This window comes from Uranotaenia lowii, chromosome 3 (genome assembly GCF_029784155.1).
Source record: "Uranotaenia lowii strain MFRU-FL chromosome 3, ASM2978415v1, whole genome shotgun sequence".
NCBI lineage: Eukaryota > Metazoa > Arthropoda > Insecta > Diptera > Culicidae > Uranotaenia > Uranotaenia lowii.
The window spans coordinates 323,522,297-323,655,037 of record NC_073693.1 but is presented as its reverse complement, the minus strand read 5'-3'; the positions used below and the strand labels follow the sequence as shown (position 1 = coordinate 323,655,037).

At 32.7% G+C, this 132,741-nt stretch overlaps 1 protein-coding gene and 1 non-coding gene across 2 annotated transcripts; one reads left to right on the top strand and one right to left on the bottom strand.

The window, feature by feature from the left end:
* Positions 1–11,414: 11,414 nt before the first annotated feature.
* LOC129753802 (uncharacterized transmembrane protein DDB_G0289901-like) lies at positions 11,415–102,307 on the bottom strand. Its single transcript, XM_055749651.1, has 5 exons — positions 102,180–102,307; positions 101,764–101,831; positions 55,507–55,828; positions 44,603–45,098; positions 11,415–12,614 (listed from the first exon to the last, which is right to left on the bottom strand). The coding sequence occupies exons 1-5, from the start codon at positions 102,305–102,307 to the stop codon at positions 12,528–12,530; spliced, it is 1,101 nt and encodes a 366-aa protein (XP_055605626.1). The 3' UTR covers positions 11,415–12,527.
* Positions 78,311–78,420, top strand: LOC129758834 (U6 spliceosomal RNA). Its single transcript, XR_008740082.1, has one exon. It is a non-coding gene; the product is annotated as a U6 spliceosomal RNA (small nuclear RNA).
* Positions 102,308–132,741: the final 30,434 nt, after the last annotated feature.

Genomic DNA, 132,741 nt, shown 5'->3' with positions numbered 1-132,741 from the left:
TTTACATTAATTGATTTTGTAAATTTAGAAAATTGTTCGAATTGTGTCAAATTTTTATTATTTTGTATGGGAGACTCCTGTTTTTGGATTTGGAGAGGTTCGAAAGTTTTATAGAAACCATTCTCGTTCTTGAAAATGGCAACACTCAAAATTTCACATAAATCGGTTCAGTAGTTTCCGAAAATTATTTGAATTGTGTCAAGTTTTTGTTAATTTTCTATGAGGGCCTCCTCTTTATGGATTTAGAGAAGTTCGGAAGGATCTTAGAAACCATTCCCGGTTTTGAAAACGACTACTAACCAAATTTCACGTTGATCGGTTCAGAAGCTTCCACAATTTTTTGTTAATTTACAAATATCAAAAAACGGTGGTTAACTTATCTTAAGTTTCCTAAAATTGTTCGAATTGTGTCATATTTTTATTAATTTTGCCGCCCTCCTTATGTCGAAGCGGTTTGGAAGTATTTTAGGAACCATCTCCGACCCAAAAAACTCTAACATTCCAGATTTAAAATTGATCAGTTCAGTAGTTTTCGATTTTATAGCGAAAAGACAGACAAAGAGACATACAAACATGCATTTTTATTCATAGAAGAGAATGAGGATTCTTGATCCCTTTTTCTTGTAATCATCTGATCTTTTTTTTTTTTTTTTTACAATGTATTTATTTCAAACGGCTCATACACTGGGTTTAAAGGAGCCAAAATCAGTTTTTATTACGTTTTATAGTTATTCTCTAGTAAATACTATTGTACATAGCAGATATACAAGTAAAAGTATTAAAGACGTAGATCGATAGCTTTAAAGAATAGGTAAAGTTCAGACATATAAACTAAGTCCATCGCGGCCAACACATCTCTTACCGGTACATAAGGTTGTTTTTCCCGGGCCTTAAGGGAATCAATTAAACTCGTTCTGGCAATAATATGAATCTCACATGACCAAACCACATGTTCGATGTCTTCGTAACCTTGGCCACAGTTACAGAGATTGCTGCTAGCCAGATTTACACGATAGAGTAAAGCGTTCAAGGAACAGTGATTGGACATGAGTCGTGAAAATATTCGTATAAAATCACGACTCAAGTTCAAACACTTGAACCATGGTTTAAGGCTTACCTGTGGGATAATTGAGTGGAGCCAACTCACCTTCTCTCCATTTGCGCTGCCAGTTGGCGAGAACATTTATGCGGACTAAAGAGAAAAATTCATCGAAGGCAATTTCACGTTGATAAACTTCACCCTCAAGCGCGCCTATCTTCGCCAAAGCGTCAGCTTTCTCATTTCCAATTATGAAGCAATGTGAAGGAACCCAAACAAAGGTGATGTAAAAGCCGCGTCTACATAAATTACTCAAACAATTTTGTATTTTGCCTAGAAAGAATGGAGAGTGTTTCCCTGGTCTTAAAGAACGAATGGCTTCAACAGAACTGAGGCTATCTGTTACAATATAGTAATGTTCAATGGAACGTAGAGCGACGTTCTCCAGTGCCCAATGCCCCTAATTCCGCAATATACACTGAGCACGGAGACTGAAGACTATAAGATGCTTTCGAAATTTCATTGAACACTCCAAATCCTGTAGAGTCATTCATCAATGATCCATCAGTAAAGTACACTTTTTCAGAGTTGATGTGTCCATACTTAGCACTGAAAATTCTAGGAACAACAATCGGACGAAGTTGATCCGGAATTTCACGAATTTCCTGCTGCATGGACAAATCAAACTGGACAGAGAAATTGTCATAGTCAGGGGAAAAAACACGAGTAGGGGAATACGGAGAAGGATTTAATTGCAAAGACATGAATTCATGATATATAGTCATATATCTTGTTTGAAGATTTTGCTCGAGCAGCTGTTCAAAATTTGCAATCACCAATGGGTTCATGACCTCACACCTGATGAGGAACCGCAGAGATAGTAAATTGAATCGATCTTTCAGTGGGAGTATGCCTGCCAAAACTTCAAGACTCATGTTATGCGTTGAAGGCATACAACCCAAAGCGATGCGAAGACAACGATATTGAATCCGTTCGAGTTTGATGAGGTGTGTTTTGGCAGCTGATTTAAAACAGAAACTACCATACTCCATCACTGAAAGGATAGTAGTTCGATACAACTTAATTAGATCTTCTGGATGGGCTCCCCACCAGGTGCCGGTAATTGTTCGGAGAAAATTAATCCTTTTTTGACATTTTCCTTTCAGATACTCAATGTGAGCTTTCCAGGTGCACTTGGAATCAAACCAAACCCCAAGATACTTGAAACACCTCGATTGAGTGATCGTTCTACCTAGGAGTTGAAGCTTAGGTTGAGCAGGTCGATGTTTCTTAGAAAAAACCACCAGCTCCGATTTCTCTGAAGAGAACTCAATCCCAAGCCCCAACGCCCAGGAAGATAATCTGTCTAAAGTATCTTGTAAAGGCCTGTGCAGATGAGACTCTGTAGAACCTGTTACAGATACTACGCTGTCATCTGCAAGTTGTCTTAGAGTGCAGCCTTCAGAGAGACAACTGTCGATGTCACTCACGTAAAAATTGTACAAAAGAGGACTCAAACATGAACCCTGGGGTAGGCCCATATACGAAATCCTCCTTATCGCAATATCTCCGTGAGCAAAGTTCAGATGTTTCTCACAAAGTAAGCTGTATAAGATGTTGTTTAACAGAGGAGGCAGACCACGGGAATGCAATTTGTCTGACAACACCTCGATTGAAACTGCATCAAAAGCCCCCTTTATGTCTAGAAACACTGAAGCCATTTGCTCCCGTTTTGCATATGCCATTTGTATCTCTGAAGACAGCAAACCAAGACAATCGTTTGTTCCTCTGCCCCTGCGAAATCCAAACTGAGTATCTGAAAGGAGGCCATTTGTTTCTACCCACTTATCCAAGCGAAACAGGATCATTTTCTCCATCAACTTCCGTATACAAGACAACATCGCTATAGGACGATAGGAATTGAAATCGGACGCAGGTTTTCCGGGCTTTTGGATAGCTATAACTCTCACTTGTCTCCAATCTTCGGGAACAATGTTATGCTCCAAGAATTGATTAAATAAATTTAACAAGCGAACTTTTGCGGCATCCGGAAGGTTTTTCAACAAGTTAAATTTTATTTTATCAACTCCCGGAGCTGAATTGTTGCAAGAGAGGAGAGCAAGTGAGAATTCAACTATCGAAAAGTTAGAATCCAAATCACTCCTATGTGGTGGCACATCACGAATAATTTTTTGCACAGGTGTGAAATCAGGGCATATTTTACGTGCAAAGTTAAAGATCCATTTGTGAGAATGCTCTTCGCTTTCGTTCGACCGAGATCTATTGCGCATACTGCGTGCCACTTTCCACAAAATATTCATGGACGTTTCGCGTGACAGCCCACCCACAAAATTACGCCAGTAAGCCTGTTTTTTGCCTTTGATCAATTTTTTAAATTGGTTTTCCAGGGAAACATACACCTGAAAATTTCCGATGGTTCCATGCATCCGAAATGCTTTGAACGCTTTGGATTTATCCGCATACAGTTCAGAACATTGGCTATCCCACCAAGGGTTAGGAGGCCTCCGATTAATGGATGACGTTGGAATGGGTTTCGTTTGAGAGCGAATAGCACAATCGTAAATCAACCCTGACAGAAAATTATATTCCTCTAATGGAGGTAGATCATCTACAGAATTAATGGCTGTTACGATTGCGTCTGAATATTTTTTCCAGTCAATGTGTTTTGTGAGATCGTATGTCAAAGTTGTAGGATTTGAAGAGTTGACCCCATTGGTGATTGTAATTTCGATAGGCAAATGATCACTACCATTGGGATCAGGGATTACCTTCCACTGGCAATCCAATGATAGTGAATTTGAGCATAGTGAGAGGTCAATTGCACTTGGTCTTGCAGGAGGTTTAGGTACTCGTGTTTTTTCACCCGTGTTCAAAATAGTTAAATTGAAACTGTCACAAATGTCATAAATAAGAGTAGAACGACAATCGTCAATTTGTTCTCCCCAGACAGTTCCATGTGAATTGAAGTCACCCAGGATCAACCTTGGCTCAGGAAGCACTGAGCACAGGTCCTCTAGTAGACTTCGATCCACTGCAACTCTATGAGGCCAGTACAAACTGACAACGCATAAGTCCTTACCTCTTATAGTTGTATGACATGCAACAGCTTCAATTCCTCCTGATAAAGGAAGGTGAATTCTATAAAATGAGTGGTGCTTTTTGATCCCCAAAAGCACCCCTCCATATGCGTCGTCGCGATCTAAACGAATAATATTAAAGTCGTGGAATGAGAGATCAATTTGAGAAGAAAGCCATGTTTCGGACAGAGCAAAAATATCGCAATTAATTTTATGAAGAAGGAATTTGAACTGATCCAATTTAGGGATTAAGCTACGACAATTCCACTGTAGAACAGTGATATCTCCGACCTCTCGGCTTAAATCAGCCATCAAGAGAGATAAACACTGAAAGGAGGGGCCAAGTTTGCATCAATTGCTGAAAAAGTGTCTTTAGTGCAGGTAACAAAGCATTTACAATGCTACTAATTGAGTCAGGAAAATTAAAATATTTACAAAGACTATTTAAAACATCGGTTAATTTAAAAAATCCTTTTTGAGAAGCTGAAACTGATGGAGATCTGTCAGGATTTGGAGCGTTTGATGTCCCCTCAACTGGTGGATTGCTAGTTGCTTTGAATGTTCTCAAGAAGCCAGGGGGGATCGGTTTTTCAACAATGGACTGCATTTTACCGCGGCTCAGAGAAGAGGTTATTGGTGAGGTTTTTCTGCGAATCTTGGGAGATGTCACTTTTTTACGTTTCCTAGAATTTTCTAATGCTATAAACGGACGTTCTTCATCAAATGTATCCGTATCCGTATCGTCAGCTGGCAGGACAGAAAAAATGTTCTCGTTTTGTTGTTGGACCGGGGGAGCTGCGCTTTTTAAAATATTGGCATAGGAACGTTTGGATCGTTCCTTTAAGGTTCGCCTTTGTTTTTCCCATTGACTTTTGAAAGCCTCACAGAAAGAAATATCATGAGGAGAGCGTCCACAATACACACATTTTTGCTCAATTGCTTGGCACGCACCATCCTCATGATTATCTCCGCAGTGAGTGCAACGATGTTTATTGTTGCAAAAAGGTGTAGTGTGTCCCATCTTTTTGCAGTTCGAACAGTTCATTGGACGTGGAACAAACAGCCGCACAGGAAGCCTCAACATTCCGTCAATCAAGACGTAGTGAGGGAGGGCAGTTCCTTCAAAAGTAACGCGAAATGAGGATGACGGGGAGTATGTTTTTTTACCATCACTCACCAAAGATGCGGTCATAAGCTGGCAACAGTCCAAAATTTTAACATGCGTTGAATCCAAATTCTTAAACATACCAACCCCATGTTTCTTGACATACTCCGCCGTCATACTCATTTCGGTTATAACGCCCTCTATCTCTACGTCTCGAGACGGAACGTACACCCTATACTCTAAGGTGAAATGCTGGCTAGCAACAATCTCATTTGCTGCTTTCAGACTACCAACAACGACACGTAGTTTGTTGGGCCTCACTTTTGTGATTTCGGTTACGGAGGTCCATTTGGCGAGAGTCTTTGTTATCTGAACGACATTCAATGATTTGCCGTTCGGCTTTGGCCTAAAAAAAACAACCCATGGGCCGGTAGAAGATGTGTTTTCCGGATAAACTTTTATGCGGGGAGGCACTAAACTACGCAAAGAAGAACCAGAAGGGCCTGGATCCTCTTCAGAACTCATATTTTCTACTGGTAAATTTGGAACTTTAACGGTTCCAGGAGATTCAAACAATTTGAAAGGATCTGGCTCAACCCCTTTGTCCATAATTTACTATGAAAGTGAGAGTGCATAAATAATAATTTAAAAATGAAAATGATGGTAAGTTAAGAGAGAAAAGGAAAAGTACAATAGTATTTCTTAATTCAAATGAAATCAACCGGAAAACTTATTTTGACTCACTTTTTCTATTGGCTGGGTCTCGAATGAGTAGCTCCTCACTGGCTTGCGGAGTCTTTACTGGCTCGTAGAGCAAAAGTAACTGGGCCGTCTTCCTTCCTTCGGACCTTCCCGGGGTAAGCAAACTGGCACGGTAGAATTTGGCAAAAAACCCTTCCAGGGGAAAAATGCGCCGATTTTTTAGCCTGTCCTGGTAATTGTTGTCCAGCTTCGGTTGTCCTTATTCAGTAGTCGCCTCGAGAAAATTCCTCGGTCACCCGGTCGTGGGAAACAATCCCGTATATATCGGATGTCCAGTTCCTTCCTAGCCGTCCTGGCGGTGCACAATAACCGGATGGTTCGAACTGCTAGGCACGAAAGGCTCGTTCTCGATAATTTTGGCAATTATTCACTTGCTAAAACTTATTTTACTTTATTTTTTAGCAAAACTTTTACGGAGCAAAAAAAGCACACGTGGTGACAATTCAGCATAAGCCTACTAGATGGCATCATCTGATCTTTTTTGAAAAAAAAAAAAAAAAAAAAAAAAATAGATCGCTGTTTTTTTCATTTTCCGACAGCGTGTAACTTCAAATTTCCATGCTGCTTAAATAAGATCGATACATGAACCCGTAGATGAACTAGAAGCGTTCTCGTGGGTCTAAAAAATTCTGATATTTTGAAAATTAAAGAAGACTTGATCTTTTACTAGAGGAGATTCGATCTTTTAATCGGGGTGCCCTAAGCTTTGGCAAATATCATGCAAAATCTTAGGATGAAAGTTTCGTCAAATTTTCTGACCATATTAGTTTTAATTTCACAGTTTATAAGTGTCGGACAAAAAGAATGCTAATAGTTTGTCTGATACTCTTAATAAATTGCATACTTTAAGGCGCAATTTTCTTATTTTTAGATAAAGTACTTTTTTGAGTCCTTTTTGTCAGTTAATTATTGGATAAATATTAGTCATTGGATAAATATTAATAATTTCGTGCTAAGCAATGAACATCATCCATTCCGAAGAAAAATATATCTTTTTGGACTCGAGGGATCGAGTGAACCCATAACATGCACTTTAGGTAGCTTTTTCTAGAAAAAAATGGTGATTTTATTATTGCTTATAAAATATGCCATTAAGATATTATATCATACTTTAAATATTAACGTATTGAAAAAAATATTTTTATTATAATTTTTTCATGAGGGAAACATTTTAAAGTGATGAAAAAAAAATTCAAATTCTTTAAACAGAACTCAATAGCTCAAAAAATATTTTTTTAAATTTTCACGATGACAGTTTTGCTGTTATGTTCTGTTTGGCAATTTTTTCTTGAAAGTTTGATCTATGAAAGATATTCCAGTTTCAAGATTTAGCTGAGTAATTACGTATCTCCAGTGATCAAGTATCCTCATTCTCCCCCATCGATATGATTTTTTTTATTTTTTTTTTTTGTGAAATTCAAATAAGCCATGAAAATTACAAAGCAAAAAAAGAAGGAAGGCATTTTAAATCCTTTTTTCAAAACTAATTAGCAATCAAAAATAGTTTGTGAATTGAGGTTGATTAAGGAAGTTTTTTTTATCTTGAGAAAATTGTGAAACATTTGAATCTAGAATATCGAAATTGACATTGAAAATCCTAAGTAGAATACAGATTCGAAATCCAGATTCGAAGTTTTAAATCAGGACTTCAGTTCCGAAAAAAAATAGCGAAATGTGCAATTAGTGGTATTTGTATCTTAATAAAGTTTTGAAGTTCATCAAAACAATCTCAAAATTCCTAACACTCACGAATTTTCATATGTTTGTCCATATTTCTAGAAAAGCGATGTGTGAATGCTTGAATTTTTTTAATTTTTTTTTTTGAAAGTTGATGAAATATAAAATAATTAGGCTGGAAAAAATATCAATTTCTTCTTTTGTTAACCCCAGCCCTTCTCCAAATTTCCAAAAAACACGAAGGGGGGAATAAATAAAATTTAAAGTTTTTTATGTAAATTTCGAAAACAAATTCGAATATCCGGAAAATTACAAGACAAAAAAAAAACAATTTGTGGAAGGTGGGAGTTATAACATCTTTTTTATTCTTGATTTTATTAAATTTTTCGGAAAAAATAGGTTTTGTGCAATGATATAGTATGCAATTTTGTTGCATACAAGCTTTTGTGCATTTTTTTTTTAAATTTATTTGTTATTCGAATTATTTTTTATTAACCCCCACCCCCCTCGCGATGTTCCAACTCCGAGTGAAAAAAGAAGGATTAGAAATTTGTTCTGACCCAATGTTTTACAAGAGCATTCAACAAATTGCATGGGAAACTAAAAGTTTCGATTGATCACAGGCCCAAGCGAAGAGTCTGGCCATGGGGGAAGTTTTCGAAAATCAAATTTAGCTAGAAATAATATCGATACCAAAAATGCATAAAAATTACGAAAATTGATTTTCGAAACTTTTTTCCTACTAAAGATCATCACATAAACTCAAAAAAATAATAAATAATACTGATACGGTTCTATATATATCAGAATTAAAGATTCGAATCGATACTCTTAATGACATTTCTTATTTTGAATCAGGAATTTGATCAAAATGAAATTTAAAGCGGTTGGTAAGCAAAATGTAAATATATAGATAATTGTCAATTTTCAATCGTCTTGACTTTTATTTTTTTCATCATGTAAATGGAAATGTTGATAAAAAAATTCCACGGCCAAAACATGAATAAAAAAAAATCGATAAGGACAAAAAAAAATATTTTTTTCATTTATAATAAAAAAGAAATTAATCCAAATCCATTTCATATTGATATTTGTTTTTTATTTTGATGAAAAAAAGAAAATAATTCAAAGAAATTAAAGTGATCATAGTCAGAGATAATTTGTTTTTTTTTTATATCAATTTCTTTTAGTTATGATAAAAAAGGCTAACAAAGCTCATTTTAGAAGTTCACAAAAATAGTTTTGTATATTTGAGTGTTCAATCTATCATTAAAAGATGACTGATCAATAAAAAACTGGTCAAAATTAAAATAAAGAATTCCAAATTGAACTGTTGTAAATATTGAAAGCACAAAAAAATACTAATTTAGTTAATACAGCCCACTTAAATTAAATTTTGAAGTTACTTCTTCAAATCTGTTTAAGATCTGGGCTTGTGATATAGCTCAGTTAGCAAGTCTGTTGTCTCATGAGCCGATGTTCGTGAGTTCGAGCCTAAGAGCAAACATCGAACACAGTTGTACCGGATAAGTTTTTCAATAACGATCCGCCAACTGCAACGTTGATAAAGTCGCGAATGCCATAAAGATGGTAAAACGATTATAATCGAAACAAAAAAAAAAGTTTTAGAACTTTTTAAAGATTAATCAAAAATCATGATCGATTGAGAAAGAAGTTTCAAAAATGTTAAAATGAGCGAAACGTTCCATGTTTGTCTTATTAAAAAAGAAAAATGAAAATTATGTTTTCTGAACACAAAAATTTAGATTTTAAGAACAGAAACATACTATTTAAAAAAAAAAAGCAAAAACCCTAATATAAGGACCATTCAATTTGAGGAATTAATTAAAACATTAATATCAAATATGGAGATAAAAAATATAAGTTTTTAAACATATAAAGAATAAAAAATATAATTTTTTTCATTAAAAACTTAACTATGAAATAAATTTGATAACTCCAAAGAACAGCATTTTTGGTGCCTATTTTTTAAAGACCGATTTAGATGAATTTTAATCCTTTCTTTCGAATTTTTTGTCGGATTTTTTCTATCACCTCTAGTGTTGTTGATTAGCTTTTAAAATTTAAAAAATGAATCAGATTCAAATGAAATCAACTGATGAAATAAAAAACCTACATAAGAAACAAAACCTGATTACGAATTTGTTTTTAATCTTTTTAATTGAAGAATATTGGTTAGCTTACATATTCTTACATCAAAAATACAATGATCTAAAACAGTAAAATTTTACAGTTTTTCATTACAAGTTTGTCTGAAACTACACAATAAATATTTAAAAAAAGGTTTTTTTTTCATTTGACAAACTTGTTGAAGAGGCAAAAGATTTAATTTTTGCTATAAACAATTTCTTGAATTAAATTTGGTTTAAATTTTGATGGAAACATTTGTCGAAATTCGAATTTAACAGAATGGGAAAAAGTAAACAAAAAGTAAATTATTATGACTTTTTTCGCAGAAGTCAAAATTTCGTTTGATTCGTTTGACGTTTGATCATTTTCAAATCAATAAACCATTTTTTCCGAATGTTTTGTAATGTTTTACTATTTTGTTAAAAAAGTGCTGAAATTTATTGAATAATTTAAAACTATTTTGAAACGTCATTTCAAATCACGAAACATGATAGAAGAAAAAAAAACCAATTTAATATTTAGATTTGAGGCTCCCAAATTCACCTTAAAAAGCTCATTTTTTTTTGCACCTCGAAATATGTCAATTTTGTTGCCTTGTATAATTTATCAAAACCCTTATGAATGAAAAGTTGAACATTCAGAAGAAAAATATTTAATTGGGACAAAAATTGGATCTTTGAAAATCACTCCGATTCAGCATATAATTTGTGATGAACAATTTTTTTGATAGTCAAAGTGATTCGCTATAAAGTAATGGATATGACGTTTTAGATTTTTCATGAGGGGGGGGGGGGGGTGGTAAATCCCCTAAAAGCACCCCTCCCCCGTTCGCAACTTTATCTCTTCTTTCAGTTAAGTATAAAAAAAAGCACAAATGCACAAAAATGTGCATAACAATTTAATTAACATTTAAACAAAGAGCAAACTGTTATCAGATAAGACTAAGATACGCACTTTGTCAATTTTAAAAATTAATTTTTTTTTTGATAAAATCTAAATAAAGAAATTCGAAAAATTTTGCTATCGACGAAGAATTTCAATGAAGAATATGATTTTTTTTTATTTCAGAAATTTTCTTTTCAATTTTCAGTTCAAGTTTTGTTCCATTTGTTTTCAACTTTGAAGTGTACCTTCTTTTCGTGTTATTCAAAATTCCGAATCCCAATTTGATAAAAACAAATCAATTACCTATATGAATATTTTGTTTTTCTTACTTTGACTTCCTATTGGTTCATTAAAGCAAATTTGAGTGCTTCAAATTGATTTGTTTTTAATTATTCGTTGAAAAGTTTACTTGTAAAATTTAACGAAATATTGGTCATTACCCACGTTAAATGCTTAAAGATCAACGTTACACTCTCACCATGTAATACTGCAATCATCCACGTTTCGATGGCTTCCTGGGACTAAAACTCACTTTACTAGCATGATAAAATAGAGTTAACTTAAAGGTTAAAGTTTATATCGGCACTTGTTTTTTCTTATTTTTATATTTACGTTCCACTGTTAAACCATTCTATGATCATCTTTATAAGATTGGCAGAAACGTTCTCTTGAAGTTAACAACATTTTAATCCGCACTTATGACAACAACAATGAGATTTTTTAAAAAGAAAACACTAAACTAATAACCCTTTCCATGGAGAGAACTTATGTAAGATTATGGCTTCTCGTGCAGTTCCAATTTCGTTGGACGTTTCAAATTCTGCTAAACACTTGCCTTATTTAAAGTTTTATATGTATGTAAGAGAAATCTTTTAGACATTTACACTTAAAGCAAAAATAAAAAGAAAGCTACGAATAATTTCGTACGTAATGCTTAGAAATCCAATGCTGAGTAGAATATTTTTAAGAACAAAAAAAAAAATTAATCACATTCACTTTGGGTTAAAAACATCTTTTTCCTCCATTCTACGCTAAATTTTAGCTAACGATGAGTTTGGTCGATTATACTTTCTTCTAATCAATGGATTGATTTAAGAGAATAAAAAAACATAAAAAAAACTGGAGATCACAATCCGCCGAAGGGATTAAAAACTTGGGTAGACAATTTCGTTTAAAAATATGTATGGTCTTATTCTACTGGCTGTTTCAGAAGAAACTCGCGCCTCGTACCGGATCATTTAGCTAGCAATTATCCTAACTGTGTTTAAAATGCAGCGAAAAATAAACCTGTGTGAGGAGACCCTCCGGGGCCCTCGAACATCCGGTCCTGAAAATGTTGAGCTACTGCTACTGGAGTTTGAGGCGTTCGTCTACGCATCAACATCATCAACAATAACATGTGGTAAAAGAGTATAAGAAAGAAGCTTTAAAAAAATTATGGGTAAATTCGCTCTAATAGCGTGAGATCCACCCCTTCTGGCAAATCAAAACAAAACCACAAACATGCAGAACACAGAAACAGGTTCAGGTTCAAGTGCGCCTCACTCCCGGGGTGCAAGAAATACACGCCTCGACTCTTGGTGCGTGTGTCATCCGCGTGGTCTCGTTTCCTTGATGCGTTTTCTTTAAGTGGCGTGGCAGCCGTGCGTACGACGAGTTTGCTTTTGCGGGACCAGCCTGATGCGTATAAAGAGGAGAGTCGTCTGCGCGTCTACTTGCGCGTATCGGGATCGAAGCTGACTTGTTGTTCTTAATTTTGTTTGCCAATCTCGATGGGACAAGGATCTCTGGAGGTACTTCCTTCTAGCTTCTACCGCGCTGCCAGCAATCCACAGCCCAGGGCGATTAGGGTGGCAGTTACGGCTAGCGTTGGCCAAACGAGTGTCTGCTCCAGAAACTGTAACGATAAAGCAGTCAAGAGAAAAGTGGTTGTTAGCAATTAGTCTTAAACAGGATGATTGATTATATAATGTTAAACTTCAAGGGGCATGAAGTGTGATGGAGTACTTCGGGTAGCCCATGGGTCATAAGAAGACATTGGAAGAACTGTCCAGCGACCAGGTTTTGGCTGATTTATACCTGGGGAACAAACCAGTAAAGTCACTTGAAAAAGGTAAGAAATAGATTTTATCATATCATTTATTACCAAATTATTGAAACCATTATTAGATATCTTTAATATCTTATTTTTTGTGATCTATAAAAATGCCAAAAATCTGGAATCCATTTTTAGACACAGCTAACATTTTAGGTAAACTGCAAAATTTATTGAGGAATTCTGATATTAAAAATATCAATTATAAGATATCTGATGTTCTGTACTTATTTTTTCATTTTTATTTTCATAAAGGGTTCAGCACAACGAAAATGTTCGGATACCTTTCATTTAAATCTTACTTGAGGCTTAGGGAGAAAATATGTTGAGAAAATTTTTGCATCTTACGATGAAAGTCCATACATCACTAACTTTAACATTGAAACAATCAGAAAAGGTAATTTATTCCAGATTTGTATCTCATTCAGGTGCATTCTTGTGTGCATTTTTAAGTCCGCTTTGCAGATCAAATCTTCACCTAAGTTTATCCGTTCGGAAATTATATTGGATTTTAGATAACTCATAACTACTAAGAATTTAAAAGCTTATTTCAACGCAATTATCTCAGTTTCGTCACGCATCATTGATGAATGTAAGCACGGATTTCGCAAAAAGCGATCAACTTTGTCGAGATAAATAGTGTGCGTCCCCTTTATCAGCTATGCTACCCGATTTCTAAAAGACCGAATTTAAGCTAAGTATTAACCTTTCGACCAATTACTTTGTTTGAAATGGAAAGGCTTTTGAAAGGAAGCTTGTAGGAAGGTTCGGGCGATCATTTATTATCTAGTTTACAAAGCTAAAATTCAAAGAGTAATGATTTTTCGGAATTTCAGATATCACTCACTATATAGGAACGTAAATATAAGGTTTAAAAATAATTTTGAGAAAGCTGATTGAGATGGATAGGGGGTGTTGGTGGGGATGCAATTGCAGATGAGTCTCCTCCCCTTTTATGTTATTGATCAAAATCAGAAATATTTTGGAAAATATGAAATTAGTGAAAAATTTGTTAAATCTATAAATTTATTTCCTCAATATTCTTATTTCGATATCCTTCTTACAACTAATACACCCTTTAATATTCACTGCGAAAAAAATTTGATAAAAAGAAAACTTTCGTACTTTGTACATCTGGTAGCTTAAAAATGATTTCTTTTTAAAGAAAACAATCTTCAAGATATCTACAATATTTTCCTGAGCTTGTTCATATCACCGCTAGGCTCACAAAAAAATTATAATGGTTCTCATATTGCAACTATACTTTTGAAAAAAAAAAAAAAACATTTGCGGAAAATTTTTGTTGATCATTGTAATAAATTTAAATCTGATTGTAAAACTCTGATATTTTTATAATTTTCCTGATGGTTCAGAAAATATCGTATTATCTTTATCAATTATGGTTTCGGTTCTTAAATCTGTGAAGTAAAATTATCGAAATTAGATTCTGAAGCTCTGATACACGATTTTTAATTGTGTTTAAACTTAAACGGAGGAATCAGTAACAAATATGCAATAAGTGATTTATGAAAAAAACGTGAATAGTCGTATTTTTTACGTGCACCATATTTCCATTTTTTTTAAAATAATTTTTAAACAGAGAATTTCAAGAAATGCAAGAATATAGACGGATAGAAGATTAGAACAAGGTCTAAGATGTTGAAAATGATCGGGAAAAAAATCGATTTGACATCACTGCACTATGGGGTTTCAGGCGGCAAAAAGTCAAAAACTGAACTTTATCGGATCCCTTTTATATTTTTGCTTCTTAATAACTTAATAATTAACTAAGATATTTCCAATTTTTCGATTCATTATCTTGGATACTGAACGCACCACAAACATCAGACTTTTAAAAATTGAAAAATTAATATGATGAAGAAGCAAAATTTAAATCACATATATTTCTATGTAAAACATTTTTTTTCTTAAATTTAAAGTACACCATATGAAAGCTTATTTTAAAAGCTATCATTTGAACCATTCAAAATTTTTACTCACTAATTTTGTCTATGATAAAAATGAGTAAATAATTTTTTTTCAAAAATCAAAAACTTTAAAGCCTTGCAAAAAAAAATCCTTGTATTTCCCCATACTCTTTTCACTATCAAGATCTAGTTTAAGGTCCTAAAAATACAACGGAAGAGATTCGAGGTACCTTAAAGTATCGTTTTTGAGTTATAGTCAAATAAAGCTGAAAATATCATGAAAATGGGTAATTTTTACCCATTAATGAGTATAAATTCAACAAAGTTGATGTCGGTTTGTCAACAAAAATGTTTATCATGATTGATTATTCATTTCACACCTTTTTCCTTTGAGTTTCATGAAATGCCTTTATGATATTTATCATTTCATGATCAATTAGTCTAAAACCCAGTTTTCGAAAGAAATTAAAAGTAGGGTCAAAAATAACCCCAGCCATCCTACTTCAGTAGTTGTTCTTAAAAATTTTGGTATGAATTTATTTTTGGACATTTAAAATAGTAATTTTCGTGAAAAAAAATTTCAAAAATTACATAAAAGTTCAAAACACCTAATTATACTTTTTGCCACCTCATTGTATGGAACTGCCCCATAGTGCACTGCTGAACAAAGTTGCAGAAATTACAGAAAATCTACATAATCAAAGAATTTTTAAAATTTTCACAAAATTCACAGATTTTCAAACCTTTGTACAGATTTCTAAAGTTATAATTTTTGTGCCATTTTATATTTTTTATTTCTGACTTAAGATATGAAAACAAGGTAATGTAAATTGATTTTTTTTTCAATTAAAACTGTAAGAAATTTCCAATTTGTTGATTTTTGACATGATTTCTCTATGAACTCCATAGAAAATGCGTCACAGAAAACCAAACACAAAGAATTTTAGGTTCAAATCACAGACTTCGAGAATTTTGTTTGTCAAAAACACAGATTTTTTTTTTGGCAGCCTTGCTGCTGGGTGACTATCGAGGTATTGCAAGACTACTTTTCGAGCAATACTTCGCGAGACACAATCAGCGATGTCAATTGAATTTATTGTTTTTCAATGCCAAAGGACATACCTCACTTAAATAGCTCAAAAAAATTATTAAGAGGCGAATGAATTCTAAATTTAAAGTCTACAAAATAAACAAAACAAACAAACAAAATAGCTTAAATTATTTTTGCCTTATAAGATACGAAGTTCCAGCCTCGACAAAATTGTTCAGCGGAAAATTTCTTTGAGAAAATTTTAAAATTAGAACAGAAACCATAGTCAGTTTCCGTTCCACAGAAATAAGAAAAATAATATTGATTTTTCAGTACAAAATATTAATTTTTTTCTAAATAAATCTAAAAGTTTAAATTTACTGATGTCTATGTTACCTTAAAATTCTGCAAAAAATCATGAGTAAGTTAAGAACCAAAACAAAGCTGTTTGTACCCCAGGGTTTGAAAAATTTCAAAATGCCCCATAATCGAATCAGTCTATTTGAACATTCTTAATAAACGCAATAGTAGTGACACAAAATCCTCTCTTCTAATTTATTGTTGATGGAATCTATTATGTTTTAACGCTCTAACTCGAATTTAGAAATCAGTAGAAGAATGTTTTAAACTTTATTCCGCAATATTTCATATCCCATAACTGTTTTGCAGTAACTGTATTTTTCACGGCCGTTCATAATATGAATACTTAAAATTGATGGATTTAAAATGGAAATCCAAAATTTAAATTGTGATTTTAAGATTTTGTTAACGTTTTTCATTTCGAGTTTTATAACTCATTTTTGAATGATGGTAAATTGACGGTTCAGTAAATTAATGCAAGATTACTCTTTTTCTAGCTTCTTATTTGGAAATCTTATCATGAATTAATTGTAAACGCAAGTGAAAATAGTATTGGTATTATAGCTGAAATCAAAGTTTTTTTCTTCCATATAGAAAATATCTCGAAATTCTAAAATAAAAATCCTTATATTTAAGGATCATTGGTTCCAAAAAACTTCAATGCGGCATCAACATTTGTTATGTATCAATACTTATTTCTCATTGTAAAGCAGTACTCGTTCGAGCTGTGCTATTTTTTGATATTCTGGAATGTATCTTCTTGAATGAAATATTCTAGTCAGGATTTGGTTTTATTCTGTATCGGAACTTTCAATAAGAAATCAACTTATTTCAATCCTTCAACTTCATGTTTTAACACTTCTGTTTAAATCACTTTCAACAGAAAATAATATACAACAACGAAAAAAAAAATAAACAAAAAATGCCTTTTCTACGTTCCACATAACTGTTCTTAATTTTTTTTATTTAACGAAACAAAATTTATTAAATTTTATAAACATTTATAAATGGATATAATTTTTAAAAGAAAAATAAGTTAGACTACCAGTTGAAGGCATACGCTTCTGAAGAGCCTACTGGAAAATGATCCCTTCAATATAAAATTCGACTGAATTAATTTCCCTCCATAAAGGCAATCTACCACTCAACATCATTTTAACGTACGCCGCAAGAACAAAAAACCACACTCACTTAAATATATGACTTTTTCAAATTTGTCATTTCATTAAAATTAAAAAAAAAATAAAGAATTCAGAAGCCCTGAAAGTGGAGCAAATACTAAATTCATAACCATTTGCTTGAGTCAATTTAGGTATATGAGGACAAATAAGATAATTTTTTTTATTTCGTAATGTAGCTAAAAAGTACAGTAAATAAATGGTCAGTAAATTCAAACTTAAATCTTTGAGTAACTCAACAAAAGTTATTTGGTGAAATTCAGTCCAGGAAACTGCAAGTTATATCTGTTCAAATATGTGGGCCGACTTTTTTTTTTCAACTTTTAACCTTTAGGTTATTAATAACTTTTTATAAAAAGAATTACTTCCATGGAGTGAAATATTTTGAAAATAAATAAAATTCTAATGTTGTGACAACTAAAAAAAGTTTCGAGTTTTTTTTTAGAAATTCTTGCATCTGAGGGTATTTTTTGACAGATTTTTGACGCATGGGGGGGATAGGGCGGGAGATCACTCTGCGTATGCCAACACACCAAAATACAATTATTTGCTAGGATGCAGAGGTGACCTCGGTCATTAAGCATAAATTTCTTTCCCTCAATCCTTTTTTTAATATTTCTACCTATCCATTGACTACTAGGACGTGGCTGGCACCGTTATCGATGATCAAAAAGAGAGTATCTGTTATGTGCGTTGAGAAAGAGTTTCTAATCCCAAGCACCATTCTTTTGACCTTTGGGCAAAACTGATAGCCTCGATCAATCACGGAATTCGTTCAACAGGGTCAAATTCCAAAACTTCACTTCTAGAGTTTTACAAGGGAGTCATTTGAGTCCACTTCTGTTTAACTTGTTTATAAACGACCTTTGTGATAAAATTGATTCTGAATAAGTGTTGAACGCTGACGATCTAAAAATTTACCGCTCAATATCAAAATATTCAGACTGTTTGTCACTGCAGCAGGATCTCGATAAGCCCATGTTCTGGTGCCAAGTAAATGTAATGGAAGTTAATGAAAAAAGAAATGTAAGCTTAAAACGTTCACTAGCAGCGCGGTTGAGATTACGCCACTTTACACAGCTGATAATGCGGTTCTTCAGAAAGTTAAAAAAAAAAACATATAAATTTCCATTACAAAATCATTTTTAATTCTGACAACATTGTAAGAATCAAAAAACTTAATTGAAGTGAAGATTTGAAGCCAAGGAACAATTTTCTATAAGACATCAAGTAGTTCTTGAGAGAGTGAAAAAAGTTATGGACCCTTTAGTTTTTAACATTATGTATGGGAATACATAGATGAAAAATCATAAACTTAAAAAAAATATCTGCAATTTTTGGGCTAATTATAATTTTTTTTCTTCTTCAAAAAACCTACTCCTGAATTTGAAAAAAAAAAATTAATTTATGCTTGATTTTCCAAGAATTTGAAAATGATTTTGGTAAGAAAAATCACTGAGTTCTTGTAAATTTATTACTAAGCAGTTCAGTTGATTGGCTCTGCTCTGTTATTTTTTTCTTCTATTTTCAGACACAATCTGCGGCTATTTTTTGTGCATCTTTGGTAGGAGTTTTATAGATTTTTCCTGAATGATTTTTTTTATCTGATTATAGATTTTTCCTGAATGATTTTTTTTATCTGATTATAGGCATAGGAATGAATAAAAAACATATTTCTGTTATGTATTTGATAATTATTCTGTATTATCGTGTTGTCATTATATATCCGTTTTCGTTTATTCCAAATTTAAGAATTTTTATTTTTAAGAATCAGATCCGAAAGACAATATATAAAAAGAAATGTTGTAGCATTAAAAGTGATGTGAAATCTGACTTATCGATGATTCATATCACATTGATTTTGCTCTCAGCATTACTTATTTGTAGCTTTTGAATCATAATGTTGCCTTTAATTATAAATGTATTTGTGCCTGGAACATTGTCATCCAATAACATTGTAAGGAGAGTCAGGAGCCAAATACCAGATGTGGTCTGAAAACGCTCCAAGAGCAGCATGATTGTAATTTTTGGTGCACTCTGATTAGCATCTGATATCAGAAGCCAAGAATCACCAAGGTTGTCAGTTTCCAAATTATTTATAGTGGTTCGAACTATAAAATGTTATGTTATGACCAACTCTGTAACAAAAAAATATGTTTTAATGTAAATTTCAACATTTCAAATGTAACTTAAACAGTAATATTTTAAAACTGGCAGCACTGTAGAACTGTAGTTTTTAAGTTTAAAGTTTACTAACATTATAAATATTTAAAAAAAAATCTAGAAATACTAACTAAAAAAAAAAGTTACCGGGATTCTGATTATGCTGTTACATTTCTATTGATTTTGTATGAAAATATACGAAAAAGTAGAAACAAACCTCATAAATCCTTGTAATTTTTTTTCAAAATATGTTACACAACGATTTTTTTAGAAAATGAAAAAAAAAGAAATTTAGAACATTTCATATAAATTTGAAGGTTTTTGACCTAAAACTTTGCAATTATTGTTTTATCATTGATTGGATCAAGAGTGGAGAGAGGAAGCTAGGTTTCAAAAAAGTTAGAAAATAGGGGCCACCCTATGTTAGTTGATGTATGATATAAGATGAGATTTATTTTAATGAAAAAAACAGTCAATTAAATTTGTTCTTGTCCCATGACTTCAGTCTAGCTGAATGCTGGTCACTCTAGTTTTGGCAGTCATGGAAAACTTTGTGCTCCAAAAAGCTCTGTTTTGTTTATTATATTCAGTTTTACTCAATACTTACTATTAAAACCCATTTTCAGTATCCTGCAATCGAAACCTCATCATAACGGCAACAATGACACTAGCAAAGGAAACGAACCTGCTACAACTTTCTGGGGGAGCAACGACGAGGATCGAATCGATTGGAAAAGTGCCTTCAAAATATAACAATATAAAATAAAAAGGGCAATCTTTACGGAAAAGATTTGGGAGAGTACCCTAGGGCATCTTTGTGCCTGAGCTCTCAAATTCAGTTATTCATACAAGCGATTATTACCACCTACCTACTTACTAAGAGTAGAAGTGAAGCCATTGATGATGATGATGATGACACGGCGATGATGGAAGGGATGATAATGCAAAAATAAGAACTCTGATATCGGCATCGATTGGTCGCATAGAAGAGTCAATTTTCCCTCCGTGCCGAGGGGTCCAGGAATAATGAGTTTTAAATAATATGCTCGCTGAAAGCCTTAAAGATGGATTGCAAGAATGGGGGGATGAAAGAAGCATCCATACATTAAAGAGACCAGTCAATAGAGACGCTGATCTTTTCCTTTCCGAATCAGGGGCTCGCGTTTTTTCCTCAGTTCTGCCACTCACTCTTAGGGATAAGTTTTACTGCTGAAATAATTATTGGATAGCACCCGGTTTTGAGGAACCGGGCAATTGATCGATCGATGATATGCTACTGAAGCGAGTCCATCATCGATCGGTGTCTAATGTGCCAAGGAGTTGTTTTATGTTATGGGTACAACTTTTATCCACACTGTATTGGCTTGGATTGGATAGATAACGGTCTTCGCTACTGTAGATGTTGATGTTTGCTGACTGGGGTGATGATTTAGTTGATGGTTTTATGCCTCATAAAAGGCTAATCAATATTGGTGTTGCTTACAGTGCACAATTAGGGGAGAGTCAACACTTTTTTTGCTCTAGGTTTAATGAGTATATTGAGCACCGCAGCCGGGAGTGCGAAGGTGAAAACAAATAAATATTGATTAATTGTGGCACATTTTCAATGGATGCTGGGTCAGTGATATCTCATGTTTGTTAATATTGAACTACAATGTTTTGTTTATAATCGACTCATTTCAAAGCAGAATTTTTGCTCTTGATGAACCAAATCTTTTGAATTTTTAATGACAAATCCTTCCATTTTTATAGCAACGTTATTTATGTTTTAAAATAACAGAAAACCTTTCAACTATTAAGCAGTTTTTTAAGGTGATTAAGATTAAATATTTTAATAGTTTGATGACTTATAACTTCTAAATATGAGCATAGTCATCAAGCTCAGCAGACTTTTAGAACTGTAAAAAGTTCAAAAATCATTTAAATGCTGTAGGCAGGTTGAAGTTAAAGTAGCCCAATCAAAATTAATAATAAAAAATTATATTGTCACCTTAATATAGGATTTACGGTCGCCATGTTTGTTATGTTTAGAAGATTTTTGTTCGGTCTACCACTACCAGAAATTGAACGCTTATGACTACCCGAAGATGCTTTTAAAAATATCTTCTTTATTTTTCGAGAATTCTTAAAATTGTTTCCGCCTTAATATGATGCTGTGTTATTTAAAAAAAAGACAATTTTTAAACAAATAGAAAAACGTGAAAAAATGAAAATTGAAATAATTTTCAAAAATGACTTCAAAAACAGCAGAAGCCGTTTGTTCAAAGTCTTTCAAAATCATCGTTGCAAAGTTCAGTGATATAGTTTTAAATTTATCATTAATTTTTATTATTGTACGATCAGGAAAATCTACAACAGAGCCAGACATCTGTCTACTGAAAAGCAAAATAAATAACACTATTTTTTTTTTTTCCTGTGGATGAAACTAACCCACACTAACCCAGTCTCAAAACGATGGATGAAATGAAATAATCATCAGTTCAAAAATAGACTACAGTGCCGATTTAAAATTTTTAAAATATTTAAAAAAAAGTTATTAGTTTAAATAAGAGTTTCGATGATTTTTTTTGGAATTTTTTAAAAATATGTAAGAAAAATTGGTAAAGCTATTTGAAAAAAGGAAAAAAAAATAAAATGTTCATTCATTTCATCAGCATTGTCGGTAAAAGTTATGTTCTTCAGTAAAAACATTTCACGATTATGAAATTCCAGAGGTTCCATGAGGAACAAATTAATGATGTGTGATGAAAATGCTTTTTATCAAATTCTACTCGCTTATTTTCAATATCTTCTCATTCCTTCTAACTTCCTATCCGCCTTTAATTTTTATAATCTTTAAATGTTGTTACATTAAGAAAATAACTTTCACCAATATAGTCTCTTAATTTAATTAACAATCAAAACTAACGGTGATTAAACTTTCCACAAAAATATAAAACAAATAAAGATGAGAGAGATAAGCTCATCATCATTCAAATCATTCAAGAAAGAAGTACTATAGAAAAAAGTACAATAAAAACGTCTTACAGTTTTAAAAACCTATTCAATGAATTTGAATAATAGTTCAAAATTCAGAATTTTGTTGCTTTATGTCGGAATTTTAGGTCAGATTTTGTTTTCAGATCAGATTTTTTTTTTCTATCACCTTCCGTTTTGGTGATATGATGTTTATATTTTTTTAAACGAGTTTGTATATTATGCTTATTTCAAGTCAGGAATGAAATTTTGATGAAGATCTAACCAGCTATTTAATTCTAAAGTTTTAAAAAATTTGGAAAAACAAATATTTTCGAAATTAGTAGGTATAAATAGTAAAAAAACGGTTTTTATTTTTCTAAATAAGTTTGTTGAAATCTGCAAAACTATTTGATCTTTGCCTCTGAAATATTTTAAGTTCAATTTATTTGATACTTCTTTTGAATAAAATCGAAAACCTGTTATTTTACAGAATGAGAAAAAGTAAACAAATGGAAAACTTCATCGCTTTTTTCGCAGATATTAAATAACCTGCAGTCAAGGGGAAAGTTGATAAAAACCGCTTTTTATCTTTTTAAAATGTTTTAAAGTTTTGTCAGAAATGTGCCTTTCTTTCAAAAAGGTACAGTTATCGGTCGATTTCGGAGATAGTTTCTTATGGGTCTTAGATTTTAAATTTATTTTCAAAAGTTTCAAGGCACCCTTATTTATTAAAATTAGCTCTTTAATTCTTTTCATTTCGAAAAAGGTTTATTTTGTGGCCTTGTGTAATTTATCAAAGCCCTTTTGAATGAAAAGTTAAGCATTTTTGAGAACAAGACAACACAAATTAAAATTAAGTCTGATAATGTTTTATTGAATATTTCATATCAGTATAAAATTAGAAATGAAATAAACAATTATTTTTTATTTTCAAAGTGATTAGTATTTAACTGATGGATGAACTTGTTAGTTTTACTTCTTAATAAAAACCAATTTTGAAGTTGAGATAGGATTTCACTAAGTAGTACCCTGTCTTAAATTTTTATTATTTTCAAATTTTCTAATTTTCTAGAAGCTGCAAAATGACTCACATTTTCAAAATGTTTATTGTATCACAAATAACTCATATTTTTCAATTTTTTTAAATTAATTTATGGAGAGTAATTTATGGGTTTGGACCAAATTTAACCGGATATAGCTGGATTTTTGGTTGTCCATTTTTTTATGAAATACCTAGATTTTGCCAGGTTTTATGTAAATTTCCCGGACTTGTCCGGTCCGGATACGTATTAAAAAAATTCTAGCAACCTTTATCTAACTATATTTTGAATTTCCATTGATTCTCATGAAATTTGATAAGCTTATAGGATCTATGATTTGGTCATGATTCAGAAGAATATTTGAGAAACTGTTATTTATTTATGTTTTGGGAGTAGTGGAAAATATTAAATAAAATTACACAGTCATTCATATTGAAAAAGCTTCAAAATATGGTACAGGTGTACTATGAATGGATTTTTGAGAAACAAAACCTGAAGATTCTAGCAAATATCAGTTTAGCTCGTGATCAGGAAGGTTATTTGTCAAGAAGTCAAAAACGAAGAATATAGTGGTTCAACTTTATGAAATCTTTATATAAAAATGGCAAATAAGTACAATTTATAATACCTTGTAGTCCAGAATAATGATAATCTATTCTACATAAAATAAGAAAGAAATTGAGAGGAGTTTTGTTTTCAACTTTTAGTTGAAGTAAAGAAAGAAAGAAAAAACTTAAAAAAATCGTGATTCTATACAAAAATGTTCAAATTCATCTCAAAACCCATTTTTTTTTGAATAAGGTGTAAAATATGTCGAACAAAAATATACAAATTATTGCAAAGTAAAATAAATTAAAAATTCTGATATCTATTCGTCTATTAATGTAATCAAATCTTTACGAAATTAAAAAAAATCAAACCTTTCTTAGCATTTATTTGGCAACTCCAAATCTTGTTGATAGACATTCATAGGCTGTACAAGAAAAACGCTTTTAAAAGTTATTTAAAAAAGAACTTTGTGCATGAATTTTGGGAACAGGCCTTAGTCTCCAATATCGAATTTCCAGTAACATAAGACTCACTAAGGTTGCCCGATTGCCCGGATTTTGCCAGAATATTTTAACTAAATTCACAAAATCAAATAGAAATGAAATTCTTTTAACAAAGGTAATAAAAAAAATGCCTGATGAGTTTTTTAATGAAAAAAAAAAACAAATTTTCGAGTTTTTTTCTTTTGATTTAAATAAAAGAATTCTTAAATTTGCCTGGATATTGCTTAGATTTTGGGTTATGAACTTTGAGATCGAATGCCCGGATACTGCAGGGGTTTTAAATAAAATAGCCTGGTTTTGCTTTGCCCAGTTAGGAGCGGAAAAATATTTGGTGAGCTAAGGTTTGAATAATTTCCGATGTTCTGGTTCCTATTTTTTTTTATGAAAACAAAATTGGTTTCCTGTGACCTAATTGTGAAATCTATATCCAGCTTATTATTCTTGATTTTTAGTACGATTATTCATTGGAACAAAATCCTGATTCAAGTGTTGATTTTGCATTTAAAACAAAAATCATTTATTTTCCATGTTCGAAACTCATCATCCTGAAATATTAAAAGAAAATATTTAAAATTACAAACCATTTTTAAGATTTGGATTTGAAATTGTTACTTTTACTTACTTAAAATTCAAAATTACCCAAAACAAAACACAAAACAGATTTTTATTTATAAAGTAAGATCTGAACTCATTTTCAAAATTGCGTTCATTAAAAAATCTAAATTTTAATTTTATTTTTATTTCACAGGATTTTAATGATAAAATAAATTTTTAATTATATGTCATTTATTGTTGATAAAATAACACGTAGTCTTAGTCAGCTGGAAATATATTTTATTGGTTTGCTGTTTAACATTATTAATATTGTAGATACATCAAACACAAAAATTTGAACTAAAATCTGAATACAAAGAGATAAAAAGAGGTGAAAATAAATCTGATTTGTCAAGTCTTTCTTTCAAATGATGCCATCCAGATCCCCTATTTATGTTTTCAGGCTTAAAAAAATTGACCAAATTGACTTATTTTCGGAAACAATGATTTTTAAAGAATAACTTTGACACATTGTGGACCAACTACGAGATATCTCTTTGTTTCGCTCGCCAGCAGTGTGCTTCCCTTTGAATGGACAACTCGAATGGACTGTATTTAATTTTTAAACTCTATGCGACAAAATTGAACACAACATTTGGCGTAACTCAAAAATGCTAAAGAATTTTGTCATGAGTTTTCTGAGCATAGAGGCTTGTGATATAGTTCAGTTGGCAAGTCTATTGACTCCTGAGCCGATGTCCGCAAGTTCGAGCCCAAGAGTAAACATCGAATACAGTTGTACCGGATAAGTTTTTCAATAACGATCCGCCAACTGCAACGTTGATAAAGTCGCGAATGCCATAAAAATGGTAAAACGACTATAGTCGAAACAAAAAAATGAGTTTTCTGAGACAAAGAATGCCGAATTTTGGTGTTGTTAGGTTTTTCACGGTAGGACATTTTTTGGATGGTGAAATAAACACATTTTAGAATAACATAATTTATTATTCATTATTCATGTACCGGAAAGATGTTGGCTTTATTTATTGAAAAATCAGCACTGGAATTCCATCAAATATGTATATGTGCTCTGATCAACATCGATAGACAATCTAGCGGTTTAAGAGGATAAGACTTTCATTCCATTTTTTTATGGTAAGGGCGTCTAAAAGTACAAAATCGAAATTGCAAAGTTATTTCTAAGCACTTATAAAAATCCATAAATTATCTTTAAAAGCAATAAATAACAATCTACTTACGTTTTGTGACTTGGGAGTTATGCTGGTTTAAGCTACTTCTTTATCAAAATCGTCAGCTTTTAAAATAGATTTTATTTATAATAGTGTTTTGGTTGTCATGAAGAAATCAACAATAACAAATGGCTACCGTGATGGAAAAGTGAGATGTGAACTAGCGCCATCCTCTGGTGGGGACATTGCCTAGCTCTCTGGCTTCTCGTTAAAAGTTTGCGAAGAATGAAAACGAATTGTCCTGTCTGTTTGTCTGTGTTATCACTTCTAAACTTTTCTTCATGTATGCATTTTTCAAACAAAAATGTAACAATTTTGTCAAAAACCCCCCTCTCCCCTCTCCACCTTTATTAAGGCAGTTCTTCCTGTGGCCTTGCTTCTTTATTTAAAAATAGAACAAATTTAATATTTTCTGGATACACCACTCTAAATTTAAACTTAGTTGAGTGCCTTTTTTTCGTTTTATCAGATTTTCAAAGCACTTGAATCTGATTAATGAAAATTATCTTTTTGAATCTTTCAATTTTTAATGTGATCTAATCATTGTTTCTTCTGTACTGAACGCTTATTAAATTTAACAGATTCTTGTTTTCAAGCCAAAAAGACTAAAAAAAAATCAATCATAACGAGTTAATCATTAAAGTGAATTGTTTAAAGATTTGTGTACCAAAAAATTATCCCGTTGAAGAACTTATTTTTATAGCAAAGTATCAAATTCATTCAATATGTGAACCATTGGAAAAATTCTGAGTCAGTAAAACAATATGACAGAACCCATAAACAAATTTCGAAAATTTTAAGCTGTCTGTTTTGGGTTGAGTTTGAGGATTTTTTTTGGGTGTATAAGCACCTGGAACTTTGGCGACGACTTTTAGCATGAAAACACGGACACGAATTGGAACTTGGAACGTTTTAACCCTTGCCCAACAAGGCAAACTGGAACAACTGGCTAGAGAGGCTAGCCGCCTCAAACTTGAAATTCTGTGACTGAGCGAAGTCCGTTGGCCTAATACTGGAGAACACAAGACACAATCCGGTCAAGTCCTGCTTTACTCTGGCATACGAGGAGAACATGCTACTCGGGAACGAGGAGTTGGTTTCCTATTAAGCCCGCAGGCCTACGCGGCCCTCATTAGATGGGAACCGATAAACGAAAGAATAATCGTAGCGAGATTTAGAACACGGGTTAGAAACCTTACAATGGTCCAGTGTTATGCGCCAACTGACGTTGCCGACTTGCAGGAGAAAGAGCAGTTTTACAGTCAACTGAACAGCGTGGTAGAGAAAATTCCGAAGGGTGACATTCAAATCCATTTGGGCGACTTCAACGCAAAGATTGGCTCCGACAATCAGGACCTTGAGTGCATCATGGGGCGCCATGGTCTAGGACAGATGAGCGAAAACGGAGAGCTGTTTGTAGAATTTTGTGGCAACAACAACATGGTGATCGGTGGATCGCTCTTACCCCATCGACCAGCACATAAGGTCACTTGGGTATCCCGAGATGGCCGAACAGAAAATCAAATTGACCACATCTGCATCAGCCGAAAATGGAGAAGGAGCCTTCTTGATGTCCGCAACAAACGAAGCGCAGACATTGCATCTGACCATCACCTCGTCCTTGGCGAGATACGACTGAGAGTTGCGCGTGTCCAACGGCGCGAGGAGAAAGTCGGGTGTCGATACGACGTCCGCCGGTTGGAGAATCCAGGGGTGAAAAGGGCATACGTTGAACAGCTAGAATCCCGATCCTCGGAGCTGCTGACAGACGGAACAGTCGAAGAACAGTGGTGTGAAATCAAGAATGCCTTTATCACGACGAGCCATGGTACTCTCGGTAAAGTTTGTGGAAGAAGGAGTGAATGGATGTCGGATGAAACTTGGAGGATGGTCGATGATCGGAGAAAGGCGAAAGTCGGAATTGAGCAGGCATGTACCGGGTCAGCCAAAGCAGCCGCCCGCTTACGATATGCGGAGCTGGAAGAGGCAGTTAAACGAGCTTGTAGACGAGACAAGAGAGCCTGGACAAACTCCCTAGCCGAAGAGGGAGAAAGAGCCGCCGCCAATGGAGATATCCGATTACTATATGACATTTCTCGCCGCCTCAGTGGTGCAAGGACTAATGCAAGAATGCCGCTGAAAGACCGAGCAGGTCAGTTATTGACCGATCGAACAGATCAGCTCAAACGATGGACTGAGCACTTCGAACAACTCTTCCGAGTCACGAATAGCGATGGCCAACAGAACCGACCCTGCCCTATCAGCACAAATGTTGCACCGTCTTTTCGCTGACATCTGGGATACTGCAACATTCCCGGCCGACTGGATGCAGGGTATCCTCGTAAAGGTCCCGAAGAAAGGAGACCTGACAGAGTGCGGTAACTGGCGAGGCATAACGTTGATCTGTACAACCCTCAAAGTACTCTGCAAGGTGATTCTGAACAGGATCCAGGAGAAAATCGACGCTACACTCCGACGGCAACAAGCTGGATTCCGATCCGGACGATCATGTGTGGACCACATCACAACGCTACGAATCATACTGGAACAAATTAACGAATTCCAGGACTCTCTTCTGCTGGTGTTCGTTGATTTCGAAAAAGCATTCGACCGACTTAACCATGAAAACATCTGGGCGGCTCTAAGGCGAAGAGGAGTACCAGAGAAACTAGTCCATCTCATCGAAGCATAATACGAGGCATTTTCGTGCAAGGTCTTGCACGACGGTGTCTTGCCCGAACCAATCCCGGTAACTGCTGGAGTGAGACAATCATAACGAGTTAATCATTAAAGTGAATTGTTTAAAGATTTGTGTACCAAAAAATTATCCCGTTGAAGAACTTATTTTTATAGCAAAGTATCAAATTCATTCAATATGTGAACCATTGGAAAAATTCTTGGAAATCCCGGTAACTGCTGGAGTGAGACAAGGATGTATTCTATCACCGCTACTTTTTCTAATCGTAATGGATGAGATTCTGATTGGATCGATTGACTGTGCACCGAAACGAGAATTGCCGTGGAATCCTTCAACAATGGAGCAACTGAACGACCTTGACCTGGCTGACGATATTGTTTTGCTCGCCCAAACACAACCAGATATGCAGAGCAAACTCGACGACCTCACCGAAAGTTCCAAGGCAGCAGGTCTCAAAGTCAATGTCGGAAAGACCAAGTCGATGGAGATCAACACAGAAAATCCCTCCAGTTTCATGGTAGCTGGGCAACAAGTTGAGAAAGTGGAGTGCTTCCAGTATCTTGGTAGCCAGATAATGCCTGATGGTGGTACCAGTGGTACCAGAAAAGACATCGAAACCCGGATCAGAAAGGCCCGATTTGCGTTTGCGAGTCTCCGAAACATCTGACGGTCACGCCAGATCTCTCTACGAACTAAAATCCGAATCTTCAACTCAAACGTCAAATCCGTATTGCTGTACGGGTGCGAAACTTGGTGCACATATGCGGTAACGACGCGAAAACTGCAAGTATTTGTAAATCGCTGCCTGCGGAATATCATCCGCGCTTGGTGGCCTGGCAACTGGATCTCGAATGAGGAACTGCATCGCCGGTGTCATCAAAGGGCGTTAGAAATCGAGATTCGGGAACGTAAGTGGAGATGGATTGAGCACACGCTGCGAAGAGATGAAAACGAGATTTGCAGAGAGGCGCTAGATTGGAATCCAGAAGGTCATCGAAGAAGAGGCAGACCCAGAAACTCGTGGCGGCGAAGCCTAGCCGCTGAAATCCGAACTGTCGACGAGAATCTTGACTGGGACTGTCAAATGACATGAGCAGCAAATGACGCTATATCAGCCAGATGTACAAAAAGGAAATAGTGGCCAGTTTTCTTTCCGCCCCAAAATCTCTCAAGCAAACTGCGAAGGGCTGTTGCATTAGACTGAGTCGATTTGGGGTCATTTTAGAATTTTCTCAAACCATTGGATCTAAAAAACTTTGTCTTGGTCCAAAACTCATCCATGATTTTTTGCAGAATTTTTGAGTAACGTTTAAATGAGTCAATTTGAACTTTTACGTTTGAATGGGAAAATTGAATATTTTGTGCTGAAATATCACTATTATTTTTGTTTCTTCCATAGAATCGAGCCAGCTGATGGTTTCTGTGCTCGATGAATTCACGATGTGCTTTATGAATTCACTTAAGGAAATTTTTCACTGAACAACTTTGTCGAAGACTGTAACTTCGTAGATTATTAGGCAATAAAGTTATTAGTTGTTTAACAGACGTATGTCTTTTCGCATTGATAAACAATAAATTCAATTGACATCATTGCTGGATCCTTTCGAAGTATTGCATGAAAAGAAGTCATGCAACACCTCACTAGGCACCCAGAAGTGATGTCAGTTGAATTTATTTTATAACAATGCCAAAGACATGCCCACATTCAACACCTAATAACTTTTTCGTCTATAAAATAAGAAGTTACGGTCAAAGTTTTTACAGAAAATTTACAGAATTTATCAATTGGCACATAAACCATCAGCTGGCTCGGTTTCACAGAAGAAACAAAAATGATCTTGATTTTTCCGTACAAAATATTCAATTTTCCTATACAAACCTTAAAGTTAAATATACTCATGTCAATAAACGTAACTAAAAAATTCTGCAAAAAATCATAGATGAGTTTTGGACAAAGACGAAGCTTTTCAGACCCCAGGGTTTGAGAAAATTCAAAAATAACCCCAAATCGACTCAGTCTACTGTTGAATGCTATCTGGCGATTGTTTACCACCTGAAACGTTCTCTTCTTAAAGGACCATGTCCACGCAAGTTGAATAGTGGAAAGCCCCGATCTGTACTCACTGTTAAAATTTTTCAAGACGAAAGTGAAGCGAAATCCAATAAGATCAATCCGGGGGCTGACTAAAGAAGGGAATATCTTAAATTTTTCCTTGAATCGATAAGTCAAAAATGGCTTGAATGCATCATCAAAGGAAAAAGCAAAGCGCAATTTTATAACAGAACGAATTAAAGCATTGCGACTTGAGCGCTTGAAGTGATTTCTACCTAAGTTGCAGTAGAAGGAGTTGATCAACGTGTTCTCAGACGACAAACTTTTTTTGATTGATTCAGTGTCCAATTCATGTAAAGCTAGATTGAGCTTGCTAGATTACCCGGTTTTATCCGGGTGTGTCCGGATATTTAATGGAAAAATTTGGGAAAAGTCCGGTCCGGCCCGGTTGCCCGGATTTCATTGAAGAATGGAATGTTGTTTTCTAACTAGATTGAGCCCATGCCATATCTAGAAACGGACTCAAACCTGGCTGGAAGAAAAAATGAAGTTTTGGCTGAAGGATCTTTGGCCTTCTAGCAGTCCGGATTAGAAACCCACCGACTATTTGATATGGGCGTATGTTCAAGCGAAGGCCTGTGGATCCTCTCGACCAGGTGTCGATTCTCTGGAGGCTGCCATCTCTGAGGAATGGGCTCAAATGTCACAGGCTTATATTGCAAAGATATGCTCTCGATTCAGATCTCTCCTGGAGCGAGTAGTTAAGAACGAAATTGGATAAATCGAACCTTGATGACAGTTTTTCCCATTTTGTATGGGTCATACTTTAGATGATTTGATAATAAATTCGTCTCTGGGATCACAGAACTGATCAATTCAAGAATAGGTTTCTTTTGCATACTCACTTAACACAAAATTATGACATGAAATTTTGCTGTTTATATGATGTTGTGGAAATCAATTTATATTAACAAAAAGAGTACTTCTTGTTAACACTCATCCCATTGTACAAAACTTTTAAAGTCTGTATTTCAACATTGTCCAGCCTTAGGGCAACATAGTCGCTCTTCGAATAAAAATGCGTACAATTTATTTTGATTTTAATCCACATTGAAGCCAAATTAAAAACTCGGTGAACCAAACTTTGTTTATTTGTATCACAGATATTACCCGCCCCAGTTTCCCACCTTCATTCGATTGAAGCCGTCTCGCCCGAAAACCTAAACATGGTGATGACGATGTTGATGAATGTTTGTGCTCAATGAGATTTGTTTACCGATACTTGTGATGTTTAAATATATCATTTGTGTGATTGCCCCCACCTACTGAGGCCAGTGTAGATGAGATTTTATACAATAACAAATGATGCAGATGCAACAAAACATGTGTGCAATTGATGCTGCTGCCGGCGACCATCTATAAATGTTTTGGAAAATCTGGGTCCGGTCCCTACAATTGGGATTATGATGGTGGTCATGATGATGATGATGATGTGTGAATGTTATTCTGTTTTTTTTATTCAAGGGGGCGCTACCGGGAAGCACGTGTTTAGCGACTTTGTTTTGGTTTAGCTATGATTGACGTTGGAACGTTGAACTACATCTGTCTGTCACTGTCAAAGGTTTTGAACCAACGGCTCATCTCTGAGGTTAAGAAATTTGTTAAGCTGGTTAATAGTATTTTTATGAACTTTAACATATTTTAATTTTTGGCTTTTTTTATACACATAACAACACTGTTGATCACAATTAATTGAGATTGATAAAATTTTGTGCAGATTTTTTACCGTTTACATATTTATATATGTTTGTATGTAAACATCAGAAATGTCAGTATTTATTTATGAATCAACGTTCAATTTGCCCAACCCAAGAATGACTAGAATAATAAATCCAGCACCAATATTTCCTCCCTTTTACGTGGCAAACTTGTACGCTCGTATGAATGCATGAAAAGTCAAAGTACTTCTCGGGTAATAATACGTAATAAAAAGTGAAATAAAGAAAACCCCCCCTTTTCATGAGATGGGGAAAATTATTCCCCATTAGGATTAGCTGGAAAATCAAATCCCAAACCCAACCAGATGGACCAAAAAGATGGCTGAGAGAAGAGGCAACAGGAGGCTGGAAAATGCCCAGAAGGAAAACGGTGCGTTTATTTACGGAAACATCAAACATGAAAAGGGGGGAAGAGCGCGTTAAATGAAAACATTCGAAAACGAACGAAGAAAAGCAAAACAAAACACACCTCAGCACACCACACTACACTTGCAAACGAAAACAACAAGTGACGTGCAAAGTGTGGAAGCATATAATATCAGCCTGAGGCTGGAGGCAATGAGGTTTCGGTTTGGTTTTGTGCTAGGGAAAAAGTTGCAAATCGAACGGCCGATTTGGCGTGTGCCAAAATGCGACGTGTCGACGATTATTGATTGATAGTCAATCAATGTTTCATTTTGGTTATACTAAACTAAGGTTGCCAGAATTTTTCAGCACGGGAAAATCAGGGCAATTTTATCTAAAACCTGGCCAAATCTGGGGGTTTGAATTAAAAATTGTCAACCAAAATCAGGGCTATATCAGGGCAAATTTGGTTAAAACCCAAAAACTTCTCAACAAAATCAAGAGAAAACACTAGGAAAAATTATTATTTCATAAAAACATATCAGCAGATTTCAAATCGTTTTTGAAAATCCTTGCATGATTATTTTAAAAAAATTCGCACATAAAATGTCGTTAATAAAATGTTATAACGAAATTTGTTTTTAAAGTTTGATTTTGGTAAATTAACGTAAATAAATACGGGTGTATTTCAGGCAGCAATCAGATTCGACGGTGAAAAGTTTTGATTTTTGCGTCAAAACGAGATTTTTTAAGAGAAAGCTTTTTGATTATCAACATAAAAATCATAAATTCGATAGAAAACTCAAATGATATGCGGTTGCAACTGTGAGGCTTCGGGTAAAGATCAAATGTTAAGGGATTTGCATTAATTTTTATAATATTTTTGCTCAAATATGCAAGAGCGTTTTTTGTTAGTTTGAATTGAAAAATTGATATTCAGAAATCCGGATATTAAAAAAATTTAAAAAATCTCTGGATCGGTAACATGCCAGAGAAACTTTGGAGCGCCTAGGTCAGATGTATTGAAAGTTTGTAGTTTTAAAAAAAAATCACTCGTTTATAGCCTTGTCTGCAAGATTTAATGAACCTTTTTTCCTTGGATTTGCTGTTTTTGATATATTTACAAAGATAAGGATGATCAAAATTTCCTACTTTCAACCTTCTAAGTATTTTTGTTTTGGTACTGGACCTGTTGCCGGAATTTTTGTGTTTTTGAGAAAAAATATTCTGACTTTCGTTGATTTTACCAAAAATTCTATGTTGGTTTTCTGTTATGCATAATCCCTTTAATTTCATTGAAGGTTCATGAAAAATTGGTTCTTATGAACAAAAAAAAAATCAATTAACATTACCAATCTTATCATACTTTTCTAATTCAAAGAAAGAAATCATAATGTTATATCGGGCAAAAAGAAATTATTATTTTAGAAATCGATTCTAAATACTAAATTTTGTGTACTGGGACACAGATTCTGTGATGAAAATTCGCTCAAAATTCTGTAAAATTACTGATTTTTCTGTGATTTAGGCAACTTTGCTGTACCCTATAATAAACCTAGATCTCAAATGGCAGTTCAAAGTAAGATTTCTCATAAAAAAAAAACATCAAAAACCTAATTATCTACATAATTTAAATAAAAAAAATACTGAACTAATATTATGGATTTTTTAAACACGAATCACCTCTTAGTTTCTGTTATGAATATCTTTAACTTTTTTCTCAACAGCACATTTCTCAGCAGCATAACAGTTTTAAGTTTTTTTTTATGTTTACTTGTAGCTGTTTACGTAAAGCTAAGAAAAATGTTGGAAATATTCAATAGTGGTTCTTAATTATGCCGTTAGCGTCGTTTTTATTTAAATAGTATTGAAAAAATTTAGGTCTATAAATGGAAATCATGGGCAAAAGTGTCTTTTTTTGGACTCTTTACCTATTTTCTGGTGTTTCCATTGATTTCTACTATTTAAGGAATAAAAGGTAGTTCAGTATCATCACACCAATGGTAGTTGCCTTTTAACCCTCACCTTAATCTCTCTGATTTCTCGAAATATTTCATACTAATTTAGCTTTCTGTTTCATAAAGTTACTAACTGATCCCGTACGAACTACGCTTTGCATTCAACCATTAAATGGGCTTGTGATATAGCTCAGTTGACAAGTCTGTTGTCTCCTGAGCCGATGTCCGCGAGTTCGAGCCCAAGAGTAAACATCGAACACAGTTGTTCCGGTTAGGTGTTAATAACGATCCGACAACTGCAACGTTGATGAAGTCGCGAATGCCATAAAGATTGTTCAAACGGCTATAATCGAAAAAAAAAATCAACTTTTAATTCGCTAAGATGAGTTTGCGTTTGAATTGTAAATTCTTGCGGATGAAAATGAAGTTTTCCATACAAAATTCCGAAACTAGGTAAAAAAAATCATGTGATTTAATCAAGATTTTTTTTATTATTTCATCACATCGTCTATGTGAGTTTCTCATAGATTTATTGTTCTAAATTCACCACTCCTGTGTGCCAAATTTTTTTGTCAATATGGACTTTGGTTGTAGCACAATTACTCGCACTTGAAATAGTGCATTGAAAAAAAATAGTTTTTATCGAAATATTTGAAAAATCAAACATCTTAACATTATTGCAGAAACATTGATTAGTTCTTATGGACGACTCCTTTTCTTGACCAGGATGTCCTCTTTATTTTCCCGTGACCTAAAATTTTATAGTGGAAAGCAATATCCCGAACCTTAAAATTGAATCGTACGATTTTTTTCTAATTCGATGAAAAATATGTAAGACAGTAAACAGTTTATGTGAGCAACCCCTTTTACCGACCTTTGACCTGAATTATGGACGATCTAGTTGTTTTAAGTCAATATAATATTCGAAACACCAGAAAACGAATGCCAACATAAATTTCGATTAAACTAGAATTTAAAGCTGTGGACAAAAGAATCGATCAGAGAAATAGGATACGTAAAATATAACATAAAAAAATATATCCGAAGTTTAAAATAAATTTTTTTTTAGGTCAGAAATTACCCGTCGCTAAAAATTATTTTGCAATATGATGAAAATGGTTAAATACAATAGTTTACGGTATTTTTGAACAATGTAAATTGAAGATTACTTTTTATGTGAAATCGAGAGCTGAATCCGAAAATGATGCCCCAAATAAGAAACTTTTGGAAAATATAAAAAATACTAGTATTTAGATTCAAAAAAAAGTCGATTGCATTACATTAATTTGATATCTTTTTTTGCATAATGAAGGTAAATAAATTTACTATTAACTTACGATCGACAGCATTGTTGAAATAAGTGAATTTATGATACAAGAAAATGATAAAATAATACTTATTACATCATTCAGAGAAAATTTTGATGCATCGACAGATTTGGACTCGATGGTGGCATTTTAAAAGTATTATTTTTTATGGAACTTGAATTCTAATTCAAAAGAAAGATTTCATGTTGTGTATCGAAATAGGTTGAAATTTGAAAAAGTTATGTTTGCTTTACTATAACAGTAATGTATGCATTTTTGAATGATCCATCGAACCGCCAGTTTTTAACCTTAGGCTAGGAAGGATTAGATGCGATTAATCTCTCCCGCTTTAAGCTTAGATTGATCATTAGCTTCACCTTGAAGAGTGGTTTCTTGAGTCCAAAGCGTGAATATGATTTTAAGTTATTTTGCTCGGGAGGAGAAAAAATACAGGATTTTCATTATTAACGGTTGCTTTTGATGAATGATTGTCATATAGCCCATATTATGACGAATATTTTACCCGAAGACTGCAACACGATTGAACTTGAAACAAAATAATAACTGCGATTCTTAAGTTGTATTTTGAGCGCAAGTTGTAGTCTAAAACGCAATGAGTACATTTTACATTAATATTTGATGAACTAACAAATCATCATAAAAGAAAATCACTGATTCTGAATTTGTTTATTATATTTTTTATATTATGTATTATATTATATTATATATATTATATATCATGATGGTGATGATGATTAATGATAAAAAAAAGTTAAATTTTACAATGTTTTAAAAACTTGTAACGGCAAATATTTTTAAAATCACTAAAAAAAGTTGAAAAAAAAAATGTTTTTTTTTTCATTTTACTAATATGTTGAAATCTGCAAAACGATATGATTTTTGCTTTAAAAAGTATCTCAAATTCAATTTAGTTTATACCTACTTTTTTGAAATTTCGTTAAAAATTTACTTTTTTTTTATGGAATTGAGAAAAGTGAAAAAATAGAAACCTTCTTTAACTTTTTTCGCAGTAATCAAAATAACTTGTGGTCTTCAAGAAAATTGATAATGTGAAAAATGTGAATTTTATGGCCCCCTTTCAAATGTAGAATTGAGCATTTAGAAGAACCAAAAACAAAATAAAATTGAGGCTGACATTCGTTTTTCAAGAAAATTCCATATCAGCATAAAATTCGTAATGATATCAACGATATTTTTTTTTAATCATCAAAGTGATTTAAGTGAAGAATGAAATTGTTTGCATGCTCTTTTAAATAAAAATCCTTTTCTAGGCGAGGTAGGGCTTTGGTGAGTCATGATTTGAGTTTCAATAAAAATCGTTCTTCAAACTGCAAATGGAAATTGACAGTTAAAATATGTTTCACTTGATAAGAGGCATATAGTGTCGTGAAATGTGTTAGGTCTTAAGTAATAAATAACGCCGAAAAGGAGCCAATTTTCTGACACGTTTGTGAGCACTTTTTTTCAAATTATTTTGGGGTTAATTAAATAGACTCACGTTACTACGGTTTTTTTTTTTCCTTTTTACTATATTTACTACGGTAAATTTATTGCTTGAACTGAAAATTATACTTGAAAAAAATTACCTTAGGTAACTGTACTGCTTCTTAGAATACATTAAAAACATTCAGATCGAGTCCGACAGATTGCATATTGATAAAATCAGGATTTAAGCCATTAAATTAACAGTGGGCTGAAAAAATATCAAAATAAGTACAAAAAAACAAGTAAAAAAATTATTATTTTTATCCATTTTCAAGAACGTCTATTGAAAACGATTGTGACATAAATTTATCGAAAATTTCAATAATATCTGGTTCTATTTTGAATTCATGGTCATGTACAAAAAAAAAGACATAGATTTAACTTTTACAGAAAACATAAAATCTATTCTATTTTATTTTGTTTATTTATAGAGGACTAGCTGATCCCGTACGAACTTCGTTTCGCTTTATATCATTGGTACGTCAAAATGAGTTTAGAAAATGAATTCGAAACATTCTTTCGACAATTTTGAGGAAAAAAATCAACAGTGTTTAAAGTCGCTACTATTACTATTACTTGAAATTCAAATTAAACAGTTGATTAGCTTTTTATTAAAATTTATGTGAGAGTGTTTTCTTCTCGATCAATTGCAAAATCTAGACATTATGGCAGAAACATGTACTATTTGTTTATGTGCACGACTTTTTTGCTTGACCTACACACTTAAATTGGTATCAATTAACTGCTTCCAACAAAATTATTGCACAAAACACTGAACATTCGATGAAACCCTCTTTTTCTGTCCCATGGCCCGAAATTCGATAATTGAAACCAATTTTACGTTCCTCAAAACTCCCTTGTGCCATTTTTTCTTTTCAAATTATATGTAAAATAACGTCAGGAACTTGAAAACAGTGAACAGTGAATATAGACGCCCCTTTCGCCGAGTCAATTGCTCATAGTTTATAACCCTCATCTGAACATTTTCATCTCAATCCGATACATGATCACGACAATATCGCGACAGTGAGCACCTAACATGGACGGCCTTTTTTTTACCACGATTAAAAACTTGACACCTGAAATCAATTATCTTTTCCGTTAAACTCCCATGCGTCAATTTTCATTACATTTCTATGCTCAATCAAGAGAATATAGTAAAAACAGTGAACAGATAATAACCCCTTTTGCCGACCCCTGAGTTAAGATTTGAAACCTGAAAGCAAAGAGCGTCCCTAAAAACTTCTATGCGGCAATTTTCATCTCAATCCAATGTAGAATAACGTCAATATCGCAAAAACATTGAAGTTGGGTATGGACGACTCCTTCAGCCGACTTCTGATCCACAATTCGAAACTTGAAATCGATTGCTCGTCCCTCAAAACACTCATGTGCTAATTTTCATCACAATACGATCTATAATAACGCCAATATCGCAAAAACATTAATCAGTAGATATGGACAACCCCTTTGGCCGACACCTGACCCTAAGTTTGATAACTGTAATCGATTGTTCCTCTCTCAAAACACTCATGTGCAATTTTTCATCACAATCCGGTGTATAATAACGCCAATATCGCAAAAACATAAATCAGTGGATATGGACGACCCCTTTGGCCAACCCCTGACCCTAAATTTGATAACTGTAATCGATTGTTCGTCTCTCAAAACACTCATGTGCAAATTTTCATCACAATCCGGTGTATAATAACGCCAATATCGCAAAAACATTAATCAGTTGATATGGACGACCCCTTTTGCCAACCCCTGACCCTAAATTTGATAACTGTAATCGATTGCTCGTCTCTCAAAACACTCATGTGCAAATTTTCATCACAATCCGACGGAAAATAACGTCAATAACGTGAAAACAATATTTGTCTTGTATGGACGACCCCCTTCAGAAGGGGTCGTCCAAAAATCTAAAAACATTTTTCATCATTCCTGGTCCTAATGAGCATCCATGCCAAATTTCAGATCTCTAGCTCTTAAGACGGCTGAGTCTATAGAGGACAAACAAACAAACAAACAAACAAACAAACATACAGATAATTGTTTTATATATATATAGATTTAGCAAAAAATCCTTTATGAATTCTTTGGTTATAAAAAGTAAATATTTGAAAATCATCGAAAAACATAAATCTTTCCAACTTTTATTTACTGATGGTTCAAAATTGAATAATGATTCAACAATTTGTGTATTCTACCATCAAAGTAACAATTCTACTTACAATTATATAATTAGGCTCGATTCTCAGACCAGGGGCGGGATTATGGAACTCGAAACAATCGAGTTTCGTTCGATTCGACCAACTTTGGCATTACCGATCTCGATTCGAATGGAACGTTTCGCGATGATCTACTTCCCGATTTACTCGAAATCTAGTACTTTAAAATTTAGAACTCGAACGAGATTCGTAATACTGATTCTAACTCGATTCGAGTTCAACTCGAAACGGATAACTCGAATCGAATAGGATTCATAATTTCGCCCCAGTTTTTAGTGCAGAACTAATGGTTATTGAGTTTCGTAAGAATATTTTATCTACAATAATCTTATAAATTTTATCTTTTTTACTGATTCTTTTTGTTCTTTAATGAAGTTAAAACAGTTGATTTAAAACATCCATTATGTTATATGATTTAAAACCTCCAGAAGCAAATTTTAAATTATTACTGAAAAGTAAAAATAATTCCGATTCCAAGTCATTTGAACATTAAAGGATATCAAATAAATAACAATCAAATCGTGTATTTCTAAATTTGACACTTCAAATACAGTAGTAGAAGGGATTCAGATGTATTATAAAGATTAGGTATTGGGCACACAAACTCAACGCGCGGGCGCGAATATCTGTTGATAAAATCTTCTTCTCCTATTTGTATGAAACGCGACTCGAGAAAAACAATCAATCACATATTCAATCACTGTTAGAACTATGAAAGTCTTAGATTATGGTTTGAAATTGAATTTATATCATGACCCGATGAAATCGTTACACTTAACGTAGCATTTAAGTTTATAAAAGAATCATATTTTTCATTATACATTTATTTCGATTTCATTTTCACTTATCTAGTTTGTAGCAAAATATTTATAAATCGGCCTAAATAATCTCTATGTGCTGAAGACAATGCACACTGGTACAGAACATCAATCTAGCGGAACTAAATTAATAGCGCCCAGGGATGAAAAGATAGACTTTTGATGTCTTCGACAATATTGCATAATTTTACAAGGCGCATACTTTGCAATAAATTATAGAGTCGAGGGGTCCACCAATAGCAAGATAAAAATGCTAACTTTTTTGTTAAGCATTTTAAAGCTTTGGTTTCTTCTACAAAGTTGTTTATCTTAACAAAATACATAACTTTGCTGATTAAGTCAAAGTTCTACAATTTTATTCTAAGGAGTTACAATAATATTAAGAAAAAAACCTTGAAAAAACAGTTTTTTTAATCTAAAACGTTGTAGGTAAGACAAAACAATGTTCAGTCTTCAAAACAAAGTTTAAAAATGTTAAGTTCTACAATCGTTCAGTACATTATGATGTGTTTTGAAATTGCTGAAGCGCTGTAGAAAGCATTTAGTGTAATATATTAACGATTTTCAAAGAAAAGTGTCTCGAATTGCGCAAATTTTCGCACCATCAGCCAATGTGGATTTTATTTTTGGTGTTGAGAGGAATCATTACCATATAAAACTAGCGTGGAACTCGGTGGAACTCGAAGCAAATTTAAGATTGAAAATCTAGAATTTTGTTCAAAAATATCACTTTTTTTAAACACTTGTTTTTACCGAAGCAAATCGGTAAGGAGTAAATGGTATATTTCAACGTGTTGACAGCTCTGGTTTCAAAATGGTCATAAATCCTTTACTCAAATTGAGTTTGTAATCCAACGAAAACTTATTATCTCAAAAGTGTTTTTTTTTTTCGTTAAATAGAGCCAAACTTGGCCTGCTATCAGCAACTGAAAGCTGAAAGCTAGTTTACTTTTGGAGTTAAATAAGTTTTACGTGTTGGTACAGATATCATTTATATAATGATGTACTAGAACAGATTCTATTGATAAATTTGAAACGGAAAACCGGGTAAATCATCTAATTCTCAAATACTGCAAGTCAATTGTATCAAAGAAACTAAGAAACTAAAAAAGTGTCTAAAAAAAGTGATATTTTTGAACAAAATTCTAGATTTTCAATCTTAAATTTGCTTCGAGTTCCACCGAGTTCCACGCTAGTTTTATATGGTAATGATTCCTCTTAACACCAAAAATAAAATCCACATTGGTTGATGGTGCGAAAATTTGCGCAATTCGATAAACTTTTCTTTGAAAATCGTTAATATATTACACTAAATGCTTTCTACAGCGCTCCAGCAATTTCAAAACACATCATAATGTACTGAACGATTGTAGAACTTAACATTTTTAAACTTTGTTTTGAAGACTGAACATTGTTTTGTCTTACCTACAACGTTTTAGATTAAAAAAACTGTTTTTTCAAGGTTTTTTTCTTAATATTATTGTAACTCCTTAGAATAAAATTGTAGAACTTTGACTTAATCAGCAAAGTTATGTATTTTGTTAAGATAAACAACTTTGTAGAAAAAACCAAAGCTCTAAAATGCTTAACAAAAAAGTTAGCATTTTAATCTTGCTATTGGTGGACCCCTCGACTCTATAATTTATTTCAAAGTATGCGCATTGTAAAATTATGCAATGTTGTCGAAGACATCAAAAGTCTATCTTTTCATCCCTGGGCGTTATTAATTTAGTTCCGCTAGATTGATGTTCTGTACCAGTGTGCAATGTTATTTATGAATAAATAGAAAATAACAAATATTTTCTTAAAATTTGGTTAAAAAACAAATGTGTCCAATTATTTTTTTCATTCTATTGTATGACTTCTTCTACCTTCAAAATGGTCTTAGAGTTTTATTTTTATTAAATTCACATAAAATTTTACATGTTCAAGTAACTTACTGTAGACCCCTTCAAGTTCGCAAACAGGGGTCAAAAAAAATTAATGATGTTTAAGACACAGTTCGGAAGATGAAACCAAAAACAATTTTCACCGTAAATTCACTGAAGGATTCTTCTACTTGAAAAAGATTAGGGTAGATATTTCTCCCATGAAAAAGTAAATGTTTAAACAACGAAACAAAAATTCGATACGGAATATTGGAGATCTGAAAAACAAATTGACAAATTTGATAACTCTTTGGAAAAACCATTCGTTTGCCAAAACGGTTTTCTTTGATGAACAGTTATAAACATGGGACGTTACCTTTAGATTTCTTAGCGAAGCGGTGAAACACAGATGAAGATGATCATAACGATTTTAGAAATCAATGGTAAAATGAAGTTTGGGGTCAACTAGTTGAAAATAAGTTTTTTAATAGGAAATGAAAAATAAAAATAATGGTTTGGGATAAAAAATCGTTTACAACCCTGTTCAATACAAAATTGTTCAGTGAAAGTTCAGATATGTTTTATATTGGGATCAAATTAAGATTAAGATTAGGAAACTTCTGATTCAGAATCTTGGTAGAAGAGAGTGGGGTGTTGTGGTCCATAGATTTACATGAGCGAGCTCTTTAGCTTGTTAAAAAAATATTTTTTTTTTATAAGCCTTCATTTGGCATAAGAAATTTTTACAGAAAAATATATTTTTAGCAATGAGTGTGTACAAAAACACTAAGATTTATCTTCCCATAGGATTTAATTTTCGATAATGAGAAGAATAGAATTTCCACAAAAATCGACACCTCCCAGTAGAGCACTAATAAATGCAACTGACTTAGGGAGCCAACGTTTTTTCGCGTAAACCATACCATGAAATGCAGTTCTGATGCTGGTGTGAAGGAATATGTTTATCTCGCGATTTGCCCTGCTCTGCATCTCTCCCTCGAGCCTAGCTAGACTTTTTACAGCTAAGTAGCTAGGTAAGTACAGCCGAACAAACAGATTAAGATACACTTCAGCAGCGGTCGGCACCTTCTTTCTCTTTTGCAGGATTGAAAATGAATAAGAGGACACTGCTCGCACCAACGATCCAGTAGCACCGTGGCCCGATTTAATAAGAACATACGAAAGGGCCGCAGAAAATAATTATAGACGTTAGTCACCATTTTCTGCGAGTCAAAATGGGCCTCTAGAGCACTTATATTCGTTGCTCTGCTGCTCCAAAGCTTGGCCGAAGTAGGGTAATGAGGGTATGTATTTGCCTAGTGATTATTTTGTTTTTGCAATTGGGATTTAAACTGATATGGGGTTCTTGGCGAGCTAGAACTTTCCTCTTGGGGTTATGTAATTATATTTTTATTTTTATTACATTTTTATTAATGTTCAACATGCTCTAGAATGAGTTTGGCAAATTGCTTCGGAGTTGCACCAATAGTAAGATCATTTCAATACAATCGTTTTCACGATTCTAGATAACCGAAAAAAGGAACCCTTTCCACAAAATCTATTCAAAGCTCGCCTTGAGTTCAAATCGTGAGTACATGTATGGCGAGTTAAATTACTTAAAGATTTGTTTGCTTATCTTTAGCTACCATAATGATTGGTCAATTGCTTCCGGCGCTTTCAGATAGTCCTACAAAGGTAGGAAAAGTATAACGACTTCATATCTAGGTGTACTTACTCTCGTTTTCTTGGATTTGTTCGGTTTGGATTTCTTCTTTCGCTGAGGAATCTTGCCGGTGAACTCCTGGAGCTGTTCACGACCGGCCATGTAGTCCAAATGAGGTGGAATGAACCCTGAGCCGCTTGATCCTACTCCTACTGTTCCTACTCCTCCCCCGGCCGCACCCATCTGTGAGCCACCTATACTGTCCAGGTGTTGCTGAGGGTGCTGCAGATGCTGCATGTGGTGATTGTGCATCACTTGATGTCCAAGGCAGAGGGGACTGCAGCCTCCGGTTGCTCCTCCAGTGGAAGAGGAATCACTGCTGCTGCTACTGCTGCTGCTCGACTCGTTGCCATCGTCCCCACTGCTCCAGGTTACAACGGTGCCTCCGGAAGTTCCTGCTACTGCTCCAATGGTTGTGATACTAGGGGATGTCGTTGTGATGTGATTGCTGTTGCTGCTGCTGTTGGTTCCACTGGCCGGAGACGAGAACGTCGTTGGGAAATGGTGACTAAAAATAAAAAAAAATAGATTTTTTTTATTAATTTCTGGAAAACATTTAAAATTCAACATGTTTTAGGATTCCTCCTGCGGAACACTCTCCAAATATCGGGTTCTTAATATGGCTTTGTTGTTCCGCTAAACTATATTATTGTTTTGTTCAGAATTTGAATTTAAAATAAAGTTATAAAAAGTTTCAGACCAATAAGTGCATTAAAGTTCAACATAAAAAATCCAAAAAATATATTTATAATTTGATAATTTGAAGGTTGTTACTACGTATCCTAAGCGACTGTTTGGTTGATAAGGTTGAATTTAAGTATTCATCAAAACTATCGAATTGAAGCCATTGTTGTTAGCACCATTATTGCTACAGAAATTAGGATTCATCAAGGATATAAATAAATCAATAAAAATTTCTGCATGCGTCTGGGGTACTTCAAGTTAGCAAAGTCGTAATAAGTGGGAGTGGGCAGTTGCCCGGGCCCCAGACCTAGGGGGCCGGAACAAATTTCAAATCCTTCTTTTGTCGGTCAGAGTTGGAACATCACGAAGGAGGGATAATAAAAAATAATGCGAAAAACAAATAAATTGGAAAAAACTGCACGAAAGCTTGTATGCAACACAATTGCATACTATATCATTGCACAAAACCTATAAGTCAAGTAATTATTTATCAAAAAATTCTATAAAATCCAGAATATAAAAGGTTAAATAAGTCCTTTCTTTCAATATTTGTTTTTTGGTCTTGTAATCTTTCGGATATTTCTTGTATTTTTTTTTTGTTTTCATGAAATATTTCAAACTTTATTTATTCCCCCGTTCGGGTTTTTAGAAATTTCGAAGAGGGGGGGGGGGGGGGGGGGGGCGACAAAAGAAGAAATTGATATTTGTTCCAGATACCAATTACTAGAAATCTAGAAAAGGAAATATATACTAGAAAATCAGAATTAAAACGTCAAATATATCAATTGAGGGGAGGGGGGGCCTTGAAATAATATTTCGAATAGTTTCACTCGAATTTAGGTTAAGGGGGCCCACTAGAGTGATTATTGCAGAATTTTCCCGGCATTTATGAAGGCTAAGCAAATCAGGACATTTCCAAAACTTGGTAAAATCTTAGCATATGATTTGGATTTTTTAAAAACAAAACCCGGTAAAATCCAGGCAGAACTCGAGAATGAAGAGAGAAAACTACAATTTTCATTATTTTTATCGAATCACGTCAGCAACGTTAAAATAGTTTTTCAAACTTTACATAAAAACAATGTAAATAAAGCTAGCTCAGAAAACTTAGCCCAGCATTTGTTTTCTCTTTTTCTTGTGTGTAAATCCAAACCGTAGTTTGCTGTACTTTCTCACTTTACGCTGAAAACCCGATTTTGCCCGAAAAAATTTTGAATGTCTACCCACAATAAATAACACATCACGTTCTCTTATTTAATGAAGGTGGTATATATTTAAGGAGTTCTCAGCGAATTAAGCATTATGTTCTGAACATGAAACAATTTTTAGCCAGTAAAAAAAAATGTCAAAGCTTTAACGGTGACTGGAAGCGCGAGGTGGGGGAGAGGGTGTGATTTTTTAAATTTTCAAAAATCAGTCCATGAAAATGAACGTATATATTTGGTGGAAAACACTTATTTTTAGAGAGCTAATAATAAATGGGGTGGGGGAAGAGGATTGAGGAAAGCGATGGTAGCAAATGAATCTTCTGCTGCACACTGCTGTTCCTCCTTCCTTGAATTGTATTGAACAAAATCACACGTATTTTGAAAACTATGAAATGAATGAAATTAATGAAAAGTTTCATTAATTTTCTTTGTTCACCTTTCAAACAAATTATTACATCATTTTATAAAACAAACCGCGAATCTTAAATATTCTCTGTAAGAAGATGTTGAAATAAAGATAACACGAGGGAACAGCATTTTTGTTGTCTAGGTAAAAATAATTGATTTTGGAAGATTTTGACCTCCTGAATTTGAATCATTTATCAAATTTAGTCTATTATCTCTAATTTTTGTTAAATGTTGGTATACGTTGAGAAATTTCTTGAATAGTCAATTTTGAGTGAAATCAATCACTAAAAACTGAAAAACCAATAAACCAACATGAAAAACAAAAACTGATTTAAAATCTTTTCAACATCCTGAATTCAATCAAGAATTCAAAAGTTGTTTAGTTGTTCTAATTTTAAAGAAACAAGGCTTTGAAAAATAGTTCTACATTAGTTTCATGAAATTTAAAAAGATATTATTACAATTAAATATTTCAGGCATCACTTATAAAAACTTTGGAAAGTGCGATATGAAAGATTTAAATTCATTAAACAGCTTTGTTCAAAAATGCAAAATGATTTGAATTATATCTTTAAAAATATCTTCAATTGAATTTCATTTCAAGTTTATTTTAAATTTCATCAAAATTCCCTCATTTTATAGAATTACAAAAACATAAACAAAATAAACTTCAATTATTATACATCCTATTATTTTTAAAATAGGTGTCAAAGTTGATTGCGGTCTTTGGGAAAGTTGATTATTGAATATAATCTTTGTTTTTTTAATTTTTTTTAATGTCCAACAGTTTTAGCTTAGCTTAGCTTAGCTTGATTAACTACTCACATCCACCTTAAACCGTAAAACCCGAAGTGCATGGTTATAGAAAATGTATGCATTGCTGGTTCCAAAAACATATGATAACAATCACTTCGAGGTCCACGATCGCTGGCGTGGCTCAGTAGAACAAGTTCCACATTGCCAATGGTTGCTACTCCGTGATTGACCGAGGCCATCAATTTTGATCAGAGGTCAAATGAATGGTGCTTGGGATTAGCAGCTCATTCACACTGCACAAAATTGATGCTCTCTCTTTTAACGTCAATAACGGCGCTGGCCACGTCCTAGTAGTCAATAGATAGATTGGAAGAAAGAGAAAAGGATGAAAGATCTATTTTGTGCTTTAGGACCGAGGTTACCTCTGCATCCTAGCAAAACAATTTTGGTTGGGAGAGGGATTGAAGGAATTGATTGGGAGACACTTTTGACTAGTGTTACGATGAACCTTAAAAATTATTTTCCTAACTCCTATTAGTTCCTATTGAATTTTTTTAATGTCCAACAGTTTTGCCCACAAAGTGAAAAACATTCATTAAATGATTTTTTATCTTTATTCAAAAATAAATCTCGAAAACAAGAACTGATAGAAAAAAAATAAATTGCATATTCAGAATCAGCGCCCCCAAAATAAGTTCAAATGTAGATAAATTTTTTATCAAAAATTAGTAATTTTCTTAATTTGCATAGATATCTGCTAATTTAAAAATTATCACTTTATGAACTTTTCAAAGAATCTTATTCAAAAATTATAAATTATACATTTATTTTTGGAGCAGAAAAAGTAAAAATAAATCTTAAAGTTATCTATAAAATTTTTGCTGAACTTCACCATATTAGCACTAGGCTAAAACAAAATTTTATTGAATCTCATTTTGAAACTATATGTACGTTGGAAAAATAAAACTTTTGAGAAAATTGTTTGAAAATGTATGTTATGAATTTCCAACTGATTGTAAAACTCTCATAACACTTGCTTACAAAATTTGAAAAAATCGTGATTTTTATTGGCTGTCCTATATTTTTCAAGTGAAATCGAGCGCTGAATTTGAAAATGAAATTAAAAAAATTCTCAGTGGAACAATTTTTGAGCTTTGCTCCAAATATGTAATTTTTAAAAAATTTAAAAAGTACTTGTACTCAGATTCATAACATTAATTTGAAATCTCTTTTTTGCATGTTAAAGGTGAATAAATTTGCTATCGATCATCCAAACTATATTTTTGCGTTTGATCAACAGTATTGTTGATATTAGTGACTTTATAGGAAAAATTTAGGGGGATTTTTTTAGGGATTTTTTTTTGTTTAGCGAAAGCTTTGGACTCGAAGGTAACATTACAAAAATCTTATTTTCAACTGGCCTTGAATATAAATTCAAAACAAAGATTTCAAGTGGTTTTATATCAAAATCGGTTGAAGTTTGAAGAAATGATGATTACTTTACCATAACAGTAATTTTTGCATTTTTGAATAATTTAACGAACCGCGGTATTTATCAGAGTATAGCAAGAATTAAACTAAATCTCACTCGCTCCAAGTCAAAATTAATTATTACCTTACCAAAAAGTCACATACCAAATTTTAGAACGATCTGACGATGGGGAGGGGCTTGTGTCTCAATTCAAACGTGAATAGTATTTTAAGGTATTTTGCTAGAGAGGAACAAAAAAATTGGGTTTTCATTAAAAACTTTTTTTCTTCACTAGCCGATTTTATCTGAATGTTACCTACGAGTCTAAAACTTTCGCTTGCAAAAATTATTTCTAAAAAATGCATTTTTTTATAACTTTTTTCTATCATATAGTCACTAATATCAACAAAACTGTTGATCATATGCAAAAATAAAGTTTTGATGATAAATTCATTCACCTTTATTATGCAAAAAAGATATTTCAAATTAATGTTATGTAGTCAGAAATATTTGAATTTGAGTACAAGTACATTTTTAATTTTTCCAAAATTTCATATTTGGAGCAAAACTCAAAAACCGTTCTATTGAGATTTTTTAAACTTCATTTTCGGATTCAGCGCCCCCTTCACATTAAAAATTATCTTCATTTTACTTAGTTTAAAAATGCTGTAAACTAGTGTAATTAATAATTTATTTAAGTATTCGTATCGTGATTCGAAAACATCGTACCATTAAAATCAATTCTTGTTTCGCTTCTTCTATTTTTAAATGAAAGTTTATTCCAAAATAAGATTTTCTTATTCAGATTCTGAAGTGTGAAGGTGAAGCTTTTGAAACTTTATTTTCATTGTTCTTTACTTGAGTTTCAAGCTCTCATACTAAATTTCTTATTTTATCTGAACTGAAGCGAATGAAATAGGAAAAAAATTGTAACAAAAGAACTAAGAAAAAAGACAAAACCATTTTAATCTTTATAAATAAGTTTTCTCTATTTTTTGTTTAATATATAAATTTAAAAAGAATGGAATAAAAGGTTCATTTTTGAAAGTTTAGACTATTTTTTTGAAGAGTCAGATTCATGATCAATTGAAAAACCAAACTTTCAGAGTTAGAGTGGATTTTCTACATACAATCTGAAGCTGAAATTTTACTTAAAATTTTAATTATTATTGTGTGGATGAAAAAAAAAAACACATTATGGTTCTGAAAATTTTTAACACACAATTTCCTCTTTTGATTTATTGTTGCTGAATCTGGAAGAATCCGGGAAAAGAGCTTTTACGATCAAATGAATTATTGATGTGATGAATTTGAAACGGAATAAAATCAAGTCGGATCCAAAATTAAAAATACGATTTTGAGATTTAAAGGATTTTATTGATTTGGAGAACCACCTATTTTTTTTTTCAATCTAATAATAATTTCTTTGTCGACGCAAATTAACATACTATTGATATTGATGCATAGGATTTTTTTATGAGATCAGACTAAGGCAGAATTTTTCCAGCAGTTCTCCGGACCAGGCAATTTCATCTTAAAACCTGGCAAAATCCGAGCATAAGATTTCAAAATTTTGAGCTCGAAATAAGGACAGTATTCGGGCAAATTTTTTCAAAACCTAGGAATAATTCAACAAAAACCAAGAAAAAAACACTTGAAAAACTTTGTATTAACTACAAAAACATCAGTAGATTTAAAACCATTTTTTTTTTGCATTCCAGAAAACCGTTAGTGATTATTTTGATAAAAAATTTGTGGACGTGAAACTAAAAATTTTAAGAACTCAGATAGAGTTTTTTGTGTGATTTAGCAAGTAAAGGGAATGAATCCGGGAAAAATAAGGACTTTTCCAAGTTTTCAAGTTTTTTATAAGTTTAAAATCTCTGATTTTAAAATTCTGTTTTTATATCCATTTTTATAAAGCATTTTATCCTGAATCTGTGTAAAGCTTTTTATTCTTTTTTTTTTCAAAGTTTAGTAATAGTTTTTTAATTTTGGTTCTGTATTCATGATTTTCTTCGATCTTGAAAATAGCTTGAAATTAAAAAAAAAATACTGAGAGGGAACCTGCCGTTCCCCGAAACTGAAATGCAACATCAACATTTGTTGTATTCTACGATTGAAACTATATTGGGATATATCGATAATAGTAATTTATTTTCAAAATTTAAAGCATTATTTGGTCTCAGAACAAATTACGCGTAATGGTTTATTACTTAATTACCATGTTTAATGTTTTTTTTTTCAAATTAAGTATAGAAATTTTTGATGAATGATCATTTTCTTTTGATTTGGATTTTCAAAAAAACCTCCTGACAAGAAAATGTGTTTTTTTTTGTATGTGGAAGGAAAGTAATATTTTTAATAGTTTCTGAGAACAGCACTCGTTCGATACAAGTCTTAGATCGATTTTTTTATACATATATTTATTTTTTAATTTTTTGATATTCTGAATTTTAAAGTTACTTCTTAATTGAAATCTTTTTGTCAGTTTCGCTATTTTTAATTAGGAAAAAGTATAGGTTTTCTGTAAAAATCGAATCTTGCATTAAAAAATAAACCAATATATTTGAAACTGAAGATTTGTTAAAAGTTATCATAAGGAATAAATAACTAAAAACCATTCAATTTCAAAATTTTAATTCTTTCATTTAAATATTTTATCGGGAAAAACAAAACACAAACGAAAAAATAATCGAGACAGAATTTTGTCATTTTTGTAAAACATATCTATTGTGAATTTGTAACTTAATGAATGACAATCAGAAGTCAAATTGCATCAACATTAAAAAATGGATACAAGGTGAAAATAAAGATAATAAGGTTAGACTGCCAGTTGAAGTTATTTGCTTCTGAAGTGCTTACTGGAAAACTGATTCCTACAATGGAAAATTTTACTGTTATTTATGTTTATTAATATTAAGGAAATTCAACACTTAAAGGCTTATCGTTTTTTTACTTCTTAGAAGGACCAAGATATGTTGATACATAAAGGTTCTGTGAAGAAAATTTTCCACTGAGCAACTTTGTTGAAGGCCGTAATTTAGTTTCTAATTACGCAAAAAATGTTATTAGCTATTCAACAGAGGTTTGTATTTTGGCATTGAAAAACAATAAATTCAACTGACATCGCTGCTGAGTGCCTAGCGAAGTATTGCTTGAAAATTAGTCATTCAATACCTCGCTAAGCCCCAGCAGTGATGTCAATCTCTTTAAAGGAAATTTTCTTCCATTGAGATCCTTATCGTAATCTTGTTTAATTATAGAATACATTTCCTCGCAGTAAATAATAAACTTTTGTGTTCTCAGCATGATTAAAATTTTGTTCGCGTTGAAGTTTCTTTGTTTTGCTGCCAGACGTGCTGAGAACAGTAGCGTCCATTACCAGGGGGCTCAATTGAGCCTTTTGGTGTGGGGAAGTGTGGTGGGCTACTACAAAAAAAAAATTAAATTGAATTTATTGTTTATCCATGCTAACAGAAATGCACCCATTCGACACCTTATAGCTATTTTGTTTAATAGGATACAAAGTTATAGTCTCCGACAAAGTTGTTCAGCAAAAAATTTCCTTTAGAAAATTTATAAATTGAAACAGAAACAATCAATAAACTCGGTTCCACGGATGAAACAAAAATGATGTGGATTTTTCAGTAAAAAATATTCAATTTTCCCATACAAAAATAAAATTCCAAATCCACTCATGTAAACGTAACTTAAAAATTCTGCAAAAAACCATGAAAAAGTTTTGAATCAATATGAAGCATTTGAAACCTCAGGTTTTGAGAAATTATGTGTGAATGTGAATGTGTGTGAGTGAACAACTAGTTGAAATTTGGTCGAAAAGTAGTTTTTCAGCTTTAAATCAGATTCCGTCGTAAAATGGTGTTCAATAAAAATCTTCATTGGACACTGTTTAAAAAAAATTAGTTAACAAATCGTCTCAAAATTATTTATATTTAAACTTGACATTACTACAATGAGCAAAACAAGAATAGCGCCACGTTTTTCTTGTAAAAATATGAATGATTGAAATTCCCTTAAATTTTCTTTTATAATTTGTTGTTAAAATGATTGTTACATCGAATTTTTTTTTTTTTTTTTTTTTTTTTTTTTTTTTTTTTTTTTTTTTTTTTTTTTTTTTTGTTTCGATTATAGTCGTTTTACCATCTTTATGGCATTCGCGACTTTATCAACGTTGCAGTTGGCGGATTGTTATTGAAAAACTATCCGGGTACAACTGTGTTCGATGTTTACTCTTGGGCTCGAACTCACGGACATCGGCTCAGGAGACAACAGACTTGCCAACTGAGCTATATCACAAGCCCTATTGCATCGAATGTTTAGTAACATGTGCATCGCATTTTTGTAATCTAATCATACTTTGGTATAAACTCATTTGTTATTGCTGAACGTATCGAGAATTTACACGTTTGATATCCTTATAGGAAAAACGCCTTCAAGTAGGCAACAAAATTCAAAATCTTGTCTGATATTGCGGCAAATATGACGGCAGATGATTTTTTCGAATCAAATATTGGTGCACTTTTTAGTTTTTAAAAAGGACGAAATTTGATATAATTATGCATTTTTATCATAATTTGGGAGTCAGCAAATAAAAAGTATGACATTTCCCTTTGATATTTTGGTTTTCTCAAAAGTTTACAGCATTGTAAATTTCAACGTAAAACACGTAATCTGGCGCGCATTCTGCCCCAATATGAATATGAATGTTTTTAGTTAAAATTTGTGAAAATTAAATGAAATATAAAATAATATTTATAGTCATCCTAAGAGGCATACGATTGGAAAAAAGAAAAGCTGAAATTTTATTAGTCTGCGCAGTCTGGTTTGCCATAAAACCTTAAATGTTAAACATGAAAAATAACAAGTTTCACGCAGATTCGATTTAACCTTCTGTTTCTAAGAATTCAAGTAGTATCAATGAAATTTTCACCCAAAAAATAAAAGAGAAGCATGTTTGTCGCAACAAAAATGAAGACAAACATCATTCGTAGCCATAAGATGGAGTATACCGTAAACTGGGGGAACTTTGATCAGCGGGGTTACTTTGATCAACATGAAATTTTTGCAGATAATCATCATTAACTAAGTTTAAAGTTAAAATATCTGAAAACTGTTTACTACGCTTGAAAGCCTTTACATTTAGTTACAAATAAGCTAAATTTGGTTTTTATCAGAAGATTTTTATATATTACTTCAAATGTAATTTTAAAATCTTAGAATACCTTGGTTTTCGAACGCTCACAAACAAACATCTCTCCTGATCAAATTTATGCATTTAGGAGCAAATGGGTTGTTTAAAGTGAAAGTTCCACTTTTTATTTGGTTTGGGTTTAGTTTAAGTGTTATTTTTATGCTCATTTGATGATAATTTTTGGATATTGAAAAAAATCGGTCATTTTCCATGAAAAAGCTCGTATAGAAAAAATGGCTAAAAACTCTATCAAATGATTAAGTTTGAAGAAAAAAAAAAGAACATAGGAACATTGCGAGGAATTCAGGGAATTGCATGAAGATGAAATTTCATTTGTTTTTGGGGCCAAAAAATATTTAGAAATGTTTATAATTTTTGCCCCTAAATGTATGCAGCAACATTGTCCATCTTTTGAGTATATTTGTTTTTGAAAGAATGCGTTGAAAAATTCAATCGGGTCCAAACAAAAAATACTGTCATCGATATTTTGAGCCTTCTGTGCTAAATGGCATCAAAACAATAAATTTGAAGATGTTGAGATACGTTTAAGCAAAAGTGATCAAAGTTACCCCTAAACTCGAAATCTTGTTTTGTAACAAACATTTAATTATGACCACAAATTACGTTTGAATATACTGCATTTAATGATCATGTTTGATATTCTTCACCTCAGTAAGGGTTTTAAAGCTTTTAGGTATTACGAAAAAGCAACCCCTTCCAAAATATTCAAAAATGAATGAAAAAAGTGATCAAAGTTCCCCCAGTTTACGGTATTTGAAATATAATGGCATGGGCCATCTTACCCCGCTAGTACAGTTTTCCCCTACTTTACAAAGGAGTATGGTATGATGGACCAGATGGCAATCGGTATTAATTTGCAATATAATCGGAAGTTGAAATGAGCAAAAACTTTGGCGGTGGTATATTCTGGTGCTGGTGAGTTTTTGAAAACCCGGAACAGTTTTCTCCAGCGTGAACTCCAACAAAGCTGTGTTGGAAAACTGACTGGTAATGATAAATATGGGCCTGAATAAACCCAGAAACACTATATTGAGATTTTAATTGGAGTTATTTTCGAAATTGTGCTGCCATCTACGACTTTAAACTACGACTACGTCCTCAACGCCAATTTAAATCGCAGTAACTACGAATCGAGAAAAAAAAAACTACTTACTAAATCGGTGCCGCCGAGGAGCAGGACGGGTTCGAATCGGCGGGACTGTTGCCACTGTGCTGGCTGCTGTGGCTGCTACTTCCCGAGGGACTGGGCGTAGGTTGTCCAAAGAACACTCGACCTCGATAGTTTCCACCACCCACACCGAGTGGAGTCGTCGGAGGACCCAAACCGGTAGGAGTCTGCGGAAAAAACACTTGCCCCTGGCTGCTGCTGATTGGTGGAGCTGATCCTGAAATTCCGGCCCCATTGTAGTAACCGGTGGTGAATGGACTACAGGACGAACTTTGCGGCGACTGGGAGATCGGTGTCGAGGGAGTATCTGTAAAGGAACGAAAGAGAGAAGACAAAAGGTTAGTAGAGCTTCGTGATCGTGGGTGAGTCATTCGGTCACTTATGTGTAGTTGGGTTAGAAGTCTTTTTGTTCTCTGAAGGGATCGCAACGAGAGTCCAGATCCGAGGAAAAAATGTTCGCCCCCTAGATCGGCTTTGTCATCATCCGTTAATAAGTGCAACATTCCTTATGAGCTAACGAGATGTTCAGGTGGTCCAAACGGAGATAAGTCTCCGTAGACTACGTACAAGGAGTTGACAGGAATCCTGAGAGGAATTTCGTCACAGCTGTTCGGTAATGCCTGAGAGAACTGAACTCCTAGGGCAAATGTCATTGTCAGTTTTTGTTCCAGAAACCACATCAGGCTGTTAACAAGGAAACCGATTTTGTAATAATCACCTGTACTCGATGATTCTTCACGTTGCGGTCGTTTCAGGCTGCTGCTCACGTCATATCTGGGGTGCTAATCAATGTCGATCTATAATTTCGAAATGTCGAGGATTCTAGTAGCAAACCACAAGTCGGTCCACTAGTAACGAATAATCCCATTCCTTCCCTCCTCTCAAAGGTGCCTCGATGTTGATAATAATTATAACGTTGGGATCGCACGAGTGAGAATATTAGCAGTACCCTGTATGGCGCATGAATGGAGCAAAACAATCGGGCTAAAGCTTGAAGCCACCAGGTGCCATAAAGTGATTACACGGCTACAAGGCTACTGGAGCAACACCAGGAGGGAACATCATCATAATCAACGTCGGAGGGCTCGAGATAATCTACTCTACGGCCACCTATCCTACATTACACTCAATCGGTGAAGTATCGAAGCAAATATCCTTGAAACACATATCGTCGTCATCGTCGTCAGCGCTCTAATCGAATACTAATGGTCTAGTCCCGGGGCACTGTGGGGCAGAACCTATGAAAGTTGTGACAAAACCTCATTTTTCATTTCTTGGATAAAAATTTTCATATTTATGTTTTTGGAAACGAGATAAATAGCCGAACTCAAATCAATCAAAGATTTTGAAAAATTCGAATTTTTGAGCAACTTGCTTAGTAGGGCAAGGTAGGGTAAATTTTGTTTAAAAAATGAGAAAATAAAAAGAGAGATCTTTCGCGCTATGTAGAAAATAATCTGTTCAAGATAACCGTTAACCAAATACATAAATTTTTTTGAAATTTTATCAATTTTTATGCATTTTGAAAATAATAAATTTACAAAATATATTGTCCTTGTTATAGCAAAAATAGTTTGACATAAAAAATCACAGATTTTCACCAATTTCAAACATCCTAAAGTATAGTTTTTCAGCAAAATTCCGCTTCGAGTTACATATTAAAATAAAGAACTAAGTTTCAGCTTTATGGTAAAACAAAAAGTAGTTGCTAATGCTTGCTAATGAAGAAGTTATTAAACTTTTTGTGAAGCATGTTTTTTGTGTTTATCATGAAATTTACAATTTTCTCAGTAACTCGTTCTTGGAATGAAAGCCTACTGTTTAGTGTGGGTTCTTTACAAAAAACAATTAGCTCCAATAGCTACCATTATTTTTTTTACTTTAATTACTCAATAAATCGATTTCCTTACATAACTGAATTAATTTTATGCGTAAATATAGGATATTATAGTGGAGCTAATGTGAACATTTCATTTTTTTTCTAAACTAGTCCAAGGCAATATACAACAACATACATTAAATTGCAAACAGGTTTATGAACAGCTTTATTCTTCATCAGTACCCATATTTGAGTATTTTTTTAATTTTTGAACTTGTATTTTTTTTGCACAAATCGAGATAAACTTTTTGAAAGGCTCAGTGAGCGGAAGAGTTGCGTTCAAAAAAGAATAAAATCGCGTGAAGCTGCGCACCCACTTCCATCTTTGACAAGCTGCCATTTCTCTCCCAGTTGATATTTTTTAATGAAAATTTCACCCGATCTTGTTCAACTATCCAACTAACGCTCTACAAGATTTGAAGTCTTCATAATGACGGGAAACAAAGGTACAGCTATTCCCGTAAAAAAGGGAAATTTAGAAATGATTCACTTAATTGGCTGTATCTTAGACAATTTTCATTGAAAAATTCCTGAAAACTGAAACAAAGTTGTAAAAATGTGTAATACCAGTCCAAGTTTCGTCAAAATCGATGAACGTGATGAAAAAAAATTTCATCATTTATTCTTAAAAAATATGAAATTTTATGCGTTTCGGATAAATTAAGACGTAAAGTTGAATGAAGAAACGTGATTTTTAACACATAACTCAAAGATAAAAAATTTTGAAATCACCCGATGAATTATTCTCGCAAATAGTGCGTAAGATTGAGCGTTTTCTAATCTTTCATTTAGAGAATTTTCAAACATGTAATTTTTTTCATTTTGGAGTTATTATAATTAAGATAAGGTGAATTTTACCGACGTATGTATATTTTCAATTTTGTGCCTTTCAAAAATGAACTCTAGTATTTAGCTAGAATATCATCAACCAGACGATTAGATAGCTTTTATTATTGTGAACATTTCACCCGAAGACATCAAACCTCTACGAGCTGATTTAAAGAAGTTACGAGGTTTTGTCCAACACAAAGCCTGTTCTGCCCCACTGTGCGGGGGCAGTGTTATATTCCACTAGCTAGAGATGTGTTTTATTATCTTCTTACTTACTATTTACTTAATCAATGATTTTACAGCCGATGACTGGGAGGATCCAGCCAATCTGGCTTGTAATATCTTTGATTATCACGAGATAACCATTAGCGGCGTGCGGTCAATATGGCTTTGATGAATGTTATTCACTTTCCTGTGATAAATGTATCGTTGCTTACGAGAATGCTTTTCTCCAAGGTCAGCTCCAGAGTGTTTGAGTATATTGAAGTTTAGAAAAATTGGAGTTTAGAAAAAAAAAATTGAATTAAAATTTGTGAAATCAAATGTATTCTGCATTTTCATTCATGTTCATTAGTTTTTATGACTTTGAATAATGAGAGAGCCAATAAACAAATTTGAGTTGAAAAAAAAAAAACAAAATTTTGTCAAAAAGACAGAAATAGCAAAAATAACAAAAATTACATAAATGACAGAAAAGACATAAAAGAGAAAAATGAGAAACATGACAAAAATTACTAAAATGACAAAAATGACAAAAATGACAAAAATGACAAAATGACAAAATGACAAAAATGACAAAAATGACAAAAATGACAAAAATGACAAAAATGACAAAAATGACAAAAATGACAAAAATGACAAAAATGACAAAAATGACAAAAATGACAAAAATGACAAAAATGACAAAAATGACAAAAATGACAAAAATGACAAAAATGACAAAAATGACAAAAATGACAAAAATGACAAAAATGACAAAAATGACAAAAATGACAAAAATGTCAAAAATGACAAAAAATGACAAAAATGACAAAAATGACAAAAATGACAAAAATGACAAAAATGACAAAAATGACAAAAATGACAAAAATGACAAAAATGACAAAAATGACAAAAATGACAAAAATGACAAAAATGACAAAAATGACAAAAATGACAAAAATGACAAAAATGACAAAAATGACAAAAATGACAAAAATGACAAAAATGACAAAAATGACAAAAATGACAAAAATGACAAAAATGACAAAAATGACAAAAATGACAAAAATGACAAAAATGACAAAAATGACAAAAATGACAAAAATGACAAAAATGACAAAAATGACAAAAATGACAAAAATGACAAAAATGACAAAAATGACAAAAATGCCAAAAATGACAAAAATGACAAAAATGACAAAAATGACAAAAATGACAAAAATGACAAAAATGACAAAAATGACAAAAATGACAAAAATGACAAAAATGACAAAAATGACAAAAATGACAAAAATGACAAAAATGACAAAAATGACAAAAATGACAAAAATGACAAAAATGACAAAAATGACAAAAATGACAAAAATGACAAAAATGACAAAAATGACAAAAATGACAAAAATGACAAAATTGACAAAATTGACAAAATTGACAAAATTTTAAAATATTAAAATTGACAAAATTTAAAAAAATTATAAAATTGACCAATTTTTTACAAGTTTTGTCATTATGGTTGATTTTGTCAGATTTTCAATTTTAATTCATGTTTATTTCATAAATGCAGAAGCTTGTGAATATTTTTAGTTTTTTTTTTAAATTTTGTCTATTTTGCTTATTTGGTATCTTCGACAAGTTTTGAATATTTTTAATTTACATTATTTTAATCAATTGAGTCAATTGGATTTTTTTTTTCTTTGTAAGTTAGTCAATTTTTTTCAAATTCGCAACTCTTGTGGTTTTTCATAACTCTTTTCTCTACCAACTTTTGTTGTTTTTGTCCATTTCGTTAATTTTATCAATTTTGTTTGTTTTGTCATTGATACTTATTATTTCGATTTATGAATTTCATCTTCATGCCAATTTAACATTTTGTAATTTTTTTCAATTGTGTCAATTTTCTTTTTTTTTATTTTGTCAAATTTTTTGTACATGTCCATAAAGATTGAAATTTGGTAAAATTTGTCAATATTAAAAAAAAATATGATTCACTTTTTTTTTGTAAATTGAAAATATAAGGCAACATTGAAAAAATTGTTTCTGTAAACAAAAAATTACTAAGTTTAAAATTTAATTGTATTGACATCAATGGCAGCATTGGCGAAATGACAAAATGGAAAATATCGACTAAAATCTTCAGAATTTCAATCGTTAATTTGACCGATTATTGGACCCTACGTTACCGGATCGCATTCTACCCTAGCGATTAATATTGCGTAAATAATTTCTTCAATATTCTCGTTCACTTGAGAGGTTAGCTTTAGCAAACCTTGTTATATTTAAAACACATGGTTGGGCATCTTCATTTCAAATTGTAATCTTTATTTTTATATTTCTTTTATTTTTAGGTTACCATATGCTGTAATTCCAGAAAATAAAATACACTGAGATTATACTAATTAAAAAAAACTCATAATTGTTATCATTTTGAAATTCTTTTATCCCATAAATTATTACAAATTTTCATTTTCCAAATTCATCATGGATTCACTGTGTTCAAAATTATTTAATCAAAACCTAATAATTTCGTTTAATATGTTGTGTCATGAGTAATCGTTTTCAAACTGCAAGACACTGTCAAGTGTATTAAATCGGTTTTTTATTTATTATTCTAAGCACTTCGAATAATTGGATTTCGTAAACAAAATAAAATCGAGGTAGGTAATTAGAGCCAAACAAGTATAAGTGCTTAAATGTTTATTTCGAGAAAACACACTTTAAAAATGTTGTGTTTGGCTATTTTCCATATGAGGCCCTTAGAGCCAAAGGGGTATAAGTGCATAAAACCTGATTTCGAGAAAAAAGCACTTGAACTTTGTTGTGTTCCAGTAAATTCCATAGATATTTTTTATGATTTTTTTTCATGTGAATGATTTTTCTAAATAAAAACAAAGCATTTTACAACATTTTCCCAAAAAACAACGTTTATTTGACGTTTATTGAAGCGATACATATTTTTTAAATTTGGTACTTATACCCCTTTGGCTCCAAACACATGCACTTATACCCCTTTGCCACCAAATAAATTCACTTATACCCCTTTGCCGCCAACAAATTTTCACATTCAGGTTTTTTGATCTTATTGATATGGGTAAGAAACCATAAATATTCATGGCTACAAGAGTCAATTAGTTTTCGTATAAATATATTTTTTGTTGTTTTGATGAGAAATATACTCTGGTACAGTAGGTTAAGAGATTTTATGGCTGAAGATCGACCTGGTCTTGGCAACTTCTACTAAATTTCTCCAAACAACGTTTTTTCATCAAGATTAATTTATAATCATTCGTGAAAGGTATTTTCCACTAAATTCCAATCACCACGTGTTTTGTACGTCTTTACCTAATCAATTGGGTATTGGAATGGGACTTGCGGTCACTCTGAGTTGGTTTTTTACCGTAAATTAACGATAGGCGCTTCAATATTAACCCAATTATCTCGTACAAATACATTTTTTTTGTACTTTATAAGCCTTTAATCCGTGACACACTTCATATATCCAGAAATCAGGAATTTGTGATCCGCTAATTTGTTATTGAAATAGAAAAAATAATTAAATATATTAATTTTTTTTTCTACTAGAATTATCACTAAATGCAATCAGATGAATCATAGTTGATGGTAAATTTTTAAACATCATCAGCTATTCAAAAGAAAAGTGAATTACATTAATTTTAAAATGTTTTGGTCCCGATGAAAAAACATTACTTTCATGAAATCAAGTTAGGGTTGGTGGCAAAGGGGTATAAGTACATCAGTTTAATGGACTTTGGAGGCAAAGGGGTATAAGTGCAGCACTTATACCCCTTTGGCTCCAAACAAAAAGGAAATTTCAGTAAGCACGATTTTTTCAACGAGATCTAAACATAACAAAATAGTTAAATAAAATTATGATTAAAATAGCATATGATGATTGACAGTCAAGGATTCGTTCTAGATGGTTATCTCGATTTTTTCCATTTTGTCACTTATACCCCTTTGGCTCCAAGGGCCTCATATATTTTCCATAAATTTGTATCTTTCTTTCGAACGTAAAAGTATGTAAATAAAATTCATAAAATCTGAAAAATGCATCAAATATAGTTTGAAATATAAAGAAACGTTTGACATCATCAACTCAAATTTGACGATTTTGTCACTTGTTGAGGTTCTGAGGGCTTCATTTAAAAATTCAAGATTTTTATTAGAATTTTTCAGACGATTTAAATTGTTTTTGAATATTTTCTATGGAAATTTTTTGTTGTGTCAGTTTTGGTTTTGAAAAAAAAAATTAAGCATTAAGACAATAAAAAATAAATATAAAAATTATAAGAAAAATTATTTTAAATTGTTGAATTTTTTGTTCCAAATTCACAACTAAAGATTGGTTTTTGAACATTAATAATGTTAGAAAATTTGTTTCCAAAACTTAAGCATCACAAACTTTTTTAAGACAGTATTTGATAATTTTACTAGTAATTCTGAATAATTATAAACAAATGTTTGAAATTGTGGTGTTAGAAATGTTGGATCAGTTGATTAAATAAAATATAACAAAAGAGAGAACAATCAACATCAGAATGTTATAACATACAAGAGTAAATTTCAGTTAGAAAATACATTAAAAAAAAGAAAATATTGGCATTTCAAAATAGATAAAAAAAAAGAATAATGCATAAAAAAATTTAATGGAACTTTCGAAATTATTAAAAATAAACTTTTTTTTAAAAAAGATTTCAATTTTAAGTAAGGCACTAGGAAATTCGATAAATAATAAAATGTTTGAATCTGATTCTGAATTTTTTAAATTCTTTTAATCCAAGATATTAAGATCAGAGATTTTGATTGTTTCATCACAAATTCAGATTAAAAAAGAATGTGAATAACTGTCAAAATTCAGAAAGGGCGAATGTATCATATTTCAGGATTAGAACAATCAATCAACCACTGTTTTTAAATGTAAAAATTGAATTTAAGAATTTTATCGTTTTCAAAGTATCTATTGATGAATGAAGAAATATTCTAAGTTTCTCCTTTCAAAGGATTTTTTAAAATTTATATTATATATTCTATATTCTCTATTCTCTTTTCTCTACTCATTTCTCTATTCTTTATTCTCTAATTTCAATTCTCTAGTATCTATACTCTTTTCTTTATTCTCTATTCTCAACTCTCCATTCTCTATTCTCTAAAATTAATGTTACTCTTTTCTCTGGTCTTCGTTCTCTTTTCTCTGCTCATTTCTCTATTCTTTTTTCTCTATTCTCAATTCTCCAGTCTCTGTCCTATTCTCTCTATTCTCTATTCTCTATTCTCCATTCTCTATTCACTATTCTCTATTCTGTATTCTTTATTCTCTTTTCCCTATTCGCTATTCTCTGTTCTCTATTTTCTTTTTTTTCTATTCTCTATTCTCTATTCTCTATTCTCTATTCTCTATTCTCTATTCTCCATTTTCTATTCTCTATTCTCCATTCTCCATTATCAATTCTCTATTCCCTATTATCTATTTTCTATTCTCTATTCTCTATTCTCTATTCTCTATTCTCTATTCTCTATTCTCTATTCTCTATTCTCTATTCTCTATTCTCTATTCTCTATTCTCTATTCTCTATTCTCTATTCTCTATTCTCTATTCTCTATTCTCTATTCTCTATTCTCTATTCTCTATTCTCTATTCTCTATTCTCTATTCTCTATTCTCTATTCTCTATTCTCTATTCTCTATTCTCTATTCTCTATTCTCTATTCTCTATTCTCTATTCTCTATTCTCTATTCTCTATTCTCTATTCTCTATTCTCTATTCTCTATTCTCTATTCTCTATTCTCTATTCTCTATTCTCTATTCTCTATTCTCTATTCTCTATTCTCTATTCTATATTCTCTATTCTCTATTCTCTATTCTCTATTCTCTATTCTCTATTCTCTATTCTCTATTCTCTATTCTCTATTCTCTATTCTCTATTCTCTATTCTCTATTCTCTATTCTCTATTCTCTATTCTCTATTCTCTATTCTCTATTCTCTATTCTCTATTCTCTATTCTCTATTCTCTATTCTCTATTCTCTATTCTCTATTCTCTATTCTCTATTCTCTATTCTCTATTCTCTATTCTCTATTCTCTATTCTCTACTCTCTAGTCTCTATTCTCTGTTCTCTGTTCTCTATTATCTATTTTCCATTCTCTAGTTCAGAAATAAATATAAGTTTTCGTATTTTCTTGAAATTGAAACTAAATTTTGAATTAAAAAAGGAGAATTTTACCGAAATCATCATTTTTATTTCATAAAATCTTGAAAAGCTAAAATATTTGTTTCAGACAACAATAACAACGTATCTCATAGAGAAATTTCGCTGCTTATTAATCCTGTCACTTGACAGCTCTAACAAATCAGCATGCATCTGCAGCCAATTGAGCTGATGTCGTTGCCAAGATTGACAGATGAGAATTTTAATTGCATTTATACGAGTCGTTTGTTGCAATGCCTTTTGCGCTCCGCCGTTGCAGCAGCTAACGTGAGCTCAATCAATCACTAAGTGTGAGCTGCCATTAGTTGATTGAGGACGGTTCTGACTTATTGTAAATAAGCGGAAAAAAGGATTTACTATTTGTTGAAGCAGAGTTTCAGGATAAAGTCGAGGAAGATCGTTAGCAGAAGTTGTATGCTGATGAAATTAAAAAAAAAATCTTCAATTATAAAAGGTTTTAAAACAAACGAAGAAATTGATGGAAAGTTTTAAGACGCAATTCTGTACCCAACCCAGGTTGATTGATTCGATAATAAGTGAGGTAAGTGAAGACGAACGCTTCGATTCGAGAAACTTTAAGCCCCTATAAACCCACTATTGGGTTCAACGCCTTTTCCCGCCAACAGTTCTCGAGGGTAGGAAGAAAAACCAAAATAAAGAAAACCAAAATAAAAGCAAATAAACAGCCCAAAAACCTGTTTCGATTGGCCCACTTTTCCCTTGCAGGAAGGCCCAACCAATAAACTTCAGGAGAACCCGTACAAAAGTCTGCAGGGTTTGATAACGCTTCTTCGTCGTTCTTCTACTTATCCATCTCGGGTTGACCGCTGCTGGGGATTGAAGAAAAAACCAGCCTGTCATCATCCTACGTGATTGAATATTAGAAAAAGTACTATATACTAACAAATTTAACACCCAGGCAAATGCTACCGAGTTGAATCCTCAGCTTATGCCAGGCTGGAGGAGATTTGTTTGCTTGGTGCAGCATCAAGTTCGGAACCCGGTTGATGGGCTTTGACCCGCATCTTCCAGAAGCTTGAACTCGCGTGACATGGATGGACGGCCACAACCTGGGACCTCAAGCCTTCCTACCAACACAGCGGCAGAAGTGACCACTTTCCCGCCAAAAACCAGTCTTACACAGAAACCACAGAACCCTCAGATGGAGCGATGGAGCATCAGCCTCTGCCCTTCTTTCAAAGGTGGAAGATGAAGAGGGGAGAAGATCGTAAAAGTTCTCGCGTGAGCTCTGTGGGTGCAACAACAGTCGGGTTAACAGGGACTTGGTGACAGTAAAAAATTAATCATTTTTCCAATAGATCCCAAAGTCAGAAAAATCAAGAAAGTCAAATAATTCACGAAAGCCAGTGAAGTTAATCGAAAGTTAATCAAGAAAATCGAGAAAGTAAAAAAAATCACGAAAATCAAGAAAGTCAAGAAAGCTTAGGAAAGTCAAGAGAGTCAAGAAAGTCATGAAAATCAAGAGAGTCAAGGGAGTCAAGAAAGTTAGGAAAGTCAAAAAAGTCAGGAAATTAAAAAAATGTTGGAAATACTCAAGAAAGTCAAGAAAGTTATAGAAGTCAAGAAAGTCAAAAAAATTAAGAAAGTCAAGAAAGTCAAGAAAGTCAATAAAATCAAGAAAGTCAAATAATTCGAGAAAGTCAGGAAAGTCAAGAAAATCAAGAAAGTCAAGATAGTCAAGAAAGTCAAGAAAGTCAAGAAAGTCAAGAAAGTCAAGAAAGTCAAGAAAGTCAAGAAAGTCAAAAAGTCAAGAAAGTAATGAAAGTCAAAAAAGTCAAGAAAATCAAGAAAGTCATGAAAGTCAAGAAAGCCAAGAAAGTCAAGAAAGTCAAGGATGTCAAAAAAGTCAAGAAAGTCAAGAAAGTCAAGAAAGTCAAAAAAGTCAAGAAAGTCAAGAAATTCAAGAAAGTCAAGAAAGTCAAGAAAATCAAGAAAGTCAAAATACTAAATAGTGAAGAAAGTCAAGAAACTCAAATAGTCAAGAAAGTCAAGAAAGTTTAGAAAATCAAAAAAAGTCAAGAAAATGAAGAAAGTCAAGAAAGTCAAGAAAGTCAAGAAAGTCAAGAAAGTCAAGAAAGTCAAGAAAGTCAAGAAAGTCAAGAAAGTCAAGAAAGTCAAGAAAGTCAAGAAAGTCAAGAAAGTCAAGAAAGTCAAGAAAGTCAAGAAAGTCAAAAAAGTCAAATAATTCGAGAAAGTCAAGAAAGTCAAGAAAGTCAAGAAAGTCAAGAAATTCAAGAAAGTCAAGAAAGTTAAGAAAGTCAAGAAGTTCAAGAAAGTCAAGAATTCAAGGAAGTTAAGAAAATCAAGAAAATCAAGAAAGTCTAGAACGTCAAGAAAGTCAAGAAAGTCAAGAAATAAAAAAAAAACATAAAAGTCAAGAAAGTAAAGAAAATCAAGAAAGTCCAGAAAGTCAAGAAAGTGAAGAAAGTCAAGAAAGTCAAGAAAGTCAAGAAACTCAAGAAAGTCAAGAAAGTCAAGAGAGTCAAGAAAGTCAAGAAAGTCAAGAAAGTCAAGAAAGTCAAGAAAGTCAAGAAAGTCAAGAAAGTCAAGAAAGTCAAGAAAGTCAAGAAAGTCAAGAAAGTCAAGAAAGTCAAGAAAGTCAAGAAAGTCAAGAAAGTCAAGAAAGTCAAGAAAGTCAAGAAAATCAAGAAAGTCAAGAAAGTCAAGAAAGTCAAGAAAGTCAAGAAAGTCAAATAATTCGAGAAAGTCAAGAAAGTCAAGAAAGTCAAGAAAGTCAAGAAATTCAAGAAAACCAAGAAATTCAAGAACGTCAAGAAAGTCAGGAAAGTCAAGGAAGTCAAGAAAGAGAAGAAAGTCAAGAAAGTCAAGAAAGTAAAAAAAGTCAAGAAAGTCAAGAAAGTCGAGAAAGTCAAGAAAGTCTTGAAAGTCAAGGAAGTCAAGAAAGCCAAGAAAGTCAAGATATTCAAGAAATTCAAGAAAGTCAAGAAAGTCAAGAAAGTCAAGAAAGTCAAGAAAGTCAAAAGAGTCAAGAAAGTCAAGAAAGTCAAAAAAGTAAAAAGTCAAGAAAGTCAAGAAAATCAAGAAAATCAAGAGAGTCGAAAAGTCAAGAAAGCCAAGAAGGTATAAAAATAAAGTAAGTCAAGAGTCAAGAAAGTCCAGACAGTCAAGACAGTCAAGAAAGTCAAGAAAGTCAAGAAAATCAAGAAATTCAAGAAAATCAAGAAAGTCAAGAAAGTCAAGAAAGTTAAGAAAGTCAAGAAAAACAACAAAAGTCAAGAAAGTTAAGAAAATCAAGAAAGTCAAGAGAACAAGATAGAAAAAAGAATTCAGATGGTCGAGAAAGTCAAGAAAGTCAAGAAATTCAAGAAATTCAAGGATGTGAAAAATGTCAAGAAAGTCAAGAAAGTCAAGAATGTCACGAAAGTCAAGTAAGTCAAAAAATTCAAGAAAATCAAGAAAGTCAAGAAAGTCAACATAGCCAAAAAAGTCAAGAAAGTCAAGAAAGTCAAGAAAGTCAAGAAAGAGAAGAAAGTCAAGAAAGTCAAGAAAGTCAAAAAAGTTAAAAGTCAAGAAAGTCAAGAAAATCAAGAAAGTCAAGAAAGTCAAGAAAGTCAAGAAAGTCAGGAATGTCAAGAAAGTCAAGAAAGTCAAGAAAGTCAAGAAAGTCAAGAAAGTCAAGAAAGTCAAGAAAGTCAAGAAAGTCAAGAAAGTCAAGAAAATCAAGAAAGTCAAGAGAGTCAAGAAAGTCAAGATAGTCAAGAAAGTCAAGAAAGTCAAGTAAGTCAAGAAACTCAAATAGTCAAAAAGTCAAGAAAGTCAAGAAAGTCAAGAAAGTCAAGAAAGTCAAGAAAGTCAAGAAAGTCAAGAAAGTCAAGTAAATCAAGAAAGTCAAGAAAGTCAAGAAAGTCAAGAAAGTCAAGAATGTCAAGAAAGTCAAGAAAGTCAAGAAAGTCAAGAAAGTCAAGAAAGTCAAGAAAGTCAAGAAAGTCAAGAAAGTCAAGAAAGTCAAGAAAGTCAAGAAAGACAAGAAAGACAAGAAAGACAAGAAAGTCAAGAAAGTTAAGAATGTCAAAAAAGTCAAGAAAGTCAAAAAAGTCAAGAAAGTCAAGAATGTCAAGAAAGTCAAGAAAGTCAAGAAAATCAAGAAAATCAAGAAAATCAAGAAAGTCAAGAAAGTCAAGAAAGTCAAGAAAGTCAAGAAAGTCAAGAAAGTCAAGAAAGTCAAAAAAGTCAAGAAAGTCAAGAAAGTCAAGAAAGTCAAGAAAGTCAAGAAAGTCAAGAAAGTCAAGAAGGTCAAGAATGTTCAGAAAGTCCAGAAAGTTAAGAAAGTCAAGAATAACAAGAAAGTTAAGAAAGTCAAGAAAGTCAAGAAAGTCAAGAAAGTCAAGAAAGTCAAGAAAGTCAAGAAAGTCAAGAAAGTCAAGAAAGATAAGATAGTCAAGAAAGTCAAGGAAGTTAAATAAGTCAAGAAAGTCAAGAAAGTCAAGAAAGTCAAGAAAGTCAAGAAAGTCAAGAAAGTAAATAAAATCAAGAAAGTATAGAAAATCAAGAACGTGAAGAAAGTCAAGAAAGTCAAGATCGTCAAGAAAATCAAGAAAGTCAAGAAAATCAAGAAGGTCAAGAAAATCAAGATAGTTAAGAAAGTCAAGAAAGTCAAATAGTGAAGAAAGTCAAGAAAGTCAAGAAAGTCAATATAGTCAAGAAAGTCAAGAAAGTCAAGAAAGTCAAGAAAGTCAAGAAAGTCAAAAAAGTCAAGAAAATCAAGAAAGTCAAGAAAGTCAGACTTTCTTGACTTTCTTGACTTTCTTGACTTTCTTGACTTCTTTGACTTTCTTGACTTTCTTGAAAGTCCTGACTTTCTTGAGTTCCTAACTTTTTGAACTTTTTTGACTTTCTCGACTTTCTTGACCTTCTTTGAAGTCCTGAAAGTCATGAAAGTTAAAAAGGTCAACAAAGTCAAGAAAATTAAAAATGTCAAGAAAGTCAGAAACTCAAGAAAGTGAAGAATTTTAAGGAAGTCAAAAAAAGTTAAGAATGTCATGAAAGTCCAAAAAGTCAAGAAAGTCAAGAAAGTCAAGAAAGTCAAGAAAATTAAAAAAAAAGTAAAGAAAGTCAAGAAAGTTTAGAAACTCTAGAAAGTCAAGAAATCCAAGAAAGTCAAGAAAGTTAAAAAAGTCAACAAATTCAACAAAATCAAGAAAATCAAGAAAGTCGAAAAAGTCAAGAAAATCAAAATAGTGAATAAAGTCAAAAAAATCTCAGAGTCAAGAAATATTTCATGACCCAATTCTACAGAAGACGAAAACTGATAAATGCTAATCGAAAATTCCAAGAATCCTTTGGTAATAATATTTGCTGTAGTGTGACTTTATCTTAAATTTTTTACACATTACTTAGTTCCTTAGTTCCATCCATAAAATAATCATTACAAAAAAAAACCAATATTGTAAATAGCAATTTTTTATTGTGTTATGCTTTTCTGTTCCCTAATGGATGAGCTCAGCTACTACACGACTGTGTGTGGATTACGGTTATCCATTTCTCCCGGAGGATTATAAGCAGTCAAAAAAAAAAAAAAAGAAAAAAAATATAATAACAGACAGTCGAGCGAGTGAAACACACGTGCAAGTTCGTTGTACTTTCCACGGCTCAGCCAGAGACCATCATCTAACTATCCAAGAGCCTTCTTGAAAGCCCATCACTTTCTACGTTCTGAAGGGCCCGAACTGGAGAGCCTCAAAAGATGCACGATCGAGGACCAGACAAGTCCTATACAAAAAGGGAGCCAGAAAACGAGAAACTTGTTTTCATCCGTAGTCATCGTCAGCAATCATTAAAAGAATCAGCATCATCAACTGTCATTATCATCGTCTAACTTATCGGGAGTGGAACCAGGGGAAGTAGAGAAAAAAAAAAAACACAGAAACTTCTTTTTTTTTTTCTTACGTATAAAGAGTAGGTCCTAAAAGCTGGGAAGAAATTGTAAAAAAAGGAAGAAAACAAAAAAGGGAAGAATACTACTTCAGCCAGCCAGACACTTGTGCCATTCGTTCGTGCAGCACGCAAATGGAAAACGTAAACATCGACGAACCGATCCATTGCGCGCTCGTCGTATGTTCGGTTCGAGGCTGTTATTGTTGTTGTTTTGTATAGTAAGTGAGTGGGCGAAGGGACGAAGACGAGAATCGATAGGAACACGAAGAAGACGAAAACGAAGAAACGAGGAAAATTGAAAAGAGAGAAGACCTTCTGTGTAGAACTCTTTACAACACAACAACTTGAGCCAGCCATCCAGCTGAAAGGAACCTTTTATGTATTAAATGGGAAGGAGAAGATGATGATTGGCGAGAAAATAAGAATAAGGACTCAGGGAGCAAAATGTAGGATGAAAAGAAGTAAAAGAAGAAGCAGTCTATTGCTTTCCAGTTGTGAAGTTGTAAAGGAAAGGGAGTTCAGTTCAGCATGCAGAAAAATCGAATCAAAACAAAAGTTTGTAAAAATCGTGGCGAGTGGGTTGAGTTGAGCGAGTTGCAATTGGAAAGCTAATGAAATGGAACAACTTATTGAGCACACTGTTCGTTAAGATTGTAACGTGTAAACCATTATTTTTGCATTTAAGCGAATCTAAGTGAAAATTCAGAACAAAATATTAAACTAAGAATATTGGCTTAAAGTCAGTTTATTGCACTCTATCATTAACAACTCAGTTGATTTTTAACAAAACGCAAGCTTTACTCAAACAAACAAAAAAAAAATCGTACTGATTGCAGATAAGCTTGATCAAATTCATGACCTGTTTCTTTTTCATTGTCATTAAAGAATTGGAAAATGTTATTAAGAGAAAAAAATTAATTTGATTGAGCCTCCTTAGATTTTAAACTGGTTTTCCTTCCTAATGTTGAGAGTGAAACAGTTGTTTGTGCAACAAGTTGCAAAAAGTATATTTTTCCAGCACGAGTCGTACATCTATCCAACGAAGGTGGCTTGTGATATAGCTCAGTTGGCAAGTCTGTTGTCTCCTGAGCCGATGTCCGCGAGTTCGAGCCCAAGAGTAAACATCGAACACAGTTGTACCGGATGAGTTTTTCAATAACGATCCGCCAACTGTAACGTTGATAAAGTCGCGAATGCCATGAAGATGGTAAAACGACTATAATCGAAAAAAAAATATCCAACGAAGTTTGCCGAGTTGGATTTTTACGACGAGTGCTAAAAACATCGAGTTATGCGAGTTGCATACAAAGTTTTAAGCACATTCCGTTTAAAATTATTTAGCTGGAAGAGTAGGCGTTGGTTGAAAGTGTCAGACACGGTTTTTCGAAGCTGAGGTAATCTTTTCTTTCTAAATTTTAATATATTTAGAGTATTTAAACGAAATCAAGTGTGAGACTTATAATACAGTTAACAACCGGAAGTGTGTTTGATTGAGTTTTGCAGCGAGTCCAGGGTTGAGGAACTTTCGGGTTTGTAATATAATATATTTTTTTAGTCGATTTCGGACACTTTTTTTAAACAACATCATATTTCTATACAATTTTAAATCATTTGGCATCAAAATTATAATTTTAATCTTCCGATTTCCTTTGATTCTCTCTTTGGTGGTTTTCGATGGTAAAAAAAATAAAACTTTGAGCGCAATGAGACATCCCTAAATCAAGTCAGATTGAGCTGAAATTTACTACAAGTCAGTTTTTTGGGCCAATCTACTAAATCAATATGATCGGTTTTCAATATTCGATCATGAAACTTTTCACATACATCCATTGCCACCCTAAGAGCAAGTTCACTGGTGTTGGAGGAAAATGGTAGAAATTTTGACACTTGTAGCACATTTTGAAAATTTTACCTTGCAAAAATGTTTTCAAGATTTTTATTCGTTGTATTTTTTTCAGCACTGTTTCTATTCCAGCCGTATGTGATAGAAATATTGCCATTTTTGCATCACAGCATGCGAGAATACAACACGTGTTGTAAAAAGTTTTGAAGGCCACAGATCTTGAAATGTTTTCGCATGGTATAATTTTCAAAATGTGCTCAAAGTGTCAAAATTTCTACCAACTAAATTTTACCGAAATATTGCCTTCGAAAAGTCCTGAGTATTTCCATTGAATTTTTTTTTGAGTAACTTGGTTCATTCAGTAGTTGACACACTATTGGGATTAAATTCATATGCACATATTAGGTAAATAAATAAATAAAAAATATGAAAAATTCATTTTTTCCAAAGTGCCAAATTGAGTGTACACTTAGAAATTTTATCTTATTCAATCTTAGTGAACATATATTTTTTTACATTTTAATCTCTACTAAAAAAAAGTCATTAGCAGCGAATACTGTTTTTACATTCTTAAATAGTTGATCCATTGATATTTTGTGATAGCAATAAGCAATATTTAGCATTCTTGCAATAATATCGCGAAAATAACAGTTGCAAATACCGTAGAAAATAAAACTTAAAAAATACTATGGAATGCTTATTGAGATTAAAAGGTACTGTTTGGTGTATAAACCTTCAGATTCTAAGAAGAATTGGCAAATTGAAAGGCGTAGTAAAATTTTTTGAAAGTTTTTTTTACAGCTTTTGCATACAAAATCAATCATTTTTTCTCAATTGAAATAGGCGTAGCATGTAAATAATAGGCGTAGCATTTAAATCAGGCTTAACTGATTCAAAAGTTTTGTGTTACACATCAAAGTATATTTTAATACTCAACTAGCATTCCATAGAATATTAAAAAAAAAAAATTTCTGATTTTCTACTGAAATTTTAAATGTAATATTTGCGAAATAACAGCAAAAATGAAATATCACGATAAATTTCATCACCAAAAAAAACAACGGATCAACTTTATTAGAATGTGAATAAAGTATTCGCTACTAATGAGCTTTGTCAAATGTGATTGACTAGAAAAAACACTTAAAAGTAATTTTTCTATAATTGAATCAAATCACATAAAATCATGAGTGTAATATACTAAGTATAGACACTCTAGAAAAAATTATATTGTCATTATTTTATGTTACCTAGTAACCTGATATGTATATAGAAATTTAAAAAATGTCAATTCTATCTAAATATATAAAACAGTGAGAGAGTCAGAAATGTGCGAACACGTAAAACTCTTCACTGGATCCTCCAATTTGCATGCGATTTTGTTTTGTTGTGTTCGTCGTCACGCGAAGAAAAACACATCGGAGAGATAATTTCGAAAATGTTTTTTGGAATTTGAACATTAATTTTAAGTTTTTAGAGCAAGTTCACTGGTGTTGGGAAAAAGTGGTAGAAATTTTGACACTTACGGCACATTTTGAAAATTTTGCCATGCAAAAACATTTTCAAGATCTTTGGCCTTCTAGTTTTTTTACAACACGTGTTGTATTTTCGCATGCTGTGATGCAAAAATAGCAATATTTCTATCACATACGGCTGAAATAGAAACAGTGTTTTAAAAAAATACAACGCCCAAAGATCTTGAAAACATTTTTGCATGGTAAAATTTTCAAAATGTCCAAATTTTTACCACTTATTCCCAACACCAGTGAACTTGCTCTTATTCGTATCAAACAAAAGTCATGGCACCCAATTTCCATTTTTTTTTTCATTCGAATCACCCAGAGTAGGAAGGCGCCAAAAGCAATCTAGGCTTACTAATGTTCTATCTATAGAAAGTATTGGCGCCCATTTTCATTGTCTTGCCAGTGTACTTTTCACGTGGCACCAGTAAAATTTTTTTTTTTTTTTTTTTTGTTTCGATTATAGTCGTTTTAACATCTTAATGTCATTCGCGACTTATATCAACGATGAAGTTGGCGGAAAAGTCATTGAGAAACTTATCCGGTACAACTGTGATCGATGTTTAACTCTTGGGCTCGAACTCACGGACATCGGCTCAGGAAGCAACTGACTTGCCAACTGAGCTATATCACAAGCCCACCAGTAAAATGGATACTTGGATATGATTGTCCCTTTGGGGTGCTGCAACTAGCCGGTAAGAAGCATATTTACGAAATTTGTTTTTTGTTGCATCAGAATCAAGGCAATTCTAATATTTTCTTAGATGATTGCGTGCACCGTTAATTTTTTTTTGAAATGTCATATTCTTTTAGCAAATCAAGCAATATGGATGTAAAATTTTCGATAGACTCAATACATTACCATTGCCAAATCATTTTTGATGAGTTTTGATAACACCAATAGAAAGTCATATAACTGAATAAAAATCACCTTTTTTATTTTTGGTTGTTTTTTAGAAGATGTCATAAGAACGGATTGGAGGGTCAGGAAACATTGAAAAATTCACACTACCTTTTATGCTCAGTGGTTAAAAGGAACTTTTCCAAAGTTTAGCTATAGGACTTTAACTTGATATTAGATCCAACACTCAGTTTCAAATGTCAGAAAAAAAAATCGTAATCAAAAATATCATCAAACTTGAAAGTATATAAAAATTTAACATTTAAGTAAAAAGTATGCCACCTAAAATTTCGAAACATTTAAGGATAGAAAAAAATCTGAACCAATACACAAAAATACAAAAAAAAAGTTTCGTACCAGATATCAGATCATAAACCAAACTATCAAGCACAAGTGAGTTTAAGAATATAAACACTTCAACTCGATCAACAAAAATAAAATCAAGATCAAAGCAAATCAGCTTTTAAATTTACGTTCAAATATAACTGAAAATCCAGATTCATAATGCCAAATTCAGAATATTGATATAAATTAACAATAAATTCAGAATTAAATTTAACTGTTTTAATTACAGTTTCTTATCTTACGATCATAAACTATAATTTTAAATGATTTGTGATTGTTTTGAATTTTTATTCCAAATACTCAAAATAGATTTGCCTTCATTCAAGGTTTCAAACGCTAAGAGAATATGCTTCCTAATATGTAGTGCAATTTGCCAATCCCTTACTGAAAATTGAGAAAAGATAATGATGACACAAATTGGAAAGACGTTTTCAAACATTAAATTGATTAGAAAAGTGTTGCAATAAAATGAGATGAATAGTGACTTTTCCTGAATTGTTAAATATTCGTCAAACTCAGCTCTGTCAATTCACAATATGATTCAATTATCATTATTCTTTAAATGTTCTGGTTTTGTTCAATTCATTTTTTTTTATTTTTCTAATCTGACGATCATGCTTGAAGAAAACTTCAATGTATTTAGATACAGAGGTAAACACAAATCGAAAAAAACTCAGTTTATGACGACTCCTGCAAAAAAGATCCATTTTCTGTTCAAATCAATGATCAGCAATTTTAAAATACTTGATCAGATAGGAGTTTTTGAATAGGAATGATGGCTAAACTAAATTGAAACTTGATAGATTAAGCGTTCTTAAGTTACCAGAAGAAAATAAGTTCACTAACCAAAAGTAAGCGTTATTTATTTGTATATTGTACTATAATTCTGGATTTTTTCTGACACAAGAGTATCCACTTGCTTTTATCCACTCAAAAGGAAGACTGACTAAGGAACAGTGCTTAAATATAAAAAAAATCTCAAAAATACAGGCTCAATAAAGTTTGCCGGGTCAGCTAGTTTATCATAAAACTGTTTTATTTTTAACTCCTCATCAGTAAAACTGCGTGCAAAAGACAAAATCTGAAAAAAATTAATATTAAACCAGTTATAAAACATTGATAGAAGATCTGAATCCAACAGATTGTTATGTTATTGAGTTCAAGCTTGGAGTGACGACGAGCAAACACTTAATTTCTATTGAGTTTTGAACGGATCTGTACAAATTTTCTGTGAAAACCAAAAAATCAGGCTTATTTCCAAAAATCAGGGAAAAGCGAGGCTTATCAGGGTATCAAGCAGGACCTTCGAAAATCAGGCACATTTGCATCTCTGCGCGTGTGAATGGGATAATGTCATGTTAAATAATAAACTGTCAAGAATAGGACCAGACAAATGTTAACAAAAAATCAAGTCAAGTCGTGCTCCAAAATATTTTGTTTAAGCTGTTTTCCCGCGAGTGAGGTTCCCGGAGATCTCCGAGAAGCAGGGATGTGGTTCTGAAAGTGGCTCCACGTTACTCAATTTTGGATCCGGTAGTTCGGAGAAGAAAATAAAAGTATTAATGTGACTCTTAGTAAAAAACAATTGTGAGATAAAAAAAATCACTCAATAAAATTAAATATAAATAGATTCCATTTTTATCAAGAGATGATAAAATTCCATTATTGAATCATATTAACAAAAAATAAAACAAAACAAATTCCAATTGGAAAGTTTTTTTTTTTCTTTTATCCAGTGATTTCATAATTTACATCACTTTTATTTTACACATTGCAAAATAACTAGCACTGAAAACTCCAACATACATGATGCTTCTTTTTATCTACATCACATATGATGTGATTTTACAGATTTTTTCGTAGTGTGTAGATTTTTCACCATGGGTAGAATTTCTCTTAGAACTAACTTTAACGTGTGTATAAAACATTATCAAGGAACAAAAAAAGATTTCAGAGCAAACCCGTGAAAAGGGTAGATATATGTTCATTTATGCGACGTTTCGAGAAAAAACGCGTTCGAAAATTTGGCAACCCAATTAAAATTTTCTTAAGGGCGTATGCGCGAAATGAAATCAAATCGAATTATAAGCTGGGTGATGAAGACCTATATTTTGAAAGTTCACTGTAGCTGGAAATCAAGGTTAGTCGGATTTTTTTTTCAGTTGCTATCGAGACAGAATGTGTCTTAAGGCTATGATCATTTAGTATCCGGGCACTTTATTTCGGTGATAGCTACGTTAATTGAGCTCGGATCTGCAAAACTTTAGTAGCGTTTTGTTGGTTATGAAAAGGATTACCTTGCCTATTGTTGATAGATTTTTAAGTTAACATGTGTTTGAGATATTTACGATACAAAAAGACATGGTTAAAATAATTTTGCACAAATTTGCTCCTTTTACGCATTTTGCGCTTTGAAAATTCTTCATTGTTAACTTGAAAGCTCATGAACTGTTGATATTTTCTGATTTTTTTTTCGTACCAAATGGTTAAGAAATATAAGGAGTCATTCTAGGATCCACATGAAGTTCAAACCAACCATCGGAGTGCAACCCTTGATCTTAAATATGGTAAAAAGTCTATGGTTATTGGGGATAACTGAATGCAGACTCCTTAAATAATGCCGAAAATCCATTTTCGGCTGGCAAAAAGTGTTGTCTAACTAGTAGACACCAAGTTAATAACTTATAATGATCAATTCCAAAGATCGCAATCTGTGCAACCGGTTTTTACGCAATATGACAGATGTGTTCTGATGGATAAAAAATTATGTTAAAACCGGATTTTAAGGATCAAATTTTTCGAGATGCCTACTCATGAAAAGGTTCCAACCAGATTCCTAGAGCTTTTTTCCAGGTGAATTTGTGTAAAATATCATGATTTTGCAAAGGTTTTACTTCTGTAGTAAAAAAAAAATAAATCAATACATGACTAAAAAAAGTGCGCAAAGATAAAAAAAAAGATTTTATGAAAAAGTTGTAGTATTTATTGAAATCATTTAAAGGTATATTTTTTATATTTTTACATTAAATGTCATGTTAACACCTTCATTTCCTCCATACAAAGTTTTTCGATCAAATGAATAGTTTTTAAAATACACACGTTTGTAACTGCCCGGATACTAAATGATCATAGCCTTAGCTTTGGATGGACATATACTAAAATTGAAATGGTACAGAGATGATTAGCATGGCTCCTGCGAAAGAATGACACGCAAAGCGTTAATAAAATGTTATAAAAGCTTGATTGACATTTGGGAAATTATTTTTCGAGTCGGTCTTGTGGTTAGGTTAAAATAATCGTCACAATGATAGAACAATCAAGAACTTTTTACAAAAAGCATTGTAAAAATATACAAATCAACCAAAACGAACCAAAACGAATAGAAACAAAGAGAATTCAACTGCAACTGCATTTTCAACAAACTAATATGCGAGTTACCCTTGCATCAGCAAGGGCAGATGCATATCAATCTGTAGTCGGGAAAGAATATGCGTCGCTATCATAGGCAAGGCTATATGATCTGACATTTGAAATCCCCTTGCAGCAAACAACAACTAACAGTCACAACCATCGCAATAAACCATATCAATTTGAATATCGGGAATTGCACTTCTCTCTAGCTGCGACCACCCCCGATCAGGTGTAGGGAAATGTTACCCTACCAGTTGACTGTTGGCCTTCCCAACAGGCTCTCCCCTATTCGTAAATAGGTAGTATTTGCATCTAGATTCTAGAATGACAAAACGCAATTCAACTTAACACCCCAGATAAGATCGGGATCTCTAGCCCTTTACGTACAATGTTAAATGCTTCGAACAGCACTTCACTCGCGTGCGCAATTATCACTGTAGTATCATCACCGCGGCATCACTTGGCGTTGTCGTCATCAATGGAAAACAAAAGTGTTAAATCGAACTGCAGCCGGTCGGTGCATTATTGGACTCTGCACTCATGTTGGAGATGCATAAAAATTCTAATTACTTAAAGTTCGGCCGGCTGCCATCCGCAGGAATGAGTGGGATTTCCTTTTTTTTAGCTCATTCACTCAGCAACATACAAGTTCTACCAGCAATAATTGCACATATTCCAACTATGTTGCATTGTTCTGGAACTAGGCAAATATGAGGGATCTGTATTGCATTGTTGCTCCCTTAGACATCCAGATGGCCCGGTGATTCAGACTCTAGAGGGCGTGTGCCATTCACTAATGCAAATAGGACAGTCACTCGCCCACCCAGCAGCATCAGCATCAAGGCACGACTGAGCTAGACAGTACGGCACCTCAACCGGTGCTCAACAAAAACACTACTTCGGAATCGGAATGAGTAACAGAACAGCAGTTGACAAAAAAGGGCGCGAAATGTTTGCTCTCTGACTATATGCTACTCATTGATACATTCTGGGTTGCATTCGCGTGGCTTGAATTAAAAAACGGTAGATATCATTGGTGCAAGAGTCTAAACAAACAATTGCGGCCGGCGCATTCCGTCTAGTGATACCTACATTGATTATTATCAATTTCGGGAAACATTGATTCTAACACCCTTAGTGGAGATAAGAGAATTCTCAAGCCAGTGTTTTTCCTTTAGAATAGGGATTTTACTCAATCAGATAATCAGAAAATGAATTTGATGAAAAAACCCCTCATTTCTTTGCATCATTTTCTGAGTCAACACTTTAACACCACTTCATCAAATGAAAAAAACTTTTCTATGCTTCACTTAATAAGTTTTATTTTCAATGTGCAGAACGCTCTTGAGATCTTCAAGAACAAAATGTGTACTAGTGAGCCAAACTGAAAATCTGAAATTGAATGAAAGTCTGTAAAGACAATTATTTCGAAAATTAACACGCGAGAACTTATAAAAAGAACTATCAATATCAATATCTAGTCGTCGATTGGCAATCAAGGACAACAGGCCCTTGTGTTATTTTTATTCTGGACCAAATAATCGGGTTTCAATGGAATAAACTTTCATCAGCAATAATTTTTCTTATTGGTTAAAGTTGATTTATTGTATATTATTCTTATTGTTTTTGGAACTTAATACTAAATTAACTATTCAAAACAAAAAAAATAAATTAAAAATTTCATAAGTATCCTTGAGATACTGAATGATTTTATTGTAATTTTCGTAATTTTTGTCATTTTTGTCATTTTTGTCATTTTTGTCATTTTTGTCATTTTTATCATTTTCGTCATTTTTGTCATTTTTGTCATTTTTGTCATTTTTGTCATTTTTGTCATTTTTGTCATTTTTGTCATTTTTGTCATTTTTGTCATTTTTGTCATTTTTGTCATTTTTGTCATTTTTGTCATTTTTGTCGTTTTTGTCATTTTTGTCATTTTTGTCATTTTTGTCATTTTTGTCATTTTTGTCATTTTTGTCATTTTTGTCATTTTTGTCATTTTTGTCATTTTTGTCATTTTTGTCATTTTTGTCATTTTTGTCATTTTTGTCATTTTTGTCATTTTTGTCATTTTTGTCATTTTTGTCATTTTTGTCATTTTTGTCATTTTTGTCATTTTTGTCATTTTTGTCATTTTTGTCATTTTTGTCATTTTTGTCATTTTTGTCATTTTTGTCATTTTTGTCATTTTTGTCATTTTTGTCATTTTTGTCATTTTTGTCATTTTTGTCATTTTTGTCATTTTTGTCATTTTTGTCATTTTTGTCATTTTTGTCATTTTTGTCATTTTTGTCATTTTTGTCATTTTTGTCATTTTTGTCATTTTTGTCATTTTTGTCATTTTTGTCATTTTTGTCATTTTTGTCATTTTTGTCATTTTTGTCATTTTTGTCATTTTTGTCATTTTTGTCATTTTTGTCATTTTTGTCATTTTTGTCATTTTTGTCATTTTTTCATTTTTGTCATTTTTGTCATTTTTGTCATTTTTGTCATTTTTGTCATTTTTGTCATTTTTGTCATTTTTGTCATTTTTGTCATTTTTGTCATTTTTGTCATTTTTGTCATTTTTGTCATTTTTGTCATTTTTGTCATTTTTGTCATTTTTGTCATTTTTGTCATTTTTGTCATTTTTGTCATTTTTGTCATTTTTGTCATTTTTGTCATTTTTGTCATTTTTGTCATTTTTGTCATTTTTGTCATTTTTGTCATTTTTGTCATTTTTGTCATTTTTGTCATTTTTGTCATTTTTGTCATTTTTGTCATTTTTGTCATTTTTGTCATTTTTGTCATTTTTGTCATTTTTGTCATTTTTGTCATTTTTGTCATTTTTGTCATTTTTGTCATTTTTGTCATTTTTGTCATTTTTGTCATTTTTGTCATTTTTGTCATTTTTGTCATTTTTGTCATTTTTGTCATTTTTGTCATTTTTGTCATTTTTGTCATTTTTGTCATTTTTGTCATTTTTGTCATTTTTGTCATTTTTGTCATTTTTGTCATTTTTGTCATTTTTGTCATTTTTGTCATTTTTGTCATTTTTGTCATTTTTGTCATTTTTGTCATTTTTGTCATTTTTGTCATTTTTGTCATTTTTGTCATTTTTGTCATTTTTGTCATTTTTGTCATTTTTGTCATTTTTGTCATTTTTGTCATTTTTGTCATTTTTGTCATTTTTGTCATTTTTGTCATTTTTGTCATTTTTGTCATTTTTGTCATTTTTGTCATTTTTGTCATTTTTGTCATTTTTGTCATTTTTGTCATTTTTGTCATTTTTGTCATTTTTGTCATTTTTGTCATTTTTGTCATTTTTGTCATTTTTGTCATTTTTGTCATTTTTGTCATTTTTGTCATTTTTGTCATTTTTGTCATTTTTGTCATTTTTGTCATTTTTGTCATTTTTGTCATTTTTGTCATTTTTGTCATTTTTGTCATTTTTGTCATTTTTGTCATTTTTGTCATTTTTGTCATTTTTGTCATTTTTGTCATTTTTGTCATTTTTGTCATTTTTGTCATTTTTGTCATTTTTGTCATTTTTGTCATTTTTGTCATTTTTGTCATTTTTGTCATTTTTGTCATTTTTGTCATTTTTGTCATTTTTGTCATTTTTGTCATTTTTGTCATTTTTGTCATTTTTGTCATTTTTGTCATTTTTGTCATTTTTGTCATTTTTGTCATTTTTGTCATTTTTGTCATTTTTGTCATTTTTGTCATTTTTGTCATTTTTGTCATTTTTGTCATTTTTGTCATTTTTGTCATTTTTGTCATTTTTGTCATTTTTGTCATTTTTGTCATTTTTGTCATTTTTGTCATTTTTGTCATTTTTGTCATTTTTGTCATTTTTGTCATTTTTGTCATTTTTGTCATTTTTGTCATTTTTGTCATTTTTGTCATTTTTGTCATTTTTGTCATTTTTGTCATTTTTGTCATTTTTGTCATTTTTGTCATTTTTGTCATTTTTGTCATTTTTGTCATTTTTGTCATTTTTGTCATTTTTGTCATTTTTGTCATTTTTGTCATTTTTGTCATTTTTGTCATTTTTGTCATTTTTGTCATTTTTGTCATTTTTGTCATTTTTGTCATTTTTGTCATTTTTGTCATTTTTGTCATTTTTGTCATTTTTGTCATTTTTGTCATTTTTGTCATTTTTGTCATTTTTGTCATTTTTGTCATTTTTGTCATTTTTGTCATTTTTGTCATTTTTGTCATTTTTGTCATTTTTGTCATTTTTGTCATTTTTGTCATTTTTGTCATTTTTGTCATTTTTGTCATTTTTGTCATTTTTGTCATTTTTGTCATTTTTGTCATTTTTGTCATTTTTGTCATTTTTGTCATTTTTGTCATTTTTGTCATTTTTGTCATTTTTGTCATTTTTGTCATTTTTGTCATTTTTGTCATTTTTGTCATTTTTGTCATTTTTGTCATTTTTGTCATTTTTGTCATTTTTGTCATTTTTGTCATTTTTGTCATTTTTGTCATTTTTGTCATTTTTGTCATTTTTGTCATTTTTGTCATTTTTGTCATTTTTGTCATTTTTGTCATTTTTGTCATTTTTGTCATTTTTGTCATTTTTGTCATTTTTGTCATTTTTGTCATTTTTGTCATTTTTGTCATTTTTGTCATTTTTGTCATTTTTGTCATTTTTGTCATTTTTGTCATTTTTGTCATTTTTGTCATTTTTGTCATTTTTGTCATTTTTGTCATTTTTGTCATTTTTGTCATTTTTGTCATTTTTGTCATTTTTGTCATTTTTGTCATTTTTGTCATTTTTGTCATTTTTGTCATTTTTGTCATTTTTGTCATTTTTGTCATTTTTGTCATTTTTGTCATTTTTGTCATTTTTGTCATTTTTGTCATTTTTGTCATTTTTGTCATTTTTGTCATTTTTGTCATTTTTGTCATTTTTGTCATTTTTGTCATTTTTGTCATTTTTGTCATTTTTGTCATTTTTGTCATTTTTGTCATTTTTGTCATTTTTGTCATTTTTGTCATTTTTGTCATTTTTGTCATTTTTGTCATTTTTGTCATTTTTGTCATTTTTGTCATTTTTGTCATTTTTGTCATTTTTGTCATTTTTGTCATTTTTGTCATTTTTGTCATTTTTGTCATTTTTGTCATTTTTGTCATTTTTGTCATTTTTGTCATTTTTGTCATTTTTGTCATTTTTGTCATTTTTGTCATTTTTGTCATTTTTGTCATTTTTGTCATTTTTGTCATTTTTGTCATTTTTGTCATTTTTGTCATTTTTGTCATTTTTGTCATTTTTGTCATTTTTGTCATTTTTGTCATTTTTGTCATTTTTGTCATTTTTGTCATTTTTGTCATTTTTGTCATTTTTGTCATTTTTGTCATTTTTGTCATTTTTGTCATTTTTGTCATTTTTGTCATTTTTGTCATTTTTGTCATTTTTGTCATTTTTGTCATTTTTGTCATTTTTGTCATTTTTGTCATTTTTGTCATTTTTGTCATTTTTGTCATTTTTGTCATTTTTGTCATTTTTGTCATTTTTGTCATTTTTGTCATTTTTGTCATTTTTGTCATTTTTGTCATTTTTGTCATTTTTGTCATTTTTGTCATTTTTGTCATTTTTGTCATTTTTGTCATTTTTGTCATTTTTGTCATTTTTGTCATTTTTGTCATTTTTGTCATTTTTGTCATTTTTGTCATTTTTGTCATTTTTGTCATTTTTGTCATTTTTGTCATTTTTGTCATTTTTGTCATTTTTGTCATTTTTGTCATTTTTGTCATTTTTGTCATTTTTGTCATTTTTGTCATTTTTGTCATTTTTGTCATTTTTGTCATTTTTGTCATTTTTGTCATTTTTGTCATTTTTGTCATTTTTGTCATTTTTGTCATTTTTGTCATTTTTGTCATTTTTGTCATTTTTGTCATTTTTGTCATTTTTGTCATTTTTGTCATTTTTGTCATTTTTGTCATTTTTGTCATTTTTGTCATTTTTGTCATTTTTGTCATTTTTGTCATTTTTGTCATTTTTGTCATTTTTGTCATTTTTGTCATTTTTGTCATTTTTGTCATTTTTGTCATTTTTGTCATTTTTGTCATTTTTGTCATTTTTGTCATTTTTGTCATTTTTGTCATTTTTGTCATTTTTGTCATTTTTGTCATTTTTGTCATTTTTGTCATTTTTGTCATTTTTGTCATTTTTGTCATTTTTGTCATTTTTGTCATTTTTGTCATTTTTGTCATTTTTGTCATTTTTGTCATTTTTGTCATTTTTGTCATTTTTGTCATTTTTGTCATTTTTGTCATTTTTGTCATTTTTGTCATTTTTGTCATTTTTGTCATTTTTGTCATTTTTGTCATTTTTGTCATTTTTGTCATTTTTGTCATTTTTGTCATTTTTGTCATTTTTGTCATTTTTGTCATTTTTGTCATTTTTGTCATTTTTGTCATTTTTGTCATTTTTGTCATTTTTGTCATTTTTGTCATTTTTGTCATTTTTGTCATTTTTGTCATTTTTGTCATTTTTGTCATTTTTGTCATTTTTGTCATTTTTGTCATTTTTGTCATTTTTGTCATTTTTGTCATTTTTGTCATTTTTGTCATTTTTGTCATTTTTGTCATTTTTGTCATTTTTGTCATTTTTGTCATTTTTGTCATTTTTGTCATTTTTGTCATTTTTGTCATTTTTGTCATTTTTGTCATTTTTGTCATTTTTGTCATTTTTGTCATTTTTGTCATTTTTGTCATTTTTGTCATTTTTGTCATTTTTGTCATTTTTGTCATTTTTGTCATTTTTGTCATTTTTGTCATTTTTGTCATTTTTGTCATTTTTGTCATTTTTGTCATTTTTGTCATTTTTGTCATTTTTGTCATTTTTGTCATTTTTGTCATTTTTGTCATTTTTGTCATTTTTGTCATTTTTGTCATTTTTGTCATTTTTGTCATTTTTGTCATTTTTGTCATTTTTGTCATTTTTGTCATTTTTGTCATTTTTGTCATTTTTGTCATTTTTGTCATTTTTGTCATTTTTGTCATTTTTGTCATTTTTGTCATTTTTGTCATTTTTGTCATTTTTGTCATTTTTGTCATTTTTGTCATTTTTGTCATTTTTGTCATTTTTGTCATTTTTGTCATTTTTGTCATTTTTGTCATTTTTGTCATTTTTGTCATTTTTGTCATTTTTGTCATTTTTGTCATTTTTGTCATTTTTGTCATTTTTGTCATTTTTGTCATTTTTGTCATTTTTGTCATTTTTGTCATTTTTGTCATTTTTGTCATTTTTGTCATTTTTGTCATTTTTGTCATTTTTGTCATTTTTGTCATTTTTGTCATTTTTGTCATTTTTGTCATTTTTGTCATTTTTGTCATTTTTGTCATTTTTGTCATTTTTGTCATTTTTGTCATTTTTGTCATTTTTGTCATTTTTGTCATTTTTGTCATTTTTGTCATTTTTGTCATTTTTGTCATTTTTGTCATTTTTGTCATTTTTGTCATTTTTGTCATTTTTGTCATTTTTGTCATTTTTGTCATTTTTGTCATTTTTGTCATTTTTGTCATTTTTGTCATTTTTGTCATTTTTGTCATTTTTGTCATTTTTGTCATTTTTGTCATTTTTGTCATTTTTGTCATTTTTGTCATTTTTGTCATTTTTGTCATTTTTGTCATTTTTGTCATTTTTGTCATTTTTGTCATTTTTGTCATTTTTGTCATTTTTGTCATTTTTGTCATTTTTGTCATTTTTGTCATTTTTGTCATTTTTGTCATTTTTGTCATTTTTGTCATTTTTGTCATTTTTGTCATTTTTGTCATTTTTGTCATTTTTGTCATTTTTGTCATTTTTGTCATTTTTGTCATTTTTGTCATTTTTGTCATTTTTGTCATTTTTGTCATTTTTGTCATTTTTGTCATTTTTGTCATTTTTGTCATTTTTGTCATTTTTGTCATTTTTGTCATTTTTGTCATTTTTGTCATTTTTGTCATTTTTGTCATTTTTGTCATTTTTGTCATTTTTGTCATTTTTGTCATTTTTGTCATTTTTGTCATTTTTGTCATTTTTGTCATTTTTGTCATTTTTGTCATTTTTGTCATTTTTGTCATTTTTGTCATTTTTGTCATTTTTGTCATTTTTGTCATTTTTGTCATTTTTGTCATTTTTGTCATTTTTGTCATTTTTGTCATTTTTGTCATTTTTGTCATTTTTGTCATTTTTGTCATTTTTGTCATTTTTGTCATTTTTGTCATTTTTGTCATTTTTGTCATTTTTGTCATTTTTGTCATTTTTGTCATTTTTGTCATTTTTGTCATTTTTGTCATTTTTGTCATTTTTGTCATTTTTGTCATTTTTGTCATTTTTGTCATTTTTGTCATTTTTGTCATTTTTGTCATTTTTGTCATTTTTGTCATTTTTGTCATTTTTGTCATTTTTGTCATTTTTGTCATTTTTGTCATTTTTGTCATTTTTGTCATTTTTGTCATTTTTGTCATTTTTGTCATTTTTGTCATTTTTGTCATTTTTGTCATTTTTGTCATTTTTGTCATTTTTGTCATTTTTGTCATTTTTGTCATTTTTGTCATTTTTGTCATTTTTGTCATTTTTGTCATTTTTGTCATTTTTGTCATTTTTGTCATTTTTGTCATTTTTGTCATTTTTGTCATTTTTGTCATTTTTGTCATTTTTGTCATTTTTGTCATTTTTGTCATTTTTGTCATTTTTGTCATTTTTGTCATTTTTGTCATTTTTGTCATTTTTGTCATTTTTGTCATTTTTGTCATTTTTGTCATTTTTGTCATTTTTGTCATTTTTGTCATTTTTGTCATTTTTGTCATTTTTGTCATTTTTGTCATTTTTGTCATTTTTGTCATTTTTGTCATTTTTGTCATTTTTGTCATTTTTGTCATTTTTGTCATTTTTGTCATTTTTGTCATTTTTGTCATTTTTGTCATTTTTGTCATTTTTGTCATTTTTGTCATTTTTGTCATTTTTGTCATTTTTGTCATTTTTGTCATTTTTGTCATTTTTGTCATTTTTGTCATTTTTGTCATTTTTGTCATTTTTGTCATTTTTGTCATTTTTGTCATTTTTGTCATTTTTGTCATTTTTGTCATTTTTGTCATTTTTTGTCATTTTTGTCATTTTTGTCATTTTTGTCATTTTTGTCATTTTTGTCATTTTTGTCGTTTTTGTCATTTTTGTCATTTTTGTCATTTTTGTCATTTTTGTCATTTTTGTCATTTTTGTCATTTTTGTCATTTTTGTCATTTTTGTCATTTTTGTCATTTTTGTCATTTTTGTCATTTTTGTCATTTTTGTCATTTTTGTCATTTTTGTCATTTTTGTCATTTTTGTCATTTTTGTCATTTTTGTCATTTTTGTCATTTTTGTCATTTTCTCATTAAAAAATTTAGCTCAATAATTACACTAGTTTACAGCATTTTTGAACTCAGTAAACTGAAAGTCATTTCCAATGTAAAATCGGGCGCTGAATCCGAAAATGAAATTCAAAAAAATCTCAGTAGAACCGTTTTTGAGTTATGCTCCAAATATGAAATTTCGGAAAAATTAAAAAAGTTCTTGTACTTAGATTGAAATAACTCGGACGGCATAACAGAAATTTGAAATCTCTTTTCTGCATATTAAAGGTGAATAAATTTTCTATCGATCATCTGAACACTGTTTTTGCGTTTGACCAACAGTATTGTTGATATTAGTGACTTTATGAGGAAAAAAATGGCAAAAACGTATTTTTTTAGGAAAAATTTAGTTTCAAATAAAGTTTTTGACTCGATGGTAGCATTTAAAAAATCTGATTTTCTTTTGCGCTTAAATGTCAATTCATAACAAAGATTTCAAGTGGTTATTTATCAAAATCGGATGAAAATTGAAGAAGTTATGGCTACTTTGCCAAAATAGTATTTTTGTAGTTTTTCATAATTTAACGAACCGCAGAACACTTATCATAGTATAGGAAGAATGAAACATAATAAATCTCACTCGCACCAAGTCAAAATTATTTATTAGCTTACCAGAAGGTCTCATGCCAAGTTTCAGGAAGATCTGACCATACGGAGGGGTTGCTTGAGTCTCAAACGTGAATAAAATTTTGAGGTATTTTGCCCGGAAGGAACAAAAAATACTGGTTTTTCATCAATAACTTTTTTCATCACTAGCTGATTGTTTTTTATGGTAGATTTTCTTAAAGCGTAAAATGAGACAAATATTTCACCCGAAGACTGTAACTCGATTGGATTTGAAACAGAAAAGTTATTGAGATTCAAAGATTGTATTTTGGTCGAAAATTGTCGTATAAAATGCAATGCGTAAAAAGTACTCATTGCGGGTTGGACAAAATTTGCGGCCTTTGAACCGCAATAACTTTTCTGTTTCAAATCCAATCGAGTTACAGTCTTCGGGTGAAATATTTGTCTCAACTTAGGCTTTAAGAAAATCAACCATAAAAAACCAACGGCTTGTGATGAAAAAAGTTATTGATGAAAAACCAGTATTTTTCGTTCCTTCCGGGCAAAATACCTCAAAATTTTATTCATGTTTGAGACTCAAGCAACCCCTCCGTATGGTCAGATCTTCCTGAAACTTGGCATGTGACCTTTTGGTAAGCTAATAAATAATTTTGACTTGGAGCGAGTGAGATTCATCATGTTTCATTCTTCCTATACTATGATAAGTGTACTGCGGTTCGTTAAATTATTAAAAACTGTAAAAATTACAGTTATGGTAAAGTAGCCATAACTTCTTCAATTTTCAACCTATTTTAAAAAATAACCACTTGAAATCTTTGTTATAAATTGACATTTAAGCGCAAAAGAAAATCAGATTTTTTAAATGCTACCATCGAGTCAAAAACTTTAGTTGAAACAAAATTTTTCCTAAAAAAATTAGTTTTTTATAATTTTCTTCCTCATAAAGTCACTTATATCAACAATACTGTTGGTCGAACGCAAAAACAGTGTTCAGATGATCGATAGAAAATTTATTCACCTTTAATATGCAAAAAAGAGATTTCAAATTTCTGTTATGCCGTCCGAGATATTTTAATCTAAGTACAAGAACTTTTTTAATTTTTCCGAAATTTCGAATTTGGAGCATAACTCAAAAACGGTTCTACTGAGATTTTTTTGAATTTCATTTTCGGATTCAGCGCCCGATTTAACATTAAAAATGTTGGTCAGTTAATCAAGTTCACGATTTTTTCAAAATTTTGTAAACTAGTGTTATCAAAAAGTGACATGAGGAGCACGAACGCCATTGTCCTCATCCCCATGTCGTTTTCCCCTTCTCAGAGCAATCTGTGCTTACGATTTTACCGTTGAACGAAGGAAAGGACTTACAATCACTATCGTAGCATGCGATGTGAGAATCAAATCCCTATGATTGGCTCATTTAACTTCGGGGTTGTTCCTCTTGATGCAATCCAATTCATAATATGTATTACGAAACAAGGCTTCAGCCCCAAATTTTTGAACTAGGAACGGCTAAAAGCTTAACTGGAATTCAAACCGAATGAGAACAAAAGTTCTAAATTGCAATTTTGACAACTTTGTTATTTTATCGAAGGCTCTCCCCTCCTTTCTCACGAGAAATTGTACACCAATAAAACGAGCTCATCGCCTATCATACCTATGAATGACGTCATGAAAAATATGACATATCATATTTTTGATCATGTTGATTAGTGATAGCTGGTGGAATGATCATTAATATTTGCTATGAAAAAAATTCAAACTATTTTGTTTTACTGAATCAAAGCAATCGTAAGATAACCTTTAAATCAACCACGGTATTCAACCGTATTGATTCAGAGACATATCAGTTTCTTGGACTATCTTTATCAATTTCCATTTAAAAGTATTTTAACTCTTGGTTTCCCCTAGTAGAAATTGCTTTACAAAAAAATTCTTAAGTTTGAAAATTTCTAACTAATGTCTCTGTTAGAATCTGATTTTAATTACCTGTTTCAAGTCGTCAGTATTTATCTCACAACGGGAATCTTAAGCACAAAGCGATGTCAATTCAATAAGAACAAAATAAATAAATAAAAAATGATGCAACATCATGTTTATTTAATGTGGCACATCAAACCTGGCCTGCATGGCACTTGACAGTCAACCTAAGGACATGACCGTGAGATCTTGATCCCACATATGCATGTAGGTGAGGAGGTATCATCGATCTAAAACGACGACGATGATGATGATGATGATGAGGGGAGCATTATTTGCATTCTAGTATAACTGGCACCACCGCGAGTCGAATGGGCAAGAACTATTTCAGTGGCAGCAGCAGCACTAAATGGACAGCTTGAATCTATGAAGAAGTAGCTAGTTGCACGTGTGGCGGTCCCTCGTACATTTGCTCCCCTGAATGTCGCTGCACCGGATGAAGCTAAGTGCTTGCATATTTTGTGCAGCAGTTCATTCTGAGCCCTGCAGCCTGAAGCTGACACAGAACATCAGCCCGGTAATGCGACATTATGGAGGTACTTAGATCTTTTATTGGCCTTCACAAGTAGGGTTCTGGGGCTAGAATTTATTAATCAATACGAGAATAAAACTGATCGGATGCATCCCCTGAGGATAGGCTCGTCATGTTCAGGATATCTTAAGCAACTTGTATGATGGGTCTTTTGCATTACGGATCACTTACTGTGCGGAAAAGATCAAACGACTCTGGAGGGTGTTGCCCGCTAATGGAACGCGTATGTTCCTCTGATACTGAAATATTGTATTTAATTGTAGCCGTTAACTTTCAGTAGGACTTATCATGAAAAAATATTCTTAAATCAGGTACTGACCACATAGTCGAATGAGTAGAACATCATCTGTAATCTGTAAGCAGTATCATAAGAGAGGTCCACGACGACGTACCATCAAGTATTCTGGACATACAACTTTACCAGCCTGGAGCGGGTTACACCAGAGCCATCGCGAATTTTGTCCACATACTCTCGGAACGATTTCGCGATTGGCATGGGTCACCCTGGCCTAGCCCAGCTTAATTCCTTCCATTTACACACCGATATGGTATAAAGGCAGGCACCCTTTGACATTTTAATAGCGAACATCGTTATGTTTGGCGTTAGCGCTACGCCACGAGTCGTGTCGTGTGCTGATCTTACAGGTTAGTACAAACAATTATTCACCGGTAGGAACCTCAGCACCCGGTCAATTAGTTTGAGCACTTTGAGGCGGGCGTATTGTTTGTGGTGCTAAGCTAAAGCCTCAAAGCTTCTTACCGGCCACATTGAAGAACGAAAGATTGAGAGAGGTGCCGTGTTTATTACTAGAAGTCGAGCTTCTCCCTACCCCACACTGGAGTTGAACTAAGTCAGGAGTTACTGCTGCTGCTGCATATGTGATTTGGGTAGTCGATTAAGAAAGACGGGTAAGGCACCGATCGACGCTGACGATGATGAAGGCGATTTATATGCGAACCAAGTTCCCGGGACATCTTTCCTAATGATCAGTACTGGGCGCTCTTACCGGTGTGTGTGTGTCAAATGCAAATCGGATGGTAATTTTATGTTGCCAGTGAGTAGAGGTACCCACCTGTAAGTTGCAGTCGAGAACAGCGATTGGACATGGTAAAACTCGTATCATGGAACCGGCAAATATTAAATTAATTCACAGTGTTCGATTTTATTAACGGAGGAAAAAGTCCAAACAATGGTCCATCTTTAGAGTATAACATCGGGCTAACGAGGAACACATTGGATCAACGAATCTCGGAACACCGAAGCAACATCAAAATACTACAACAAAAACTAGGAGAAAGAGCGACCAAAACAAAAACTAAGGAAAAAACATCTAACGAAGACATAGAATACACAAAAAATAGAGAGAAAGATATCACAGCTTTGATAGATCAAATAATTGCAACAGGGCTCACATTCAATCTTGATAAAACTACTATTTGAGATTCTAGTTACAACAAACACACTCTCAACTTTTTGGAGATGTGCCATATTTTCACCACACCACACACTGTCAACCAGAGAACAGACGTTAAAAACTTGAATGCAATCTTTGCTTCAATCTTGGACATTCTCTAGAAGTCCAACTATAAGAAAACTACACAGAAAACCAACAATAGTCATAGTACCGTCGATACAACATTTATACAAAACTCTACCGCATAAATTTACCCCTACAACATTATATTTCTGGTGAGAATTCAAATTTAAATTCAAACCTCACGACACCGATTTAACGTTTTAACGATATTACTTACAGTGAAACTATAGTAACGAAGAAATCTAAACAGTACGCTTTTACAAAAGCAGAAACAACGATGAATTTTTGTAAGTAGAGTTAGACATAAGACCACACATCACACACAAATTTATAATTCAAAACACATTTATAGAATCCCTGAAGATGATATCATACGATATCGAAACGTCGGTTTAAAAATAAACTTTGTTTGTTAAGAAAAACAAATTTGGATTGCTTTGCCCAAAATTATTCACATTAAAATCATCCAGTCAACATCTTCAAATCAACACGTAATGTTAAATTTAATACAATACCATTCGAGTAGACAATTTGAGTAAACAAGTCTAGGTTAGGGTTGCCAGAATTTGTTTCAGCACGTATCCGGGCCGGACAAACCTGACATTTTTTATATAAAAACCTGACAAAATCCGGGCATTCAATTTCAAATTGACGACCATAAATCCGGGCAAAATCCAGGAAAATTTTGTCAAAACTTAGAAATTCCACAACAAAAAACAAAAAAAACAAAAAACAAATAAAAAATTAAATTTCAATAAAACTTCTCGATAGATTTTGAACCGTATTTAAGGCGCAAAAAACCTCTCATGATTATTTTTATAAAACTCGTTCAAAGAATTTCGTTTTGGAGGAGATTGCTGTTTTTTTTTTGTTTAATTTGCCAAATAAAGTGGATAAATCCGGGAAAAATCCGGTCATTTTTCAATGAAATCCGGGCAACCGAGCTGGGCCAGACTGTTCTTAAATTTAGTATTAAATATCCGGGCAAACCCGGATGAAATTCGGCAATCTGGCAACCCTAGTTTAGGTATAATACTCAACAGTATGATCTTCAATTTATGTTATGAAACTGATAAAATTAAATGTTTTTTTTTAATATGGGTTGTTCGCAAATTCGCCGTAATAAAGAGTAAAGTAGTTCTCATTTGCAGACAGAGAAACTCTTTACCCGATACCAGGCAGCTTTTTAATCGTTGTTTTATGATATTTAATGATCGCCTAGCTACCTCAACACTAATTTCACACCATCTAAGCCACCGTCAAAGTTTGAAGATGGTCAAATATTGTTGAATATTTTCTTGGCAAGAATAAAAGCAAATGCAATTTTTAGGATAAAAACGGCATAAACCAACATATATCACAAGATTTTTTGTTCCACTTATCTTGACAACTTTCTTCAAAAGACAATATAGTTTTGAATCAGATGTTGGAAAATGAAAATATTTAAATCATTTTAAATGTATATGTACGGAAATTAACGGTATAAAATTATAGTTTTAGTTTGCATAATTTAGGGTCCAAGGGCTCTCGTTCAGTCATTAACCTTATTTTCTTGCAAATAAGATACATATGGGAGGTATTTCAAATGCGATATTTGGCAAATGGAAAGCTTTTTTGGATTAATAAATAAATATTTAAATTTTACAATATTGATTAAATTATCATCAAATCAAGTGAAAATGTAATAATAATGTGTCTTATAATAATGAATAAGGAAACGAATTATTTGAAGATATGATTGAAACTATTTTTCAGAAAAAAATCGTTTTTTTTCAATTTATGTTAAGGCATTGTTTCGAGTTTGCTATAGTAAAGATTATTCTGAATACTTTTACAAAGACATTCAAAGGGCCAATTTTTGAGATTATGCGGCAAATTCGTACACCCACAGTGAAGAACCTTATCTATAACACAATTTTTCTTTAGAATTAACAGAAGCAGTTATATTTTACCTTAAGCATCCAAAAAGTTTAATTTGAGATGAATAGCGGTTAATCCGTGCACCCATGGAAAATTAGTCTGCTTATTGAAAAATATGCTTGAAAGCCTACAAAATATCAAATATAATTCATAATCATTATATGAAAAACTTCAGAGCAATGAGTGCTAGAAAATGTCTACTACAACAGAATTGAGGTGAAATTGGGCACCCATGGTCAACACCTGTAGTTTTTTTTTTGTAAATTCTTTATTTGAAAACACCTGTAGTTATTTAACACAATTTTCTACTTAGATTGATAATTTGCTTGAGTTTTTTGATAATTATTTGAAATATTAAATTTATTGGATATACTCAATCTTCAACTATGCGAAAATAAGGTGATTCCGTGCACCCATGGTAAAAAAAATATTTCCATTTTATAACATGAACCCTCTTGAATGAGTTATTGGACGATATCAGAAGAAAAATGATAAAAATATTGTGTTATAAAAAATTTTCCCTTCACCAGTCATTTTGATTGGTCACGGTCAGAATAGGTACGTAACCTATAACGTATATTAAATTTTACCGGCCTTTCTAGTGTTAAGAATGAACATTTTTGGTGCAAACCAGTGATTGAATTTTGCTGAGCATGAATTGATCAACCTTCTCTCGCTCACTGCTTTACTCGGAAGCAAAGGTTGCTTTGAGGCAGCGAAAACGACAAAACCGATGATGCATACATTCTCAATATGGCCCGCCTTCAAGAAGCAGTATACATTCGAGGCAGCGAATTCAAAAAACCAAACGAATGGCTCTCACTCATCTCCTGTTACAAGCTTGAGGGAAGCGAATTCAAAAGGCAGAGCGAACCCGAGTCTCCTCGTTTGTGCCTGGATCGAATGCGTGAGGTTTTCTGCTATTGCTATTATTGCACAGCAACCGCACGCACGCAGCTAGTTTTTTCGTTTCTTTTTCCTCCCCCCTCTTTGCACTAAACGTTGCGGGCCGTGCAACGCAATAAGTTCGGTTGTTTTGGTTGTTGCCTCAACCTTTGCGGCGAGGTTGAAGATGTTCTCCTCAACGACAGCTATCGGCTGGAGTTATTCAAATTCAAGAACGTAAATGAGTATGTGTGCCTCGTCTCCTTCATGCATCATGTAGCAACCGAACGTTGAGAGAGTTCGTTCGGGGCAGCAAACAGATAGTGTCTCTCAGAGCAGATCCTCCTCATGGGGGGAGGTTTGAATGAATGTATATGTATCGTCTCCTGTATAGCTATGCGAGGCCTCAAAGTGTGTATTTTGAATGCCTCTGATGAGAAAATTGGTGAGGTTTTCAATCACTGGTGCAAACTATGAATCAGGGCCGTAGGAAGAACCGACTCATGGGGGGGTTTGGTGACTGACTTTTACCTATAATTTTGTTCCCACAATTCACGAATACAAACAAAAATTCAAACAAATAATGTTTGTATCTATATGATTATTTATTTTTAAGTACTCGTTAATAGTTTTCGTATTAAATTGCAACTTTAAAAAAGTGGTCCTTAGCCTAAAAGGTGAGCTAAATTTTTATAAAAAAAAACCCTTAGAAACAAAATATGGAATTTGCTTTCAACGATGGGTAAAATGTTTGAATTTGTTCAAGGGTCTGGTAGATAAAAGTTATTTGATTTAAGCATAAAATAAGTTCTTTTTTAGGAAGCTTGCCAATTATGATCAACTCAAACAAGCCCAATCTTCCAAACTCTTTTGCAAGTTCCAAGTTTCTAACTTTTGATGAAAATAAATAAAATTTTCCCAACAGATAGTAAGAAATAAAAAAATCGGGTCAAATTTGCTTGATGTAAACTTGAACTTAAATTATGTTTTAATTTTGAAACTTGGCTTTCAAGTACTGCAATATTAATAATGTTAAAAAAAAAACGGTGAAAATATAAAAATACACCGAGAAAATATAGAACTTTGTGCAAATATTTTACGTGAAGATCAGGTACACATTTCTTTAACAGAAAATATTTTTCATAAAGAATAAATTCCATTATGAAAATCGTGTGGATGATTTTTTTATATAATTTGGGATATTTTGCATAAAACAAAACTTATAAAATTAACTCAATTTTCACCTTATATTTACGATCTTTTTTGATTTATGTTTTTCGGTGACCATTAGTAAAAAAAGAAAAGGAAGCAAAAGGATCATAAGGAAGTGCGGTGATCAAAACAAAAAAATAAACATTATAATTGTGATTTTATGATGATTGAAAAACTCATTCACAAGCTAAATCTTTTTCTAAATTTTAAACTTGACTTCTGAACCTGATTTCAAAAATTGAACTTTGAATCTGTTTCCGAATTTCTATACGATTTCTGGAATGTACAAAAAATACGTTTTCCGAATCTTAATTACAGATAAGAATTTCGTGAGCCATTTTAAGAGCACTCATTCATGAATCTTTTATTTAAATTCTGTTGAGCTGATTTAATCTTCAATCATTATTTCAATTAATTATTTTTTATCTGTTTTGTGAATCTGAATTAGAATGTGAATTTCGAATGATGTAACTAAATCTAAGTTTTCAATTTCGGATCGCCACTTAAGAGCTTTAAAAACTTCAAATTTGAATGTAAAACAATATTTTTTCATGTTCGGAAATCTATTATCTAAACATTGAAAATGCAGACGATTTTCGAAAAACATTATTCAAATTTGATTTGAAATGCAAAACCGAATTTGACCAGGATTTAAAAAACAGTACCCGGATTGGGCAAGGTTTTTATATAAATTAGCCCGGATTTGTCTGACCCTAATACGTGATGAAAAAAATATGGCAACCTATGAACAAGTGAGAAAGTTTTGAGAAACTTGCTTTTTTGTACCCTCATGGGGGGGGGGGGTTTAACCCCCAAAACCCCCCCCCCCCCCCCCCGTTCCTACGGCCATGCTATGAATTATTATAAAAAATAGTTTAACTGTAAAGCAAACCCAGCAAACATTTTTGTAGCTACATATATTCTTAGGCTGTTTTTGTTTTTATCTATTAACATTCAATTAGCGTTTGGATTAGACTGAAGACTGTTGTCAACTGCTCCAGCCAGAGAATTTTCAAATGTGATGTGCACGTGACTCCGTTGCTTTCAGAGGAGGACGCCTAGGGTTCCCGGCTGGTAGATTTCATATGTCTATTTTGCTACAAGGGTTAGGATTGGTCAGGGTAGGATAGTAGCAGGAGAAAGGATTGCAGAGCCCAAGGATAATTTACTATCCTTAGCTCCCAAGAGTCCATGTAAGTAGGTTAGGGGAATCATTTTAAAATTTTCAAACATTGCGGAATTTCTTTCATATCCAATTTAAACTGACTTCAGACTAAATTTTGTCCACACTTTTCACTGTGCAGCTGGAATTGCGATTCGCAATACTATTGAAAACGACCCAAGTTATCATTCCTGGTACGATTTCATGTTTGCTGAGAACATACAATCGCATTAGAAATGATAGCTAAAGTCGTGTAAAATCATTACTGCGAATCGCAATTCCTAACCAATAAGTAAATGATCGTAAAAATGGCTACTTAAAGTCGGTTTTAGTCTTTGTTGGGTAAGTACCTTGCCTCGATATTCGATGATTTGAGTGGACTGTATGGTGTCGGACGTCTTGCCTGGGTGACCAATGTTGGGTGTGGGCTACGCCTTTTTTTCCTTGTAGGGGAGAGCCCACTGCGACCAGTAGTTGATCTATTGTGGTATTTACCCCGCGTTACTATATGCTTTCAGGTTCACCTGCACTATTGATTGGAGTGACAGTTGATTGCTGACTAAGCATTTTATCCCAATCGGGTATGATATCAAAGATGTATGATATAACCTTCTTAGGGCTGATATGCAACCATATGTCTTGTGCGCTTATGAACTTTGCCCCAAGTACTCGCTCTCTCCTATTTAGGAGGGCGCAGCAGTTGCATAGAAGATGCTCTGCAGTTTCTTTTTCGAACCTGCAGAACCGACAGTCATCGTTTTGAATTATGTTTATCCTTTTGAGATGCTGTTTTGTTGGACAATGTCCAGTCAAGAGACCTGTGTAAGTACTTAATTCGTGCTTACTTAAGTTCAACATGTTTTTGGAGAGTCGTGCGCTTGGTTCAATGAATCTTTTTGCCTGAGTTGCTCCCTCCGCTGTTTTCCAGTTGGAAACAATAGTGGTGCTTTCCCAGTTCTTGAGCTCCATAGTCAAGGCACTTCTCGATACTCCGCAGAAAGGTTAAGGTCCAATCAACAGTCCCTGAGATCATTCCCTAGCTAGTTGGTCTGCTTCTTCGTTCCCTAGGATACCGCAGTGGCCTGGTACCCAGAATAAAGATACTCTGTTCCTTATGCCCAGGTTTCTTAGTGCAACAATACACTCCCAAACTAGTTTGGAGTAACATGTGAACGTACTTAGTGCTTGAAGAGCAGCCTGGCTGTCAGAGAATATGCAGACACTTGTGTACCTGTATCCCCTTTTCAAACAGGCTAAGGTGCATTCTAGAATTGCTTGAATTTCGGCTTGGAATACTGTTGGCCAGTATCCCATAGGAATTGAGATCCTGAGTCTAGGTCCGAAAACCCCTGCCCCAGTTCTATTATCCATTTTTGATCCATCAGTGAAGAATAGGATTGATCTGGGAGGAACCACAGGTCCACCTGACTCCCACACGTCCCTATCATTGATAGTTACATTGTATGGTATGTCTAGGTTAAAAATGGGCTCCATCCAGTCATCATTTTTCACAATGAGTGAGTTTAATTTAAATTTCTTTAGGATTTTGAGGTGTCCTGTAAGATCTCCTTCATAGAGCGTTTTGTGTTTGGAGAGTCTCAAGGCACTGCGTTCCGCCTCTAACTCAACGAATTGATATAGAGGCAGAATATTTAGTAGTGCATTTAAAGCCTCATTGGGCTACGCCTTGTTTCCTTGGTGTTGAATCCGTTGTAGATGGATTTGGATGTAGGCCACGTTCTCAACTTCCTACTAATTCCTCGCTGGACGTTCCAGACGCACAATAACAAGACGGAGATTTGAACAAAACGGACGCTAATTACAATACATTTATTCGACTAAATTACATCATATATTTAACTAACATAAAACATTGTAAAGAGGATCAAATTGAACTATTGAGCAAGCCGGGTTGATCCGATCGCCGTCGGATTAGGGTGTTGTTGGGGTGGTTCCCTGGGGGTAGGGGATGGTATTGTTGTTGCCATCTGTTGCTGATGTGGTGGTAATGCCTGGTGTTGGTTCTCTCGCTCATTGTCTCTCGTATCCCATCGCTCGGTGACTATCTCTCGCTATGTCGTTGCCTATCTCTCGGTGTCGATCGTGTACGCTCTTCTCTCTCATGCCTTCATCATCGTCTTGACCATCGGGGGTACGCAGATGTGTTTAGGGTACCAGTTGTAATATACAGTCTTAAAGGGTGTCCACGATGAAATTGCCACACTATGATTGGTCTATCTTTTTTGGTCTAACTTTTTAACCACTGGGTAGAATGTAATTTAAATTTGGGTTGATTTAGTTCATAGTGCATTGTTTAGCAACAACAAAACACCTGGGATCGATTGCATCCCTGCTGAAATGCTGAAAGTCGACCCTGCCTTATCAGCACTAATGTTGCACCGTCTTTTCGCGGACATTTGGAATACTGCAACATTCCTGGCCGACTGGATGCATCCTTGTAAAGGTCCCGAAGAAAGGAGACCTGACAGAGTGCGGTAACTGGTGAGGTATAATGTTGATCTGTACAACCCTCAAAGAACTCTTCAATGTAATCCTGGACAGGATCCAGGAGAAAATCTACACTCCGACGGCAACAAGCTGGATTCCGATCCGGAAGATCACGTGGGGACCAAATCACAACGATACGAATAGTACTACGAATTCCAGGACTCTCTTCTGCTAGTGTTCGATGATTTCGAAAAAGCTTTCGACCGACTTAACCGTGTAAACATCTGGGCGGCTCTAAGGCGACGAGGGGTCTCTGAGAAACTAGTCATCGAAGCACAATACGAGGCATTATCGTGCAAGTGGGGGATGTATTTTATCACCGCTGCTTTTTCTCACCGTAATTATTGAGATTCTGACTGGATCGATCGACTGTGCACCGAACCGAGGATTGACGTGGAGTCCTTCAACAATGGAGCAACTGAACGACGTTGACCTGGCTGACGATATTGTTTTGCTCGCCAAAACACAACCGGATATGCAGAGCAAACTCGACGACCTCACCGAAAGCTTTAAGGCAGCAGGTCTCAAAGTCAATGTCTGAAAGACCAAGTCGATAGAAATCAACACAGTAAATCCTTCCAATTTCGTGGTAGCTGGACAACAGGTTGAGAAAGTGGAGTGCTTCCAGTATCTTGGTAGCCAGATAACGCCTGATGGTGGTACCAGGAAAGACATCAAAACCCGGATCAAAAAGGCCCGATTTGCGTTTGTGAGTCTTCGAAACATCTTGCGGTCACGGCAGATCTCACCACGAACTAAAATCCGAATCTTCAACTCAAACGTCAAATCCGTATTACGGGTGCGAAACTTGGTGCACATATGCGGTGACGACGCGAAAACTGCTAGTATTTGTGAATCGCTGCCTGTGAAATATTATCCGTACTCGAGCTGCCGAAATCCGAATTGTCGACGAGACCAAGTGAAGACGCTGGCTCTTGATCAATTACAGTGGCCCTATGAACCGGAGGATCGGCGCGGGAACACAAAGTTGGATCTCAAACGTGGAACTACATCGCCGGGATCATCAAAAGGCGCTATAAATCGAGATCCGGGAACGGAAGTGGAGATGGATTGGACACACGCTGCGAAGAGATGGGAACGAGATTTGCAGAGATACGTTTGATTGGAATCCATCTGGGCATCGAAGAAGAGGCAGGTCCAGAAGCTTGTGGCTGAAATACCCACAGTTCAGGAGAACCTTGGAAGGCGTGATGTGAAGACGCTGGCTCCGAATCGTAAACAAGCGAGATCATTTATCTCGGTTCTATGTGTCGGAGGATCGGCGCTGGACCCTCAGGTAGGGTACGTAACATTGTTAATTAAAATAAGAAATTATCTTAAACCATCGATGCCTACCAACTCCAAGAAGGTAGCAAACTAGTTTCCTGTATCCTACAGCAAGTAGCCCCACCATAAACGGGAGTATACGCGACTGATTACTTTATAAATTAAACCGACAATTAGATTAATTACTAAACTACCTCGATAGGACCTTCTTACTAGTTGGGGGTTCAGCACTCGGGCCTGAACCGTAGTCAGTAGATTGGTTCTTTCGATAGTGTGTTGTGCTGGAACGATTAAGAAAACCCACAAGCAAGCTAACTGACATGTTGTTCGCTGAATGGGGCAAAACTTGATTAATTAATCAAAGAGAACACTTTTCACACCCGCCTTTGCTTGCCGGTTGTCTGGCGCTGAGCTTGATTTTTTTTATTGGCTCTCCCTTCTTTATTGTTATTTTCCGTTTGCTACCATAATTTTTGCAGACCACACGCCATTACAATAATTGTCTCTGCGCATGAGAGTTGAAAGTAATTGTTACCAGTTAAGAAGAATAATGGAAGAACTAAGTGTCCAGTTACTTAGTGCTAAAGACTGCTGCTGCCTCAGACTATTTAGAGTCGGTCCTTGTCTACGCCTGGTTGATCATGTTCTGGTGAGGTTGTTCCTGGAGACTAACTGAGTCTGAGTCTGAGTCATTGCGGGAGAGGGTCTTGGACAGATCCAAACCCCGATAACCAGCTTGTGGTTCTACCAACTTCATAGGGCGAGGACTTAAGGGCTAGAACAGTTTGTGCCAAGAGGTCACCATCAAACCAGGAAAGCACACGGACAGCATGATTTTAATCTATATGTATAGTCTCCAGCTCTGTTTTTGAGGTTGGTCATGCAATCGAGCGACTGTCTGTGAGCTGACCCGTTCGTTGATTCTGCCCAGAACTTGCATCAGCAACGCGAGAAAAAAAAATACGGGAACGAATTGCAAATCCCCATTTGGTTCTGAAGCCCTGGCTCTGGCTCATGTCACATACTTACATCTGCAACAGAGTTGTGTCGTGGCTTTAGAATCGAGGGATTTGATACCAAATGTTCTAGGGAAGGAAGAGGCTGGATGAGGAAATCGCACGTGTTCTCCGGCGGGCCTAATGTTCAGGGACGATTCTGTAGAGTGTGATCCGGGGCAGCCCTCCTCCTACACCAGAACAGAACATGAACTGGAGAGACCATAATGCTTAATTCTAGTCAGCCAGTCAACCAGGCGCATGAATCGAGAAGCTAAAGTTACTGGTGCGGCTTTTGTTATTACTATAGTTTTAATAACTAAACAAGCGATTATAATTGATTTGGCCTTCGGGTTCAAGCCAACCAGATTAACTCGTTACGATTTTGTGGGGCACCGCCAGTATGGAACTGTCGAAGAAATGCAACACTTCGTGATATCCACGAGTTTCGATGATGCAATGGGTTATATTTAAAAAAAAAATATTCGAACTAAGCGCTCAAAACACAATTTTTAATATTGGTGAAAATTGAAAAATTCTGACAATTTTGACAATTTGGCAATTTTGACAATTTTGACAATTTTGACAATTTTACAATTTTACAATTTTGACAATTTTGACAATTTTGACAATTTTGACAATTTTGACGATTTTGACAATTTTGACAATTTTGACAATTTTTACAATTTTTACAATTTTGACAATTTTGACAATTTTGACAATTTTGACAATTTTGACAATTTTGACAATTTTGACAATTTTGACAATTTTGACAATTTTGACAATTTTGACAATTTTGACAATTTTGACAATTTTGACAATTTTGACAATTTTGACAATTTTGACAATTTTGACAATTTTGACAATTTTGACAATTTTGACAATTTTGACAATTTTGACAATTTTGACAATTTTGACAATTTTGACAATTTTGACAATTTTGACAATTTTGACAATTTTGACAATTTTGACAATTTTGACAATTTTGACAATTTTGACAATTTTGACAAATTTGACAATTTTGACAATTTTGACAATTTGACAATTTTGACAATTTTGACAATTTTGACAATTTTGACAATTTTGACAATTTTGACAATTTTGACAATTTTGACAATTTTGACAATATTGACAATTTTGACAATTTTGACAAATTTGACAATTTTGACAATTTTGACAATTTGACAATTTTGACAATTTTGACAATTTTGACAATTTTGACAATTTTGACAATTTTGACAATTTTGACAATTTTGACAATTTTGACAATTTTGACAATTTTGACAATTTTGACAATTTTGACAATTTTGACAATTTTGACAATTTTGACAATTTTGACAATTTTGACAATTTTGACAATTTTGACAATTTTGACAATTTTGACAATTTTGACAATTTTGACAATTTTGACAATTTTGACAATTTTGACAATTTAAATAATTGATACAATTTTTAACAATTTTGACAAATTTAACAAAAATGTCAAAATTGTCAAAATTGACAAAATTAACAAAATTGCCAGAATTGTCAAAATTGTTAAAATTAACAAAATTGTCAAAATTGTCAAAATTGTCAAAATTGTCAAAATTGTCAAATTTGTCAAAATTGCCAAATTTGTCAAATTTGTCAACATTGTCAAAATTGTCAAAATTGTCAAAATTGTCAAAATTGTCAAAATTGTCAAAATTGTCAAAATTGTCAAAATTGTCAAAATTGTCAAAATTGTCAAAATTGTCAAAATTGTCAAAATTGTCAAAATTGTCAAAATTGTCAAAATTGTCAAAATTGTCAAAATTGTCAAAATTGTCAAAATTGTCAAAATTGTCAAAATTGTCAAAATTGTCAAAATTTTCAAAATTGTCGTAATAGTCAAATTAGAAAAAATTGTCAAAATTGTCAAAATTGTCAAAATTGTCAAAATTGTCAAAATTGTCAAAATTGTCAAAATTGTCAAAATTGTCAAAATTGTCAAAATTTTCAAAATTTTCAAAATTTTCAAAATTGTCAAAATTGTCAAAATTGTCAAAATTATAAAAATTGGCAAAATTGTCAAAATTGTCGAAATTGTAAACAATGTCAAAATTGTCAAAATTGTCAAAATTGTCAAAATTGTCAAAATTGTCAAAATTGTCAAAATTGTCAAAATTGTCAAAATTGTCAAAATTGTCAAAATTGTCAAAATTGTCAAAATTGTCAAAATTGTCAAATTATCAAAATTGTCAAAATTGTCAAAATTGTCAAATTATCAAAATTGTCAAAATTGTCAAAATTGTCAAAATTGTCAAAATTGTCAAAATTGTCAAAATTGTCAAAATTGTCAAAATTGTCAAAATTGTCATATTTGTCAAAATTGTCAAAATTGTCAAAATTGTCAAAATTGTCAAAATTGTCAAAATTGTCAAAATTGTCAAAATTGTCAAAATTGTCAAAATTGTCAAAATTGTCAAAATTGTCAAAATTGTCAAAATTGTCAAAATTGTCAAAATTGTCAAAATTGTCAAAATTGTCAAAATTGTCAAAATTGTCAAAATTGTCAAAATTGTCAAAATTGTCAAAATTGTCCAAATTGTCAAAATTGTCAAAATTGTCAAAATTGTCAAAATTGTCAAACTCGTCAAAATTGTCAAAATTTTCAACATTGTCAAAATTGTCAAAATTGTCAACACTTTGACAATGTTGTTATAGTTGTCAAAATTGTCAAAATTGTCTAAATTGTCAAAATTGTCAAAATTGTCTAAATTGTCAAAATTGTCAAAATCTTCAAATTTGTCAAAATTGTCAAAATTGTAAAAATTGTCAAAATTGTCAAAAGTGCCAAAATTGTCAAAATTGTCAAAATTGTCAAAATTGTCAAAATTGTCAAAATTGTCAAAATTGTCAGAATTGTCAAAATTGTCAAATTTTTCAAAATTGTCAACTTTGTCAAAATGGTCCAAATTGTCAAAATTGTCAAAATTGTCAAAATTGTCAAAATTGCCAAATTTGTCAAAATTGTCAAATTTGTCAAAAATGACAAAATTGCCAAGGTTGTCAAAATTGTCAAATTTGTCAAATTTGTCAAATTTGTCAAATTTGTCAAAATTGTCAAAATTGTCAAATTTGTCAAATTTGTCAAAATTGTCAAAATTGTCAAAATTGTCAAAATTGTCAAAATTGTCAAAATTGTCAAAATTGTCAAAATTGTCAAAATTTGTCAAAATTGTCAAAATTGTCAAAATTGTCAAAATTGTCAAAATTGTCAAAATTGTCAAAATTGTCAAAATTGTCAAAATTGTCAAAATTGTCAAAATTGTCAAAATTGTCAAATTGTCAAAATTGTCAAAATTGTCAAAATTGTCAAACTCGTCAAAATTTTTAAAATTGTAAAATTGTCAAAATTGTCAAAATTGTAAAAATTGTCAAAATTGTCAAAATTGTCAAAATTGTCAAAATTGTCAAAATTGTCAAAATTGTCAAAATTGTCAAAATTGTCAATATTGTCAAAATTGTCAAAATTGTCAAAATTGTCAAATTATCAAAATTGTCAAATTTGTCAAACTCGTCAAAATTTTCAAAATTGTCAAAATTGTCAAAATTATCAAAATTGTCAAAATTATCAAAATTGTCAAAATTGTCAAAATTGTCAAAATTGTCAAAAATATCAAAATTGTCAAAATTGTCAAAATTGTCAAAATTGTCAAAATTGTCAAAATTGTCAAAATTATCAAAATTGTCAAAATTGTCAAAATTGTCAAAATTGTCAAAATTGTCAAAATTGTCAAAATTGTCAAAATTGTCAAAATTGTCAAAATTGTCAAAATTGTCAAAATTGTCAAAATTGTCAAAATTGTCAAAATTGTCAAAATTGTCAAAATTGTCAAAATTGTCAAAATTGTCAAAATTGTCAAAATTGTCAGAATTGTCGAAATTGTCAAATTTTTCAAAATTGTCAACTTTGTCAAAATGGTCAAAATTGTCAAAATTGTCAAAATTGTCAAAATTGTCAAAATTGTCAAAATTGCCAAATTTGTCAAAATTGTCAAAATTGTCAAAATTGAAAAAATTGCCAAAGTTGTCAAAATTGTCAAATTTGTCAAATATGTCAAATTTGTCAAATTTGTCAAAATTGTCAAAATTGTCAAAATTGTCAAAATTGTCAAAATTGTCAAAATTGTCAAAATTGTCAAAATTGTCAAAATTGTCAAAATTGTCAAAATTGTCAAAATTGTCAAAATTGTCAAAATTGTCAAAATTGTCAAAATTGTCAAAATTGTCAAAATTGTCAAAACTGTCAAAATTGTCAAAATTGTCAAAATTGTCAAAATTGTCAAAATTGTCAAAATTGAAAAAATTGCCAAAGTTGTCAAAATTGTCAAATTTGTCAAATATGTCAAATTTGTCAAATTTGTCAAAATTGTCAAAATTGTCAAAATTGTCAAAATTGTCAAATTGTCAAAATTGTCAAAATTGTCAAAATTGTCAAAATTGTCAAACTCGTCAAAATTTTCAAAATTGTCAAAATTGTCAAAATTGTCAAAATTGTCAAAATTGTCAAAATTGTCAAAATGGTCAAAATTGTCAAAATTGTCAAAATTGTCAAAATTGTCAAAATTGTCAAAATTGTCAAAATTGTCAAAATTGTCAAAATTGTCAAAATTGTCAAAATTGCCAATTTTGTCAAAATTGTCAAAATTGTCAAAATTGTCAAATTATCAAAATTGTCAAATTTGTCAAACTCGTCAAAATTTTCAAAATTGTCAAAATTGTCAAAATTATCAAAATTGTCAAAATTATCAAAATTTTCAAAATTGTCAAAATTGTCAAAATTGTCAAAATTGTCAAAATTGTCAAAATTGTCAAAATTGTCAAAATTGTCAAAATTGTCAAAATTGTCAAAATTGTCAAAATTGTCAAAATTGTCAAAATTGTCAAAATTGTCAAAATTGTCAAAATTGTCAAAATAGTCAAAATTGTCAAAATTGTCAAAATTGTCAAAATTGTCAAAATTGTCAAAATTGTCAAAATTGTCAAAATTGTCAAAATTGTCAAAATTGTCAAAATTGTCAAAATTGTCAAAATTGTCAAAATTGTCAAAATTGTCAAAATTTTCAAAATTGTCAAAATTGTCAAAAATTGTCAAAATTGTCAAAATTGTCAAAATTGTCAAAATTGTCCAAATTGTCAAAATTGTCAAAATTGTCAAAATTGTCAAAATTGTCAAAATTGTCAAAATTGTCAAAATTGTCAAAATTGTCAAAATTGTCAAAATTGTCAAAATTGTCAAAATTGTCAAAATTGTCAAAATTGTCAAAATTGTCAAAATTGTCAAAATTGTCAAAATTGTCAAAATTGTCAGGATTATGAAAATTGCCAAAATTGTTAAAATTGTTAAAATTGTCAAAATTAATTTTGACTGGTTTTTGTTAATGGAAATCATTAAATAGCACATCCAACTTGTATCAGCATTCCTGATATATAAATATTTGAAAAGAATAAGTATAGGAAACTTTAACATGGAAAACCAGCAAATGAGTTTCAAAAATTGTTTGTTAGTAACGTCTGCAACATTCAATAGATATTCCACATTTTTTATTCAGAGTTGATAATTCGTTGGTGCAAAAATAAAGATTTATGGTCAGTTATTCTTTACTAACTCTTAAGGTAATGAATAACCGATTTATTTTTTGTTAAATATAGGTAGAATTTTCTGTACGGGATATTTTCCAGCACCTCATAAAAATAATTTTTACATCGGTCCTGCCGCTAGTTTTTGGTTAAGTTGCACAAACATGTCCTTGAAATTTGAGTCTTTTAAAACCATCAAGCGGTGCATCAACCAAGCTAGTTTATTTTTCATTTGCAACACAGGTGACTCAAGTTCAACATAATGCCCATATCACGCCTTGATCATGACCAAAAGGTGTCAAATCGTCCATTTCGAAAAGAGGATTATTACGGGCAGCAAGAAACAGTTTGTGGTAACTGTAGATAGCTGTCACGATTTGCCGATGCCTTTTTGAATCGGCTGTTGTTGGCTCAGCTGTGCGGTTAAATCTAGTGTCAAGATATTGTCACGCTCTTCCATCTTTCAGTGTTACTTGAAAAATCGGATTTTTTTTCAAATTGAGAAAAAAATTAAGAATGCTAAATTAGGGTGAACTAGGTTAATTTTAATATTTGAAATTGTACGTAAATTATCTGTGGTCCTTCAAATATCCAACTCAGTAGTGTTATACTGTTCGGGGTAGCTAGTAACATACCCAGCTTCTGCTAGAATCAAGTGATCGGTTGCAGGAACACCCGAGGCTCTTTGTTCCGTCGTCGTTTAACGCTTCTTGCCCTCCAAATGACTCCAACAACCAGTTAGCCACCCGCATCCCACGTCCTATACTGGTAGGCTTTAACCGAGGCGAGGGTTAGATCATAACAGTTCTGCGATAATGCTATAAGTTCACGATTTGACGCGCGCAGAACGTGCGCCACACGCTAACAGATTCAGTAACGTAAGCGCAAGAGAGTGATCCCCTGGGCGTCCTCAACCCCATGCGTACCTCCTCCTAGAGTTCCCTCCTAGAACGTCCAATCGGGTGTTACTTGCTGCCCGCAAAGGTTCAACTTGAAACGAGAAGGGGGGATGCAATGTTTGTAAACAAAGTTTCCGTCCCGTATGCAGCCAAATGGTGCAGCACATTTGGCCTCGCCAAACGCGAATCGTGGGGTGAAGATCTGTAAGGTATATTCCTTTCGATGAGCTGCTCCAGGGAACGTGTGTGTCTTGGAGGGTTTGATGAGCTGCTTCAAGAATAGTACAAACAATCAATCGTGGCAATCCCTTGTCCCCATATGCTCTGCCCCATCCATTCGAAAGAACCGGTTTGCGATCTTCGTTTCTCGAAGGGATTTCAACGGTGGTATCTACGAGTAATAGCTTTGCGGTCGGGTTTATATCTGTGCTAATGGCTTGAACACTAGGCCTCTTCCTCACCGCAACAATCTACATCAAATATGAATCTGATGCAATTTATGGGCGATCCCAAAATGAAACGACTTTCCTTGGAGTTCAGTCTTGTACGGTGTCGAGGAGGTGTAAAATCAATGCCAAGGAAAATAAACAACCATAGCTGCAATAAAAGACTATCAGAATAATATTTCATAATTTCTAAACTATTATTTACACCCACACTTTGTTACAAATTTGTTATTAATATATGCATATATAGTATTTGTTTGTCTGCCTGTCTTTGTCGGAGGTAGTATCTCGAACCGCTCCCACGCAAAATGGAGGAGGCTCCCATACAAAATTAACTCAAAATATGGCACAAGCCATCCAACTTTTATGCAACTATCATCTAATTTTTAACAAATTGTTGGACCAGTTTTGACATATTCAGAAGAATTATTGTATTGAAACTTTATTGGTAAATATGGAGTGTTATCTTCTGTAAAATCCGTGTGAAATGTGATAGAACTCGAACAACTGTTAGGATATTTTGATAAAAATTGGGATTTAAAATATTATAAGAAATTTTCTGTTTATGTAAAAGTGAAATTCCATACAAAATCAGCTTCCATCAATAAATGTATGTATGTATGGATGTATAAGAACCCACCAGTAGTGCACTATGGGGAAAGTGGTGATCAAAAATCGAAATATTTACTTGCTTCGAATGACGTGTCTTGTATACCATTTGATAGCCAGAGAATTCAAACTTAGATTCGCAAAATTTCAGCCGTCTGTGATGAAAACTCATTGCGCCACAGACATCAGACCTAGCAAAAGTGTGAAAATTGTAGAAAAATGCATTTTAAACAAATGCAATTTTCTCAGCGAATAATGGTCCAATATTTGAATGTTATACACCGTTGGAAAGGTAATTGTCTGAATTTTAAAATGGGTTTGATTTGAAGGTTACACGGTTTATTTTAATTAGCAAAAATGGGTAATTATTGAAAAAAATGAATTTTTTGGCCTAAGTTGGTCTATATCTAACGAGCAGGGCTGAGCAGTCTCAAGAGACAACCATCACAGTTTAGTTTGAAATCTATACTATCTGCAGAACGTGAGTCTAGCTGCGGATAGCTGCGGATGACTATTGTATGTATGTTATGTTGGTTATCCACAATGGGTGCACGGATTCACCGCAGTTTCTGCCTAAGTATGTGCTCACATGCATTCTTAGATTATTAAGTTCGATAAATCTCCAATGCACCAATGCGTACACCATACCCGGACCCCATGGCTTCGTATGAACTGTTATAGAGTGAATGTATTTGTGTTGATGTACGTATATTTCGGAAGAACGAGTCAATCAGGTGGGCTAGTTTACTTACAGGTATTCCGGCATTCGTGTAAACACCTGGCCAGCTTGCAACTGATTGAACATTCTTATTATATAGTCAGTTATAAAAAGAAACACATCTTACCTGTCGGCCACTTATGGGATTTGAACCCAAAAGATTTCTAGCCGATACCAGGAATCGAACCCAGTACGCCTGACATACTAAAACCAGACTCGCGCCAGCCTATCCGCTAGACCACATCGGCGCTTGCGGTAAGCTGTGGATGACTGTTTTGCACAAAGTCGAAAAAATGTTGTTTTTTTTTGTTTTTTCTTTTGTCAGTTATGATTATCGATTATGCAAGCATAAACCAAAAAAATCGAAACTACTAATTGTTACTACTGTTATTGTATTGTCTCAAAGTTGCAAAAGTTATTCCCATTTTTAAGGCAGGTGATCCGCATGACGTAAATAATTACCGTCCAATTTCAACCTTAAGTGTTTTTAGCAAAGTTTTTGAAAAACTTCTTATGAATAGAATTAAAAATTTTTTAAATCAGGAAAATATACAGTACAAATTGCAGTACGGTTTCAGACCTGGATCGAGTACGCTAATTGCTATCACAGAGTTAGTTGATTCTATTATTTCAAAAATTGATTCTAAGGATATCGTTGGTGCTTTGTTCTTGGATCATAAAAAATCCTTCGACACACTAAACCACGACATATTATTGTCCAAATTGAGTGAATACGGAATAAGAGGTGCTACTAACCACATCCTTCGCAGTTATTTATCGGAAAAGAATTAATTCGTAGCGATCGAAAATACAAGAAGCAAGTTGAGATACATTGATATTGGTGTACCCCAAGGAAGCAACATTGGTCCGTTACTTTATCTGTTGTATGTAAACGACCTTTGTAATTTACCACTTAAAGGCACAGCTCGATTATTTGCTGCATCAACGAATGTTATAACTCAACAAATTGAAAATGATTCGAAGTTACTATCAACATATTTTAAATACAACTTGCTTTCTCTAAACTATACAAAAACCAAATATATGTTGTTTCGTTCTTCACATAAAAAAAATACTGTCAAATAACGACCTAATTATGGATGGAATTGTTATTTAGAAAGTTAATTACTTCAAGTACTTAGGAATTTACTTGGATGAAACACTTTCTTGGAGTTGTCACAGAGAACCTAGTAAAAAAAATTTCTCCTCTTGCGGTGTTTTGTGGAAATTAATAAATTTAGTACCCCAACATGTTCTTTTAAAGTTTTACTATGCATTTATTCAGTCTCATCTGAACTATCTTATTTTGATAAGGCGAAGAGCCTCCTTGTCACATCATCAAAAACTTCAGACCCTTCAGAATAGATGTTTGAAAAACATCTTCAGACTACCCCTGCATTTTCCTACCCAACGCATAGCATTCTCCCAATAACCGAACTCTGTGATTTGCAAACCGTTGTATATGTTTCATATAGTATTCGACATTCTGAGCAACTTTGCCGAAGACAGTAACCCTCTAGGACTTCAATTGGCGGAGATAAGTATACACGGAAAATAATAAAAAGGTGAATTTAACCGAGATAGCAAACTGAACGCTCGTAAAAGCCAAAAAGGTAACTTCTACCTCTTCGAGGTTGAGGTTGAGATAAAAATCCCAATCCAACTACCATCGCCGTCGCTTTGCGTAAGCATGTTTTTCTAAATGTTTTTGACATATGTACGCATCATATGCTTCTTTGATTTAACTAGCCTGGAAAAATGTACTAACATAATTAAACAAGCACTAGAAAAATTGCATCCGCATAAGGGTGGCCCAAAATTGTAATATGTCTAGAATATTGGGGGCTCAAGCTTCAAATGATAGCTTTATTTGTAAGAAACAATATTTAAATGGCGGCGACTCAGAAAAATGATGTTTAGAAGTCGCATTGGTTCGATTTTTGGAAAAAAGCCATTTTTTGACATTCTGTCCTTATAAAATTTTCAAATCTTGGAAAAGTTTCAAACATGTGTCTCTAATATTTTTTTAATTTTCTTTATAATGTAAATTTTAAACTAAAAATTGCTGTTTTTTACTCTCAATTTGTATGTATGATTTTTTAAATTACGCAATACTATGAATTTTTGGAAAAAAAAATAATTAAAATTAACAAAAAAGTGTACTTTGGATTAAGATTTTTAATCAACATTGAATTCAAAAGATGCGCGACGTTATGATGTGCAATTTTGCAGAATAAAGTGTATAGCTATGACTTGTCATTTCAAAGAAATTCAAAAAGTCACAATTTTCAAATTTTTGCTAAGAATTGCTTTACATTTTACTGTGGGTGAGTTTCGAGCAATCTAAGAACCAAATAAACTCCTGATATCAGATTTTTTCATCCTTCCATCCATTTTTTCTAAAATCACCATTAAGAACCATTCCAAGTTTCTAGATTTTTTTATTAATTGAAGGTCATGTTACCCATACTTGGGTGACGGATTGAGGAATGCGTAATGGCTACAACCACTAAAAAAATTTAGATTAAAATCTAGTAACTAGTCATGCTTGTTCTGGCTCATTCAAGGACGTCAAAAAAGGATGAAAAAGTTTGATATCAGAAGTTTGGATTGCTCGATACTCATCCACAGCATAATATAGAGCAATTCTTAGCAAAAATTTGAAAATTGTGACTTTTTTCTACAGTGAAACTTGAATTACTTTGAAACTACAAGTCATAGCTATACACTTTATTCTGCAAAGTTGCACATCATAACGTCGCGCATCTTTTGAAATCAATGTTGATTAAAAATCTTAATCCAAAGTACACTTTTTTGTTAATTTAATTATTTTTTTTACCAGAATTCACAGTTTTGCGTAGTTTAAAAAATCATACATACAAATTGAGAGTCCAAAACAACCGCAATAAGTTTTCAGTTTAGAACTTACATTAGAAAAAAAAATTAAAAATTATTAAAGACACATTTTTGATACTTTTTCAAGATCTGAAAATGTTATTAGGACAAAATGTCGAAAAAATGAAATTTTTTCATAAATCGAACCAGTGCGACCTCTAAACATCATTTTTCTGTGTCGCTGTGTTTCTTATACCCTTAGCTATCATTTGCAGCTTGAGCCCCCAAAATCCCAGACGTAGTACAATTTTGAGCCACCCTAATCCGCATGCAATTGTATGCAAAAATATGCTGATACGCTTATGATCTTAGTTTTGTCATGTGAATTTACAATTCATTACTTGTGGGGAATCAAGGGCCACATTCTGTGGAGTATCTTGGGCCACCTTTATTTAGGTGTTTTCATACACATTCAGAACTTAAAATGCGTTATTACTATATGTTAAGTTTTCTTAAGCCAAATTTAGAGTTATGAAAAATGATGGTCCATCTTTTCTAATAGGATATATCATTTATATGGAATTTTGCCGAAACGTTTGCGAGGCAGGTTTTAGGAACTATTCGATCATACAGAACTCTCTTTTTTATTTCCTCATCTGAAATTGCTTTAAAATAACTAAATGATCAACTCATAAACATTGCACGTTATCCAGTCAATTTGAACTTGGTGGCCCACGTTTCCCCAGTTTTTCAAAATAAAATGAAAAATGCTTATTTTAAAACAATCAGAACTCAGGAAATTAATGAATAAAAAAAATAATAAAAAAAAATGCCTAATGATACCTTAAAAATGTGGAAAACCTTTCCATTAATTTTTTTCTTTTTATCTTTCTAAATAAAAAGTTATGAAACAAAGAAAAAAAGGCCCATGATACCCCACTCTCCCCTACTAAATTATATCTCATCTTGATATGATAAAATTGAATATCAAAATATCTCATTTTGATATATTTTTGATTTTCTCTTCTAATCGGGTTCCGTAAATCTAGTGTTAATAAGAATATGTAGACATGACAAAATCATTAGGGGAGAGTGAAGATACTTGATCCCTTTTTCTTATTTTCACCATATCTTTTTGGAAAATTTAGCAACTCGCACTTTTTTACATTTTCTGACAGCGTGTAACTTCAAGTTTCTATGCTCCTAAAATTAGAACGATACTTGGACACGTAGATAAACTTAAGCATTTTCGTGGGATTAAAAAAATTGCGATACTTTTGAAGTTAGGGGAGACTTGATCCTTTATTCAGGAAGCCCTAATCCATGGAAAAAGTCAAACAACTACAGATTTGTTCCCGGTCAATGAGGACAAACCTTTATCCTCCTGTTGCTCTTTCCTTATAACGATATTCTTATAAAGGTACTGTTCTTTGCTACCGAATGTTGCAACCATCAATGGTAAAGACATAATCGTGTCGATCATGAGCTGATAAAATCTAATAATCAGGGGCTCACAAACCAAACGGAGATGTGTCAATCGTCAGGCACCATCCGGGCTTCCGGGGTTTAATCCTTCCTCCGCAACAAAGCAATGTCAAATGTAAGGAACGAAAACATTCTACAGACCAATCGATCGTCACATCCAAGTCGTGATCCCCTCCCCAAATGAAAGGGACAAACATTGGTTAACAACGATGAAAACAACAACAATCGCGCTGATGAGCTTAACGACAGGTCAGCTTAGCTTTCAATGGAACAGCACCGTAGGTCGAAGGGGATTTGTAAAGTCAAATAATAATCGTGAATGGTCCGGCGATGAGAGACGACCTATAAGAGGCTTAAAGACGGATAGTCCTGCTTCACGGAGTTAGATAACACGTCCCTTAGAAGCTTTTCAATCATTCTAGCGTAGATTCGCGCAGCTGTGGCTAGGTTGCTAAATGTCCCATCTACATAGAGCTAGAACCGGCGGGAGGGCTCGTAATTATAATAATAAAATATTTACACTTGTGGCACTCCGGCTTACGTAACGTGTGCTAAAGGAGTCGTCGTAAATGCGCGCCCGCAGCACACCACAAATCCAATTCGTGATCGGCTTCGCCGATAAGTCTATGGGGCACCATTATTACCCATTACAAGTGCCTTCGCCGTTGCACTGCACATGAATGACGTCCATACGGATCCATACGCGCCGTCGTTCTTTTCTAAGAATGTACGTGTATGTGCAGGAGGTGATCCTCGGATGCAGCAAGAGAGGGGGTGAAGGCACATAAATTACCATTCATTCTCATCACACGCCAGTCCTGTGAGCCCCCCAAACTCCCCGCCGAATAAGAACTCTCCACACAACTTCTTTCGTCCGTCCGTCCGTCCATCGTCTTGGAACTCCAATCGACAACGATTTACAAAACAGCTGCGTGTACCTACAACTTTGAATTATTATTAAGATACGCGATACTGAGAAGTGTGTGCGCGCGATGGTGGTCCAAAACCACAAATTGTCCACACCCGATAGTTTCCCTTCTGGTTCAGCTTTCTGGTGGAAATTCGTAGTGGTTTTCAGCTACCGAAACACGATAACGAATTGAAAGCGCCTTTTTCATGAATTTTATATGAAAGCATCGAGCACGGCTTCTGAATTGAAATTTTCAATATAAAAATGCCTAATTTTTCGCTTTTGGATGTTCTCTTTCCATGCGATGCTTTCAATTCAATTTCAAAATATTTCAATTTAAATTACAATATACCACTACTCGTTTTTCTTATTAAAATTTGAAAGATCGGCAACCGTCAATTTTTTTTACATTTTTCAAAAAATTATTCAACGGATAAATCAAGCATAAGTTTCTTTTTTTTTATGCAATTGGCGTTGAGGACCACAATTTGAAAAAAGGGTGGGTATGAAGAACAGTAGCACTTATGCTTTTCTTCTTAAACCAAGATTGTTTCTTAAAGTTTATTGTGTAAAAGCGAATAATTATGAATTTAAAAACTTTTTATCTTGTACTTGCTCAAAAGTCTGGTTGATTAGGGATTTTGATTTGAGGAAGAGAATATTTATTTTAGATAGCATTCGATTTCTTTGAAAAAAAAAAAGGTTATTCAATGCTTATATAAAATAGGTTAATATACCAAACTCATCAAAAAGTTTGAGCAAATTTAAACATTTGAACCGTCTATAAAAAGTAAATTAATTTCCAATAGAAAAAATAAGAGCAGACCTTCTCTGGTTTATTCAAGTTTAAGATTTAAGTTTGGAATTTGACATGAAAAAAACTAAAAATATTCATAAAGTTTAGTAAAACATCGAGGAAATATTGCATCCCCTGCACATTTTTCTGTATCAGGAATATTTTAAAAATCATTTCCATAAATAAAATTCTATAAGTGATTTTTTTAAATAAAAAAAAGAGGTTTTTTTACAAAACAACACTAGAAAAATAAAATTAAATTTTTCTTAATCTTTGTGATTCTTAGCTGAGTTTTGTATACAAGCTTGAGTAAAAAAATATATATTTTGAAATTTAATTAATAATCAAAGTTATTAATCTGCTATCTCTTGCGAGTTGAATTCTCAACGAAATAATCATCAGGACATTTTTGTCTTGAGTGCATAACTTATTAACAATCTTAATCTTATCTAGATTTTGAATATTAATTCTTAATCTGAATTTTTTATCAGAATTCATGTTTCAATTTTGAATCTGTTTTTGAATTTCAATTTTTTTTCTGAATCTGAATTCCAGTTCAGAATTAAAAAACCAAGAACTTAATATGTTCAATTATGATTAAGCATTCAAAATGGTCTGGATTTATCAAGGCTTCTCCGATTTTGCAATGAAATTTTTGATACAAATCTGTTTTTGCCCAAATGCCTGGAAATTGGAGAAAACTGTTCGGATTTTTCCCAGTTTTATTCACATTATTTGGAAAATTAGACAAAAAGAACAAATTCAGTATTGATTTTTACGTCCAAAAAAGATTTTTTTATTGGTTTGTTTCATTTAAATAAACGAAAATTATTTTTGGATGTCTTAAACGAATTGAACGCTGCTTATATGCTTTCACAAAATAATTGAATTTCAATTTTTTTTATTCACTATTTCCTTACTGTATTGGCCCAGATATTATCCGGGGTTTGGAATAGTAAATTTAAATCAATTACATGGTTCCTGCAAGCCTTTAAAAAATTGCTCGGAATTTTTCGGAAATTCTTGGTTTGGTTTCGTGCGAAAATAACTCTGTTAAGCTCAACATTTAATTTTTGTTTCAATCTGAACTCATTCCATTATTATTTAATTTTTAATCCGACTTGTTAAACTGAAATGAAATTAAATGAAAATATAAATATGATGATTACGAATTTTAATTCAAGATCGCCATTGTGAAGCTTTGTTTTGTTTGTTGTCTGCAAAAAATTTAAGTTTGAAAACATCGAATCTGAATAAGAATAAAAAATTCAGGGTAATTATCATTAGAATATTTAAAACTAGCTGACCCGGCAAACTTCGTTAAGCCTTTGAATTTCGCAAAAATAATGAACATGTAAATAAGCAGAAAATAGGTAAATAATTATTTACGCTCATGAAACTGGATTGTTACCTTCAAACGGAGTGAATCGACGCAGTTTTTTGACTATTTTCGTAATACTTTTGTCATATTATGGTTGTGCCTACCTCCAGGGGCAAAAATCTTCGAAGAAGATTGACTTCCAACAAAACTGGAAAGCGAATATCTTCTGGCATCTTCCGTTTTACATTTTTTTTCATTTACAGAGGATCCTTGATACCGATATGTTCAATTTCTATTAACCCTAAGATAAGTGCCAAAAAGTGTTTTGTTGAAATGTGTCGTCATTTTAAGCAGTTTTGATCAACTGTATTTCCTTTTTCGCCAAAACCATGTTTGAAATTTTCTTTATCGTATAGGTACCAAACTTGTAGAAATGGCACAACACTTTTCATGGTATGAAATTTCGCGATTTTTTTTTATGCTGCAAATATATAAATATCAACAAATTTTCATATACCATTCTGTTTTTCGTTATCTTTCATGCATTTGATATGTTTTCAATATCAGATAATCTCCTCTTAATTTTTGAAATCATCTTTTTTATATCGACTTTAACTTTATCATGTTTATCGAGAAATGGATGCTTAAGCACTGAACAAAGAAAATTAGAACATTCAATATATGTGTATGTACATGGAATTTTTATTCACTGCAATTTCAAATCAAACGGTTATGAAATCTTTTTTTACTTTGAGATCTTGAATTCAAAATCAGAAATGAAATTCAAAAAAGTCATTGCAAATCTAATTCAGATTTCTTTATCTCTGTTTTGGATCTTGAATCATATTTTCGTCGAGACTAAAATTTTTATTTTCAAGCTTCTTGTATTTGAAGATGTTATTGAACCAATTATCTGTTCTTGATTTCTGATACTGAGTGTTAGATCAAATTATGAATTTCATTTTTACAAAGTCAACCGTATTTATATCCTTAATTTTGTTTAGTTTTTTAGCACCTTAGTATGAAAGGAAGAAGTTGATAGTATCTAACATTTCCTTGGTTTTCTGATGAAATTCACATAGAATTACAAAGTTAATATCATTCTATTCTCGAACTAACTCGTTACATCCTTGACGTTTACAAAAACCAAGTAAATCAATTTATGGTTGTCTTTTTCTATTAATTAAAAAATATACGTTCTCTTGATGTCATACCATAAATATGAACAGAAGATTCTGTAATGGAATATTTCATTGTTATCTGTTCAGTTGTTTTGGATATGTCAAAACTTCCACAGTCATACGTAGAATAATATTTTTCTTGAATAATATGACAGTCTTTCATTCTACCGGAAAATAAACAAAACAAAATAACGGAGTAAATAAAAGAGATCAGAATTTTTCCCGCGCGTATCCTGGTCAGGCAAATTTATTCTATCTTAAAATCTAACAATATCCGAGCATTCGATTTCAAAATTGTCAATCCAAAATCCGGGCAATACCAGGCAAATTTGGGCTAAATTCAGAAACTACTCAAAAAAAAAAAAAAAAAATAAAACGAAAAGCACTTTACTAAATTTTTTTCTTCGAAACGCATCAGAAATTTTGGAAGATGCCTTAGAAGAATCCGACAATTTTGAATCTCATTTAAAGCATCCAGAAACCGTGCATGATTATTATGTTAAAAATTGCTCAACAAATTTCGTTTTAGTACGCAAAATTAAAAAAAAATTAACTTAATAATAGATTTTTTTTATTTGGCAAATGAAATGACTAAATACGTAAAATTCGGGTTTTTTTTTTATCAAAATCCGGACAACCGGGCTGGACGACTTGACCGGGCCCTTTAAACTTTGTTTTATCAATTACCCGGTCAAGTCCGGGAAAAACCGGGCAATCCGGCTAGCTTTGGGTAAATTAGCTTAAAACATGTTAAAGTTGCCTTGATGTTGAAGAAAAAATTACAATTTTCGAAAATAAGTATACTCCATGCCGGCTTATTGCGTTCTTTTTTTTTTCACCCCATACGGAAGGTGAACAATTACATCCAAGTATCCATTTTACTGGTGCCACGTGAAAAGTACACTTGCAATGAAAATTGGCGCCAAAACTTCCTATAGAGAGATGGATGCACATCAGTAAGCCTTGATTGCTTTTGGCGCCTTCCTACTCTGGGTGATTCCAATGAAAAGAAAAAAATGAAATCGGGTGCCATGACTTTTATTTGATGCGAATAAAAACTAAAAATTAATTTTCAAATTACACAAAAACATTTTCGAAATTATCTCTCCGTTGTGTTATTCTTCGCGTGAAGACGAACACAACAAAAAAAATTGCATGCAAATCGGATGATCCAGTGAAGAGTTTTGCGTGTTCGCACATTTCTGTATGGGCTGTCTCTCTCCCTGTTTTATATATATAGATAATCTATCTATCTAAATATGTGTATCGAAAATCATGAATCAAATTTTGTATGAATTGCAAATGCAAATTTGAATCAGGATTTCCATACTATTTTTCAGTTCTGATTTTTAATGAAAAATCCAACTAAAAATTAAGAATCCGAATTCGGATAGAGTATCCGAAATATGAGAACAAAAGTACTGTTTTGATAGCTTGGAAATAGAACCTCTGAAAGGAGCTTAATCTCATTGAAAATTTATTATTCAGAACTGAATTTCTATCAACCAGTGTTTAAACTAAACTGTAGAAGAATTTTGAATTAAGAATTAGTTTTCTGTCAAATCAAGTTTGTCAGTAAAATTTGTTACCATCAAACAACCTTACCAAACGTTATCCACCTTATTTTAACTATTCAAAATGACAAAAAAATTATATTAACAAATTTATCCAAACATTTATGGACTAAGGCTATGATCATTTAGTATCCGGGCAGTTACAAACGTGTGTATTTTAAAAACTATTCATTTGATCGAAAAACTTTTTATGGAGGAAATGAAGGTGTTAATATGACATTAAAACTAAAAATATAAAAAAAAATATTTATCAATGATTTCAAGAAATACTCTTACTTTTTCATAAAATCTCTTTTTTATCTTTGCACACTTTTTTCAGTCATGTTTTGATTTATTTTTTTTTACCACAAAACCAAAACCTTTGCAAAATCATGATATTTTACACAAACCCACCTGGAAAAAGCAATTGGAATCTGGTTGGAACCTTTTCATGAGTTGGTATCTCGAAGAAATTGATCTCTTAAATCCGGTTTTAACATAAATTTTTTGTCCATCAGAACACATCTGTCATATTGCGTAAAAACCGGATGCACAGATTGCGATCTTTGGATCTGCTCATTATTAGTTATTTACTTGGTGTCTACTAGTCAGGCAAAACTTTTTGCCTTTGCCGGAAATGGATTTTTTTGCATTATGCAGGGAGTCTTCATTCAGTTATCCCAAATAACCATAGACTTTTCACCATATTTAAGATCAAGAGTTGCACTCCGATAGTTGATTTGAACTTCGTGTGGATCCTAGAGTGGCTCCTTATACTTAATAACCATTTGGTACGAAAAAGAATCAGAAAAAATAAACAGTTCATGAGCTTTCGAGTCAACAAAGAAGAATTTTCGAGGCACAAAATGCGCAAAAGGAGCAAATTTGTGCAAAATTATTTGTATCATGTCTTTTTGCATAGTAAATATCTCATACACACGTTAACTAAAAAATCTATAAAAAATAGGCAAGATAGTCCTTTTCATAACCAACATAACGCTACTAAATTTTTGCATATCCGAGCTCTATTAACGCAGCTATCACCAAAATAAAGTGCCCGGATACTAAATGATCATAACCTTAAAAGGCACAAAACTTTATCATCAATACAGAATTTCTTGGACATAGTACAATTTTATTCGACACCGTTACTTGGTTCTTCTTTTAGAAATATTTTTTTATTTGAAACATTATTACATTTTCCAGTTTTTAATTAAGAGTAATAAACATAATTTCTAATTTGTAGAAGAGAAAACCTGGTGAGAAATTTAGTAGATATGTGAGAAATTTAGTAAGGGATACCATACGCACTCTTTTAAGAGTACATGTACTTTATTCCGATCGAGAAATGAGCGTACTCTTATTTTTGTATAATTTTAAAGAGTGTACTCTTTTTTGTTGAAAGACAAATTATCAGAGGAACGAACTGATTTCTCCAAATTCATGAATTTTGTGTTCGAATATGTTCAAAAGTTCCGGAAGAAATCCAGTTCTGCGGTCATTGCACGATACTTCAGTTTCGCATTTTTCGTTGAAAACAAGTTTGCCATTTGATTGGTCATAATTTTTTATAATTTAACAAAGATTCTTATATGTAAATCCAGATCTATGAAAAGTCTTTTCCAAACGTCGAACTTATCTTTGAATTCAACAGCGCCTTTGATTCTGCAATCATTCATTTGTTTGTTGAATTATCAAGACTTTAAACTTAAAGTTCATTCATCTCTTGCAATTATTGCCCAAACAGAAGGCAGTGTGCAAAACAACCATTTGCTTCAAAGACTGAAACAAATCAAAATAACACGAATTATTATTCTAGCAAAAATATAATTACGCCTTTATATAGAAAATCTTTTTTGAATTGTGGCATCATATTGAGTATGATTTCTCAAAATAAAATAAAAAGTTTCTATCCCTGTTTTCTACTGTTACTTCCTGATTTCTACAGTTTTTTTTTAAATTTTTTCAATGTTTGCATTCAAGCGTTGATTTAAACCTCAGGTTTAAGGCTTGTTATTGTTATTTTATTTCCCAATAATGTGTTACATAACGCTGAATCGATAAACTCAATTTTTCACTTAATCAACAGAGAACTCTAATATTCAATAACCAGAAAATACGAAGATATTTATACTATGCTCAACAGCTCTACTAACTTGAAAATAAATGTAGGCTCTGAAAATTTTCATGTTTGGGAGAGTGGGGTACCATGGGTAGCTTTTTTTCTTTGCTCCATAACTTCTTTATTATGAATGTTAGCGCCGATGTGGTCTAGCGGATATGCTGGCACGAGTCTGGTTTTGGTATGCCAGGCGTACTGGGTTCGATTCCCGGTATCGGCAAGAAAACTCTTGGGTTCGAATCCCATAAGTGGCCGACAGGTAAGATGTGTTTCCTCATATAATTGACTATAGAATAATAATGTTCAATCAGTTGCCAGCTGGCCAGGTATATACACGGATGCTGGAATACCTGTAAGTAAACTAGCCGACCTGATTGACTCGTTCTTCTAAAATAACACCAACACAACACATTCATCCATAACAGTTCATACGAAGCCATGGGGTCCGGGTATGTTGTACGCGTTGCATTGGAGATTTGTCGAACCTAATAATCTAAGAGTGCATGCGAGCACATACTTAGGCAGAAACTGCGGTGAATCCGTGCATCCATGGTGGATAACCAACATACATACATACATAACTTCTTTATTATAAATGTTAAAATAAAAAATGGTATGGTTTTCTACATTTTTAACGTCATCATTCTTCTTCTTCTTCTTTTTCTAGGCGAAGTTGTCTCCTGACAACCTGATTTGGTGGCCCAGTAACAGTGACTATATGGCAACGTCATCAATAGGCAATTTTTTCAAAATTAAAAAAAAATATTTTTCCCGAGTTCTGACTGTTAGAGAAAAAAAAATTGGGATTTTGTAAAATGGTGGGGAATTGTGGGGGGTGGGGCAACCAAATCCAAAATAACCAAATAACATGAAAAGTTTAAGAGTCGCCCAAACACTGTAATTTCATTATCCATTGCTTTTTTAAGCAATTTTAGAAGACGAAATTCAAAAGAGAGTTGTGTTTGATCAAATAATTCCAAAAACCTAGCTCGCGATCGTTTTGGAAAAAATTTCTATTAAATTTTATGGTCGTGTATATCGCCACAAAATCGCGACAAAATATATTTAATAACTCTTCATTTGGCGTAAAAAAAACTTCGCAGAAGGGATACAGGTATTTTAAGTTATGAATGTGTATAGAAACACCAAAATACAGATGGCCTAAGATACCCCAGAATATGTGGCCCGTGATTCCCCACAAGAGATGATTTGCAAATTGGTTGCGTTTGTGTGAATTAGGGACCATTCAAATATTACGTAACGCCTTTAGGGGGGGAGGAGGTATAGCAGTTTGTTACGCTTTGTGGATTTTGTTCTGAAATTTTAAGACAAATGTGTTACGTAGGGGGGGGGGAGGCGGGCTGAAAATGCTCGAAAATTGCGTTACGAAATATTTGAACGGACCCTTATTGGTTATTCATGAAAAATTCCTTTTCCATTTTTATTAGGTTTATGTTTTCGACCGGGAAAATGTTTTTAAATTTTAATTTTTGGCTTTTTACGGTCTTGAATCTCAATCAAACAACTTATTTTTCGAAATACCCGACGTTTCGACCATTTTTTGTGGTCTTTCTCAAGGGAACTGGAAGTTTATTTGAATATTTAGTTTTGAGCATTGTTAGTGGACTATACTAAAGTGTGTAAACTCACTTATCTGTCTGCTGTTATTGTCAATATCGTTTTTTTTCCAACGGCTAGGTGTCCAGTACTTGCAGCTCTGTGGGGGGTATTGTTGTTTTTTACATTTGAATCATATTTATAAATTTATCATCTTACAATTTTAACCGGAAAGAAAAGATTATTTTTCATCCGATTTCCTATGGTCGCACTTTAACGAACTTTTTGAACTATGGATGTTGTGTTATGTGGACTGGGTGGGTATTGTTTGGGGTTGAGCTTTCTGAGTAGGTAAGTGGGATTTGAATTGGTGTAATGTGTGAGTTTAGAGTATTCTTTATGCTATTGCTATTGCTGGTTGGTTGTTTTGGTTTTACGGATTGTAATATGCCTGTGTATGATGCACTTAATCTAGCTGTATCTGTCCTGTAGTTTACGGTATTTTCTGTGTTGGTGATATGACACATCTCCAATACACGCAATGTTGATGTGTATTGCGCTCTATCTCCAATTTTGACTCTGTTGTGGTCGAATCGATGTTGCGTGTTTATTACATGATACGTCATAGCTGTGGTATCTCCTAATTTCTTTTTTATTTCGGCGGTGTTGGTGACTCCAGTGTCCAATACTTTTTCATATCGGTTGATATCGAACTTGTGACCATACATCCTCTTTGTGAGTGTATTGGTACTCATTCCGATGTACACCTTCTCGCAGTCTCGGCATGGGATGTTGTAGATGATATTTGACTGTTGGCCCGGCAGAATGGGATCTTTGACGATCGGAAAAAGTTTTCCGACGTTGTTGATCGTTTTTTGGGCGAATTTAATGTTTACAAATTCTTTTTTCAGGTCTCTGATGATTTTGGTGGTAAGCGAAGGTATGTATGTTAAAGTGCGGTAGCTGATTGTGTTCCTTTTCCATTTGAAAAAGAATTACTAAAACTGAGATAAAAAGCATATGAGCATATTTTTGCTATGAACTTAAGATTTCTCCCCGATGCAATTTTCGGGTACCTGTTTTATTATGTAAGTAAGTTTTTTAAGCAAGTTAAATGAAAGAAGCATAGGATGCGTACATAAGTCATCAACAAAGGGGCCGTTCAGATACCACGTGGACAGAAAATTGAGATTTTTGACCCCCTCCTCCCCCTCCGTGGACAAGCGTGGACATTTGGCTAACCCCTACCCCCCTCCCCGGATGTCCACGTGGACACATTTGAAAAAGTTTTTATTTTAAACACCTATAATTTGACAGTTAGAAAACACCACTTTTTGCCTTTTTGTTATAGAAATGGTTGATTTTGTGAAACCGAATAAGAATTTCCTGATATAAAAAAAAATTGAAAACTTTAAATTTCTTAATTATCATATTTATCACTTGCTTTCAGCTACTTATTGTTTAAACTTAAACTGGAAAGGTGTGCCATTTCAAGATTTTGATTTAAACATCTTAATATTCATTCACCTTTAGAAAATATTTTGAAAGTAAGTTTGTCCACGTGGACATGACCCAAACCCCTACCCCCCTCTCCGTGGACAAGCGTGGACATTCCCATACCCCCCCTCCCCCCCTAAGTTGTCCACGTGGTATGTGGACGGCCCCAAATAGAAAAATATGCTTACGCAAAACGATGGCGATGGCAGTTGGATTCAGATTATAATCTTAACATACTGATGAGATATTTAGAGTGGTTTTTTAAGTTTTTGATTTTGATTGAAAGCACATGACACTTAAATTGGTTTTTTAATCTGAATATAATGATAGATTGTTTGATTAGAGAGACTTTAAACTAAGAAGTTCATTCATCTCTGAGCTTAAATTTGAACACCAAAATAATCCGTAGTTTCATTTCGGCTAAAAATTTATTTAATCAAATGTTGGCTATTTTTTCTTAAGTCCCATTATACAAGTATGGCGATTTCTTTACTAAGAACTGAAAATTTTATTATGAGTTGTGCATCTGAATTCTGATTGCCGAGTTGAATTCTGAATCTGGATTCAGGTATCAGTTTCTAATCTGAGTTTGGAAAAAAAAAAATACATTTTAATTTTAATTTTAATTTTAATTTTTCTCAATGAAACAGAGTGATTACACCGTAAATAAAATTTCAAAATCGAAGTTTGAGCTCAATTTAAATTCAATTCAGAATCTGTATAGGAATTTATTTATTGCCAGTTTCAGTTTACATTCAACTTCTGTGAATTAATCTTAAACGCTAGCACTCATCAAAATTGTGTTACGGATATTTATTTGATCCTTTTACTGTCCCTGTTTATTACACATCAGGCTTATAATGATAGGAAACGCAATGAATATGAAACTGTTTTGCAAGAAGGGGTAGTATATATACTGTATACATTTCGCTCTATTTTTTTCAGTACTGATGATATTTTCTTTAAGAAGGACTATCACTATGTAGGTTTTTTACCCCAGATCTAGTAAAAATTGGTAAACGATGAGAAATCATATTTTTCTTTCATGTTTAAACTTTTAACTAGCTAATTAGACCCAATGTAAAACACCCGCCCAAACTTATCGCTTTTAAATTTTCAATGTTTAGCAGGCTTTGATTTGCAATTCAGTACACGTGAACACTGGATGGTCGTTCCTAAAGAGACTTCTGTAAACAGGCGCCGTGTGCCGATTGGAATTTTCGTTTATCTGTCAGTGTCATTCCAATCGAACAAAAGATGTGTCAAATCCGTTGTTTATAAATAAATGGAACAAATCTCGCATAACATTTCAAAAGGGTGCAGACACGAATGCCACAGGGATGGTAAAGTGTCGTAAATAAAAAAAAATTTAAATTGGCCAAACTAGCTGTTAACTCAAAACGAGAAAAACGCGTTTGAAATTGAGTAACATCAAATCAAATGTCAACCGCTGTTCAACAATTTCAGCCATTATTATTCAACAAAAGTACATTAGACTAATTTTGGACCAGAACACTTATTCTAGACCACCTTATCTAGATCCCTTGTAAAGCAACTAATCATAAATTTTTTTATCAAATATAGTTGAAGCCCGGCACTAAATATATTGCACTAAATTTTTTCATGGCTTGTTACTTTATAAGAGCGTTAGAGGTAGTCCAAAATAAGTCCATTACCCCATATAGTCCAACTCACCTTGATATAGGATTACGGACTTATTTTGGACCAGAGAACTTATTTTGGACCACCTTGTCTAGCTCTTTTATATGCAATTAATGATGAAAAAGTTGAGTGCAATATATTCAGTGCACGGACTTGAACTATATTTGTTTAATTTTTTAGAGTAGTTGATCAATAAGGAAGCTAGACAAGGTGGTCCATAAGGCGACAAATTTCAAATCCTTCTTTTGTCACTCGGAGTTGGAACATCGTGAGGGGGAGACAATAAACAATAATGCGAAAAACAAATAAATTGGAATAAATTGCACAGAAGCTTGTATGCAACAAAATAGCTTACTATATTGTTGCACAAAACCAAAAAATCAAGTAATTTTTTATCGAATAATTCAATCAAATAAAAAAAACGAAAGGCGAAATGACTTCCATCTTCTTAAATTTGTTTTTTTGATCTTGTAAACATTCAGACATTGGATTTTTTTTAACGAAATTTACATAAATTACTTCAACCTTTATTTATTTCCCCCTTCGGGTTTTTTTGGAGGTAGGTGGGGGTGACAAAAGAAGAAATTGATATTTGTTTCAGCCTAATGTGTCTTATGGTCCGAAATAAGTCCATTGCCCTATCAAATTTGGGAATCACTGATCTCTAAGAAACATCCATAATGTACATACGTATCGGCATAGGACCGTATGCATCCATCCATCCATCCCTACCAATGCAATGCAGTCCCATTACACGGGGCAAGACATATCTTGTGCTCAAGTGCTACTCGCTCAATACAACAGTGAATTGGCTTGGGTCGGTACCTCTCACTTGCTTCTCTCTGCCCAAAACCTTAACACGCCTTTGGCAGTAAACGATGGACACTCTCGGTGATCCCTGAACCTCGGCTGCTGGTCAACACCAGAAACAAAACCACATCAAGTGCAAGTTCGACTACGACGCGTATGAATGCAGTCAGACGCGCACCGACGACGACGAGCATCCAAAGCATGAACTTCACAGCGTACGGTAGCAATATGGGTGTATTTAGGTATGACCAGAACGACGATACACAATCATCGCACATCGAGAGTAGTTACCAAGTAGAAAAAACAGCAGCAGCAGCAGCAGAGCATCAACATGAAGAGACAAATGCTCCTGTTATGATGGGTGGTGAGAAATATGGGTTAGTAACGCACTGATTCCGGTTTCAGCCGGGCGGGGTGACACTTCATGGACGAATGCATGACACGTGTAGATCGTTTGCCGGTTCGATTTTTTGTTGTTGTCTTATCGTTGGTGTCGCACTGTTTTTTGTATCGATGCTACTGCATATGCATGTCGGTTGTGTTCTGTTCCTATTTTAGTGTGCTCGCTCTGATTAGAGCACTGTGTGGGAACTGAGATTTTTGTCTGGATGTAACGATGATAAAAATTTAGGTCACACAGTTTTGTTCCAAGTTGCTTTGAATTATGCATTGCCAGGAAGATACGAAATTGTATAAAAATTTAATCACAAAATGCAAAAACGGTTGAATTTTTTTATCACCATCCCATTTGATCACGTAGGCCCGGTAGCACAAATTGTTCGTCCCCTTGAAGCTCGCGAGCTACTTAGGCTCACAAATTGCCGACAAACGGGTCGCGTGCTGCAATACGTATCACACCATACAGCTTCATACGGCTCAGCCCCCTATCTGGAGGGTAGTTAATTCAATTTAGACGCCATTTATGCGCCTGCAACTGGTTTTCTGGTTGAAGGCCAGTAATTTTTCTTGTTGGTAACTAATGCAGAATGTACACTACCAAGAGCAATGTGCAATGTTGGTAGTTCAGGAAAAAGATTAAGAGTATTCCGTTACATCACTGAGGGACTTTATTATATGAAAATTTAATGCGGAATGTTTTTTTCCACACGAAATATTGTATCTAAGGAAATAATGAACATAAACAAAAAAATTTGAATGCATTTCAATTTGATAGGTTACATTATCCCATGATGCATTAAGATAACGTACCTATTAAATTGAAACGTAAAGGGTGATACGGTCAAATTTGGTCAATATCAACTTGACGTATTTCTTTCAGTTTTGCATTTAAAAAACCTGAACACCCCTCATTTTGAAGGTGTGTGTGTGTGTAGAATGTTGCTCCTATTTTGATTTTGGAATTCACTCTTCAGTTGTCAAAATGCCGTCCAAGGAAGAAGAGCAGCGTATCAAAATTTTGCGCGCGCATCGCGAAAATCCGAGTTACTCGCACGCAAAGCTGGCAAAATAGCTAAAAGTTGCCAAATCAACCGTTACAAATGTAATTAAAGTGTTTGGGGAACGTTTGTCGACAGCCAGGAAATCTGGATCGGGGGGAACTCGAAAACCGGAAGCCGCTGAGACGACAAAGGGAGTTGCCGGTAGTTTCAAGCGAAACCCTAACCTCTCTCTCCAAGATGCCGCAAATAAGCTGGGTGTATCGCCTACAGCCGTGCATCAAGCCACAAAATGAGGCGGACTATCGACTTACAAGAAGGTAGTGACGCCAAATTGCGATGATAAACAAAATACGACGGCCAAAGCGCGATCCCAGAGGCTGTACACGACGATGCTGACGAAGTTTGACTGCGTGGTAATGGACGACGAAACCTACGTCAAAGCCGACTACAAGCAGCTTCCGGGACAGGAGTTTTATACGGGGGAAAGGTAGCGGATATTTTCAAGTACATGAAACTGTCAAAGTTCGCTAAGAAATATCTGGTTTATCAAGCCATCTGTACCTGTGGCTTCAAAGGCAGCATTTTCATAGCTTCCGGGACTGTCAACCAAGAAATTTACGTGAAAGAGTGTTTGAATAAACGTCTGCTGCCTTTCCTGAAGAAACACGGTTGTTCCGTACTGTTTTGGCCGGATTTGGCATCTTGCCATTATGGTAAAAAGGCCATGGTACGCCTCCAACAACGTGCAGGTGGTTCTCAGGACAAGAACCCTCCCAACACGCCAGAGCTCCGCCCAATTGAGAAATACTGGGCTATTGTCAAGCGGAACCTGAAGAAGCCCATAAAAACTGCTAAGGACGAGCAGCAGTTCAAGGCAAACTGGTTTTTTGCGGCGAAGAAGGTGGACAAGGTGGCTGTTAAAAATCTGATGGCAAAGGTTAAGCGTAAGGCCCGGCAATTCGGATTTGGAAAAGCTTTACTGAATATTTTTCCTGAATTTCATACTAATTAAACTTGGAAAAGAAATTTAATTTGATTTTTTAAATACTTTAATCTTTTTTTAAATATATTTTTTAAATCTTTAATCTATACTAAGGTTGCAAGAATTTTTTTCAGCGCGTATTCAGGGCGGAAAAATCCGGATTGTTTTCATCTAAAAACCTAGAAAAATCCGGGGAAATTTTTTCCAAATTTGTCGACCAAAACTGCAGAAAATATAAAAAAAATCAATTGCAAAATATTTGAAAAAAAAGTCCATCAAAAGTTATCAGCAGATTTTAAATCGTATTTTAGGCTTCCACAAAACCAACAAAACCAAACACAAATGATTATTTTTATAAAACTTACAAAAAATATGTGAAATTTGGATGCATTAATGAAAAATTTAACAATATAATTATTTTGTTTGTTGGATTTGGCAAAAAAGTGAATAAATCCTAGCATTTTTCATTGAAATTCGGGCATCTTACTGGGCCGGACTTTTCCCAAATTTTGTATTAAATTTGCGAGCAAACCCGGATAAACCGGGCAATCAGGCAAGCTTTATATTTTCTCGATGACCACGGCGAATGTTTTTATAGCGTTTTTAAAAATCTGTTAATTTTTTTTTAACTCCCGAACAATTCGTTTTTTGGCCCGACATCCAATTTCATTTAAAAAAAATGGCCCGCTTTTTGAAAATGTTGGCCACCCACGCTTAAGAGCCTTTAAATTTTATTTGCACTTTCAAAAGCAATATTTTATTGTTTCGAATTTGTCAATCATAAATTTTCAGTATCTTCACCTAACTTTTTCCTTATTTTGAATGGCACTTGAATAGCAAAATATTTAGGGATCATACGTTAAAATTACCTACTACTGTTCTACACAGTCTGTATTTAAAGATTCACCTCAAAAAAAAGTTTTTTTAAAAATTTTTTCCAATATTTTTTATTTTATTTGAAAACAACCAACTTTTTTAAAAAATCAACAAAATTATGTTCCATTTGTAAAAATTCGACCATCCAGAGGGTCAAGACAATTTTCAGAGCATATTCGCCAAAAATTCAAATCTTGTGACGTGAATTCACTCATTCGTGCTGTTGTAACTCAGCTAGATTCCAGCCGATTTTTATAAAATTAAATGTTTTAGAATCGTCTTATAATTTTCAAAAAAAAACTAATTTTTTTATGTCAGAAAATGTCAAAGTTTTCTCGTACAATTAAAAAAGTTCCCTTTGATTTGACGTGATTTCACTCATTTGCAACTGTTTTTGTTCGCTTCTCAAAACAACCCCACTGGATATAAATTCTTTTTTTCTACAAAATGAAGCAATGTTTTTTTTTGGCTTCAAAACATATTAAAAAATTTCTTAAATCTATTAATCCATATATTTAATGAATTATTTTGGAAAAGTTGTCAAAAAACCACCAACAAATTTGATTTTCAAAATCATAAAAAAAATATTCTAAAATTTTTTTATCTCCTTTTTCCGTTGGTTTTGTGTGATTTGAATTATCGAAAGTAGAGACAAGTTTGAGATTTTCTGATAGGTACTCGAATGAATAAAAATCATTTTTTAGCGGTATAAGCAAGTGCAAAGTGTCTAAAGCTTTTTCCAAGACTACAAACATCTTCTACACTATCATTCTGTATTTGTTACCAAAAATAAAAATAACTTCAGGAGGATTCACAAGCAAAAGGGTGAGATCAAATGTTCTTAAAAAGAAGCTATTTAGAGCATTTAAATTTAGGGAAGCACTTAAATATTATTTAAAGGTAGCTTATGAAAACCTCTTATTAAAAGAGCTT

Excerpts from the sequence above, each read along its gene's own strand:
- LOC129753802 (XM_055749651.1), bottom strand. The coding sequence starts at position 102,307 with ATGAAGTTGGTAGAACCACAAGCTGGTTATCGGGGTTTGGATCTGTCC. Across the intron at positions 101,832-102,179 it reads CAGAACATGATCAACCAGGC|CACAACACACTATCGAAAGA; the intron begins GTAGACAAGGAC and ends TAATCGTTCCAG. Across the intron at positions 55,829-101,763 it reads GAGTGCTGAACCCCCAACTA|ATACTCCCTCGACACCGATC; the intron begins GTAAGAAGGTCC and ends GTTCCTTTACAG.